Source organism: Varanus komodoensis, unplaced genomic scaffold (genome assembly GCF_004798865.1).
Source record: "Varanus komodoensis strain SLA01 unplaced genomic scaffold, ASM479886v1 scaffold7_1, whole genome shotgun sequence".
In the NCBI taxonomy this organism is placed as follows: domain Eukaryota; kingdom Metazoa; phylum Chordata; class Lepidosauria; order Squamata; family Varanidae; genus Varanus; species Varanus komodoensis.
In genome coordinates, this window is record NW_025336479.1 from 419,402 (window position 1) to 540,735 (window position 121,334).

General features: G+C 48.6%; 1 protein-coding gene across 1 annotated transcript; it reads right to left on the minus strand.

The window, feature by feature from the left end:
- Positions 1-11,894: 11,894 nt before the first annotated feature.
- Positions 11,895-73,031, minus strand: GRIN2C (glutamate ionotropic receptor NMDA type subunit 2C). The gene is made up of 13 exons (XM_044454055.1): positions 72,501-73,031; positions 63,222-63,820; positions 56,745-56,859; positions 51,964-52,175; positions 45,559-45,727; positions 40,498-40,651; positions 31,220-31,345; positions 27,556-27,785; positions 27,079-27,239; positions 24,048-24,235; positions 22,904-23,136; positions 18,525-18,720; positions 11,895-11,992 (listed from the first exon to the last, which is right to left on the minus strand). Exons 1-13 carry the CDS (start codon positions 73,029-73,031, stop codon positions 11,895-11,897), a joined length of 3,012 nt encoding a protein of 1,003 aa, XP_044309990.1.
- Between the last annotated feature and the right edge of the window lie 48,303 nt (positions 73,032-121,334).

Genomic DNA, 121,334 nt, shown 5'->3' on the forward strand with positions numbered 1-121,334 from the left:
TGTCACCATGACGGTAGAAGTGCCCTTTGAGATATTTCTTCTGCCGGGAGGGAAGTGAGGTGAGGCTAGGTGGGAGAGAATGTGCTGCATCTGTAGAGAAGGCATCCTTTTCTGCAGAGCGCATGCAAGGAGGGACAGATTCCTGAGGCTTCCTTAGAAATATATGGGGCTACCAGCGAGGCCTGGAGACTTGGGTGGGTTTCTGGGCCTTCCTTAAGAGTTGCACAGAAAGGAAAATCCTGCCAGATGCACTAGTCCAGTCCGTGCAGCACCGCAATGGGAAACTTGTATCTGGCAAGGCCTTTTCTAGTCAGCTCTTAAAACTACTGGAGCCTTTAGAACAGGAGGACCCAGTGAGTGGGGAGTGGTCATAGGTGTGGTAGGCCAAAATATCTGGAGGGCCAACGTTGCCCACCCCTCTGTAGGGTTTCTCATCTGGCATCACACTGTCTCATTCATGGAACTTTACCGATGGTTCTGAGGTTGGCGTCCGGCTCGTAAACTTCCATGTTTTTCTACCTTTTTATTTAAAACTTATTTTAATTGCTAAATTATTAAATTAATTAGGATTTTAAAATTAGCCGAGAATGCACCGGGGCTTTTAAATGCTTTTTGTTTTAAATTGTTATATTACTATTATTTATGTATGTTTTTGTGTATTCTTTGTGAGCCGCCCCGAGGCTTTGTTGCGATGGGGGCGGCATAGAAATGTTTTAAATACATAAAAAATAAATAAATAAACACTACGTCTTCCATCTTTTTTCATACTGTTAAGGAGAAAAAGACAGAGTTGCTGCACGATGCCTTCTAATGCTTGGTGGTGCTAGGTGGCCTCCATCTAGAAGCACCCTCTGTAAATACGCTGTTTCACAAACGCACTCACAAAGAGTGAGAAAGCTTGGATTTGGTGGTGGTTCTTGATCTGCAGCATAGTGGTTTTAATTCCAAAATCTAGAATGCACTGAAGCTGACTAGATGCAAAGCAAGAAGGGGCTCCCATTCCTTTAACAGCAACTTGACATGTAGAAATGAGAGAAGCTAAATATTTCTGCATATTTCAGGCAAGGGGAGCTCAGTCTTCCCCACATATTTTTGGTTTCTCTCTTAAGAACAATTGCTTGCTTCTGTCCCTCCTACAACTTCATCAAAGCCTTGCTGGAGGAGTCAGTTACAGGAAGAAGTGTGTACTGGTGTGTTGGAGCACTAATCACAGCTAGTCCATTCGGACTAGCGGGAGCCATGTTGGTGGCACATTAAAATAAGAGGCCATTGCAGAAAAACCCAGTGTGGCTTGGTGCCCCTTTCCTCAAGAACCCTCCCCTGCAATTGTGAATAGGTGGCCATGTGCCCTGTTTTACAAAGGGCAGTCCTCTGTCTGAAGGGTTGCCCAGGCTAAATCCAGTTTAAAGGTAAGGAAGGGAAAGCTAGCGGATGCCTTCAGGTTGCCCCTCCGCGGTCAGCATCTGGACAGCAGTGGAGGCACCTGGGCATGGTCTTCCCCATTACAGGGAGTGTTGCATTTCTGCTGACATCAGAGTCATTACTTCTGAAGTGTATCCATTAGCACAGCCTTTTGCAACCTAGTGGCCTTCAGAGGCATTTGGACCACAACTCCCAGAATTCCCATCCAGCACGGCCATTGACTTGGAATTCTGGGTGCTGGAGTCCAAACATGTCTGGAAGGAACAAGGCTGGGGAAGGCTGCATTAGCACATGCACATCTGGTCCAACTGTTTCTTCTCTTTCTTCCTCTCTTTTTGGCGATGTGCAAGTAGACACCCTCACTGTGAGCCAATGATGGAGAAAGCCGTGTGGACAATCTTCCAGGGCACTTTCAGGGCTGGAGAGACCAGAAATCGGCTGGAACTGCTTGCTCCATCCTCCGGACCCCATGCGAGTTCAGCAAATGCTCACCAGCAAGTTTCAGGCAGGGCTAGTTACCATTCAGGACTTCATCCTGCCCTGCAGCTAGCAGCGTTTTGTATTCCAGACCCCGCAGCTCTACAGAACCAGTGACCCTTCCTGGCTGGATGGGGGCTTTTATTTGTGTTCTGCTTGGAAATCGGGAGAACTAATTGATACCTTTTGTAAAAAAAAAAAAAAATTGGCGAGGGCCAGAGTGGGAATTGAAGGTGCCCCCCCCACCCTTTTTGGTAATTATTTTCTTTTTCTCTGACAGAATGATGGATTGGAGCACAAACCAAAAATATAGTGGACATTTAGAAGTATTTTTCCCAGCAGATTAGATGTTATTTTCAATTTTCCAGCATTTGACTGTAGCAGAACACCTGTAAAAGATTATGGGGAAGAAGAGCAATGTTGTGCCACGGATATGAAAAAGCTGTTATTTCTAAACAAAATGACATGGAATTATTTCTTTTACTAAACATGTTACCATTCTCACCTTTAAGTTTCATTTTCTTTGCCGTTCAGATCGGAGGAAGGCTGCTGTTCGGAGTTCTCTGGGAACGTGCAGACAGCAAAATGGGGCGTTTGCTGTTGTGGCCGCTCCCCTTAGGCAGGGGTTGGAACCCTTTTGGGGGAGAAGGGGTATGGGCCACTGCAGAACCCTGTGGGGGTTGTGGGCTGGGCCACGCACGCAACCACGCAGGCACTCCTTCACAGGGACAGACACACGCTTCTCCACAGGGATCATGGGCTGAGGGCAGGGGCTCAGCCAGCCACAGCGATCCTGACCGGAGCAGCAGGAAAACCATGCTCCTGACTTCCAGCTCACAGGTGCTGAGGGCCTGCAGGGCTCATGGAGAGCAGCCAAGAACTGCTTGTGGGCCTTGGTCGCCCACCTGTTCCCTAAGGAACGTGCTGCTGGCTGAAAAGTGCGTCTTCGTAGGAACTGTTTAGAGCAGATCTTTGAAGACGTACAATGGACAGCTTGAGCCCCCCTGGCGCCCCGGCCCAGGTCTTGCAGGTGGCAAAGCTGTGTCTGGAGCTGGTCTCTGCCGTGGAGACTCACTCAATGGAACGCCCCTCCGTACTCCTTTGCTCAGACCCCATTGCTCTGGCATATCGCAAACCAGCAAGAAAGGGAGGAGTTAGCAGCTTTCTCCCTGATATCCAGATTTCTGCAGAGGGTGATGTTTTCCTCCGATCTGTTTCCCTTTTATCGGCAGTGCATTCAATCATGCAAGCTCGTTCCTGTAGACTGAACGGACACTACCCAGACACAGTTTTGCAACATCGAGGGGGCCGGTGCCTTGCCTGGACATTTCTACATCATTCGTGAATTACTGATTTTAATGGATTTTATCTAACATGGTCTGTTGTCTGTGTAATTTTTATATACGTCAGGCATGGTGAGCAGTGGAGTACTGGTCTATAAACAGGCACAAATATCTTATTAATTGTGTTACACGTGACTTTTTAGTAAGCACTTCACCCTGCTCAGCACACAACCTAAACCTGGGGAACACAGAGAGCCAAGCAGACAGATGACCTTGACTTGCATATGCTGTTGAGCTAGAAGCTGTTCAGACACCTTGTCCGATGAGCGCTTGAGCAGAGGCCCTGCAGGGGGAGCTGCATTTTTCAGAAAAATCAAGGAAGCACCCGGCAGACACGGATGCTCTTTATCCCAAGCAGGCGGGCGAGTTCTTGTCGAGTGTGTACCAAGCTTCAGGACAGGACTGATCAGAGGAAGACTTAAAGTTTGAACTGTATTGCCAGCATCCGGATCAAGGGTCTAAGTTTCCCTATTTCATATCAGTCATAAAGGGTTCTGACAATATGGAGGCAGCCGACTTTTTAAAAGGAACAGAAAGAGTAGAGGGATGGAGAGAAGTACCAGTAACCCTGTTCTATCCAGCAGTCCCCTGGCAGGGGTTGTATAGCATCCGGACTCGGAAGGCCACCCATTCCTACCCCTAAAACAGGGAGTAACAGCTTGTGACCTTACGGAGCTGGAACTATGGCGTTACCCCTTTCCTTTCCTTTCCTTTCCTTTCCTTTCCTTTCCTTTCCTTTCCTTTCCTCCTCTGTGTCAGTAAACAGACAGCAGAAATATATTGACAACCTGCTTCTGTTTACGATGAGGCATCTCTGCCTCTAAAAGTGGTTGGTGCCGACTGACACCACCAGGGATCAAATGTGCCTCCGTGTGCATAGGAAATGCCTTGATCGCCTTTAGGGTAAACATGCGAGATCATTACTGTACTGAACATCACGGAGTCAGCCACTGAAACATGCAATGGGCGTTTGATCCACACACCCAGAAGTGCCTTGTTAGAGTAGGTGGTTCCCCTGTTCCAGTTTCTGTCAAAAGATCTCTCTGAAAGCTGCTCCTTTCCCGTCACAAAGAGATCAAATGCTTCCCACTCTCACCCCCCCCTCCAATTCCCCTGAAGCCCCCGTGCTTTTCATCCCTCTGCACAGCTTTTGAATGGCACAGGGGAATATGCCATTTCCCATAGAGAAGACAGGAGCTCGCGGTTGAATCTTCAGCCAGGCCTGTTGATTTGCCCTGTTCAGTGTTTAAAATCATTTCAGAAAGTTGGCAGTGCAGCTACATCCCACTACCGTCTGTCTGTCTGTCTTCTCTGAAGGTGTAGTTCGGGAGTGTTCAGCCTCTGAAACTTGCAACACAGAGTCAAGGTACATCCAGATGCTTTTAGCAACAACCCATGGTGGAGGCACAGATCCCCTTTTCTGACAGCAAGGTTCTGCACGGATCAGGTCCCAAGAACCCTGTTTTTGCAGCTGAAAGGGCTGTGCAGCTTTGGCTGGGGGGCTTGCCCTGTGCAGAAAAATAGGTGCAGCAACTCCTGTTCATCATGTAAGGGAATAATCCTGTGGTCTGTGGGACTTGACCCCACAGACCATAGGACTCCAGTGACCCTGCTCCGCATGGGCAGAGAGCGCCCCCCCCCCCCCCCCCCCCCCGGGGGGGAGAGGCCCCCCCCCCCCCCCTTGGCTGGCAGCAGAAAGCCCTCTCACCCCGTGCTTTGCTGTGGCAGCTTCAGGAACAGGCAGAGCCGGGGCAGTGTTGCGGGACAGCTGGGTCCCACTGATCTGAACTCTCCCCTGCGCCTTGTTGCATGGACATGCCCTTGGCATGGGATTCCCAGGGTAGCAATGCCGCTGTTCCTGGAGCAGGCACGGCCTTTTTTCCCTCTTGGGAGGAGACAGATTAAATATACAAGCCAATGGCGGGGAGAAAGCAACTCCCCACCGCGGGACCATGCAAGCCCCACGTGGCTTGGGGCCGGGCGTTCCCTCTGCCACACGCCTCCCCCCCCCTCCCAGCAGGACCGCTCTGCTCATGTCGTGAATCAATTATAATATGCATGTTCCATCTTTTGGACAAATGAGTTCAGTCTGTCTGCTTTATTCTGAACACAGTGTTTTATTTTTAAATGGGAGGGGGGCATGAAGTAACAGGAGGAAAAAATATAGGTCAGTTAAAGAGATTAGGGGTGTACAGGTAGGAAACGTGGCTGAGGCTAGAGGAGATGGGCAGCCATGAGAGGGCAGCACTCTCTGCCGCCTTCCCCACCGTCTGCAGCCCCCTCCCCATCGCCTGTGCTGTTTTTACACATCTCCCAGCCTGTGGGGTCACATCTTTGCAGGAGCAGCAGATTGCAAGGGGAAGAGGGAGGTGAGCAAGTCCCATTCCACAAGCACTGGAGGTCAGTTCCTTTCGTGGAAGTAAAGACAGGATGTGAGCCAACACCTGCCCTTTGCAATTTTCCAGATGTGCTTCCTGACGAAGACAGCATTGCCAAGTGGCTAGGGAACCAGTGGCTCCATCCCTAGACTTACCTGGGTTCTGTGCTCTGGCCCGGACTATCAGCCTCAGGGAGCAGAACGGTCAGCAGCCCTGCCCAAGAACTCGAAGCTGCCTCATCCATTGAAAGGCAAAGCTCAGCATTGTCAGGTCTTTGTACCATCTTTTGAAGTCTGCGCCAGGTGTCAGAATCATTTGAAAATCCACATGTCACAGCCCCTCAAACTAACTCTTAAAAGGTTACAGATCAACAGAGGCTTTAGAACCTCACTGAATAGAAGAAAAATGGTAGAAACAAAAATGGTTTTGTCCAAATGCCATCCCTTCCTCCCTGAGCTGCCACCCACCTTCACTCTGCTCGATATTTTCTATACATTATCTGTATAATGTCATTCTGAGAGTCCCGTAGGACTATTGAAGCGGTAAATAGGTTCAATATATAAATAGTGATAAATGGCAACTTAATCCTTGGTAGATACCCAAGGATCAGGCTGATTCTCTTCTTGCCCCGCAGACGCATGGCACATTTCTCCAATATATGCCTTTAAAATGTTTCCACTTAACCACTGAAAGTGGAATGCTGAGCTGGATCAGCCCTTGGCTGACGGAGCAAGGTCTCCTCTTCACCCATCGCTCCTGCCTCTGAGCGAGCCCCTTGTCTCCCTGCTGCCCCATCCCCACTCCTGAAGCAATCGATGAAAGGCAGGCAGGTGGGAGCTCGCGCACGCAGCCCCCCCCCCAGTTGGGGCATCTCCTCCAGCAATGGCCTGAGGACTCCAAGTCCACCCTTGCACTGACAATACTGCTTTGCCTGCCCAGTTCTTCTACTTATTAAAGCCCAGGCCTGCTAGTTGCATCAGACAAAGGGGTGGCAGGGAAGGTCACTCCAACTGCACTGAGAGACCAGTTCCGGTTTGTTTATTTAGTTCGTTTTTCTACAGCCCAACAGAAAATATTTTTCTACAGCCCAGTAGCCCAGGGCTCTCTTGTTCAGTTAGTCCATCTTGCTGAATGGTTTCCCTTCCAGCTGTCCCTTATAAGTGCTGCTGTGTTTTCCTCTTCCCTCCTCTTCCCTTCTTTTCTTCCCTGTGAGTAGGAATTGTCTTGTTTGTTACCGATCTCACATAAGCTATTGTAGGAGCCTTTAGCTGAAGAGCAGGACAGAAATGCTTGAAATACATAAATAATTTCCCTAGGCTTCCAAGATCTCTTCTCTCTACATTCTTCCTTCTGTCACTTTTATTATTCACGTCCCCTCTGTCACTTAACTCAAGGGAGCTTTCCCATAGCATCAGTGAAGAAGGATGTTATATATGTACTCTGAATAGGAGAAAAACTGCCTTAACCATCTCTTCTAATTCATCATCCACAGCTCCTTACACATTTTAATCTTTGGGCTGTGAGTTCTTTATGAAAATCTGGCACAATATGCATGTACAATATAAGGTTGACTACTACTGCATATTATGAACAAATCAAGGCAAAAGGCTTCTAAAATACAGTCCTTTATGGAGCTAGGCTGGCTTTGAGATATACAGTGAGTACTGATAAGGTTGTTAACAAGTAGCATCTATCAAAGTAGTGATCCTTTGCTGGAGTTAGCTCCTACCCATGCCAGAAGCTGTTTCCAATCTGAATCCCCCTGCCCCTTTTTTACCCCAAAAAGGGCCTGGCTCCACCCTCAGGGAGGTTTATGCTGCTTGTGGTCTAGAGGGTGAGAATGCTAGTAACTCCAAAGTAACCCCATTACCTAATTGGTCTGTTCATTTGGCTTGATGAGAAACCAGTGGATTGACGAATGCCCAGCCTTCTCCCTCTGACCCTCCTTGTGCTACACTACAGTGTTTCTCCACAAACCAGTGGCAGTCTGGTTCTCACCAGGCGATTCTTACTGGTTAACCTCAATGTTTCAGTAATGCATCCCAACCCAGCCCCTTCTTCATCTAGCTCATCTCCAGAGTCTGAGCTTTCTTGGAACACGGTCTTTTGAGAGAAGCAGGCCTAATCCCTACACTGCATTTGACAGAGGAGGCAAGCAGAGGGCAGAGCATCAGAACAACCGGGAGTGTTTATGCCTTATAAAAGCCATAAAGAGACAAACCTTTACCTGACCCCTGGGTAGTGCATTTCAAGAGGACTTTGCCCCATTTAGGACTGCAGCCTCCCTTGCACAGAAAGCTGTTTGGGCAGGATTAGAATGTAATGCTGATGTATTGCACACACCGCAGCAACATATTCTTGCATATCCAGAAAGAAAATCCATCAGATAGCAGATGATAAGTAAATGCACGTGTAGGCATGTGGGCAGGACCGTGGATCGCACTGCAGCCTGTGGAGGAGACGCTGTCCCAAATTTCTCTCTGAAGAAAGTGTCCCAGGTCACATGAAGGATCTTTGGTCCCCCGAGTCCCCCTCTCTCGCTGCTGCCAGGATCCCCGCGTGTTGTTGGCATTTGGGCTTATGGGGGGAGTCAGTTCTGCTCAGCATCACATTCCACGGTGCCCTTTCCCAGGCAGACCCCCCCCCCCGCAACCAGGCCACACGTGGCAGCAAGCTTTCCTTGCCAGGCCTTGCAATATGCTCCAGCTGTGCCCTCGTTTATCCTATGACGACACTGTGACAGCAAGGCCTGCCCTTGTGACCACTAGGCTTGATTATTGTAATACCCTCTGAGCCAGCTGTCCAGACCGGCAACGCCTCTTGCTTCCCCAAAGCTGCTTGTTCAGAATCCCCGTGGCGTCCTGGGCAGCGCTGATCCTGTTATCTCACCTCCCTCCCTGGAGCGGTCGGTCAGCAGGCTGCCTAGAGAGCGAGAGCGACCGGCTGCTGGCTTGAGTGATGCTTCTCCGTTCTCTGCAGGGCTGCCACCTGAGTGCTGTGATTTTCAGCACCTGCCACCCTCTTTGGCAACAGGGTGCCCTCGCCTGCTGTATCCGTCCACTCTGCGCCCAGGCGTCTATGTGGGGCTTGGGGAGGGCCCCCGCAGCTTGGAACTGTTTTGCTGTGATGCCATGTAAATCACAGAGGATGGCAGAGGTCAGAACACAACAAGCAGGTCTCCAGGTGGCCTCTTCTACAGAAAGCAGCCCTCTGTTTGAAGGGATGTATTGCCCCATTCCAGTGTAAAGCTCAAGAACAGTTGCCTGTTACTCTTGCACCTGGACAGCTGGCTCAACCGCAGCTACACCAGCTGCGGTGTAGGGTGGTTACTGTTCACACCCTATGGAGAAAGAGACTGCACTTCTAGGTAAATCATGGCCGTTGCTTGATTTGCATCTATATGTCAGTGCGGTGTGGTGATGAGAATGCTGGACTGGGGAGCCAAGAGATCCAGTTTCGAGTCTTCGCTTGGCCATGAAGCTCACTGGGTGACTTTGGGCCAGTCGCAGACTCTCAGCCTGGCTACCTCACAGGGCTGTTGTGAGGATAATGTGGAGCTAGGTAAGCTGCCTTGAGTTCCTCACCAAAGGAAAAAAGGTGAGATATAAATGTCAGATGATGTTGATAATAAAAATATATATTAACATATGCAAATGCTTATGTTTTTTGTCCTCTTTCTGGGTGAAGCATTTCCTTCTTTGTCGAAGATTTGTAAGTGTCCACCCTAAACAAGCTCCTAGAATGGAAGGTAGCATTGGGCAATCTTACTTTTTACTCTTTAACTGCTGAGTGGGTTGATATTAACAAGCAGACACATCTGTGAATGTTTGTAGCTCCTCCAGTATTGTATTGTAAAGAACACAGTTATTTAAAAACAAAAACAAAGACCAACAGCCCACATGCCACAAGCAGAAGGCCCCTTCTGAGCCTGAGCAGTTCTTTGGACCTAGTACTCTACACGGTCCAAAGCTCTTCCTTGGAATGCGGCTAACTCCGGAGCTGCTAGGAATGTGGACAGCTTTACGGCCCGGTTGCCAAGCACTCAAAACAAAAACCAAAGCCGCTTTTCATTTTGCATCCCAGACTGGCAAGGAGCTCTAATCACATCAGTAATACGGCGGTCACACGGTAGAGCCCCAGGCGGAAAATTCTGCTGTATTAAATTCTGTGCTTCCAGCTCAATCTCCATTCAGAGGTAGCTACCACCCGCTCCAGCTTGCTTCTCGCTGGGATGGTACACTTGTGCCTGGGCTGTACCATTTCAGGCTTCACGTAGGGGTTCGTATGTCTCAATACTGCTCCCACAACTTTTCTCTCTTTCCTTCTCTTGCGTATAGAAAACTAGATTCCAGAGAGAGGCCTTTTAGTTAGCCTCGCATACTAGTTTTCAATGTGCGGGGAAATGCCGTATACCACATCTTTCAGTCAGGGAAGCCTCCCCCTGGTGTGTGAACTGGTACAGGCCAAGCACTTCCGGGTGAGCTGGGCGAGTGCCCTTCCCATCCTTGCAAAGCGGCTCAGCGTTGCCGTGCTCGGGGGTACGTGCGTCCCGCTGCGGGCAGTGGCGCTCACAGGTAAGGGTGGGCGGGACCGCAGCACCAGCACCGCTGAAGGGTCGTGCGTTCGTGAATGCGCTCCTCTCACGCCTGTGCTCCTCAAGGGCCACCTGAGCAACAGGTGGAAACAGAGCAGCCCTCTGCCTGACTCGAGCCCTGCATGTCACCAGAGACATATTCCCCCCTTCTGTGCATCCCCTATATACTTGATGCTACATTATATTTAATAGGGGCTAAGGGCTGGATGTGGCCCAGCAGTGCTTCATGAGCGCGGGGGCAACATTGCCCCCGGGCCAGAATAGAGCAGCGTGAGGTGGAAAGATTTCCCCGCTATTTAAATTTGATGGGGTAAAGGCCGATGTTCTCAGGGAATACAAGCCCAGCTTCCCAGAATGTGGGAAATCGGGTGAGCCCCTGGCTACGTTGCCGCACTGAATTGATGCTCAAGCTGAAGAAGCAGGCGAGGGGCGGCCTTGGGTCACGTGGCCGTTTGGAACCTCTCTGGCCAAGCGCAGCAGGGAAGGCGACCAGTGATTGCCTGGCCGGGGAGACAAATGAGCGAACTGTACCCAGCCAACTCTCTTTTCATGCCAGCATTTGGCTTCTGTTCTGTATGGTTGCAGCTGGGTCGGTTTTGAGTAATTATCCCAGAGGGCAGTTTAATTAGGTGCCATTTGTTTTTCCATTCAGACGTGTGCATATTGTTGCTTGCAGCAGGAGGGATCCCAGTACAGAAGGGATTAATTACTGGGTTGAAGCAGAGCTGGGTAGGGAACGGATCCTAACTAGTCCCAGGTGGGGCAGGACAATGGTGCATTGACATCTGTGGACAGTGTGCAGTCTTTGTATGAAAAGCATCCTTGGTGCGGATGGGGGTGTCCCATCAATCCTGCAAGCCTTGGCATTCCCCTTACAGCATTTCAGTGTGTCATTCCGTGCATGAATCGGCCAGGCTCATTTCACTGTAGTCCATTGGCTCTGACACTGATTGGGATAACAAAAGGCAGACGCCACACTTTCTGTAGCATCAGAAAGGAACAGGCAGAATAGCTAGGGCATACAGAGAGCAAACCAAAGGCCTGCCTAGCCTAGCATGCTGTTCCCAGTGGCAAACAAGATGTTTCCAGCGAGTCCACAAGCAGCACATGGGTGCATCAGCACTCTTTCTCTCTCTCTCACTCTCAACACCGGCAATGGTCTTGAGAAGAAACCCTGAGCATTGGAGGTTGCGACTTCCCTCCAGTGAACAAATCACAGAGAGAAGGACCAGCAGCCAGCTTGTGTCATCTTGTCAAGTCACCACCTTTCCCCAGAGCATTTCTCAGAGCCACAAATGCCCGTGTCTGCTTGTTTATGTAAGCAGCCATTCCCATCCTGAGGACTCGGGGAACATTGTGATGCTTCCAAGACACCTCCTCTTAGGTCCACCCCCCTTCAATTAGCCAGAGGACGGTGGTGAATGTGAGAAGAATAGCAGTAGCTGTTCCCAGCAATTCCCCCTCCCCTCAGCTGGTCACCTGGTGGTCACATGGCTCCAGAGAAGTCCCCAGACCAAGCAAGCAAGGAGACAGGCTGCTAGGCCAGGCTCACCTCACCAGATACACTGGATCATTGGTTTGAAGAGGCTGCAGGCAGGCTGCAGGTGGAGGGGGCCGGTGCGGGACAGAGCTGCGGGCATCCACAGCTTGCCTTGCCCTTCAGCTGCCCCATTACCAAGCCTAAGTTCCTGCGGTTGGCTTGACTGGCTTGTTCACATGGGATTCACGCAGCACCATCTTGTCCTTCACAGCAGGCTGCAACATGTCTTGGGCCAGCCCTGGAAACCAAAGATGACTTGCTGGTCTGATTTGAAGAACAGGAAGGTGTGAACCTCTTGAGATGCTCTCCTCCTTAAAACGTGTATTTGCTCCTTGATTTGCTTGCAGCGTGAGTGGGCAAAACTGCTTTTTAAACAGATCACCTTTGGCTGCTACGTGTACTGTGGCCACTCCTCATGAGGGCTGACCCTGCCAATGTTAGAGATGCCTTGGACAACTTCTGGCTGGGCTGCTGGCTTGGGGCTGCCCTTTAAAGTCTGCTTGGAGGCTATAGTTGGTTCAGAATCTAGCAGCCCACTTGTCAGGAAAATGACACAGATAGCATAGGAATAATATTTATTTATTTGAGCACTCTGCTGCCCAATAGGTGGAGTGTCTGGGCAAGTTACAATATAATACCTCTATGTGGAGAGAATAGTGCAAGTTCTCATTCAGCATTTCATCACAATTCAAAGTGCTAGTTTTTACCATCTAAAGGCCTAAGTGGTTTGGCTCCCAAAGGTACCTCAGGGAAACGCTTTCTGCCCTACAAGCCTCTCTGCACACTCAAGTGACCAAGTGTGTCCCCACTCATAGTGCTCATTTTGTCTGATGGACTCGAGGGGCAGGGTATTTTTCGGCAGTGGCTCTAAATGACCGCACACCATCCTTTCAAAAGCGCAAGAAACCAACTCAGTTACCATCTTTAGGAAATTAGCCAAAGCCATTTTATTTCATGAGTGCTATCTATTGCTGTAAAGAGTATTTTTTCCACCAAAAAGCATTCCATGCTGAAAGGGGCTCCCGTCCACCGCCGGCCGGCCGGGGCAAAAAGTAGGAGCGCCTTCAGCTTGATTGTGCCTCTGGGCTGTTTTGTCCCAGGTACCTAGCAGGCCTGGTGGACTCCTGTCACACTTCGCTTCAGTCCCAAAAGGTGACAGCTCAAACAGTGAAATCAAATGAAGACATGCATTCCTCACACCAACCCCTAGCTATCTTGTGATGTTAAGTGAAAAATTAGCAGTTAGGTGACAACTCCTCAGGATGCCTTTGTTCCTGCTGTGACTATAATGAGACAAAGCAATGAAACACAAAACAAGACTTATGGAAATGAAGGGACAGAATATCAGAGGTCTTTTTTCTCTCTTTCCTTAAATCAGACTAGAGCTAAATTAAATACTTTTCTTCTGATTTCTGTTGAACAGCTCGATGTTCATGCTGCCAAGGTTTCATTGAATATGTTGAGACCAGGCAGAGACAAAGCTGAGCTGCGGTATTTTCCAAATACTGGGCAAGTAGGGGGAAAAAGCAAATTAATTTTTTATACATTATACTTTTATCTAGAGAGGTGATTAAGATCTTAAGCAACATTACACATTTCATAAGCCAGTGGGTTTGCGTCGTTTATGAACATTGTTGTAGGGGTGCAGTAGAAACTAGACTAGTTCATTCCACGTGGAACAGAGGAACAGAGGAATGAACCAGATCAGAACAATGGCTCGTGTAGCCCAGTATGACAGTGGCTTTCTAGGGTTTAAGGAAGGTTTCTTTCCTAGCCCGACCTGATTCCTGGTGTACTTGACCGTGAAGACAGATCTTCCATGATCAACATAGAGTCGTCCCGATATCCATGTATGCGCGCTCACACCCACTGCCAAATTCTGTGATTTAGCAGTAGAATCTTTGAGTTTGCAAAGCAATTATCTGTAAATCAGGTGGCTCCAACAAGAAGAGTTTCTTCTGCCCACTGAATCAAAGGGACTGATCAGAAGGGAAATAGATGGCCTTGGACAATGATATTTTAATGGATGGCTCTGCGATTTGCAAAGCTTGCTAGAAGCAAAAGCCACAGCACAGCCATAACCTGGTCCCCATGCACATATTGGCTGGAACTGGGGAGGCACAGGGAAGTCTGAAAATCGCACTCAGACTGGCAGTGTCAGCTGAGACTGCAGAGCCATGTGGGATCTGTCTGCGCCAGCCTTTCTCATTCTCAGTTGCCCGATAGGGGATCCGAGGAAGCTTGGTGACTGTAAATGTCAACAGAGCTGCCTGAAGCTTTACACTTGGCTGGAGTAGGGACTGTGAGATGGACATATGAGCCAGTTAAAGGCAAGGGTACACTTTGATGATTAGCACTATGTTGCACTCACAAGTCCCTGCTCACATGCTGGGAAAGAACGCATGGCAGTTTGATGTAATATGGAGCAGAGACAGGCAATTCTTGGCCGGGTCTTTTTAATTGTCTTTTTATTGTCTTTTAATGTTCTTCTACGCTATTTTAAATCAGTTTTAATTCTTGTTAATGTTGTAGTAAGAACAGCATTATCTATCTATTGTATTATTGTTTTTATTCTTCATGGTAAATCTCCCGGAGAGCTTTGGCTACGGGCAGCATAGAAATAATGACAATGGCGATGGGGTGGTGGCCTTCACTTCATGGATTTGGGGAAATGGTCATGGTTACGGTATAGAACTGAAAACCCAGCTGTTGATAGCACTCATCTCTAATCTAACCTAACAAGACCCAAACTAAAATTAATTTCCTCTCTTGAATGAGCTCAGATCCACCAGCCCCAGCAGGTCCCACCATTCATGTGCAGGCTGCAAACTGAATTTTAGACAACCAAGATGCACTGAAAATATTTCCAAACTTCTGGACATGGCTATATAAATAATTTCTGTGTAGTTACATTCTGATCAGAAAGTTTTGCATTTAAAAATATAGCTCAATAGGTCATGAATGTATACATGTCATGTCATTATGTTACCTGTAACTTGTTTTCATACCGTGCCTGTGTATTTGCTAGACCAAACTGCTGCAGTCATGTTTCAACTCTGCTAGTAGGTAAATGTTGGCTTGATTCACTCTTACTGTGACTTCCTCCAGACTTTGCTCTGATGAGCCTATTGCCTTCAAACTCTTCTTTCTATGGATGAGAACTGCCCTAATGAATCTTCTTTGAATTATAGCCATCTGCTAAGATGGGAAATAACTCTTTCCTGACTTTGATAAAGCATCTGTTAATGTGAGTAGAAATACGTTTATATTAAGCAAGGGGTGGTTATGGCAAAATCTTTGCAGAGTGGTGGTAAAACTCTTGTATGCACATTGGATGCTGGGAAATCGCTGCTACTGGCTTAAATAACATGAGATTGGGTTAGCATCCTCTGGTTGCAAGATGGTTTGTCAAGTGGGACCTGTGGGTGTTTATCAGTGCTTCTGCTCAGGGTTCCAAGTCAGCCTGGACCAGACTCTTGCTTAGGGTTCTTGGTACATAGTAGTGGTGGGTTTCTCTGTTGCAGAGAAAAAGCACCACTGTCTTTGCCCCAAGCCGTCTCCAGCTGTGCAAGAACATGCTAGAGGGCTTGAGTTTAGGGCCCTCTGCAAGTGCCAACCCAGAAGATGGGAATGGGAAAGATAAAATATGCCCCTGTTCTTTCCCCTTCTTCCTTCCTAAAATAACCTTCTATGGGAGCCCTGCTTTATTGCTTCTTCCCCTTCAGAGCAAAAGGCTACCCATGGGGGAGATGTTAACGTTTAGTGGCTTAACTGTGGTAAACATCGTTCCACCACACACACAAATGAAATGTAGCCAAGAGGGGAATTCTTGTCTTTGGTATCCAATGTGAAGACGGAAGTTCTGTCTCTGGAGAATTCGGCGAGATACTCTACAAGTTATTCCCTGCCTCAGTACATCTGCAACCTTCTGCAAGTCCTTTAAGCTCATAGGTTCTTTTGGGGCTGTTTGAGTCATTGAAAAATCTTTTAATTTACAGACGTATACTTCTATAGTCCCCTAAAAACAAAGAACTGGTATTCATGGACAGTTCCTTTTTGCTTCCGGACTTAAAATAACCACACCTGACTTTGCTGTTAGCTTATGTGCTAATGGTTGGGGTTGCCTTCACTCAGCTATTACAAACTATCATCACATGTTGAGAAACAAGATGGCTTCCTCTTCTGAAGCCCCTCTTAAATATGAGAACAAGGATGGGCCACTTCTAAGGGCTCCACCACCACCATTTCCTGCCGTGGTGGTAATGCCCCTGATTTTATTAGAAGGGGGAAGGGGGACTGCAAAACAGCAAGGGAAGGCACAAGTGGCCCAGAGATGCACATGCGGCCCACCCAGTGCTCCTTGCTGCAGCTGAAGGCTTGAATGTTTTATATCCCTTTCCTTATACAAGTACCTAAGCTACTTGTAAGAAACAGTAGTAGATTGCAGGGAATAGCCTGGCAGACCAGGGTTAGACCAGAACATGGGCTAGTCTCCATGCCAAAGCAGAATATTGCTTGTCAATCACTGTTTGAGGCATTTGCCTCTTTCCAGCAGGTGTTGTTAGCACTTGAACAACAGGTTGCCAGCCACTGCATTATAAGCATGAGTTTAGGGCCTGCTCTTCCAAGGGTGGCATGCAAGAGCTGTTCTTGGCAAACTTGATCCTAGAGACCTTGTTGAACACAGCCTTTATGAGCACATCCCAAAGGAAAGCAAACAAAAGGAAGGTGGAGCAAATGCGGTTTAGAAGTGTGTCTTTAATAACCTCTGTTTGGCATTTTGAGCTCTTATGAGGAACCAGAAAGTAATGTAAAACACTAAAAATATCGTAGTGTGTGCCTGTCAGTCCTTTATACAGCCCAGGTTTATATCAGTGCGCATGGGAAAGCAAGGTAGTCCTAGTCCTGGTTAGGAAGCTGTGGGGTGTCCCCAGCTGTGTCACAGACAGCATTCTCTGAGGAGAACCGGCCCTGAAATGTGAGTGGCTGGCACGGGAGCTGATGCTTCTTAAGCGATCCGCAGAGGCAGCATGACTGATGGTGAGCCGCCGCCAGGAGAGCTGGCTTGCACGCGCCCCGGGATGGAAGACTTTGGAGTTCAGTCATTCAAGTGCCTTCGACTGTTGCTGCTTTGTTCTTGGGTCCATCCATAGATGATGCAGAAAGGTCACTTACTCTCACGATGATCCACATCAGTACAGAAGAGAAACAAGATCTGTTGATACCAGCTTAATAGGGAGAAGCAGACTGTTCTGTTGGAAGGTCTCCTGCTTGCCCGCTGTGAGGTCATTCCCTGGGGTTGGCCCCAAATGAAGGGTCTCCAACATACATGGACGACAGTCCATACCGATCACTTAGCAACAGCCGCTAGCATCCCCCTTCCCCCCTTCCCCACCATCAGACCTCAGACTCAAGGCTTGTTATACGCCTCCAAGATCGTGCCGCGTATGGGCTGTGCATCCTCTGGGTGGCCAGGAAGTCCCTCCTCTCAGTATTCACCATCTGAAGAAAGGTAGGGTCTGCTCGGCTCCTGTCCCTGCAGTCTCTGTATGTGCTACCAAAGTACATGGTTCTCTGACCATCCTCATGGACCAAGAAGTCCCTGCTGCAAGGGGCCCAGGGAGTGCGAGTGAAGCAGTGCTGAGCAGTGCTGGACTGTCCACACAGTTGAGGAGAGCCCTGGTAAAGGCGTCCCCAGTAAATAGGCAGATTTGTGTAAGAGTTCAGGTAGGCATACTGCTTGTGCACCACTGTGGAAGAAGCCCTGTGCACGCCCGAGGTGTTCTGTAGGCAGGCCTCCCGGTATGAAGGGAGCCTTGTGGATTGCGAAGGCAGCAGCCGTTGGTCCTTCCAAGGTAAGCCATTGGCTTCCATGTGCTTCCTACTGCAGGTGTAGCTTTGCCTCAGGGCATCCGGGGGATAGTGATGGATTCCGTGATGGATTCCAGGCACTGTTGTTGCTTTTGAAGCCAGGCCAGCTTTGGGGAAGAGGTCTGGCACACCCCCACAGACGGGGGATTGCCCATGATGCTTCCAGATGCCTAGAGACTGAGGTCTCTCATGTTGCTCCCAGGAGGACCTTGGGGGGTTAGCCCTATGGCTCTGCTTCTCTCTCCTTAGCTCTATTGTGTCAGGTTCCTTATATGCAAAGGCTCTGCAAGTCCTGTCAGCTTTGGGGAAGGAATCATACACACAAGCATGGGGCAAGAAGTGCCCCTCCAAATCCTTTCTCTTCTCAGGAGTGGAAGCCAGTCTTGCTACTTGGGCTGAGCTGTCAGGCCCACCTTCTCCATACACCAAGTGGACGTTCTGGTGGAATCTTTCTTTTGCAGGTCCTCTGGCCATGGGGAGCTTATAGTTATGCTCAGGTGGAAGAAACTCTCTAGGAGACCTTCCTGGTGAGTGGGGACTAGCACTAAGGTGGTTTCCCAGTGGCACATGGTTTCTTAAATGCGTCTGAGGAGCGGGCCTTGCCAAGTAGTGTGCAGAGCTGTTCACAGTGGAACCTGGAAGGACTTTATCCTCAGAATAGCTGCCTCGGAACTTCAGTGGATGAAGTACCTGTGGCTGCTCAGCTGCCCCTCTCCAGCTGTCACTGGCTGGCACCAAGCTTTGCTGGGGGTCAGGAGGTGATGGTGGGACAGGCCTCCCAAGCTTCTCAGCTGCTGGTGCCGCTACACTGGAGGAATGGGATGGCCTGTTAGGCCCACTGGTGTTTTGCACAACAAGCTGAGGAGTCCTTAAGGAGAAGGTGGTTTGAAGGTTTTCACTCCTGTTAGACCAGTTCTCAATGGTGCGGGTCGCATTCTCCAGCGAGTTCCCCACACTGGCTGTGGACACCATGTTCTTGGCTGCCTGCAGCATCTTCAGCACATTGGCTTGAGCAGAGTTAGCAGTGACATCAGGTTTGTGAATGCGGGCAGGACTCTCCAGATTCTGAACTCCGTTAAAGCAGCTATAAATGCCCTGGGAAAAGAGAAGAGATGCAATGAGGGAATACAGTGACCAAAAAAGCCCCCTAGTAAAAGGAGGGCACGAACGACAAATAGGCACGTCTGGCAAGGGGGACCCTGGCTTCTGCTCAACTTCCAAGGTCGTACCCAAGAGGTATGGCAAATACTGGAAGACCTCATTTATCTGTTTGGGGAATAAGAGATGCGCACAAACAGGAGGGCCAGTTACACTGACTTGGGGCTACACGGTGCTCCTTACCCTGTTATAAATCAGAGGTTTCCACCACAGACTACAAAGGGGAGGAAGGGTTCTGGTTTTGCTAAAATTGCATAGGGAAGCTGCGAACATGGCTTGTTATTCTCTTCTGAAGTGTTTGACCTGGCTGGGAGGGCTTGACTCCACAAACAAGATCTGATGAATCTCATACCGGCACTGAGAAGATGCCCTCCCGATCACCCCTGCTGTGTCTCAGCACAAGCCAAGCAGTCTGGTATGTTGCCCTGCCCTGCTTTCAAGGCACATCTAGCGTGGTTGATCCAAGTCTCTTCCCACTGTTTGTGGCACTGAAATCTCAAAGGATCAGATGTTGTTTCCTATGAAATAGGGTTGTTTGGTTGGTTGGTTGGTTGGTTGTTTATTTTTCAATTTATGTCCTGCCTTTTCCCTACAAAGGGCTCAAGGCAGCTTACATCTCCTCCTTCATCATATCCCCACAACAACCCTGTGAGGTAGGTTGGGCTGAGAGTCTGTGACTGGCCCAAAGTCACCCAGTTGGCTCCGTGGCTGAGCGGGGACTAGAACTCCGATCGTCTTTCTCCCAGTCCCGTGCTCTTAAGCACTGCACCACACTTTCTCAAGGCAGGGCCCTGTATTCTCCCTTGTTAACTTCTCCTTTGTCCTCATTCTGTTCTTAAATTTATTTTTAAATTGTAAGCTTTCAGCAGTTGCCCATTTTATTTAAATTAATAAATATGTCATTATCCTAATTAATGATAGTAATACAACACAATGAATTTGGGTAGTTACATATCACAGAAAATGGAGATCCAGAAAGTATTGGATCTACTACTATGGTTCTCAGTCTAACAAGTTTAGGTCATTTGAATTTAGTTATTTGACATCTAAGAAATAAAACCGAAAAGTTATGATTTCCTAATGGCGAGGCATTAATCCAAAGTAAGCAGGGACAACAACCCCACTCTCTGTTGCTTCTCTTCACGCTTCAGCTCACCATTAAGTAGTATTAAAAGCGTTTTGAGGCAGTGGCAAGAAATAACTAGGCTGTTTATGATGGAATAGACAATATGGTTTGGAAATGTAAATGCAATGGCTCTAAGGACAGGAAAATCAATTCCTTCATCATTTCTCTGGCACATTTATAATTGGGGAAAGATTGGTTTTTGATTGGTTTAATTTCAAATCGGCTGCACACCAATTATGTTTCACTGATGCATTTCTATGCAAGTTGCCTTTAGAAATGGTCACAGGAAGCCTTGCTTTATCCACATATACTCGGTATGTTTATCACAACTGTCGTTGTCATTAACACTTATTGAGTACAAGTGCACCACTTTGCCGTTCCCTGCGCACACTTGTTGAGAGACCGCGGCTTATCCAGCAGCTGTACTTGAGGGTGCTCAGCCACGGCGTAGCCTCTTGGTTGCCCCATGGACGGGCTAAACTCTCGACCTGGAGGAACGTGATGACTTCGAGGTCACTCTCCTCTCCTGCAGGAGAAGGAGCAGGCATTTGGGGGCAAAGCTGTTCCTCATTAAGCAGGATTCCCAGCAGGAGGCTGTGCTCCACATCCCCCCTGGATGCTGGAGCCCCATTTCAGTATTTGTTGACAAGGGGATGGCCTTGAGATGCCACGAGAACCAGCTCTTATCATAGAGAGAGTCGGGGGACTTTAGCAGTTCATGCAACAGGACCCAGGTGACTTGAGCTCCTGAAAGCTGGGCTGCTTGGTTGGGGGAACGGTGCATCAAGGTTACATCCACTCCAGAGTTCAGAGCCCAGTTTCTGAAGTGGGTGACCCTGAGTGCCCCCTTTCATGGAGAGCAAGACTGTGAACGATAGAACGGTGGCCCTTTAACAGCACCTGGAGAACAGATCATCAAGTAGGCACACAGTGCACCTGTTCACAGTCTTACACACTGGGGTGAGATGCCCTGCATTTCAATTTAAATTATACTAATTATTTTTAAATTTGCATTGGCATATTCAATTATATGCAAGCCATCTCTTATCCTCTTGGGTGGAGCATTTCCACTTTTCCCGTGAATCACAAAGGATCCTCTTACTCTGGATTCATCTGTGAATTTTCACAGTGACTGCAGGGCCTGGCCTGGAAGCACCATAGAACTGCCTTGCCAAGCAGGGCTGCCTTCAGCCCACAGAGGTAGACTCCAGAGGCAGCCACCTGAAATAGGAGATTGGATCAGGGACTCCACCCCATCTCAAAATAGCACTCTGCTGTTCCATTTTCTACCTATTCACCCTCTATGAAGGGATTTTGATGATTACGATTATAGGCAAGCAACCTGTCCTCCTGGTGTCTGGTTTGAACAGTGCTTGTAAGCTAGGCTTGGCTTAGCTGACAGGCTGGAGGTGAATTCTATAATTACATTCCACATCCATGTTTTTTTAGCAGCAGAAAGGGGCTGATGGAACTGGCTGACAACATTCCTTCAAATCAACATATCACAAAACTAGGTTTCATAAATAGAAACTTAGATGGGATACCAGTAAAATCTACAGGCATCTTGTCTGGATATTTGGATAAGTGTTTCTGCAGTTAGACAAGAGACTAGAGATTTACACAATTTGTTTAACCTGTTCAGGTAGCCCCTGGGTTAAGAACAAGTTCCATTCCTAAGAATGTCCTTAAGTCAAATTTGTATGTAACTTGGATCGCATGAATAAGCCAAATGTCTGTCTTAGTATATGTGTATATTTTACCTTCTATGCATATAAAATGCTTAAGAAACACCTCCATATTTCCTAAAACATCTTAAACACAATACAGCACTGTAATAATGATGATAATACAGTAATAATAAAATAAATACAGGTATTGAAGACAGAAAGAATATGTATGTATGTATGTGTGTAGATATATTGTACTGTCAAAAGCAATTAAAAGAAACAGTTCTTAAAAAAGTTTAGAACATTCCTGGGGAAACGTTAAGCCTAACATTAACTTGATGATGCAGATGGACCTGGTGTTGGAGAATCAGGGTTTGATTGTGCTTTTGGAGAGCAGGTGTTACCACTGGAGTGGTAGCTGGTAGCTAGGGTCTGGATGCTGCAGAATGAAAAGCTATGAATACTGTATCTCCAGGGAACTAGAGATAGCTGTGATTATCTCTAGGGAACTACACAGCCAGTGAGAGATGCATTTCCATACTTGTTGCATAACTCCCTAGAGATTGCTGTGACTATCTCTAAGGAACTATGTGGCCACTGAGACATGCATCACCAAATATGTTGCATAGTTCCCTAGACAGAGCCATGACTACCTCTCAGGAACTACATGGCCACTGGGAGACACATCACCAAACACATCATGTAGTTCTCTAGAGATTGCTGTGACTATCTTTAGGAATTATATGTCCTCTGATGATGCTTTGCCAAACATTGTGTAGTTCGCTAGAGATTTTCACAGCAGTTCCTTAGAGATATTCATATAGGGTTTATGGCAGTCCACACATTCATAAGTATGGATTGTTCATAACCCAGATATTCTTAACCTTGGACTACCTGTAGTTCCTTGAGTAGATATACTGCTTTACATAGTGCACTTGTTGGGATGCTGCTGCTGGTAGGTTCTCAGTGAGAGCAAGACCATCAAAGCAGACACATTTGTGGACATCCAAAATGATGGTATATAGAAGGCTTCTTCACCATTTCATTACAGCCTGTGACAAACACTAGTGAGCTCACGTTCACTGGCATGTATATACTACACATTTTGATGGCTGTAATGTTAGGCAAAGCCTATGTTCCTCATAGAACCTGACCTTCTAAGAGAGTATTCAGATTGTTTCATCACCTACAGTTGAACTGGGAGAAGAACGCAACTTCTCAAGGTACCAAAATTGTCTATTCCTAATGTAAGACCAACAAATATCAAGGAGGACACAGACACCTCCTGAGAAAATGGAAGGGGTGTATAAGTAGGCACAGCACTTACCCTGCTTATAGCCAGAAGGAAATCAAGCTTGTGTGACTTGGGGACTGAATGCCGCAGCTTCCAGTACACCAGATGTTCCCAGGCGAAGACCAGCAGGCTCAGTCCCATGGCCACGAGCAGCATGTAGAATACTCCCGCCATGTTGTCAATGTCTAGCTTGCTGCTCATCACCTCGTTCTTTTCATTTTGGCAGATGCCAGACAACCACACTGTTTCCAGTTTCTGGGTTTCACCTGGAAAGCCATTCACATGCAAATGAACAGAGAGGTTGAGGCAGTGAAATGCTAGTCAAGGACTGACATTGGATGACCTCCCATTCATTGCCCAGTGGGGTCCTCTCGTTCTGAATCTCTTGCAGCTCTTACTGCCACTTGCCAAGCCTCAGGAGGGGCACTTCAGCCTTCTGGAATGGGAAAAAATGCACCCCGAATCCAGGAAACTAGCCAACGTTTGGAGCCAAGAGGGAGGTGTGAGGTATGGGAGGGCATGGCCATCAGAGGCCCGGCTGGAGCCCCGGTGCCCAGGGGGGCCACACGTGATCTGCGGGCTTGAAATTCAGCACTCCTTTTCTGCAACATACATCCTTAACAAGTGTAGGATAGAACTATACTGCACCGCACCATCTGCATGAGGGAACGAAAGGGCATTCCTTTATGTTTGTTTTAACTAGGATTTTAACGATGCCTCCCTTACTGTGAGAGGGATTTTTTGCATGGTCAGATCTGTAGTCAGACAAATCGTCGTGCCGCATGGCATTTTGTCCAAAGGAGCCGAAGAATTCCTAAGTGATGTAGTTGCAGTCAGCAGATCGTGTTGTTCCCACCAAGTCCTAAGAGCTCCTGGCAATCCCCGATGGCTCTTTGCCTCTGGTTCTCATTAGTCCTCCCCCCTCTTTGTTGTAGCTGCTCACTCAGCAGAAACTGCCCAGGGCTGCTCTGACCTAGGCATCTTGGGGTGTGGAGTCTGGAAAACTACTGCTTGCCATGTGGGGGAGAGAGCGATCAGCCAATTAGCTGAAGAGGGGTCGAACCCCTAAAGGGAAAAAAGCAACCTGACTGGCCAGCCGCAGTGGTGCACTGCACAGCTTGGCTTGTTGGTAGTGCCTGGCCTGAAATGCATCTTGGAGGAGAACTGAGCTACCCACCGTCTCCCAGGAACTGCAGCAGAGCTAGATCAATGGCTCTCTTCCACTTGGAGTCCTTCTGGAGGGCAATGCCGTAGCCAGTGGTGGCAAAGACTTTTCCACTGCCAATGGTCACCAGCTTGCAACCTTCATCCTTGCCTGCCATGTAATTGAGCACTGCAGCGTCATAGATGAAAGCATCCAGCTTTCTGGAATCAAGCAGAAAGACAGAGCAAATTAAGAAACAGTGGCTGTGAAAATATACTGAGTGACAACTCATAAGCCAGTAGACAAACTATATAGTCCAAACCAGTCGACCAATACAGTATCAGTCTGGGGGCTAAAAATGCCACTAAAAAGAAGAAGCAAAGAATGCTGTTGTGTGCCCCCATTATACTCCAAGGTTTTGTAAGAGATTCGCATAAGTTCCAATTTAAAACTGGGAGAGGTATGTGAACAGTAACACAGCCTGCACTATTACCAAGTGTGTGAGGTGGTGAGAGAGAAAATACAGCATTCCCTTGCTATAAAAGCTTTGAAAAAAAAATAACAACTTTGGGTGGTCCAGTATCTCTGCAAGTGCCACCTCTATACAACTTATTGAGAGGGAGGGAGGACAGTATGGAGGATGAAGTGGGCACTCTCATGCTGGTGTGGATATGGTGACACTTGAGCAGCCAGTTGCACAGGACAGTCACGACCGTAAGATGCTCAAAGACATGCCACAGTTTTGCAGCTACAAAATCTTCCGGTTTGAGCGACGAGGAAACGCAGACTGCTTATACCACAGAAGTGCTGCTTTGAGGGAGGACAAGTAGGCTAAGGCCACTGTTCTGTGTTCACACATACTTGTATACCCCATTGTACTCACTGCCAGTTACTTCTGAGTAAATGTACATGGCGTGCCCTGCATGATCTCGTAAACATTCTTGAAGACCGTAGTTTAGATACGGCTTCCTCTTTGCAGCTGCAGAATCACTACTGCTGGTGGCATAGGATTGCCACATCCTCTCCTCTCCCCCTTCATGCCCTGCCTGCATGTGCTCCAAGTCTGCTCCAGAGGGATTGAGGAACTCTGGGAGATATTTAGGGGCTGCAACAGGGAGGCGTAGATAAGGATGCCTGATTCTGCCAGCAGTATCCATTCTGTGGACTCAAGAAGGAAGTGGGATTCAGCCCAGCTGCCACCTTCCCCCAGCTGAGAATCCTGCATTTGGTGAAGGCACAGGGGCATCCCACCCCTCAGTAGTTGAACATATAACTACACAGATCAGGTCTGTGTGATTAGCATGACATTCCTCCATAAAAAGCAGGAGGAGATATCCTTTGACATGGCTGTACATATATGGTTCTTGGAGCCCCACAGAGAACACATCCATGGGGTGTCCTCACAGCTGCTCATCTCATACATGCTGGAGGCTAGGGAAGCTGAAGATGGGAGCTGCTCAAGTGGTTTAGTATCCTTGCTGCAATCCTATGCAGAATTTCTGTCTAAATATGCACAGGAGTGTGCCCTTTGTTTCTGATTCCAACATCTTGTCCCAGCCTCATTTTGCTGTAAGGGTTCCCTTTTAAAAACAAGCACAACAGGTCAAAGGACTAAAACAGAGAAAAGAAGGAGCAGAATGGATGGAAACAGGTTAGAGATTCAAAATCTGATACTCCAAGCAACTGTGGACAAAATGTGGAGACTCCTTCTGCTAAATTAGAATGTCCTGAGGATTCTTAGGCTTGTTCATTACATCTCTAGCAGAAAGGCCAACAATCCCACTATGACGGGCTTCACAAGCATTGAAGAGAAGCCACATATAGAAAAGTGCTTCAGGTAAGCTGAGTGAGCTGAATGTAGGTGCTCGGTTTCCTCTGGACTCATCCTCAGGTGGTGAGTGGCATTTGCATGGAGACCCAGGATCTTCATTAATTGGTTTAGCAAAGAGTAAGGCTGCCATATGACAGAAGATGGACATGGCATCCTCTCTGGAGCGCTGATTAGCAGAGAGCTGTTAGTACCAGATATATATAAAAACTTCAGTCATTTTTTTTTTGTATTTTATGCGAGATTTTATAATTGTAAGCCGCCCCGAGGCTCATGTGATGGGGCGCCATATAAGTTGTTTAAATTAAATAAATAAATAAAGGTCCCTTTGACATGCAGGTGACAGGAGGAAGCTAGCCTGGGCTGCTATTTTATGGCAAGGGGGCTGATCCTGTGAATGGCCCAAGACATTTGAAGACACACTACACATGGACTCAGTATGCATATGGCAGGCACAAGATTGTGATCAGAAGAGCGCAGCGTGGCAGAAAGCAATGCATTGGATCCAGGTGGATCATGTGGGTTGGCAAAAGTGAACTTTGCTGCCTCCGGTGCCCTGAACACTGACCTGGTGATCTGGTTGGCACAGCGCAACTTAAATCGTATCTATTTGGCTGTGCCAGAGCAAACAAGGATGCACACTTGGAGTCATGCTTCACATGTGGCTTTGTAAACAGTCCAAGAAGATCTTGGTGGTGGTGGTGCTGGTGGTGTGTGAACACAGCATTCTCATGTGTTTAGGATTATAAATGGCTCAGAGCTCGAATCCAACACTCCCTAATGGTTTGTTACGTTAAAACTCTAGCTTGCTTAACCCTAAGTAACCTGAGTTTACATATCACAACAGAAGCTGCAACTGGGCTGTTTACCAAGACAGGTGTGAAGCCGAAGCCATAGACATGCAGGAGGCAGCAACTTGCTCCTGTTGTTCCCCAGCAATTAATAGACTGCACCACCCCTGCTGCTATGTGTGTGCCAGGCCACTGAACTTGCTGGCTGGGGTGAGCTGTGGATTAAAATAGGTCAATAAGTAACCAGGCAGTGAAGCCCTTCTTTATCCAACCCAAAACCTAGAAGCTGAAAAGGAGAGGATCCAGCAACCACTGCCAGTGTACATCTCCCAAAGGTGCGGGGGGAGGGGCATTTTATAATCAAAGCTGGTTAAAAACGCAGTTTGGAACAGATTCCTTGAGGAAGTCTGTCATTATGTTCTCTCAAAGAAGGGTGGGAACATACCCCATTTTGAGGCTGACGAGGGCATCCTCCACGGAGCGCTGGTTGTATTTTACCATGTGGGAGTGCATATCATGGTAGTTGCTCCGAATGTTCCGCTCTGTGCTGCCATTGGGGACCGTTCCAAACCGGAATGGGGGATACTGCTCCTGTGGCTTCTGGAACTGGAATGGAAACCATCAGGAAAAGTCTGGTGAAATGTGCTGCACCTTTATTTCAGTTACAGCTATGTGCATGCATGCATATCAGTTAGTGAATGTGCATGTTGTGGAAATCGGCATCTCCACTGGTCCTCCTCCTTGGCAATGTGCAAGTCACCACCATTTCTGCAAGTTGGGACTAATTCCTCTTACCTGTGTTGGCTGTTCCAAGGCACACTGTGTAATTAATGGTGCAGTGCATCCCCCCCCCCCCCGCCCACGTCGGGGCTCCACTCTGATCTCATACACCCCATTGGCACTCAAGCCCTCCAGCCCTCACCTTCTTATCGCTGAGCCCAGAAACAGTGTCAATGTACTGCTCCTGGATCATGAATGCTGCCAGGTTGGCCGTGTAGCTGGCCAGGAAGATGACAGCGAAGAAGGCCCAGATGAGCACCATGATCTTGCTGGTCGTTCCTTTGGGGTTTTCGATGGGCACGGAATTGTTAAACACCAGAGCCCACAGCAGCCAGACCGACTTGCCGATTGTGAAGGAAGGTCCCCCAGACTCTAGGGAGACGAAGGGAAATAATCTTGTCAGCAATCGAAAGCAGTCCTGGTAGTAAGCGCTCAGCGCAAAGTAACACATTTGGTTTGCGTAAGGCATGGCTCTGTGGCTGCCTGGCCAGCTGTAGGAAGAGGCGGCATCCCCACTGCAATGGTGGAAAAGTCTTGGAAGCCCCCTCACCCCTCTCAGCCAGCACAGAGGTCAGGAGGTGGAAGGCCCTCTGTGGGCAGAGGGGAGCCAGAGGGCACCACCAGCTTCTGCCAGACCCAGGCAGAGTATCAGCCCCTTCTTCGTGGGAGCAGAGGAGGCATTATGGGCCAGCATTGGCTGCCAACCTGTTTTTGAGCACGGAGGCCATTCCTCCCTCATTTGATCGGATGTCTTTGACTTTCTGAGTGAAGAAAGCCAATGGGAAGAAAACTAATGCATTCAAAACATGGTACTGGAGGAGAGCTTTGTGAATATCCTGGAGCGACAGGAAGACAAACAAGTGGATCCTGGATCAAGTCAAGCCAGGGCTTTCCCCTGAAGCAAAAATGATGAAACTGAGGCTGTCATACTTCGGACATATCATGAGAAGACAAGACTCCGGGGAGAAGACAACCATGTTAGGAAAGCTGAAGGCAGAAGACAAGAGGGAAGAGCAAATATGAGATGGACTGAATCCACTAAGGAAGTCACGGCCTTGAACGTGGGAGAACTGAACAGGGCATTTTGGAGGGCTTTCGATCATAGGGTCACCATAAGTCAGAGACACATTGATGGCGTATAACAACCATCTTCTGAGCTTGGAAGGTTTTGGGCAGCCACATGGAATAACTTCTAAAATATTGTTTGCAGTGCTTCTGAACACATTAACAATTCACTTTGGAAGAACATGCTCTTCTGGGTCTTCCATTTTTAAACAAAAACCTTCTGCTGTATTTAAAGATTTAGTCACACAGCCGAGTTTGACAGCATTCAGCACTGAAGGCCAGACATCCAGCATTCAGCATGCTTGATAAGAGGTCTGAAACAGAATCTTGACCTCTGATCAGTTGCATCAATTACTACATGGAATCTAGCTTTTAAGTAAGAATTCTCAGAATCTTGAGTATTTGTTATTGATAAGGTACTGGTCCCTATGACTACACGTGCATACACATAAAAACGTCTTAAAAACCCCAAATTTAGTGTGAGTCTTTGAGGAAGTAGAAGTCAGATTTTCTACACATACAATAGAAAAGTGGCACAGCTTGAGTATTTTCAGTACTACTCCTTTCCTTATGCTGTCAAATATTTATTTATTTATTTATGTATGTATGTATGTATGTATGTATTTATTTATTTATTTATAAGAGTTGTTGTTAGTCGCGAAGTTATGTCCAACCCGTTTATAAGAGTTATACGCTGCCTTATTCTTTTAAAAAACTCAAAGCAGCTTATATCATTCTCTTCCTGCTTTCAGTTTTGTCTGCACAAGAACCCTGTGAGGTAGGTTGGGTTGAGAGTCCATGGCAGGCCCAAAGTCACCCAGCTGGATCTATGGCTGAACAGGGACCAGAACCCAGACTGCCTGAGTCCCAGTCCAACCCTCTTATCCACTACACCACACTTTTTACATTAAGAAAGCAAGCCAACAATAGTACAGAACAAACAAAATACCTAACCCTAAAATCTGACGTGCAGAATGTTCACAATTTTTTTAAATGTTGTATTCTAGTGAAATGAGCAGGATCCCAGAAACCCACACCCTGCCAGTATCTGTTTAGAACTGGATGACGAAGGCTAAAACTAGGTTGCAAATTTTTACTCTGGGCCCTTGGCTTTTTTTTTTAGTTGTTACCAGTTTCTGCCTGACTTCCAGCATCCTTGTCTGCATTTGACCCCCCATGACAGCAAATTCTCTAAGGCTGATACTGAGGAATTCAAAGAGCGAACCTGAGGATGGCTTGGCCAGGGTGGCAACGGGCGGCCCACGCTTGCCAGTCAAGGAGCCTTTGCATGACGCACAGTCAGGATGCATAAGTCTTGCTGAGCCTTTATCATGCGCCAGGGTGGCATGCCTGGCCTGGGGCTGACAGCTCCTCAAAGCAGCTGTGAGAAACCTGCTCCTCTGGAAGCTGTTAACAGGAGGAGCTGTTCACAGAGTTTACATGCAAGTCTGCGAATCAGACCAGCTGCTGATAGTTCAGACACAAAAGTTATGGACACAGATCAAGACCGTGTCCTCCGTCCTGGCTGGAGGTGCTTTCACACCGGGTCAAATTGACCAGCTGGGCTGCAGTCTCCACTGGGCAAGCGCTTGAGGACCGGCCAGTGGGTCACCAGAAGGGCTTCCTCTGCAGCCTGATTCAGAGCACTTCCAAGGTGATGGCAGTCACAGGGCATGGCCCGGGTATCCGCTTAACAGCTTCTGCCTGCTTGGTGTATGGACTGACTACTAGGGGCATGGGAGGACAGGCCTCCAGGGGTTTCATACCTGCTTGAGCCAAAATTTCAGGAGGCCCTCCCTGCAGCTAGGGAGCTCTATCTGCAATTCCCTCGGGGACTGTTTTCCTTTGCATCTAATCAAGCTATGGCCATGCAAACAAAGAGAAGGAAGAACCCTGTCTGTGGGTATGCAGTTCCTCTAAACTGTGCATTGTTCTACCTCTGCCACTCCAGATTATAGCTGGGCATTTTGGGTGCTCATCAGTGTGCATTCTGAAATCTAAAGGTGTTTGCAGGGAATGTCATGAATGGCAGAAAATACTTTTATATCTGGTAGATCAGCCTTTTTAACAACTTTTATTCTGGGGTGGGCAACATGTGGCTTGCAGGCTGCTGGTGCCTCCTTTAGTGAGGTCCCTACTGTCCCCCACTGATGCAATGCCAACATCTGGCAGAAAAAGTCAGCAGTTTTGGTGGCACAGGGCAGCAGGGGCTCTGCCACTCACTTGGCCACCCTGCTGCTCAGTCTTGGCAGACACGTGGCTCTTGGGTGGGCTCAGGGGTGGAAATTGTCTGAAAATGTCTGAGAAGCCCCAGCCTGAAAAAAGAGAGGGAAGGTTGGACCATGCAGCTAAGTACTGGAGCACAATGGGACTCTTCTGGGGAAGAGGTGGCTCCTGGTTGGCAGCCTCTGCAATGGGCTGATAAGAACTTTGGTAAGGCATCTCGGGCCGGTCACTTGTTGCAACTGCAGACGCTCTGCTTTCCCCTGAGAGCCACAAACATGGTTGGACAATGGCAGTGGGATCGGACTCAAAGCTGGCAAGCTTGCCTAACTTCACAATGAACCTAAACTGTGGTTCTTAGGATGGAGGGAAAAGTCTAATGCACAAAAGGTCTCTGTATATAAACTGCCAATTTCATGGTAGCACCTGCGATAAGAGATGCTTTTTGCAGAGGACATCTGGCATTTTGTCTGTGCTGTGTAAGGCCCATTAACTAGACCGTTTGGAAACTTACTTACTTTTGCCACTGGTTAAATTCTGGTTGTAGCCAACAGGGCTGAAATATTCAAACATGAAGACTGTGATAGCAACGACAGTAAGACACATCACAAACATCATCACCCACACGGCCGGACTGTAGGGTTCTAGAAGACAAGAGGAAGCCAGTCAATCCAGGGCACAGGGCACAGGAGGGGCTGCCCATGTCTGTCCCTCCCCCTTGGCAAGCTGCACGGTCTCCCACAGGATGACCCAGTGGACAGTGCGATCGGTAGACTTTCAGTCAGTGTCTGCTAAACTCAACTGCATGGGCCACGGTGTGCTCTTCCGTGGCACTTCTTCACTTGCGATGGGATGTGAATGGGACGGACAACAAAATGTTGCTGCACAGAGTGGTCTTGGACAAGCCCTCCTCCATGATACCCTTAGGATCCTGTGGGCAGCATGTTAATTCACCATTGAATCATCAGGAGTTCCCCTCCCTTTTTTGGATTTTCCTCCATACATATGTGTGTGTGCATTTCTGCAAAAAATGGATATTTCCTTCTTGTGTGTAGATGGTTCCAGTTTGGCTGCACAAACATCAGCATTCGCATCTGAACATCCACACTGGAAGACATGATCATCAGCTGCGTAGCCATGCTGATACCTGGTAGCAATTCAGATTAATCGCCACGGGGCTGTTGAGCTCTGCCTTCATTCCTACCTCAAGCAGCATGCTGAACCGACCTGCACCTAAAACAGACAGAAGCCCTCTTCACACGTTATGCTCCTGCTGTTCCGGGCAGTCAGTGAAGATGTTTGGATGGGGAGTGGGCAAGCTCTGCCTCATTGTATGCTGATTTGGCGCTGAGGCTCACGCACATTCATTTAGCATACGGGGGAAGCAGTAGCAGCACCTGCTGCTAAGGAAAGGGATGAAGTTTTACAGTGACACTCTATCATGGAGGATTAAAGAATATAACGAACTAGTCAAAATGTGCATGAAACCGTTACGTTGAATGAGCACTCAGGAGGTCCAGTGTGATGGCCCTGACCACGGAAAGGGGAAGGGACCCAAGGACCTAGAAAATGTACTTATCAAGCTGGAAACAGCTGTTTCTCTCCCATTTACCTTTCTCCCCATAATATTGATTTGTTGCATCCCCATTGTTGCCAGAAGGTTCTCTCTGAAAGGCATGACTAAAGTACAAAATAGCTGTTGTGTGTGCATGTGATGGTTTTGGCATGAAGTTCACATAATGAAACCAAGCATTCTCATCACTGTTTCATTCTTTCCAGTGCAGCCGTGCTTGTAGAATGGATCGGTTGTACCAGATGCCACAAAGTATATGTACACTACATATTGGTACACACAGCAGGCAAACAACAGGCAGTCGAACTGATCCTAAACCCCAAGTGAGGCTGAACCAGAACTCAGCCTTTGTGCAAAAAATCTTGGTCAATCCAAAAGCAGAAAACAGCCTAAAGAGCAGTGCAGGGCAGTCTGGCTTACAGCGTCAGAATAAAGATTGAACTAAAGGGAAATGACATGAAGGTACTCGCACTAGCTGCAACCAGAATGCATCACAAGCACGTACCACTTCTATCTCTGCCCCGCTGAAAAGAGAACTTAGCTACACCCCTACTACTACAGAATTAAAATAAAAGGTAATTTGGTAGGAGAGCCAAAAAGAAAGCGAGAGTCGCAAAGAAGGGGAAATATGCAAGGGGGTAGGAAGCAACCCTCCATACTAGACTGGTAGGAAAAGTCCCCAGTCAAGGAACTGAGGGCAAAACAATTTTGGAAGCATTTAGCAAACGAGTCAGATTACTTGTGGTAAGTAATAAATGAGTTCTGAGGTCACTGATATTGTCAAGAAATGCACCCCCACTGCTACTTGCCTGCCCTTATCATGGAACTAATAATGAAGATAAATAATAAGCCACTTGTCAGTAGTATATATACACCAAAATATAAAAATATAATGTGTTTTGGGAGGCTGAGGCAAGAACTAGCAAATACCCTCAAAGATATTGACAGACTTCAGCCTGGGGGCTTCTAGATGTTTTGAACTACATACCCCATCAGCAGCAGCCAGCATAGTCAATGCTCAGGGTTGAATGGAATTGCCATCCAAGATATCTCAAAACCACCAGGCTAAAGAAGGAGAGTATCTAAAATAACCACCCTGTTCATGCCATGTCTTCAAGTAAGTAAAGTGATTAAAAAATCATCACTTTTAAGGGAACTATGAAACTTGTGTGTCATTTTTACTTTTTAAAAAATAAGTTTATGAATATTCACAATTGATTCCTAGTACTGTTTACAATACCATAATTTCCGGGAGCTTATACCAGTGAATATGAAAGCACAGGTGGCCAGGAGGGAAATAGGTTTGCTCAGTCTCTTTAGGAGGACTGACCCAGCAACAGCATCTCATTCAAACCCTCCATCTGCCCCGTCCTTGCCAGCTGCACAAAATTCCAGGTGTGCTGGTGCAGCACAGTCAGGGCAGAGAGGAGGGGGAAGAAGGGGCTGGGGGAGCTGCTATACCTCTCTGCTAATCTGTGGCTTTAGAAGGGCAGATCAGATGCAGAAAGCCAGCTCTGCCAATTGAGCTGCTCTTCCTTCATTCTCAGCAATCCCAGCTGAGAAGCCACCTCCCATTCCAGGAAGAAGAGCCAGGTGGACGTGATGAAAATGGGGAGAAAGAACCAAGCAAGTCACAAAGAAACACACGTGAGCGAGGAGGGGGAAAAGGAAGAAAAGCAAACAGAGCGAGTTGTCAGATGGCAGCAGCAGGCTGAGCGATAGAGCTCCTGCGTTAAAGGGCAGGGTGAAGGATGGGATTAATTCAGGCCCTCAAAATACAGCAAGCAAGGCCCATTTGTCAGCTTGTCCTTCCCTGTCAGGGAGGACAGAAACTTTATCTGATGGCATCAGATGCATTTCATTAGCATGTTGAGGCAGATGAGAGAGGAGGATGGGAACAGAGAGAGAAAGCAACTCAGAGGGAAGGAATCCAACCACAAGAAGAGTGCCAGGTTTCCACTGGGCTCCTCACACATCCAGGAAGAGAACATTTAAATTGTCAGATGGAAGCAGGTAGCTCTGCACTTCTTATGCTTTTGTTCTCCAGTGTCTCCCCCCACCCCAGCCTGCCTTCTATTTAAATATGCCTTTAAGATGATACAATATTTGTGTCGTTTCTAAGAAGCTTCAGGTCAGGAGTGCTAAACTTCTTTCACCCTGAAAGCTGAGTTTCATTTCAGAGAAGTTTGCAGGGGTTCCATTCCAGGTATGAGGGAAGCCAAATAGGCCAGTGTTGCTTAACCGGAAGCCCTTCCTGACAGCAATTCAGGCCTAGAAGAGACATTTCAAAGGGGGGAAACTGCCCAGAAGCTGGGAGACCACCAACTTACTGCTGGTGGAGAAAAGATAGTGGGGCCTGGGGAAAGGATCCATGGCTTTTTAGGGAATGCCAAAAGGATTGAGTGGGACCCTGGGCCAGAGGTTTCGAACCCTGCATTAGACGAACACATCAAGAAGCCCTTTAAAAAAGTGGGGGAATCCCTTCTGAGGGGCAGTCTCTATGTTCCAGATTCTAAGAGGCTTTGTAACACGAGACAACTGAATTTAAAAGGGGATTTCTGTCCATCTCCAGAGTAGATTAATTCAGGTGAAGAAATTAATTCCGTTCACATACCAATGCAAACTTGCCTAATTCAGACCTTCTGAACCAAGAGATGACCCAAATGTAATTTTTCACTGTTTACACTTTTCTGAAGTTTGCAATACAGTTCTCCAATTAAAACGTGCTTGCAAAATGTAAATATAGGTGGGAAGTGTGTGCAGAAACACATATAATAGTGAACCCAGCCAGCCAGGCATTGCTAGGGGAGGTGGTTTGGTGAAGCATACATATTAGGCAAAATGAAATACAACAGTGCAATGCTAAGAGATACGTGCATGGAAACAAGCATGAAATTTCATTTCATAGCAAAGTGATAAATGATAATGATGTGAGGAAAAGGATGGAACAATTTGAGCTGCAACCCTTTGCATGTTTACACAGAAAAACAAAATCTAGCTGGCTGGGACATGCTGGAATTGTACAACTTTTTTCTGCCTGAGCATGCATAGGATTGCACTTTTAAACTGCATTGTTGTTTTAATCCATTAGAGCACAGAACAGGTTTCCTGCATACTTTATTTCTGTAGATGAAGTAAACATATATACACACACTTATAAAGGGGTAAGAATTTTGTGCAAAATGGACAACTTTCAGTATGCAATATCAATATTCTAGCTCGGGACCTGGTAGCCATAGCATGGCTTGCCAGCATCTCCAGGGCTCAAGGAGGTTCCTTTCAGAGCCATGGGAACAGAAGGGGAGCTGCCTGTCCGCTGCACAAATGCACAGAAGACCATCAGGTGCCAATGTGGTTTTCATCCTGTCTTGAGGTAGCACTAGTGGTTTTGGTCAACAAGGGATGGATGAGTTCATTCATAAGGCCATTCTGCGTGTTTCTGCATTGATTTGAAAGATTCTTGCTTTTAATGCACACAGAGATTGTATTTAAACACACATTTAAATATATTGTATCCTAATGTATTTTTGCAGCAAAATCTAAATTTCTAACCATATTTCAGGGGATTTTTCTGTACAGAAGTGAAGAAATCAGGGGGAAAGTGTGTTCTGATCGACACAGGAGTCCAGGAGGCACAGATCAAGTCTATTTGTATTCCAGTTCACAAATAATCCTACCTATAAGTCAGTAGGATCCTGATGGATCCTGTTGGTATCATCTTTTTATTACATTTAAGTTTCTTTTAAACTATATGGTGTTTATATCTATTCCATAGCTGAACTATTCCATAAGTACACTACAGATTATCTCTCTGCAAGTACCACTTGTTTATTATTCATTGGACTTGTGCTTGATTTGGAATAGACCAAGCAAATAGATTCCTCTTCAGGGATTAGTCCATATACCATGAGTTCCTGAGATGCTCACCCTTTATGTCACCCTTTGTAAGTGTCATCGATTCCATGCCACTCTGAAACAAGCTTCTGTTTAAAATCTGAGACTGAGCAATCATTTGCTGTGGCAAAATGCAAGCACAGCTGCACATTTTGAGAAGTATGGCTGCATGATGTTGGGCCCTCGAAGGCGAGTGCATCTCACTCACCCACTACCGGACAGTCAGGTGCTCGCTTGCACAATGTAACATAGGCATTGCTTTTTAAATGCATGAATGATGGAAGGCAGGACACATCCTTTCTTACATACAAACATCACCCAGCATGCAATCAAATACACATTTGCAAAAGCTAACTTTTCATACTGGGCTCTTGTATCTGTATCACTGCATTGAATTATTTCCCCAAATGATATAATTGCAAGTAATACTCTAAAGGATTTCTTTGTTTCCCTAATTGGGTGTCTGCTGTTCCAGAAACCAGATGCAACATTTCAGTTGTCTGTGGTGATAATTCTAACAGGCACCCAGCACCCTGGCATGCACTCCTGTTTATTTTAGGGCCTTGAGCTTTTGGCACGGCTGACGGTTGGTGCTGGTAAAATGCAAGAAAGGAAGTGACAGCTTTTGTTTCACAACAGGAGGAAGGAGGAACAGGTCTGTGAAAGCCCTGCCTGCCTTGGAGGGACTGCCGTGGAAGCCAGTGAGGAGTCGGTGTCCTCCCCTGGCACCGAGCAGAGTATCTCCAAGGGAGGTCTGCAGAGCATAAGTGAACGCATCCCTTCTTCCGAAGGGAATGACACATGTGTGATTCAAAGTGCAGGAATCCGAGCTTCCTCTTTAGCCTAACCCTCTCAGCTCCCAGATGCTCAAAGCAGCAATTGCTTCTCCCACACTAGCCCTGGAGAGATGACATGTGCGTGGGGAGGGGACCAGCGCAGCAGGCTCTGCCCCCGCCCCAGGCACATTCATTTTGTGTCAGTGATGAGCCAACGTGTGCACAAAGGCGCCCATCCAGGCATCTGCCCAGGAGATCAGGAGCCGAACTGGTGTCCCCCAGAACTGCAAACACGATGATAAATCCAGACACGAAATCCAACAAGGAGAAGAGATTGAAGAGCATGAGCCAGGAAATCGCCACGTCAGGTTGTACTTTGGACTCGCTAGATGGTCCTTGGGAATCCCTTTGGACAGGCAACCATGCCACAGTACAAGCCCTCACCACAGAAGTGGGGCACTGCCTGGGTAGCAGGACACACTCCCCAAGTCTCCAAGTGGCGAGCAGTCGCACGACTCAGGTTTGGCCTCCTTCCTAGAAGAGATCGAGCAAGTCCTACGGCACATTTTAAGGTTCCTGCTTTATTTACAAATCTACCAGCAGAGCGTATGTGGTGATGAGCTGGCATCAGAGCCCCGGGGAAACACACCTTGCGGCCAAGATACGTCTGGACTTCTGCAAGCTCACTGCTTGGTTTCGGCGTCTGGGCCTTCTAAATACCGAGTCATTCACACTTAACGCATGCGTTTTTTCATGGAGTATCAGCATGATGTCATCAAATGAATGGCCTTCTGAATTTCCTGCATGGGCAGTGGCACATCCAGGACTGGATGCTGGGGCACAAGTCTGGGACCCCAATGTTTTGGGGGCCCCAAATGAACCCCCCAAACCTGTGGTGGGTCTTCCTCCCCCTCCTGCTAGCCCTGGATGCAGAGCTGTCCAGCTGGCTGCAAAATGAGTTGCCATGGCAACCAGCTGGCAAGCCTGTGCTGCAGCTTGCCATTTTAAAACAACTCTATTCTTTACCTTGCAGTCTGCACCAATCAGATGCAGCTTTGGGAGGGATAAAGTCAATGAGGGCATAGGAACAACATAAAGACTGCCCCTTTTGCTGCTGCTGTGCTCTCATTGGCCAAATATTCCCAAAGGCCCCAACTAGTTCAGATCACTGCTGCTCAAAATGTACATTTTTAAATTTTTTAATTGTGTCATAATATGATTGATGCTTTTGAGAGCTGACATCAAGTTCAGCCACACAGATATGATGGAGCAGTGATCAGTCAGGATGAATAATCCAAGCAATAAATTTTTATTCTAAATTTCCCTTTGAGGATCATGAAGTGCTCAGTAAAGCCATTGATGAAATGGCCCTGATGCTTGCAGAATGCCTTTGCAAATTAGCACTTTGTGCGTCCGTGCGTGTGCGCGCGTGTGTGTGTGGCATGCTAGCATTTACACTGCAAGTCAGTGGAGAACCAGAAAGACCTGTGCGCTCCAGACCTTCCTTTCCATGTCCAGATCAGGTCATGAGTCCAGATGTAAGGATGGAATTGGCTGCAAAGTGGGGTCGATCCAGGTTATGCCTTCCTAAACAGAAAGGCTCCACTTATGGAAGTTGCCTCCGCCTGATTTTTCTCACAACAGCCCCCCCCCCCACGTCCATCATGCACCACAGCTCATTCCATTCATCGGGGTCCCTGTACCTTCTGCAAAGCATTTTCAGGGGTTGGGGGAGGGGGGCTGTTGTGAGAAAAGGAGGCAAGAAAGTTTACTTCCAGCAGCCCAGTTGCATACACCTAAATCTGGATCCAACCCAATGTAGCTACAGAGTCTCATCTATACAAATTCAGACATATTATTACAAAATAGGGAAATTGTTCGGGTCTACCTTTCAGAAAGGAAACTGTTCAAGATCCACACAATCCTAATATTGAGAGAATATACCTAGTCTATCCTTGAAATGTCAAAGGAAGGTAATTCTACCATTTCTCTGGAGAACTTCATCTGTTGGCTAATGTTCTGGTGAGGCTTCACTGGAAAAGGGCAAATATATTTTTTCCAAAGAAGAGAAAGGGGGAATCAGATAAATTATAGACTCTTTAATGCAATTTATGCAATTTATTAGAACAGATAATGAAATAATGCATATCTGAATTTCTGAAACAACATGAGGGAGATTACTACTGTTAAGAGCAAAGCATACCTCCCTAAGCTATTCACTGATGAAATAAACTCATGTCATAGATAAGGGGAATGGAATGAATGTCATATATCTTGACAGCTCAGGCTCTGTCACACCGTTATCTTTTCTTAGTATTGGGAGGGGAATGGTTTGCAACTGTACTCTGATAACTCTTTGCCAAGAGCCTTTCTAGCTTCATTTTCCCATTAGTCTTTCCATTCACACATTTTCTACCAAGTCCCAACAACGTTCATTATACCTTTACAAATTGCTCACCTTTCTTTTTATAAACATCTCTCCTTTGTTGACAAATCCTCTCTGGTTCACATATAGTCTCCTCTCAAGACAATTTTTCAATTGTGGTACCCATCAATCCAAACTGTTAATTTCTCACTTGTTGCCCAAACTCCCAGTGAAAAGGATTGTCCCGTGTGCATTTCAAGAACATTCTGGGCATCTTCTGTTTTGTTGTGTTTGCAATGAATCAGAATTAGTTCTTTTGTGATTACTGTTGGGCATTCCCATTCATTTACACTGCCCCTCTTCTAATCAATTGACTTCCCCTATCCTTACTGACACCATTATTTAGTCAAATCTGATTGGCTATCTAACATGCTGATATTAGCATATTCTCTCTGTGGCCTCTGGTTGGGTGGAATTACCCACAGAACTAATTCAAGGAGCATTGCCTTCAAGCTCAGAGGCCTCTATTTGCCTTCAGTGACATCACCACAAAGCCAAATCCACTAGCTTATCTAGCATTTGAGGTCAGTGTATTCAGCATGTGATCTCCAACTGTCTTGGATCACCTCTCCACATGATTACTCCAGAAAATAGTCAGCAAAACATGGCTTGCAAGCAACAATAGTTGGCCAAACAACACTAAACATAACCCTAAAATTTGAACAGTTGTACACAGAGGATCGGAGGGGGTGTCTATTTCTACCCTCCCATAATGATTTTCAGTTGGACCATGTAAATTAGAGACTATTACATGCAACATAACTGTTTTAAATATCCCATATCTAACACTTCTCTATTATCAGTGTACATGATTTGGAATTGATAGCAGTACATAATTTGCTCTATTTCTGATGTTTGGGCAGAAGTGCCGTTGCTTATGTACTTCCGTGTACAAGGAGGATCTTCCATCAGGCTTGGGGGAACTTTGATTTTTGCAGAATTACCAACCCCTCCAAAACCAACCATGCTTTGTGCAGGAACCTGTCCTGTATCACCACAAAACTATTTAGGAATGGAATGGAGTATCATGGTGAATGGCCTGAACTGGTACAGTGAACAGAAGCACCTCCTGCTGCAATATTCTGTTGTAGTTCCCACTCGTTCAGCACTGTCGGCAGTTTCTCTTACCTAGAAAAGCAGAAGGTGAGACGGTCCCATTGCTTCTGGCTACCATGACACTGATCCCAGTCTCCACAAAGGGCACGGAGAAGTCTACAATTTGCGAGCGCTCCTCATTGATGGTGAGGGACCCAATGGCCATGTCTGCTCGTTTGTAATACACCTTGAACATTGGGGAATAGAAAGAGTATGAAATGACATCAATGAATCCACATCAATACAACTAAAAATGAACACAACAGAGCCAGCTCCATCCAGCTGAGAAGAATATCTTGCACTAATGGATTTCTTCCATGCCTCCTTCTGCATTTCTCTGAAGATGGAAGATTTTGCAGTTGCAATCCTGCACTCTAGAGTCCCAAATCCTTTTGGACCTGACAAATCTTTTTGGATCATTTAGGAATTGGAGAAACTGCTGTGGGCACCAGCAGAAAATAGCTCCCACAGAGGATGTGGCTAATCATATAATGGCTGACATGGGGTCTGGCTAGTCAAAAGACAAGTTGCTCATCCAGGAAATTGGGTACAAGCAGAGGAAGGAGCTGAACTCCAGAGCCAGTCCATATATTTGACTCCACAGAAGCACTACAAAATATCCACTGAAGGTTGCAATACTATGCATGCTTACATGGAGCTCAGTGGGAATTGCTTCTGAGTAGAGTAGACCTACATACGTTTGATCTGCTTAGCGTGCGCTGACATGAACGTGCACACGCATGCACTCAAAGGAAAGGCAAATGTTCTCACCCTCAAAAGATAATGTAAACGCCCCTGCCTCAACCCAGGTTCAGCCACACCTGGTGTTCGCCTCCTGTCAGAGCCCTGCCCAGTAAGGTGCTGTGTGTGTGTACAGAACAAGAGAAGGGGCAGGGAAAGGAGAGAGAAAGAGCAAGGTGGGTGGCTCTGGGCAGGAAGAAGTGGAAGGAGAAGTGGGTGAGGCAGAGAAAGGGCGAGGACGGGGACTGGGAGTAAAGGGGAAATAGTGGGAGAGCGAAGCTGTAGGCCGGGGTATGGAGAAGAAGCAAGGGTAGAGGTAGGAGGGGAAAAAACAGCAAGGCAAGTGCGGAGAGGGGAGACAAGGAGCAAGAAAGGGTTCGAGGAGAAGAATAGTAAGGCAAGAGGCTGGTCCTGGAGAGAACAAGAGAAGGAAGATTGGCTAGGGCCAAGAAGCAACAGTTGCCTGCCCTGCCTGCCCCCCAAACAGCTGATCAATGGCATGTTCAAGAACTGGAAGAAGAATGTGGCCTCAAACTTGTTTCAATTTTTTTTTAATTAAAAACATTTTTTGAAGGGAGCAGGGATTGGAGAGATCCATGAGCACAACTGGATTATACATTTAATTAATTATTTTGTATGCTGCCCCATTAGCCATAGACTCCCTGGGCAGCTCACAACATAATAAACAACATTTAACATCAATTAAAAACAAAATGGTTCATTAAAATAATCACAGTGTAAAATCAGTCAATAAGAAATAATAAAACAAAATTAAATAAAAATAAGCAATTAATATCTATTAAAATAGCCAAACAAAGTAAAATAGGTACATACCAGAAGTTTGTTTGGCTCTAAAATCAGAAGTGGTAGCAGCATCTACATAACCCATTAAAACCATTAAACCAAACAGCAAAACAAAGCAAAAGGGGTAAGAGAAGTCCTTGTGGGCACAGCATCACCTGTGGGTGCCACACTGGGAACCCCAACACACCTTCTTTACTGAAAGTCTCATTAAGCATAGTGGGCCTTACCTCTGAATAAACATGCAGACAAAAGAGGTCAGTCCCTGCAAACCCACTGCGTAAACTATGGTGCCAGCCCCGGTTACACTTCAACCGGGGACTGTTTATGAAGTAATTCTTGAACCTCCCCTAAGAGGAGTTTCAAAAAGGCAGCACAAGCCCTTTTGTAACCTGAGACAGATGGTTTTGCTCCCTGCTTGGGCCCACACTTGTGGCAAAGCTACTGCACCAGTTAGACACCAAACCCTGCTTCTTCTACAGCGCCCCCCCCCCCCGCACCCCAACCTCAGTCTCCAAATTTTGAAATGCCTCTCTGAAGGCTTAGAAGAACAAGCACTTAGAGGCAAAATGGGTGCCAGAAGCTGGTTGAAAGGAAGGGACCCGGGGCAAATTTCCCATTTGGATTCAGTTCCTGACATGAGAAGAGGCTTCTCTTTTCAGTTTTGACAGAAAGCTATTTAGAGCTCAAACTGTTCTGTTATCTGTGGAGTCTCCATAAAGGATGACATTTTAAAGGATTGCTTTGGGTTTTGAAGCCAGAGGGAAGGGACCAGCTCAGGACAATATGCTGGAAAGTTTTGGGCTGTGGCCCCATTCACTGCTGGCCTGCAGCCCCTAAGAGCAGCTCCCAAGTGGAATAGCATTTGACCTTCTGGCTAAAAGAGGTTCTGCCCCCTACCCTGCGCCCCCTTTGTGGTGCCAGTGGAAACCAGTCAATTCATCCTGGATGTCAGAACCAGCCCCTCCTCTGCAACCTCCCCACCGTTTCCTGCACATGCAGATCTGCCCATGGGATGGGACTCCCCTGTTAGAGGCCCTCCAAATGGCAGAGGACACATGGGGCTGGCGAGAATGTTATGCCACAGTTTGCTAATTTCAGTGCATTTGCTCTTGTGCAACATTATCTAAATACTTAGAAATGCTAAGGGGTGGAAGGATTAAATCAGAAGGCAAGTTCCAATTTCTCCAAGCAGTAATTCAAGCCAGAGCAATCTGCTTGAAAATACTCTCCCGTCCCCAAAATGTTCCAGATCACAGATACTTTCTGACTCTCCAGAAGCCTTATTGCTGCCTCTCTTGTGGAACATTTTAATAGCTGAAATCTGGGCGACAAATAATTCCTGTGCATGGGGGTGGGGGAATCCTGCATTCAGTTATAATGCAGGGATGCATGTTTAATACTCCCTGCCTCTCATTTTTTCTCTTAGGGATGCTTTGCCATATTCACCCGCACGCTCAGCCCTCTTAGCGCTGCTCTGCTGACTCACCATTGCCTGAAACAAATCTTAAGGAGCCCATTCAGATGGATTTATGGCTTCTTTCTGAGCCAATGGAATGCAGCTGGAGCACCTGAAAGCTGAATCTGGTGTAATGTCTTGCTATAAGCATTCTGCTTCTAACCGCTGACACATAATTGTCCCTTCCTAGGTTACAAATCCTAAAAGGAGAGTGCTGGAAGACCGCACGGCACATAAACGTTGCCCAGGCTAACCTCATGAGCTGTTCAGCTCTAGGCATGCAGCCATTCTTAAGAGGCTGGCCACGCTGTCTAGCCTGGAAGGCCAGCTCACAGGCTCACGATAACTTTCACAAAGCAGAGCAAATACTTGGATGGAAGCAAGCCTCTGCGGCAGGTGTTGTGTGGGGGCGGGAAGTGGCCCTAAGGAAGTTTTGGTCTTCAGCTCCCAGCAGTCCTGCTCATTGGCCGTGGTGGCAGGGCTTCTGGGACTTGGCCATCCCAAACATCTGGAGATCTATCTTCTGCCTACCACTGTCACAAGTGTCTTCTCAGCAAGAAGTCCCATTGAGCTTGACAGAGCTTACTTCCAGGTATAGGATTCTGTCTTAAGCAAAATGCATATCTGAAAAAGGGTTGTTGTATGGCTCGATTTTACGGACGAGACCAGAGACTGGTTGGAATTATCGAGAGGGATTTATTTTACCTGCCGGCAGGGACCATGCACTCGTGAGAGTGTGGTAGCAGGCAGAGGAGAGACATTTGATTTTTATACTCTTTTACACTTATGCTTGAATGACAGCGAACAATAGGGGAACAACAGAGAAACAATAGGGGAGAGCACATTTTGCACATTTATCATGCAAAAGCAAGCAAGCGTGGGTACAAGGGCATAACGTCTGCAGTGATACTGGTAATGCTGGAGCGTAGCCTGCTTTGTCGTCAGCTTTGCGTAGCGTGCACATCCGTGTTCGTGTACTTGTTCTCATGCGAACAGGACACCCTGATACTCGTGATGAGTTATGCCCTGGCTACATGCTTGATTATGAGGGGGGGTTACAACAAGGGTTCCAGGTTGGCAGAGAACATGAAGTGCTGGGAAGGAGTTTGTGCATGACCAAGTTCGCCTTCCCAGTGCCGGCAGTCAATAGGCCGTTGAGGGCAGGAATCAAGGAGGCCCTGATGCTTCCCCAGCCATAGTACACACCCCTGCTGGCCAAGCTCTCGCCTGACACAGTGCTGCTGCTTCTGACCTCTGAGCAGGCAGGTCTTCTTTCTTGCTAAGGGAACCAGGGAAGGCACTGTGGAATCTCCCAATGAGAGAGTCATGGAAACCGGCAGCTAACCAGTAATATCTTTTCTCTGTCTTGTCCGTTTCAAAAGTTCATTCAAACATTTAAGAGGCACAGGTTGGGGAAGATCTGGTACAGTCCATTGTACTACTTCAGAATGCTGGGAGAATGCCTTACACTCAGAAAGCTGCATAGGAGGATTAGACTCCCTCTAGCCGACACGCTAGCTTTTACTTGTGTACCAGTTCACATGTGCAACTTGTACTCTGAACTGGTACAGTTGCGGGAGGACTGTGCCTTTTCTGAAGGTTTAATTGAATCTTGGAGGCGGACTGTCATGCCAGTGGCTGGAAGATGCAGCAGTGGCTGATAGCGGCTGGAACCCTATGGACTACAGTCAGGGAACAAATGTTCTTTCATGTATTCATGTAAAAGTTCTCTCATGAAGTGTATACTAAAACAGAGGCTCCTGTCCTGCAAATGAGGGTGTTTTATAGAAAACTCAAGGAAGTACAATGCTTATTTGTTTGTTTTTTAAATCCTAAAATGACCAGGCAATTTGACAGAGAAGCTTCCATCCTGATCTGAAGATGGCAATCATTTCTGCATGCTCATATACAACTAATTAAGTTGACAGGGATGGGAGAATCTCCATTCAGAGACGTCACTTTTCTAGATATGTCAGGACAGTCCCAGATCAGGGGCTCTCATGTATATAGGGTAGCTTCTTTGTTCTCGCTTGTAAAAGAGCTCGATCGCCTTTCGTACGAACATTTGACCCCTACAGCAGATATCCGCTTACCTCACCAATCATGCCATTCCAGAAACCATCTACTATTTTCCCATGTTTCCCATTTGTCACCAGGTAGAGATCGTAGGAGAACTTCACTGTCTTGGCCAGCTTCTTGAGGATATCAATGCAAAAGCCTTTGCAGCAGAGCTTGGTATAGGGGTCCATGGGTTCATCCCCACTGAAAGGAGAATACAAAACATACAGATCGGGTTGATTATTCCTTTGCGCCTTCACTGTGGGCATGCCAACAGGGGCATTCCATGGTAGGCATGTCATGAGCAGAGCCGGCTGGAGGCGGGGGTCAGACTAGCTGGCCCAGGAGACCCCTTCTGACTCATTCTGTTTCTATGATCCCTTAAGTGCTGGCTCATTCTAAATTGAATCTTTGCTCATCTGCTCAGGACAATGCTATAGACACTGGCAGCACTGCCTTATTTGAGAGGGACTGTAAACAAAAGGTCACTTAGATGCGGCAGCCTTGCATACCTTACTGCAGTCTGCCAGCGCAGCTGTCTTCATAAAAGCACATTAGCAGAGCAGCAATGGCAGATTAGCATGGCACTGAATAATGAAGCATGTCCCAATAATAGGATGCAATATACTCTTGTAAATGAGCTGTGCACTTAATCAGTGGCAATAAAGGCTGACGTTCCCACCTTTGTTAGCTCATGAACTTTCCTTTGTATGTGACGGCCCTTTTGCAATATAGTTTTACACACTCACATATGCTCACATGCGCTCCAGCTGTCAACGTGTAACTTTTTCTCTGATTATCCTTTAAGAGCAGGCATCAAATGTGAAGGTTTTCTTAATAGAACCCTGAGCTTCTCCAATCAGAAGCCAATGCCAAATAGCGGCTTCAGCAGGTAGAGACACACCGCACGTTTCAAGACACTGAGCCTCTGAGGACATGCCCAGCCTAGGAATCTTTTCATCAGGACCAGAGCCAAGCTCACCAATCCTTTCACTACAAAACCCACTCCTGATTTCTTTCCCTGTATTGTTTTCGAGCAACCTATTTTGAGGGGGAAACCTTTTAATTGTGGCTACTCTTAACCTGCTGTCAGAAATCCTCCCAAAGATGTGCCAGTAAATGCCAATCTCCCTTCCTGCTCCAAGCATTTGTCAGGTTCTGAAGCACAGAGTGAGAGGAGGAGGAGGAGGAGGAAGAGGAGGGCAGAGTGACTGATAGCAAAAGTAATTGCAGAAGGGGCTTCAATGACCTCAAGCTGCTGAGAGAAATGAAGCATTTGGAGGAATGGAGGGGATGCCTTGCCTCTCTGGAGGAAGTGAGCAGAGAAGAGAAGTTGTGCCCATCACAATAAACACAATATCTTTCATTGCACAGGGACTTGCAATCACCATTGAATTCTTGGGAAAAAAATATCCTATACTTGCAGCTATGAGCTGCTCATACTGTCTGTGAAATTTTGTGTACCAAATGCGGGGCTAGTAATTAGTTTTTCAGTCATCTGGTAGCCTGAAAGGTCATTCCAGCCAGAAACAGAGGGAAGATAAGGGCTTCCTTCTATGACAAGGAAAGTGTTTCATAGAAATTCGTTGAAAAACCATGTTAAAATGAGACCTACTGGAACAGCAAATAAAGCACCATTTCTAAATGACAGTCTCCCTTCCTCTGAACCATTTCACAAATCACGGTCAGGCACATCAAGGTGTTGGCATTTCATCCCTTCATGCCATGCTAATTGCCAGGGCCTCCTCCTTGCCCTCTCTCTTCAGCTGGCTCAGCTCGCTTCCACTGGGATGTGGGTGAGCATAAAGGGGGGTGCTGCTCTGTCCCTGCTGCAGCCCCCACCACGACCCACCCCTTCTAGGATGATCTCAAAGATGCATGCAGATGATCCATTCTCTGCCTGTCACACGTTTTTGGCCAGTTGTCTGTTTAGCTCTGACTAATGACTGGTACATGGGGCCCTACCACACTTCTGTGCCAGAACATGCAAGCAGGGAGGAGTTCCATGCCTCCGCCTGACTTCACAGGACAATGCAGCCAGTCAGAGAGGACAGCTCCTTGTGGGACCCCTGGCGTCGCTTGCAGGGGTCCCAGGTTCAATTCTTGGGTTCTCCAGCTCAAAAAAGGATAGACAACCAACAGGCTGTGGGCTACAGCGGCCCCCTCACCCGGTGTGACCTCGACCATCCCTGCAGTGCCACTGAATCTGATCACAAGAGCAAAGCGAAGCAAAAAACAGCTTTGTTTAAACGGCAGCTTTAGCACAACAGGGTGCTAAAAATAACGAATTTCGGTTCACTGCAAGCTAGATTTGCCCCTTGTAATATATCAAAATGTTTTGCTGCCAGACGGTGCAGCACCCTCTGAGGGTGATTTGCAAGAGGGTTGAAAATAGCCCCAAGACTACCGGGAGGGGTGGCGAGGGAACAGAGCAGTCTTCTCAAACCCAGTAGCCACCAGATGTTTTGGACTGCAACTCCCACACTCCCTGAACTTTGGCTAGGCTGGCTGGATTTGATGGGGGTTGTACTCCAAAATGTCTGGAGGCCAGCAGTTTGGGGAAGGCTGGGTCAGGACATCTCCCATTCAAAATGCTTCCAAGCATTCTGTGGTAACTTAGCTGTTGGTAAATGGTTACCTGCATTTAACCATGTGCTCTGGCAAAGATAAAAATTGCCATTCATGAGACCGCCCCCCCGCTCCCCCCTCCCAGGATGCTGACGAGGACACCCTAACAGGCCACAAAGCTTCCCTGTGATCTACATGAGGACCACTCAGGCCCATCTGATGCTTGCTCCTCCCTCTCGCCTTTGAAATGCATTCTTGGCATCCATGCTCCCGTAACAGCTGAATACTTTCTGACATTTTCCAGCCTGCCCTTATTCAGAAAAGTACAGCTTCTTCGCCCTGCAGGCTGGCTGGTGACACAACCTTGACCAGAAATCGGCAGAGGTCAGCAACAGGCAGTGATTAACAATGGTGCACAGGCATTTCAGGCTGGGCCCCAGCAGGGCTGTGGGGCAAGCTGATTGCCATGACCACCTTTCCAGCTAGTGGCCTCCAAGGAGCAGCCGCCGACTTGCATCTGCAGGCTGGGTCACCACACATTGGCCACCCTGGAAGTATAATTGATGAGCCCGCTTGCACAGCAGTCTGCTGGGGGAGTGCAATGTTTACAGGCCCCGACACAGCAAGGCAGTCTCTGCTCAGAGGGCTTCTCACCATTTCGAGGGCATTTGCATGCCTGGAGGGATCCCACCGAGTGCCTCGGTGCTGAAGCAAAGCACAGGCTTAGCTAGAATCACGCAGCTGCCAGTGTTGGAACCATGTTTTGTCTCCAACCAAGAGATAAAGCTGCCTGACATTGTAGAGCAGCTTCTGGGTGATTTGGACTTTAGCCGCCATCAGCCCCAGCCAGCATGGCTAATGAGAAAACTGATGGGCATTGTGATCTAAAATCTCTGGAGGGCACCAGGTAGGAGAAGGCTGTTCTAGAGGAAGCAGCCTTTTCTAGCAGGATTCTTGCTCATGTAGGGTTGCCAACATTTCCTTCCGCTCGGGCTGCTCTCCCTTTGAGAGAGCAGAAGGACAAGCAGAAAGTCAGCAAGTAAAGATTTTCCCAAATGTGCAGAAGTTGCTACAGAAAAAAGCACCACTCTACCAAATTTCCTCCTGCCTTGGAACTGTTAAAGGCAAAGGGACCCTGCCAGGAAAAAAGGAAAGTAGATATGCTGTGACGATTCCTTGAGGTTGGGTTCGCTGAAAGTAACTGCTGTGTTCCTGCGCGCACGTGCCTCCCCTGTTAAATCTTTCTGAAGTGAAAACCCAAGATCTCCACTGAACGATAATCATTTCCATCCATCAAGGCGACTCCCACTTCGAGTTTCACCCTGGGAAGTGAGCAACTGGCGTTTCAGACTAACAGCAATGATTCCTCCAGCCATGACCTAGCATCCGTCGTCTTTGTAAAATGCTTATGCAAATGCAATTAATTGCATGATATAAATTAAAATATGTCAGCTAACTGCATTTTCCCCAGCTCCCGATGTGCTTCAGGTGGGACTCGTGTCAGGGAGCGCACTTCTCTGGGGCCAGCCTGTGGCACACTTCTCTGTGCTACCGGGCAGGTACGGGGAAGCATGTCTTATCGGACACTCAGTGCCAGGATGGGTGGAGAGAAATGTAACAGAACAAGAGACTCACTGCAGCAGCCTTCTCTTATCTGTCGTCCTCCAGGTGTGTTGGACTATAACCACCATGATCACCAGTCAGCACACACAGTGCTGGGAGTTGTAGTCCCCTGGTGAGGGAAGGCTGCACAGTTTCCTCCCTGCTTCTCAGCCGAACCACAAGCCATTCATCATGCCAGTGAAATAGGTGCAGGGTCCCATGCAGTGGAAATGTGTGCCACCCTCCCCTTCTCCCCGTGCAATGTGCAGCAGGCCCAAGGGGGAAAGGACTTCCCATGGGGCTCTGAAAGGAAAGACGCATCACCTCCCCATTTCTGATGCACGCACGGAGTTAAAAGGCTCGTGCGTGTGGCTAGGGGGCACTTGTGTTGTTTCCCCCTCATGTGAGAAGTCACAGAGGGCCGGGGTGGAATGACAGCTGAGCCAGCAGTCAGTTTGGATGGGCATGTCTGCCAGCACGCTTGTGAGGCTGCATTTGCTCCACAGCTGAGGAGCACAGGGTGAGGCTTCTTTAATTTGATTCCTTTCACCTTCAGCCACAGCTGCATGGATATCAGCACAGCAAGATCGGAAACCTTGAATGGCTTAAGGCAAGGCTGTTGAAGCAGTCTAACTCCAGCCTCAGCACCTGAATGCGATTTCACAAAAGCGTGAAAGCCTCATTCCATTCATGGACAGGGCCAGAAACAAAAGGGGCAGGACCAAAACACCAGCCTAGGCTGGCTTCAAGCTCTTGCTGCCAGTAACCAAGACTTAGGAGAGGTGCTTCATCCTTTGCAGGGGGGCGGGGGGGGGATACTGCAGACCCATGGAAGCCACCAGTCTGCCAGTAGTGGAGAAAGGGCACAAGGCTATCTGGGGAACCCCAGAAGACCAGACCGGGGCCCTAGATGGGTCAGATTTGCCTCAAAAGCCTGAGAATCAACTCCCTTGGCTTAAGGTCTACTTCCAAGTCTGGTCAGGGTCCAAACCTGGCATTAGTTGAGCTAGGAGATGCGTGGCCAAGGCAGTGTAAGTGCGAGTATCCAGCCCAAGTACTACTAAGAATAGCACAGAAGGACTCAGTGGGATTTGTACCCTCCCCTTCAGGAGTGGGCCTGCCCCTAATGGAGACACCACACCTCATGTGGTAGAGAATTGCTGCAGGAAACACTCCTGTGACCACAAGAATTGGGTCTGCTGTATAAAGGATGGAGCCACCCTCAGTCCCAGTTCAGCTGTTATTAAACCTGCAGTAGTGTTAACCTTTGATCACCCTCAAGCGAATTATGCCAACATGTATTCAATGCTAGCCTGCTTAGAACAGGGCCACTTAAATGAATTAGATTCATATTAATTGTGACTAACTTAACTCCCATTCCTACAGAAGACTAGCACTGAATGGTACCCCTGGGCTATACAGTTATCTCTCTTAACTCACAGAGATTAAACTAGACTCTACCCACTTGGTTTTATCATTCTCTAAGATGAAAAGGGTGAGCAAGGTTGGCCTACTAGGTGAGCACTTTGCCAGCTGTATAAAAAACGGTATATGGGCACCAGTGAGCTGCCCAGCCTCATGATAAAACGGTCATAAGAAGTTGGGACCCCCACACTTCCCAAATTAAACTGACCATGCAAGTGAACGAAGTTAGAGCTTTGTGCCAAGCTTCCTCCATGTTAGACACATGCAACATGGCCTGACTTAACAATGCACAGTTCTGTCCAATAACCAGAGCAGGAAGGAAGGGGTTAATGCCATAGCCAACAGGAGGCTAACCTCTCTGAGGGAGTTGTGCCCTTCCTGCCCCTTCTCCTCTCCCCCCTCGCCTGAAAGGCAAAAGGGTCACATGACCGTTTGCCCCCCACCTCTCCCTCTGTGAGAGTAGAAGCGTGACAGTCATGTCCTGAGCAGAGCCGGCTGGAGCAGGAGGCCCCTTCTGACTTGCTATGTTTCTATGTGCCTCTCTCTCCTCCTCTCTGAGTGAACCAGCTAGCAGTGAAGCAAGAGATCCTGCATGGCGATACCAACATCTCTCCCTCATGCAGGTCACAGGTGGCTTGTTTGTAAGTAAATACACCTTTCATTAAACCCCTCCATCTGGATTTGAATAGTTCCCCCTGCAAGCAATGGCCTCTTAACCAAATCCAAAGTTTACAGCTTACTTCTGCTGAACTTGCATATACATGAAGATACAACAGGCTCCCAACACCCCAAAACTTCCTTCCACGGCTCTTCAACGCTCCTCCTCGGCCCTCCGCCACACTCACCTTCCGGTGGTGTTGGTCTGCTTCCGGCAGGGGACAGTGTTGCGGACACACACGCCTGTGCTCGGGTCTGTCTTCTCCACAATCACAAAGGGCCTTTCCTCCAGGGTGGCGACTGTGAGGTGCCGATTGTCGGCCATTGGCTGCAGGAAGGATCCATAGCGTGGCCACACTGGATACTTCATGTGGATGATCCCCCTTTCCCATTTCCCCACCTGTGCCAGAGCAGAAAGGAGCATTATAGCTCAAATCACGTGAAAGGATACCTCTAGCAGTTTTGCATTCAGACTGAGCCCTGTGCCCTCTTATGTTGTATATTACAGCCAAGAGGATGTGTTTAGTCAATGCTGGAGGACTCTAGTAAGATGTAGGCAGTAAAGCCAAATCTCCTTTTAGCTTTACAGCTTAGAGTACCTCCACACAAACATGCACACACAACATTTTTGGATCCCTGGGCACATTTGATACTGTGGGGAACTGCAGTGAGTCCCACCATGAAATGGCTCCCTCAGGGAAGTGGCTAGTTCCGGAATGGCTGCCAGGGGGCCTGGCTGGTCACAAGTGAGCCAAAGAAGTGCATGTGCGAGAGAGGGGGAAATAGCAGGGCCAGTGGCTGGGCGAGAGGGCAGAATAGCAAGGCAGAGGGGTAGAGGAGAAGGAAAGGGCAAGGCCAGGGAGAAACAGCAAGGTAAAGAAGAAGGGAGAGAAAGGGCAACGCTACAGGCCGGAGGAGAGAGGAAAGAGTAAGGCTGGAACCTAGGAGGGGGGAAAACAGCAAGATAATAGATGGGAGGGCAGAAATAGAGAGGCTAGAAAGAGGGAATATTTTTCAATTTTGTTATGTTAAAAATGATTCTGAAGGGGGATAGGAAGGGAAAGCTTTGTGGCTGCTACACTGGGAAAACCAGCATGGTGAAATGAGCCAGAAAGAGCACCACATTGCTGGCTGCTGGCAACTGTTCTGCTATCTGGAGAAAAACACCTACAGTCTCAAGGCAGTTATAACCTAGAATAATTCGCCAAATGATTTGATGGCAGCAGTAGACCTGTTGGCTATCTGGGACATTTCACATTCTGTCTATTTTGTCTGGACACAGAAGACAGATACGTTCTTTCTGTCCCCCTAATTTTACAGAGCTCATTTTTGGATTTGCACTCTTGCTGCAAGTGCGCTCTGGGAGAGATCACTCCTTTTTGAAATAGATTCTGCTGTATTAGCTTTTGTTAATTCTGTTGCATTTTGAAATGGCCCATGTTGGAGAAGATGATGCCTCCTTTGTCCTTACAAATACACGGTTAGAGAGAAAACCTGTGTGTATGTAGCTCTAGGAGAACTGGTCCTAGACAAGAGATAACATGAAGGAATCAGGCCAAAGACGAGTGCTTGAGCGGCATCTTGAAAGTGTCATCCTTACATAAGGTATGAATGAGGGAGGACAATTCCCAGCCTTGGGAAGGGATGGGGACTTTGAGAAAGTTGTTAGATTGTGAGGTAAACTATAAAAGCTTTGTTTTAATTGTGTGCTGCGCAGTTCCAAGGTGTTCTGCCTTACACATGTAATATGTCAACAGCCTCATGTGCCGTATTCTTAATAAACATTGCTGGCTGGTTTTTCTTCGATCTATTTTGGAATGTTTCATGCAAGATCTAACACCTATCAGAAACTGGCTAGATGTGGTATTTGCTCACAGCGATGGGACATAAACAGCACATAACCCCAAGAAAAAGGCATTTGGATGTAAAATGGGAAGGATGTGCGCAGAGCTTTCCTTCTGTCCTGTAACATTTGCCCAGCTCTAGCAATGAGGTGAGATGCACACTGGCCTGCCGCTAACCCCAGGTCTGCTGCTCCCCCATCTGCCATCTCCTCTCCATCCCTGCGAGTTAGGCTTGGCAGCCAACGGCTGAGTAATGCATCTCCAGCACGCACGAGGGCTGCCGTTGGAACTGCTTCCCTAGAGAAGCCAAGCCCTCTTCTCGGTCACACGCATGAGAAGGGATTAAAGGGACCACTCCACGAACAAGGAACCTTCCACTCTTTTATCATGCTTTAAGCGCCCTGCCTGCGCCTGTGGAAACTGATACGGCAGTGTTCATAACTAGTGGCGATCAAGGCCTTTGGTTTGCCACTTTCACAATGCAAAAAGAGAAGGACATTATAGAGAATTAGCACTAGTATTCTGTGGAATACTTGCAACAGAATTAGAAGTGCAGGATCTTTTTAAAAAGCCACTGAAGTTGATATTATTTTACTGAAATTACATGTTTTATTGATTCACTTTTCAGTGGAGAAGTATTGTTATATATTGTGGCAACAAAAAGTGTAATGTATTGATCAAACTGTAGTCAGATAGGGGAAAAAACATTTATTAGAGATGTTTGCAAAATGTTTATATCCGGCCTCATTATTAACAGGCTTGAAAAAAATCACCTCAAATGCAAAGTGAGTGTTATCACTCCCCTCTGCCACATTCTGTCTCAATGAAAAATAAAAATAAATCAATGAAAAATAAAAATGAATCAATGAAAAATAAAAACCAATCAATGGAGATAAAACTCACAACTAAAATGCCTGGGAAAATGAATAGACTTTCACTAAATGCCTGGGAAACTTCAATTAGGCACCAGGTGGGCTTCCCTGGAGAGTTTTTGACCACCTAGGAGTGATGGTGGGGACAACTAAAGTAGGGCCTCCAAAGATGGCCTCAGCCTATTGTATAGAAAAAGGAGTCCTCTCACAATGCAAGTTATCCACAGAGGCTGAGCAATGCCAGATTCAAATCAGAAAAGAGGAAGCACATCCTCACACAATACAAAGACTATGGGATTTCAACCACAAATTGTAGTAATGCTGCCATTTTAACAGCTGCAGACTGCCAGATCACACAGGGAAAGTGTCAATGGAAAACATTTACACAAACAGCAGCACCTACTTAACTGACACCATTACTAGTTAATTGATCTCCTGTATCTCCTCCAGCGAATTTATGGCTGTCTTCAAAAAAGAATGGAAAACCTAACCAGATATTTTTTGTAACACGAAGATTTATTGGAGACAATCATTTTGCATATGTGAGCTTGCGTACACACACACACACACACACACACACGGAGGGAGGGAGGGAGGGAGAGAGTCATCAGAAGTAACAGATTGTTTTCCTCCCTAAATTTTTGCTCCTTGTGAAGAAAGGGTAAAAAAATCTGGAAATGCTAATTCATCCAGCAGTGCCAGAACAATGGGTAGAGTCAGGGATGGGAAGGGGAGGAGAGTGATAGCAAAAAGAGTATTTAGTTGCTGGACTCTAGCACAACTGAAGGAGCCTTCTAATATAGCTGGGTGCATGGCACAACCTGCCTGCCGCCATCTTCTGGAATGTTCTGTCACAACTGCACCACAGCGCCTGTTTAAGACATTTTGCTGCCTCCCCCACCCCTTGAAGTCAAGTCACATACCCAAGAACAATCAAGTTATTTTGGCATCTGTGGCAGAAAACCTGACCTTTCCCTCCCCCTGGGAGAAAAAAATGCAAACATAAATTTACAAGCTAACAAGTTGCTGCCCTTTCATGACAGTCAAGATTAGCTCCCTGAAGTGACTGCCTCATTCCACTAATGGTAAGGCCAGGCCTGAGAAGCATGGGCTTAGCCAAAAGAATGTAGCTTGGGCACAAAATATGATTATTAGCATGTAGAATTAACACGCAATACTTGTGACAGCAACCCACAGCGGGGGAGGGCAGGAGAGCATTATCCATTGTCCTACAGAAGAGGAGCATTTTTGGAAAGCCCCAGCCCTATATCTGGGGTTTGACACTGGATATGAGTAGTGCAAGGGTTAACTCTCTGTTGGGGTCGTCCCAAAACTATTTTTCCCTCCATGTTATTTTCAGTAGGTGAAGGATGCCGTTAATTGCGAAGCCTTCAGTTTTGTGCACAAGAGCTTCTAGAACTTTACCTCCGATGCATAATTTACTTAGGCCAATTTGCCTTCATATCATTCATCCATTTGTATCTTTAATTCAATTCCATGTGAGGGGAAGAAAACAACGGTGTAATCTTGCACAAACAAGGACATCTTGGCGCACTCATCCAACTGAGTTATGTGCCCTGTAGCATGTGATACATTACCAAGGCATTGCAAATTAAATAAATTAGTTGTATAACACTGAATAAATGAATCCAAAATTTCATTTCATGGTGCTTCAATTTGTTTATGAAATGAAATCAAATTGCCATGCAGATTTGAAGAAGTCTTCATATTCAGCTTTGATTCTGTCAGTTAAGCCATCACCTTGACGGCAGAAGTAAGAGAGACAGCCAAGCATGAGCAGAAAAGATAACAGGAAGGACAGTTGGGGGCTTCCACCATGGAATCCTTTGGCTTAAAACTATCTCTTTCCCTCCTCCAGTTTCTCTGTACTGTGTATCTCCTCCTGCCTCAACTATGGGCAATAGGGAATGACACCAATAAACCCTAAAGCTGCATAATCTGGGGCTTGAACTGTGGAAAGCCCTAACTGCAGAATGAGGCGGATGTATTCACAGTTGGTCCTACCATTCGGCAGAGTGAAGCAGGCCCCTCAGGTGGACCTCAGGGTGGTCTGTGTACTTCTCTGTGCCCTCCAAGCTATCCTGCTGCCCTCAGTCGGAGTAAAATGCAGCTTCCCACATATGTGATACGGGGCTGTTGAGCCTCTGGCAGCAGCATGTCTCAGGCCAGCCCTGGATACATTCCAGATCACACACACCAAGAAGATGAGAAGAAAGAAAAAGAAGCCCTCACCATTTCCCAGAGCCTGTGTCGGTTCAGTGAAATCACCACCATGGTGGGCCTCACCAAGTAGCCGCCTTCGTTGAAGGAGAAATCCCTGTGTTCCCAGGTCACATTGAGCAAATGCCTGTTGAGAGTCAATGAAAGTACCTTGAGAGTGCATGAAGGAAAGCAGTAAGCATTCTGCCTTCAGTCCTCGGTGTAACAGACTTGCTCCTTCCTCTTCCAAGAAGGCAGGTGCTTTCCCTCCTCTCTCTGTCATGTTGACCTTACAACAACCTCCCAGGTGTCAGTATTTTCAGAATAAAAATACTAATGTGTATTTTGGACAAGCGTCCACGATACTTTCTGCCACCTAAGACCACATTTTCCCCTAGGGGATCGACAGTGCTAAGCAGAAAATGGAGGGACGCATTTCAAAGGATTTCACAGGTGGTGAAATCCAGGTATGGTACCACCAGGAAGTGTGGCTGCAGCTCTTGCCCTTTCCCCAAGAAGCTCAGAGCAGCATGCATGGAGTTTCCCCACTGTAATCTTCACACTAGCCCTCTGAGCCAGGCTAGATTAAACAAGGCTGAGTTGCCCCAAAGCACGGCTTAACCATCAAGCAGGGAGCTGAATCTGGACTAGTCCAATTCTGATCTAGTCCAGAATTGGACTCATCTCCACATAGCTTAAGACTGGGATGCCCGATCAGAGCAGCATGTTCTCATCTGCACATTTGATAGAAACATCTCAAAATTGGCAGATCCTCCACATTTAATTCTTTTCGTGGTTTGCTGACTATATTAGACTATAAGTGTACCTGAGTGGGACCCGTCTTCTTCAACACAGCCAGGCCTAGCTTTTCAAATGCTCAACTAAGAAGGCCCAAGACGGACAGTCACCCAAATTCACTTGCAAGTGATGCCAAGGCACAGCAATGCATTGAAAACTGTGATGCTAAGCCAATGGCTGCTCTGAACTGGTCAGCCCTTCTTCTTGGGGGTGACACTGACCCAAGGTGGAGGGTGGGAGGGAGGTTGTGGCCAGGACATGGTTTCTTAGCCACAGCAACAGTAAAAAAGGGCAAACATGTCTGTTCTACTTTCTGCTTCTTTCAAACTTTTGGAAGCACAAGCTTACGCTCTCCTGTTTCTGCCTCAGTTTATACATTTTTGGTTTTAAAAAGCCCTCACAAACAGCTATATTTATTTCCATTTGCCTCTCTCTGTATGTATGTATGCATTTTTGTGCAATTTTCCCCTACTGTGCACCTTTTAAATGCTTGCATCGATCAGATAATTGCTTCGCAACATTTGCCGAAGTGCAAGCATTGAAGGAGAATTGCATCTTGGTTCATGGATTCATTTGGGAAGTATAAATCTGGTGAATTCATATTACAATGAATTCCTTCCCCATCCCTAAGCAGGAGGTGGTGGCACTGACAGCAGTGGAAACCAGGCACTGGACATCTGAGTTGCCTCCCTGCAGATCCCCTGCTGTCTCTCCTGCCTTCCTCCAGTTGCAAAGAATGCTCTTTTTGCCACTGGGAAATAAAATGCCTCGGAGTGGCAGCCTCTTCCCATCTCAGGCAGGCAGCTCAGGTGCATCCCATTTCCCAAGGGGAAGGCAGTATGTGGCAGCCACAAAGGAAATGGCCAAATGGCTGTGAAGTACCAGCCTTCCGACTCCTGCTTCGTCTCAGGAGCTCGTACTGTAAAAAATGAGCTCAAATCCCATCCACACAGTTTCAGGTCTCCTTTGGATCTACATGTGTCTCGGCCCTAATAAATACAGATATAGTATAAAAATATTACCAGTATGTATGTGTGTGTAAAGAAAATACATTAGGCGCTTTGCCACGCAAGACATTTATTGTGTGCTTGCAAATTCTCATGCACGGAAGTTTGCAGGGCCTTTCTGCAATGGTGTCACTCTCCAGAGCCTTGCCTGGGTTTTTCAGGGCTTATTTTGGAGTAAGGAAAGCCAGCTCTTAAGATTCAGACAGGAAGAAAAGCCTGGTGTAAAACCACAATTCTGCTATACTGCAGCTCTACTGCAGCACAACATGGTGGCTGGTTTATCGAAGATATAGAATGGCAGATAAAGACAACCTTGGGGTGGGGGGACATGCACAAGGGACACATTTCTTCTCCAGCAAAGACAATGGAAGAAGCTGCCTCAGTAAGCCAGTAGGTCAACCCCACAACGTGCTGTAAGTAACTTAAAAATCTCCCCTGTGCTTCTCATGGCACACAGGGAAAAAGGAGCACATTTTTTTAAGTGGTGACAGCACATGTATGCGTTGGTTTCAGTAGCAACCAAAGATTCCTCCCATGAAAGTTAAAATAAGGGAATATTTCAAAAAAGCACAACCAAAGATTGCCGGGTATATAGGGGTTCAAGAAAAAACGATAATCCCCAAATGAGTGCATGAAAATACAGGCATTCTTCTTTTGTTATTTTTGTAACAATTTGTTATAATCTGAGCCACAATTTTGTTATTTTTTTATTTGGAATGTACTGAAATATTTTAACTATAGTAGCTACTGGGCATGCTTTGGAGGAAACTGAACCCTCAGAAACTAATTTTTAAAAGGTGCAATGCCCTGAGAAAAGATGGAGGGAGTTACCTCATGTATTGTGATTTCCTGGAAGGACTTCCCAGGGACCAACAGTGAGGCCTCTCCATTTGCAGAGAGAGCTTCCCCGGGACCTCATCATCCAGAGAAAAAGGAGACTGCTTGGAAAAAGAATGAGAGCCACCCTCATAAGCTCTGTACCAAAGAGATTCAGAGCTCTCACGTCCTTGGGGCAAAAAACTTGCATGTGTGTGTGTGTGTGTGTGTGCGCGCGCGCGTGCTACATTAGTATAATGCAGACTTTATAGAGGACAAGCTTATTCAGCCCTTCCTTCACCATCAAGTGCAACAGCAGGTCCCTGGATGAGGTGGTAAAGAAGAGGGAGCTTCAACCAAAGGTAGTCCCTCATTTTATTGTCAAGACTTCATTTGGATTATTTCTGGGATTCTAGAACATATCTTTAATGGTCCTTATGTTCTGATTTCTAGAAGGAAAGGAGAGGCAGCGCAACAAAGAGAGCCTCGCCTCACGACCCCCGGCAAGTCAAGTCATGCAGCAGGACTCAAGGCCAGCAGGGTTCACCCAGTGCTGGGGCAGAAAATCCCACCGCACCCCACCGCTCTCTCCTCCCATGACAATGAGAACGGAATCATTAATACATCCAAGTGCTTTTTCGTCATGTCCCAGATCAGCTGGGGCAGCTGCCTCAGGCTCTCCTTTAAAGCACGCATGTCCCCTAAGCACATTCCAACAGGAAGAAAAAAGAAGGGATGTGTGGACAGGGCAAAGGGGGCATTTGATTTCAGAAAAAATCCCAGGCAGAAAGATGCAAGGGTGTGGGCAGCGGGAGGGGAAGGCCCAGTGGGCAAAAGGCCAGCTGGTCCAGGGGACTGAGATGCAAGAGAGGTCCCTCGAACTCTTATTTCGGCAGGAGCCGTTTTCCTCCAGTTCCATGAACTGCACCATCTTTCCAAAGGCTGCTTATGCCACAGTTATGGAATTGTGGCTTTCGAGCACAGCAGAGCCAAAGCGCCTGCTCTCTTCCCACCCTCCTTCTCTAGCCAGAGCAAGCCCCTGCTGCTGAAGAAGACCATGCGCCCGCTCCCCCTCCCCAAGCTGGCCGCAGGGACCCTGCAAGCAGCAGCTTCCCTCCTGAGGGACGACTGCAGAGCCAAAGAGCTCCAGAAACAGGCCGGCAAGCAGTAGACACATGCATCCCTTTGCCCTGAACCTGGCTATCGACGCCCATTCAGCCCCCTTTGGCCAGCATCCCCACTTCTGCACCAACTTCCTGTTGTCTCTTTCCTCCACATCTCTTGCTTCCAAGGCCTCCAGCACCATGGGGTTGATCTTCAGCTTGTTCCACCAACATTGGTCCCATTTATTTGTAGACAATTTGTATTCATAGAGTGCTTTGAGGATTCAGTGGACCAACTCCCCATCAGAATCAAAGCCCTAGATTTGCATAACACCCAAGCTAAAGCTGTTACCCAATTACTGAGTGTCACACACCAGAAGTGCTCATTAAAACCTGGAAATTAAACAGCGTTTTGCTCAGATGGCTTCTCCATACTTTAAAGCCTTGTTGTCCTGCTGGCTCACAATGCCTTCCTATTCTCCCTTCTCTTGTCACCTGCACACCAGTGACCACATGGCCCATTTGAAGCTATGGCAGGGAGTATTAGCACCAGGAAAAGCAAGAGCGGAGAGAGCTGGGATTTGGGAAAGGCGGGAAGGCCTGATTCCAGCTGATTGGGTGAAGCAGAAGAGATGGACTGGCTCTTCTGCCAACTGTGTAATTTTAGGCAAGGTAACTCTTTGTAGGACTTTGCACTTGATAGAAATAACAAACACCCTGCGTCTCCGCCATGTGCAGACCTTGTGGTGTGTGAAATGAACATTCATTACATGTTAATCACAAAAACACTGTCATCTTTTTGGTGCCAAGCACAGACATACTTATTTTCGCGGAGATTTGGCCATTAGTTATGGCTGAGTTGTTGTGGACTGCTTTAGTTGTGCTCATTCCAGAGGCAGTGGGGGTGATGGGAGGTGGGAAGAGATTTTATTCCCCGTAGGTGAACACTTTTCATATGATATCGTTTTTAGATTGCTTTTATGATGTTATTTTATTAGTTTCATTGTGCAGATTATACTTTATATTGATTTTGTGTTTCTTCCTCTGATATATTAATCATGGATTTCTGTATTTGTGCATGCAAGTTGCTCTGAGATGGCTTTTGGCAGTGGAAAGCGATGCGTAAATGTTACTGATGGTGATGGTGGAGATGTATCCTCTGCGCCAGTACCAACCATGGCTCTCTTTTGCAGTGCAATAAACATATGAAACCGGTCCAAATGTTCAGTTGCTCCCAAGGAGGGCTGAGCCCGAGTCTGTGGCTGAACATTCTGGGTGGGGACACATGGTTTTCAGGATGGGAGAGCCTAAGCGTTACCAGAAAGAAATCCCCCAAAGTATTTTTTTTTTTTTTTTTGGAGCTGTTCACCAGCTGTTTTGTTTCTTCTCTTGTCAACTGTTTCAGTGTTATTTCTTCTCCATGATCATATAATTCCAGCCCATCAGAAATCATGGAGTCATGGCTAATCCATGTTTTTAATCTAAATTCTAATTATTTGTTTAATCTAATTTGTTGTATGTGGCTGTTTTGTTTTGTTTTTGTAAGTCATCCAGACACTTTTGTAGAGGACAGCATATAAAAACTTTAAATACATAAAAATAAATAAAATAGATAATCCAGGTCAGCTGTGGGGTGATGTCACCAAGGACAAATTATGCCCTCACACAGCTCTGACTCTTTATCTGGAAGGGAACTGGGAACAGATCCCTACTGCCAGGGCGAAGCGTGCCAATCCTCCAGCTCACCTGGCGAGGGAATGTCAGCCCACCTGCCTCAGCAGCAGAGAGCCATCGCTCCTTCGTTTCGCAACGCTCTCAGCCCAGTTTACGGCACCCTGCAATGGATCGCCAACATGCACGTGTGCAGCAGGGGTGGCTGTGGGGGAAACAAATGGGCTCACAAACACCCGTTCTCCATGCAGTCCCTGTGCACTGTTTGCCAGGAAAACACACGCTGAACTGCCAGTGCATTTGTTAATTGACCATATTGGTCCGCCGCCGCTTCTTTCCCTCCCTTAACTTCTCTCCGTCTGTTATCACTCCTGCTGTCAACATTTAGATTGCAATCTCCTCAGAACGGAGACCTGCCTGCTCGTGCCTAGGCTTTTTCATAAAGCATCGTGAACTTTGATCAGGATATCTTTATCTGAGTAACAGTCAAGCAGGTGGCAGTAAGATGAATGCCAAAATTCTCCACTTACACTTAAGAAATAATGGCTGGCTGTTGAATCTGGTACTGGGGCAGAATTCTTAGTGAAACTGTGTGGCCGTTTCTGTCCCCCCCCCCACTTTTTTTTTTTAACCATTGTGGAAGACAGCTGGAACCCACACAGAGGCCATTTCTGATGCATGCTCAGAAACACAGTATGGTCGTGGGGTTCTTGAGGGGTAAGATGCATGTACCCTGCAAATTATTTCTTCTGCCTTGCCCCATCCATTGTTACCCCCTTTTACATGTCTCCTTTTCCACTGCCTTTGCCCATTCTATATAAGATAGACATGCAAACATTTTGTATCTGGAGAAACCTGACTTCAGATGTCTAAGAATTTCTAGATCCAGTTCCCCTCCCCACAAATATATGGAAACCTAGGGGCATGATCCGTTGGGTTGCACCTTCCTGAGGCAGAAGCCCCTGTAAGTCTCCCAATTATGTTCGACATTAAACCATCCCACCCAAGACTGGAAATTACAGAAGACTTCTGCTAATCCAAGTCTCATTTCTGACATGTGCCCACAGCTGGGGGGTTTCACCTGGGCTGCTTAGTAGGCTGTTGCTCATACTGACCTGTAGAAAGTGTTGTTTGTGGGCAAACGAGAAGGGTTCTTGTTGCTGCAGTCTCTGCCCCCCCTGGGGAGGAAGCCATGGGTCTTGAAATAGCTCTCTGCTCCCAGAGCGATGATCGCCACGCCGTCCCGGACCTTTTGCCTCAGGCTCATTTTCCAGCTCTCTGTGACCACACTGATGAGGCCAATGGGGAAAGAGAGGGGTGGGACATCCATGTTGCCCACGGTCAGACTGGGCACAATCCAGACGTAGCCAGGTCCGATCAAGCCAGCCTGCTCTGCCATTTGGAAGAGGTACTCGGCCTCCTCGCGGGAGCAATACACAAGCATCACTTGTGCATCTACCTGGCGCAGCAGCCGTTGTATTTTGGTGTTGCTCCCATCCTGGCTCATCTCAAAGGTCAGGACATCCTGGATCTCCCAGCCAAAGTAGCTGGCATCTGTGAAGGACCGTATCACATCTAGGAAGATGCTGTATCCTGGATATAGGCTGGTGATGACAGCAAAGGAGCTCCAATCGTATTCCTCCAAGACCTTGAAGATCACCTGGATCTGCTGTTCAATGGAGACACCCAGCTGTAGAAAAGCAGAGCCAGGCTCCTGGGAAAGGGAAGGTGAAAGCATTAGCAACTGTGTGTCCGAATTGTCTTTTTCAAAGTAAAGACCTAAGAAGGCAAAATGTTCCTGTAGTGGAGCCAGGGCTTGAAGGGCTGAGGATCAGGATTTTTTTAGTTGCAGGACGGCAACATCATCTGCCACCCACCTTAGACTTCCCTGTTTCCCATCAGCTTAGTTGCAGTCCTTGCATAGCTGAGTGGAAAAGGATCTCTTGGACACTCTGAATCTAGTGGCCTCACATCGTTTTGGAAGCATGTCGTCTCCTTCTCTTTCTCAAACAGCCTCAATCCCTCCAACCAAAGTCCAACGTGCAAGCATATTCACACAAAATGTGCACTCACTAATATATAGATCTAAATCAGCAGCACTTCTGGCATTTTTGGAATCTCCGTAGCAGACTCTCTTCATAGTATTCCTTTGGCTTCCAGCTTTGTGACCTCTTCACTGCATATGTCTGAGCCCACCAGCAGAGCTATCAGTGCAGTTCAGAGTCACCTGCATTTTTCAACAGGAATTCACCTGCAAGTCTATTGTGAAGCCGAATTATTTGACCCTTGTGATATAGTGCATGAAGGCAAGAGATGTTCCCAGCACTTTTGTACTTATTCACTCTACCTCAGTCACCCATTTCCTGTATCAGCTATTCCAACTCATCCTTTCATTTGTGCTGGACTACAAATCTCAGCACCCTCAGACAACCATGCGAGTTGAACCATGACTCGTTCTGCCAGGTAAGACCACATTTTTCCTCAGGGGATTGGCAGTGCTAAGCAGAAAATGGAGGGATGTATTTTCAAAGAAAAAAATGCACTCAGAGTATCCAGTCTGTTAGACTCTGTTTCTCAGCTTGTATCTGTCTGATAACTATCTCATTTCTTCCATGTCTAATTGTCCCCTTTGGCCCCATCTGGTCTTCTCATGGATTAGTCTTAATTCATGTGCACTTATCTTTGAAACATTTGTAAAGGCAGTGCTGGTTTTTGTTTTGTTTTGTAGAAATTCGTATGGAAATTCAGCAATTTTTTTCAAAGCAAGCCATTGCCATTTCCAAATAGTTTTCTGAAAGAGATGTACAGCAGTACCAGACAAGAGGAAGCCTCAGATAACAAAGATTTAGTGGGATATAAATTGGTAGTGAGGGTGCAAGAGGATCTGCCTTGTAATTGAAGAAGGTAACAGAAGGTATGAGTTGTCATGGGAGAAACAGGACGTGTCTTCCAATTTTCCAAAGAAGACAGGAAAAGGCCTATAATCCCAGATCAATTGCAGAAGTCAAGACTGAATGAAAATGAAGAAAATACAATGCTGCCATCAAATCAAAGTCAGCTAAGACCTTGAAGAAGAATCTTCCTTGGGAAAAAAGAGCATTCCAAGGAAACCAAATCACCAGTTTGGGCTAGCAGGCACTCAGGCTTGGAGAAAGCTCAGTGGCAGAACACATGCCCAGCATGTGCTAGGTCCCCTGTTCAATCCCCAGCATCTCCAAGTAGGGCTGGGAAAAGTCCTTGCCCAAAATGCTGGAGAACTGCTGCCTGTTCATCTAGAGAGCAGTGAGCCAGGGAAACCACTGGTCAGACTTGGTTTGCAGCAAATTTCAATGTTCCTCAGCTCTCAGTGCATTGCAACAGACTTTCTTAGGCATCTACGTGTAGTAAAAAGCTGCACAAGGTGCAAGGAATTCTGAAATATCATCTGTCTTTTACTTAAACTCCCATCTTACATACCATGAGCCTAAGAATGCACATGGATGTATCCCAGAAAACTAAACATGTCCCCATGAACAGAACTCACAGTGTCGTACAACACCGAAGATGCTCAAACAGTTGACACAGCTGTCATTACACTTGGAGATAATGGTGGCAAGGAACAGCATAAGATCTAAAATTGCAGCTTCTATTGACAGGAGAAGTCCAGTCACAAGGGCTTTGTTTACTAACTTTTAGCTGATCTGATCTAAATCATGAGCAGTATCATTCTAAACAAAAAAATTGTAAGGATCCAGCTTTGTGAGAATAATTTGATTCCCACTTCTATGCACTTGAGAGTTAGACAGCTAGAGGCTGCTGAACTCTTTGATGAGATGGCGGGCCAGACGTTCTTATATTGTGCAGCCTCTCCACTCTGTGCCGTGTGTCCCCCTTAGCTCCTCTTGATCACACGCAGAGATCAGGAGAATCCATGACAGCAACGCCAAGGGGAAGGCTGCTGGGATTGTGCTGTACCAGTTCTGATCGAGGCAGGTGGCCTGAGACACCTTTGAAGTTCCACACTGGGTGGCTGAGGGTAAAAGGGTTTGGGCTCAGTCTCACAGCCTAGGCTAATGGAGCATGTACTTGCTCATTTACAAAGCTTATGTGCTACTCCAGATTCTGGATGAGTAATGAGCAACAAAATAAGGAATAAAACACAACACACACACACATATAAAACATGGCTGGTCAGTCAAGGAAATCAAGGCGCATGCCGTCTGATGGCCTCAGTGACTGGGCAAGGTAAGAGGAAAGGCACTCTCTCTATAAAGGGTGTCTCTCTATAAGGCTTCAGCTTATTTGCCTCAGAGAGTTTTCCTCAGGTTTGTTTTGACAAGCTTAAACATTGCACAGGTTCCATGATCCCAAAAATTAAATTGTGGTTTAACCTTATATCAACAAACTTGAACAGCAGTTGAACTAAAAATTTAATAATGGTTTGACACCCTATGAGCTAAGTTTAGTGTCATGTCCAATAAACTGTAATTACAGTTAACTGTGGTTTAATAAAATAAATCAATTTCAGCTGTGGATTATGAAGCTGGTTTATTCAAATAAGTCATAGTTAAGATTAAGCACTGTTTAGGGTTCAGATACAGTGCTAAACTGTAGTGTTAAACTGTACAGTGCTAAACTCACATAAACCCCTCATGTGATATCTTCCTCACAGTTGCACCAGTAGAGGAGAGAGGAGAGGAAATATACGAGCATGAGACCTGTTCACCATAATTTAATGTTACATCCAAATGCAGCCAATGAAAAATCAGGTGATTTTCTTGTATAACAAAAGTGAAAGCCAACAACGTAAAGTGAAGCCAGGCAAAAACGGACTGGAAAAAACTCTGAAGCTGTTTTCACGTGCATTAAAGAATTCCCAGTTATGTCCTTGAAAGCTCAGATCTTTTTCTTGGTTGTGATTCGTACAACATTTGTGAACCGCTGCTGAGATGCATCATGCAGGGAGATGAGGAGGAGGGAATGCAATATGGTCATCACTGCATGTTCGTGCTGTGAACTGCCTAGAGAGGTTTGGCTGTTGGGTGGCCTGGAAATGTAATGAATGAGCTAATAAAGGAATGTTTCTAAAAGGCACATGCACCAATGGCCCCTGCTCTGGTCCTTCCACACTGGTCACCAGATAGGCATACCATGCACATGCGCACGCAAGCATGCACGCACACACATGTATTCACGTCCACCCCAGGCCCCATAAATTCTTGGGACAGCCCTGCAGACATGCCATGAGGCTTGAAACGGGGGCATGGGCAGGATCACTGCAGCTTTGCCTTCCCCAGCCTAGTGCTCCCGGAAATGTTGGAATACACAGCTGCTGGGGTGATGGAGGGCACCAGATTGGGGCAGCTGCCTTAAGGTCCAAGGTTAGATTTTTTAAAGCTTTTCCAAAAGGGTATGCAGCACCACGGGGAGCACCACAGGGGCTGCCCTGGGGCCTCCTCAGTCACACTAGCCTGCTGGTTCCTCCACGCCGTGTCCACTTCTCTGGGGCACATTGTTCCTCTGGAAGGATGGCTCGGCTCACGTGAGAAGTCTCATCACCATGCTGGCCCAAGCCCGCCACTCTGGGTGACTGACACCATTCATCTAACTGATGAACAGCTTGCCATGTCAAGGCAGCTGCCGCAGCAGGGAGCCACTGAAAGGGCTGAGCAGGGGCTGTGTGGGTGCACTGGCTCACTAGAAGGCATGGCCTCATTTGGCCAGCCTGTTAGGAACCAGGACCCTTTTTAGCTGGACAGCAAGACCTTATTATCAGTTACCTGTGAATATTTTCACAGATAGTTTTATTGCACACCTGTCAATATGGGAATGAGCCCTAGTGGGGCTTGGGAAATGGAAAAAGACTGATTCAAGGAGGGAGATCCTCATTACTCCTAATTAATGAAGATCTCCCACCCTCCCATAATATGTGTCACACACATTCACCCAGGCTTGGTCTTGCAGAAATAAAACCAGATTGTGCTGACTGCAAGGAAGGACAGGACTTCTTCTGGACCATTCCAGAGTGCAGGACATGGAATAACAGACTTAAGCTACAAGAAACCAGATTCAGGCTAGCTACCAGGAAGATTTCCTCACGGTCAGAACAGTATAAAAATGGAAAATATTATCTAGGGAGGTAGTAGCCTCTCCCATACTAGAAGCATTCAAGAAGCAACTAACTCATTGCAGTGGGATAGTGTAAACTGGTGTTCTCCACCAGCAGGAGGTTGGACCTGATGGCCCCTTCCTACTCTACTGTTCTATGAGTCTATGATTCTATGAAATATGGCAGAGGAACCATTCACATTTTCCTATAAGCAAGATGACAGCAACCAGCACTGACACCTGTGGTGAGCCAGCAAGCTAAAGATAATTGCCCAGTGCACAATCCACCTGCAAGGAACTGAAGTGCCCCACAGCAGGCTCTGCAGTGTGCTGTCCTATGCTTTGGGCAGATGGTTTCAGACAAAAATACTGCCTGGGCAGGATGAAGCATTGCCAATCTGAGCCGTGCCCCAGTATTTTGGGAGGGAGGCAAAACGGATTGCATCTGACTTGCTTTCCCACCAGGCCACCTTCCCCCAGCATCTGTTGCTCATCAGATGTGCTGGAACTGCAGTCAAACAAATCTGCTGGGCACCAAGTTGGGGAGCCTTGCACTGGGCTCATCTGAACGTTAGAAGTTACCATGGAAGGAAGATGCAATACTTGTCAGGACTTGTTTGGAATAATTGGTCCAGAAATCAATACACAGATAGCACGTATTGACAAAGTCATTGGCCACAGACCTCCCTTTGTGTCCATGAATCAAGACAGCAGTCCATTTCTCCCCATTTCAGCAATGAAAGGCCTTTCATTAGGCATTCTATAATCGAAGGAGGTTTAGCTGCTTTCCCTTCTCTTGCCAAAATAGTTTAAGCAACACCGCAGAAATGAGAAATGGTTGGTTGAAGCGTTGGCTGAAAACATGCAGTCTGTGCACATTGCAAGGATCATTTTGACCCGGGAAACGGGATGCTGGTTGTCAGGACAGAGGGCCCCCTCTTCCAGTTGGTGAGAACTATTAAGACGATCTCCTGTGGCCAGAAGAAATAGCTATCACACTTTTTCATCATAGGAGAAAGGAAGTGTGATGGCATGAAGGCCCCTGCAGGGGTGCGCAACCTCAGACATGGGGGCCAAATCTGGACCTCCAGGGGTCTGCCAATGGCCATGGCCCCTTCCTTCCAGCTCTGCTCCCTCTCCTCTAATCACCAATATTTTGGAGGTTCCCAGCTCTTGTGCAGGTTTATATCCCCTATTCTGCAAAGTTGAAATGCCTTTTCTAAGGCTTAGTCACTGGCAGTGAAAGCCTTCAACTAAATAAACTAATGCAAAGCCACCTTTTAATATTAATATTAAATTATTAATATTTGTGGCCTCAACCTGTATGCCTTTGCCCCCCACCCTGGAATGGAGCCCCCAAGTACTAAATTTTCTCTCTGAGTAAAAGAGTTTTTCCATCCCTGTGCAACAGCCTGGTTCAATGTGTATGGGGAGCTGCAGAGCTTATAGACTGCCACATTTACATGGATAATAGCAGGGCTGTATGTTGCTGATTGCCAAGCATCATTCATTCCATCATCAGATTATTGGCTGACCTGGACCTTTTTTAGAAATGTGTAAGCGTTTTGTTCCACTTGCACTAGTGCACAAATTGACCCCCGATTTTTTAAAAATCTTTGACTCAGTGGAATCTACACAACTAAGAAAACACCAGTCTGCTGCAGAATCCACATGTTGGATTCACGGAAGTATGCATTCATTCGAATCCATTGAGGATTTCTCCAACATCTCTAAATGTTGTAACCTGTTCAGAGCAAAGACTGTACTTAGATCATAGGTTTATCTCCCCCCACCACACACCATCCTAAAGGGGGATGCAACATCCACCTTCACAATCCCCTCACTTAAAAATGAATCCAAATTATCTGAATCACAGGGTGCCACAAGCAACGAGCAGGAACAAGAAAGAGCACCATGCCAGAGATGCCTACAAGCCAAGAGCTGCTCACAAACCATTACAAATCGCTCAATTAACCTTATTACAAGAATGCAGCAAACACCAAGCATGTATATGTTATTGTAATGATCCTGCCTGACACAGAGCCAGAGCTCCTGATAGCACCTGCAGTGGATGAAAGGAATCCCAAAGGAACACCTGTCCTGACCTGAACCTGTGCATTGGGATCATAATTGGAGAGCCTTCTCCAGGTACCCCTGTCATCAGAGGTTAGGGAACACTTGGGTGAAAAAGCCTTTTTCTGTGGTGGGAGCCCAACTTGGGTTTTCTGGGTTTTAGACACTAATCAGAGACTTTTCTGTTTGCAGGGTCATTTTGTGATTAACTGATTCATTCCACTGCTGAAAGACAACTTTTCTTTCCTGTCCTGTCCTGCCCTGTCCTTTCCTTTCCATTCTCCTGATACTTTTTGGTTACATTTGTCTTGGTTGTTCATAAGGCCATGCGGGAAGGGGAATCATTTCCAGAGCTACTTTGAATTTTTTATTTTCAATTTGGAAAATTGTAAGGCAAGCAGGAGATACATTTTTAAAAGCCAGCCAGCCAGCCAGCAAACAACCAAAACTTACTCCTGGGGATCTTCCAGAGTCCAGGAAGCTCGCTTTCTTATAGAACCATCTATTCTATCAGAATGGGAATGAGGGAGGCTTGGGTCCTATGCAGCAAGGCCAGCAGCCCTTTTGGGGCCCGTGCTCAAAGTGGCAGTTTATGGAACTGTCCTGGGCACCACCCTAAAATGGCTGCCAAGGGAGCCATGGCAAAGGACAAGTCACCTGCCCAAAAGACTAAATAAATACACGCTCCAGGTGGGGTCAGAGTGCCAACACTCTGAGCTGCTCCTTTGAAACCGTTCAAAGTACCCTCCTTTCCCCTTCTATTTCTTGGCTGGAGACACCCTACAGAGAAAAGCATCCATCTGCAGCCAGCCAGCCAGCCACCCACCATCTCCATTTCCTAAGAATGCCTCCAAGCCCCATTATGTAGCCCAGAGGCACCCATGGGAAACGAAGCTGGCAGCAGCCCGAGGCCTTCACTTTGCTTTGAAGTGATTGATCCCAGCTGCTGGTAAGAAACACCATTTTCTTCTTTAAATTGGAGGTGTTGGATGCCAAGAAAGATGCCCAGAGGCACACAGGAGTCCTGGGAACATACGAAACTGCTCTGTTCGGAGGCAGACCATGGACCTGTCAAGTCCAGAGTTGTCAACACTGGCTGTCAGCAGCAGCTCTCCATGGTTTTGGGCAGCAGCTCTCCCTCTGTGATGCTCTGTGTGAGAAGCAGGTGCTCTCCACGCAGCCACAGCCCTCCCTTCAGAATGCCCAGCACCTGCCATTTGGGGCTCTGGGATATTGCCCCACTGGCCCCAGGATTTTATATCCTAAGCCGGGGCCCGCCAGAGCCCAGCCCAGCCAGCCCAGGGGCAGTCTGCCAAGAGCCAGTGTCCCTATGGCTCTGATACTACGTGCTGTAACAGTAGCCTGGCACAGGGGAATTCAGCAGGTGACACTCTTGTTATTTTATCTCCAGCCCAGAAAATGACTAACCTGCTAGATTCCTGCATGTCTGGCTGCTGTTCCAGCAGGAGGCTCAAGAGCAGAGATATTTAAAGGTATTGGCTGCTTGAATGAGAGGCCAGCCAAAGGAGGCAAGGAGATGGGCCCATTACAGGAGATGAGTGCTTACTGCAACTTTCTCCAACATGGTGCCATCCAGATTTTCTGGGCTTCAACTCTCACCAGCCACAACCAGCATAGCCACTGGTAGGAACCATTATAGTTATAGACCCAAACATGTGGAGGGCAACAGGTTGGGGAAGGCAGGCCAACTGAGTGCAGTAGCACACTTAAGAGCAGGATCAGGGCCTCTGCTCCCCACTGAGTGGAGCCACAACACCTGCAACACCGCCGAGGCAGGGACTGCTCGTGCAACAGCCTTCCTTGGCCCCGCACAGCTTGCAGGTAGGTGTTCAGCATTTGCATGCGAGGATTTCTGGAGCTCACTTCGTCTTTGGAGGGCTAAATTCCCTGGAGTTTACTTAACCCATTGCTCACCAGCTTCTCTGCCCACCTGTTCAGCTGCCCAACCTGTAACTCTTACAACTTAAACTTGCAGGTTTAAAAGTCCAAAAGGAGTCAAGCCACGCAGTTCAGTATAGTTTAAGAGGAAATAAAATCTTAGCAGTTGCAAATTGCCATAGGTGGTGGGCCTCTACTGAGTTAAGGATGCTTTCAGCAAAGAGGAATTGTAACCTAGAAGGCAGCATAGTCAGATATATAAAACATGTGCTTAAAAATACTGTTCTCTACTCATTTTCCCAGACTAATCGCTCAAAATAACAAAGAGGTTGCACCTTGGGTGTCAGAACCACAGCAGATCCTCCACTGATACTAATGATAGGTACATGAGTCTGGGACGAGATGAAGTCAAGGATCTGTGCTACGGCTTCTGTGCCGATGTTGTCCTCAAAGACGATCCCGTGGATCTTGGTGCTGGCCAGCATGTCGCATATCTGGGTCAGGAGAGTGCTGGGGTTGGTGTCGTTCACTACCACAGTGATGGGGTGGATCTCCAGAGGCATGTCCAGGAAGCTTTGGTGTGTCAGCCGGCTGCGGATGTGCAGAGGGTATGAGGAGCCTCCAAAAACCACCGCCACATTCACCACGGGTTCCCCTGAACTTGGCAGCAAAGAATCCATGAGGACAGCTGAACAGCCCAGCACCATGGACAGCACCAGGGCGTTTGTCGGCGCTCTGCCCATGTCCACCACGAGGTCCCTGCAACCCAGAGCAAAGAGAGATCGTTGGAAAAGGCAGTCGTGGGAGATCAGTCGGGAGGAAGGGCCAGAGATGCTCTTCACCAGCACAATTCCTGCAGCAGACATGGTGGGCCAGAGCGCCAAGCTCAGCACTTTACCAAGCAGATATCCCTGTTGCACTATTTCTGAATGCTGGCTGGTGCACTGATGCTCTTAACCCAGCCCCACCTGTCTTGGGAATCCCCTCTCTCATTTTAGATCATCCACTAACCTCCCTTCCACCCGTTCCCCTCTCATCCCCTGGCTTGCCCTTTCCCCCCTTTCCCTGGTTTCCAGCTTCCATCCTTACCAGGGCCTCGTATTCATCCCAGCACTTCCCAGAACCTCTTGTGCTTTCTGCATCCCAGCATCCCTGCTCTATAGACATGATTTCTCTTGCCCCCCATTCAAGTGCACCCCGCTTCTCCCTACATTTCTGCACACCAGGGGCAGGGAGCCTCTCCCCTGCTGAGGACGGCATCCATCAAGAACTGCTTAGGGCAGAGCCAGTGCGGGGAGGGAAGACAGCCCTAGTCTCTCTTTCTCTTTCAGGTTCTTTCCTGCTCTTGCTCTCTCTCCTTTTCTGGAACCCCCTTGCTCAGCCTCCCACCTACATTTCTAGCCAGGTGTAGCTTTCTCAACCTCCCCCTCCCGGGGGGACTAATTCTGATTTTCAGACTGGCTGAGGTGCCACCTTGCTAGGCAAAGTCACGAGGAGACTGTTCAGCCTTTTTCTTTGATTGCTCAAGCAATTCTAGTTGTCCAATGTGGGGATTGTGCCACTTGTTGCTAGACATGTGTAAGAAGAACTCCAGTGAGCAATGGACAAGCAGTTTTGAGGTCCTGGGGAGACAGTTCTCCATTTTCCATTGGATTTATTTATTTAAAGTTTTTCTAAACCGTTCCTTAATGAACACTGCATGGTAAACGGTATACAAAGATCATTCACTTTACATATATTTACTTATATATTTGTATATATTTACTAAGCATTTAGATTTACTTTGTACTGATGTATTTGCTGTATACCAATCCATCTCTAAGCAGATTCTAGAGCAGTGAACAGCACAAATAAATAATAAATAAAAGAGTGAAAGCAATAAAAATTGGATAGTGTTAGTCTGCCAAAAAAAACCAAGGCTTCCTGGAGCAAGGATGCCTTCAGCAGTCACTGAAAACAGCAGAGTATGGGTGAGGCCTGACTGTCAGAGGCAGGGAAGTCCATGCTGGTAGGGCTGCCACATGAAGGATCCAGATGAGCCATGGGAACAACGAGGAGAATGCCCTCAGATGACCTCAGTGTAAAAGTACTTCTGATTATTCCTTGCATCTCTGCATGAAAAAATACAGAACTGCTTATTCCTTCTGGAAGGCTCCCTCATGTCATCCATCTCCCCCCCCCCCCCCAACTTTCTTTCTCCATCCTGCTATGGTTTTAACAGGCTGATCATCCTGGGATAGCTGTTTCCACCACGTCCACACCAACTTCTGAATTGTTCCCCCCTACCCCCGCAACAGACATACGCACATACCCAGGATGGGGAGCACTTTTGTGCAAGATCACAAACAGACACTATGATGCTGCAGCAGCAACAACAACACAGAAGGGACTCAGCCCTCAGAAAGGAAAAGAACAGAAGAGTCAGAAAGATCTGGGGGCTGCATCAATCAGGCTTAGAGCCACAGGAAACTTACCATCCAGAAGTGCCCTGTCTCTGCCATATATGGATAATTAAAGTTTTCTTCTGTCTCACCGACCACCCTCTAAAACTTCTCCTTCCACTTCTAAACATTCTTGCTCAACCCAATTTCCTTCTACTGCCATCCAGTGGCCAATCCCCACTGCTTGCTCCCTCTTTCTAACCCTTTCCTGCATGTAATTTTGCACCCTTTTCACTTGCTTCCTTAGCACTCGCTATTTCCACCCAGTCACATTTGCTATCTTTTTGCCTTCTCAAGAGATGCAGCTCCGTTATTCATTTCCACTCTCCTTTGGTATCTTGGTCAGAATGACTCCTCTAATATGCAGCATAGACAGCCCCCCTCCCCCATGCAAAAGGCTTGAGGATAAATTGCCTGGCGTTTTGTGTTGCTGACAATCAAATATTTAAGAGGGAAGACTTTCCCATCCCATCATTCAGCTGCACAGTAAATCATCTCAGCAGCATATTCCAAGACATTACTGCTGGCAAGAAGCCAGGCCATCACTCAGTCACACAAGGTGGTGGGAAAAGCAAAGCAGGACTGACCATAGGTAAAACTTCCAAACCTCAATTGGTGTAACGCTTTTGTTAGGCCAGATAAACGATCTCTCTCTCTCTCTCTCTCTCTCTCTCTCTCTCTCTCTCTCTCTCTCTCTCTCTCACACACACACACACACACACACACACACACACACACAATGGGCATGCTTTCAAGATCTCCAAGATCTCTTTATCTAGCAAGATGTTATAAGAAGTTGATGGGGAAATAAGGGACAGGAAAAAATTTGTTTGGGTGAAGTCAGTGTCTCCATCAAGGAGGGCTCTGCAGACATTCAAATTAATCTTTGCAAGTTTCATGATGGCTACCAGTTGGAGTGCAGCTGCTCCCATTGCTGGGAGCCAGAAAAGAAAAAATGTTGACTCCCCCATTTTTGAAAAGATACAACCCAGGCATTCTGCAAGGACTTTTTCATCCTGGGTGAAGAAGAACAGGGTGCTGGGGTTTCTGCCTCTTCTGCTGTGTGGAGAAGAAGATCTGTGTGGCCCAGCCATGGAAACTCTCAAAGGAACCGCAGTCACAGACACTGCATTGTGGATCCCCCTTTGCAGCGGCGAGAGGAGACAGAACTTTGTGAAGCTGATGGATGGCCTGGTCTTCCCAAGCGTAGATGCAACCAGCTGCCTGGGCAGCTCATGCAGGGCGATTCTATGCATGCTCAGACCAAAACAAAGTCCTTCAACACCCAGGCAGTCAAAATATATCGTCAAAGCCTTGCATGCCTTTTCTATTGCTTTATTTAAAATATTTATAGCCTGTCTTTCATCTTGTTTCAAAATATCCAAGGTACCACAAAAATTTTGAAAACCGACATATATAATATTAGAAAAGCAACCTACAGACAGCACAGCAGATTTAAACAAAAGCAAAACAGGGGAGGAAAAACAAAGCCGAAGTTGTAAAAGCCGAGGGAATAGCAGCTCACAGGCATGCTGCCAGGCCAGAGTGGCTGGAATGAGGAAGTTTTCACTCGGCATTTAATGCCAGAGCAGTCTCCCGGCATGCGGAGGAGCCCCTGGCGCCTGCGCTACAGTGGAAACGGCTTTCCCCGTGGAGACTAGGACATGATTGTGCCCTCAAGAGCCCTCACTCACAGATGCTTTCTATCTTTATCATCCTCCAGGACCTCGCCCATGTTTTCCAGCCTTTTACGTGAATTTCTCTTTTTTGGGGGGTGGGGGGAGATCTAAGTCAGCCATTAAAGTTCAAATGCAGAACAAACTATCGCATTCTGCTGCAATTCTGCTGTGCTGAAGATATACCGCAGTGCCAGCTTGTGGTTAGATAATGGAAAGGCAGTGAAAGGCACATAAAAAGGCAGTGAAAGGCACACACTGGGGGCGGGGGGGGGGAACTGTGTGGAGGATGCTCTCTTCTTCCCTCAAAGAGAATGGAAGAAGAGAGCTCAATAAAAGTGGCAAATTAAATGCCTCGTGTCGGGAAGCCCCCTCCCTCTAATAGCGATGGGTCTCTGCTGACCAGCCAAGTGGACAGGCAGCATTGCATGTGGGGGAATGTTCCATTCAGCATCCTGGGATCAAGCACTTCTGGAGGTCAAGGATGATCATCATCACTTTGAACTGAGCTCAGAAATGAACCACAAGCATCGCATTGTTCAGCGTGGGGAATCTATCGTGCTGGGGGCCTCTGGAGTGACCCAGATTCCATTTCTAAAACCTCTACATGTTGTTAGTTCTTGTAAACCCAGGAACATGTGGAGAAACCTGATGGGCTGGACTTGAGTTCTTCTTAATCCAGCAAAGAGGTCCACAAGCAAGGTATGAAGGCAATAGGTCTATGTGGTTATTAGGACAGGGGAAGATGGGCCTTGTGCACAGCACAGGAGGCTGAGCTTCTTCACCTGCTCAGTGCCAAGGCCATAATTCAGAGAACCCAATCTTGACTGACAGGTCTCCTCCTGTCACTCCCAGCCTTTCGAGAAGCAGCTAGTCTCTCCATGGTGGAGACATGACAATGTCAGTCTTCTGGATCACTTCCTTCTCTCACTCATTAGGAGCAAAATAAGTGACCCAGAAGACAGACATTGCCATTTTGAATCCCTGAATCCTCATTTAACTGACATTTAGCTTCCAAACTCTTTAAGTTCACATCAGCTTAACTGCAGCTACGTCAGTCCTTGATCCAGATGCCCAAGGTAAATGCAACTTCAGTAAATTGAATTATGCCAGGGAAGAATATTGGCAATGTTGAATCTGGTTTCAGATTATGTGTTTTTTCCTGCTTCTAGAAGCTAATTTTCCTTCCTGCAGAATTTAAACATCTTTAATCATGGTGGCATTTACATAACCATCCCTCCTTTTCAAAGCATCGTGCAACAGCTATTGTGCCGGTGCTGCAAAGAGGAAAAATGAGGCAGAAGATTTTGTTTCTTGAGCAAATGGCTCCAAGGGATGCCTCAACATTGGTAGGTCATCTTTAAGAAGAGATGTCCTGCTGCTGAAAATTAAATTCTGGAAATATTTCCCTAGAACACCCATGCTAACAAAGAACATTAATAGTGTTATTAAACCTTGGAGGAATACACTGCATTATGCATTTTCATCCAGTGCTGGTCACAGGGAGCCTGTTGGAATGCTATGAACTAGCCTGACTTGAGAATTTAAATAAGATTCGCTCATGCCGAGCAGAGAGCGTTCTCAGCAGAGAACACGGCAGCGGAATCTTACTGCTGTGGAGATTTAGTGTCAGGAAGCAGTCCTCCTCCTGCTAGTACTGGCCACTATGTACGTGAGGGTCCCCAGCCACAGTCCCCACCTTCTGCTCCATGGATGCCAAGAAAGACATCTAGACATTTGGAGACACTTCTAGTGTGGCATCTTTTTTCTGCTCCTGTTCATTACTTGTGGTTGTAATTTGTAATATATTTTAGCTAATCTGTCAATATGGTCATTCTATCTATCTATCTATCTATCTATCTATCTATCTATCTATCTATCTATATCACATTTATTTAATTTTGCTATCACCCCCTTCTTGAAGGACCTTGGAGCAACAAGGCTGTCCACACACACAAGCACTTTATCTTCACAACAACCCTGCTCAACTAGCTTCATGGAGGAGTGAGAACTGAAGCCCTGGGCTTAATCTGATCCAAATCTAGTCCTGGTTTTGCTTCCAGACTGCTTTCCATCTCAGCAGCAGCAGCAGCAGCATCACTAGGTGCACCATCTGGGCACTTCTCATCAGAGGGCTCGAAGCAATCAGAAGCATTGTGCAGCGCTTGCTTCTTAAAAGATTTTCTGCATTAAGTGAAAAGGTGGAAGAAGCCATAAAACAAGCCAGCCGACAAACGGGAGAAGCCCAAGCCATGGCCCCGGATTTTGGAGGCCCTTGGGCAAGAGACCCGCAGAGAGGCCCCACCCTCAGTGGAACCGCCTCTGCCACCTGCTGCCACAGCTCCCCACCCGCTCTCATCCTTGCTGCCACGTGCTCGCTGGGCAGGCAGAGACGAAGTGCGCATGGCGGCTGAGGCGTCTCCAGCTCCTCTTTGCTTGGGCCAGTGCAAGAGGCAAGCGAACAAACCGTGGTGAAGGTGAGCCGCCACCCAGGGGGCTTTTGTTTGCGGTCCCCTGCTGAGATGGGGCCCCTCAGCACGTGCCCAGCCAAGCCTACCTTTGACCCCAGCCCTGGTGGTGGGGAGAAGATGATGTGGGGACCTCCCATGAAGCTCTGCACATGGGTCAGGGCAATAAAAGGCACCAGAGAAGCCTTGCCTGAAGAGTTGCTAGAAGGGAGGAATCCTCTGTGCTCCTGTTGGCACTGGAGGCCAGAGCGCCTTGCCGATTTACTGCAACTTGTCCAGAGATCTACCAGTAGATCCATGACCTCAGTGCTCCAGCTGATCTTCATTATTCTCTCTACCCACCATTCTCTGAAATAACCACCCCCCGCATGAAGAATTGGAAATCGATCCCCTCCCATCTCCTGATTCTCTCCGTCTGAGAAATTGCTCCCACTCCTTCTTTTGAGCCTATAAAGTGCAATCCAGTGTAATTGTATGGCATGCGGTACTTGCTCATTGAAAGACGAGGAAATTACTTTGCAGGGCCGCTGCTGAAATGAAAAGTGTTGGGATGGATACTGGGACTAATGAAGAAAGACTCGGAACAAAACGGGAGAAATTAGATGACGGTGTCCCTCAACTGTGTCACCCTCCACAAAAGAAAAGGGGAAGGAAAGGGTGATGCTGGCTTGGAGTCCGCTGGCAGCAGGACACCGGGGTCATCTTAGGGCCTCTCCCTCACAGCCTTATGTCCTGCCCTGCCCCTCCCCTTCAGGTGGCCAGGTAGGTGTCTTGCCTCCATTCGGAAGCACACAGCTAACATTTCTCTTCTTTGCTACCCCACAGCCAAGTCACGACCGCTTTACAACTGCGCCTGTTTTCCTGACATGTTAGATCCACCATCAGGAGCATCACAAAACTGTTTGCACACCCTGAGCATGTGCAGTTTTGCATGTTCGACTAACTCAAGTCGTAGCCTTGTCCGACACCAGGAACACAGCAGGGCTTGCTTCTGTGTCCAAGATGCCCTCTTTACATGCCTCTGGGTAGCCCTGCAGGGGCTTGCTGGGCTCTGGGACCCTGTGCTCTGGCCCCAAGGTCCACCCAGCTGCATACAGGGAATGGGAAGACCTCGGCTGTGTGCATGAAGGGACTGCAAAGAGCAAAGGCGGGCAGGAAGAAATGCCACAGAGTCCCAAGTTGCACTGAAGTAAAGTGGGACAGAAAAGCATGAAGAAATCTAGAGTGACAGTGCAAACTCAACGATGGCAGGAAATAATTGGTGTGAGGAGGGAGTGAAAGAGACAGTGGGAAAGACAGCAGGAGCGAAAGAGACGGTGGTGTCTCACTGGAGCGCTGGCATGAGATCCTGATCCATCGCCCTGCACGCAGACGGGCGCTGTCTGTGGAATCGGAGGGCTGCGTTCCTCCCACTCTGCGGTAGCCCCTGCACCACCCAAAGCTGCCTTGCCCAACCTTGGTGGGTGCACAGGCCAAAGGACGGTGGCAGGGGGCAGGAGAGACCCGTTCCACAAGCAGAACAAACCTCCCAACCTTAAAAAAGCCCAAACGTTCCATCCTTGGAGAGGGAACCGTTCCACAGCTGCAATCCATGATGTGCTATTTGGACACATTCTATAAGCTTTCTCACTGATGCCAAACAAAGGTGAGGGAGCCGGGGCAGAATAATCGCCCGATGGGAGGAAGGATGGGGTGAAAGGATCTTGACGGGTTGCTGCGTGAACCGGACGGGACATGGGAAGGCAAGCATCCACGACAGCAACTGGGCCACATGAGCCCAGCAGGACAGAGATGCAGGAGAGGGTGCTGGATTATCAATCTCCCCAAAAGAGGAAATGCATCACCCAGCAAGAGAACAGAGAGCATCGATATGCATACAGTGTGCATGTCAATATTTATAGATGTGAGTTCAGCCTTCATTATAAATAGAAATACAGCAATTCTCACCACAGTGCAGGAGCCGGTGACCAGGTCACCCATAAGCCTACCTGCTCAACCTGTTGTGCAGGTGCCAGATGGGAGCAGGCAAAGGTTCTCCTGGTTCTTTTTTTTTTTTTTTTTTAATCTCTGAACCAGAATGGGACCAGGCAGCCCTTCAAAGGGAAAACAGCTTCAAACAGAGGTCAGTCTTCTGTAAAAGAGGACACCTGGCCACCCTAATTGTGGGTACAAGAGTAGGTATCAAAGAATGAGGTTATGACAGTAGATAGTATAGGAAAAATTTACACCTGATTCCCATGAAACTGATTGTTACAGTTCTTCCCTAGAGGGTTAAAATAAAGGGGAGAACCCCAGTCAATCTCTTTTAGGACAGTCAAAACAGTCTGCTAATAGCGAAGGCCACATCAGGCAGCAGGGCGTCTGAGGAGAGGGAAGGAGCACATCCCTTTCACAATGAATCTCCACAGTGATTGGGACCAGAGGCTTCAGTTTTCAAAAGGAAGTTAATATGGCTGATATTTTGCAGATGTCATCTTATATATTGCATGCATGCACCTCAACAAAGGCAGGTATTAAATTGGAAACTATCTAAACAGAATGTCTCACACACACACAGAGATTAAGTTACAAAATGCCCCTGCAGGTTAATTATCTCCCATGTTCTTCTCCAACTTCCAAAAATATATATTTACCCTGTAATCCCCCATTCTCCTGCCTCCAGATTTTGTGAGCAGTTCATCAAGATCCCCTGTTGCTCATCTCTCCATTCCTCTCCCTGCTGCCTTTTGTTCTGGAACAGCTCGGTCTCTGGCTGTCCTTGCACAGTCTTACACTCTTTGGGGCACGGAGCTGCCTCTCCCCTCCCCGTGCCTCTCCTCTTGCGGCTCTGGCAGTCCCCGCACTGTCAACTCCTGCCGCACAGCCTGCCTTCCACTTCAGCTATTAGATATATAAGGCAGCCTGATGGGCACCTTCAGTTCCATCAACTCAAAGATTAAACACCAACTGTAATAATAAAAAATGCACGACAGTTCCAGGGAAAGAGATTCGTTCCACCTGCTCTGGGGAAAGGCAGCAGCAGTTTCAGACATTGGTCTTGGAAGGGCAGGACGCATGCAAGTTTGGGAAGAGACGCACGAACTCCTCACTGACCCTGAGCAAGGCACACGGACATGCCACAGATTTCATGGCAACTTGTGACGACGTAGGCTGGTGTTTTCCACCACAAATGCATAAAGCATGGAAGTAAAATATGTGTGGCCATGCAACTTCCTGGATTGGATTGGCATGGAATGCATCTCCTCCCGCCATGCCGCTTCACACACTTGCTGCATAGAGCACGAGCATGTGAGCAGTGTTCTCCACCCCAATCACTGCAGCGAGGGGTGCCCTCACTATGCACAGGGTCATGGCCTGAGCAGAGGGAACTGAGGTACCTGTAGCAGCCGGCAGCTGAAGGGCCCATCTCCAGCCAGGCTCCAAAGGGCCCTTAAGCCACCTGCTGAGGAAAGCGTCCTTTCTTCCTACGTTCCTTTCCATGCAGGCCAGGATCCCATTTGACATGGCCAAGCGGCATCCAGCCACTCTATCCCAGCTTCCCAGCTCAGATCCAGTAACTTCAACGGGCCACGAATGCTCAGCACAAGCAGTGGCAAAGGCCAGCTGTACGCAGCACACTTTTCTTAAAATGATGTGACTTACTACCTTCTTCATACTGCTGGTCTTCAGTTGGCTGGTAAGGACTCACTTTGGGATCACTGCAGCCTGTCCTTAAGTGGATTGCTCTAGGCATAGCAATGCATGGCACAAAATTGAGGGGAGCCCCAAAGGTATGTTTGCCATGGGTGTGAGCCCTGGGCGCAAGCCTACCATTTCCCACAAGCTGGTGCTTGACTCAGAACTGCCTTGAACTAGCAGCTCTCGGTGTCAAAGCCAGCGCCCCCGATCGTCTGAGGGACTCACTTGGGAGAGCCTGCTTCTAAGTAAAACACAAGCACCACCCAACCTGCAAGCCAGTTCATTGCATACCCATGGCTTTTCGAACAGCTGCAGAGGAGACATGCAATGCCAGATGGTGAGCAGACACATAGGATCCGTTGTGCGGAAGGTGGGCTTCATCAGGCGCAGCTTTACCAGGGGCAGAGCCAGCACCGGCCTCCCCAGGAAGCCGCTCAGTCCCCAGCGCCAGCGAGACCCAGCCACAACTGCTTGAGGTGCCACCTCAGGGCTCCTGGCAGAAGAGGCCCACGATGGGCACACAGCCAAGGGCCTCCTGACCTCTGGAGCCAGTCCAGACCTTTACCTAACCCTGTATAACAAGCCCCACAGCTACCATGCCCTCTTCTTCCAGAGCGTGGAAACAAGGGGACCCCTGCTGGCCTGCTTTGTATCCCATCCTCTTATCAGGAGGAACGACGACGTTTCCCTGCATCCAGGCCTGCATCGCCTAGGCTGGGGAGCTCAACTGGAGTCCCTTTCAGGCTGTCTGCTCTTGGCCTGAAGCTGCTTAGTCCATGAGGGATGCCAGTGACAACCACTGCTCAGTCACTCTTTCTGATCTCTCTGTTTCGAACCATTCATTTGTTGGGCAAGAAGAAGTGGCAGCCAAAAACTGAGGGGCAAGTTGAGAATTCCAGGGAGGTTTCCTCCCGTGCAGGGCTTAAGGGCTCACCTTGCTGCAACTAGCCTTACCTTGCTCCTTCTGCTTCCGCTCCGGTCCTGCTCTCTCTGCTTCCTGGGCTCCCCAGCTGCTGGAGCTTTCTGAGAAGCACCCAAGAGACTTTGCCAGGGCTTCCTCCCTTGGGGCTTTGCAGTGCTGCTGCCGCCTGCTGAGAGGCTGAAGTCTGAGCAAGGCATGTGGGGGGTTGCTGTGGAAAGGACAACACCGACACCATCACTGCCACCTGCTCCTCGCTCAGCCCGCAGCCCCTCAGCAGGCAGCAGCGCTGGGAGCCGGGAGGCTGGAAAGCCCCAGAGAGCAGGTTTTAAACGGAACAATCAAGGGACACTTCAGCCACCCCGTTGCAGTAAACGAAGCCCTCAGGCACTGCACAATAAGGAATTTCTCTGGAATCCTCACTACCTGTTTGAAGGAAGCAGAAAAGTAATGTCTGCTTTCATGGGGAAGCAAAACAGTCATGAAAGTCCAGGAGGGAGTTCAGTGCAGTACAAGTGACAACAATTCCAGTCCTGGGATAGTTGTTTTAGACATGTTTACATGCTTGTGAATGGATACACACCCAGAGAGAGAGGTTCACACACTCACACAGAATTATGCCCCATCTTTCTAAACATAATTTGTTTTTTAGACAAGGCAATTCATTTCAATGATTAAGGACATAGTAAAAGCTCATCATGCCATTTTAAAACACCAAAAAGAGTTTAAATTTAATGGGAATTGGTTTGCAATCAAGATTTCAGTTTTGCTCTTTCTCTGACCTTTATATGCTTGTTGCTTCACATCCTCTTGATCACAACCACCCCAGAAGCTACCAGATCCTGATAAAGGTTGCCAATTCCTCCTCCCTCTGGGTCTGAAACACCGACCTAAGAGCAAAACATCAACAGATGAAGCTCTCCTACAACACCGCAGCTCCACGGCAAGGAAAGCGGCATCTCTGGAATTCCTGCAGCTCATGACGGTACAGGAACTCTGCCCGAGGAGAATGGCTGCCCCATCCCAGTGCCCCAAGCTCCCCACCCCAGAATGCACGGCATCCCTCGGGGGAAAAATAAGATGGACAGTGCCATGGTGCAGTTCAGTGACTAGGTGGCCTTCCACGGACGTGGAGCTCCCTGTGTCTGCTCTGACCTGGTTGCGGAGCACCAGAAAAGTTCTTTCCTAGCTTCCGCCAAGTTGCCTCTGACAGTGATCCCAAGCCTGCATCATGAGCGGCAGCCTTGCATGCAGAGATCACACAAGCAAAGCTCTCCTCAGCTCCATGTCAGGAAAGGCTTCACGTAATGCACTTATACATGCCAAGCGACTGCTAAAGGCCCAGAAGAGAATGACAGGGCTCGGGAAATGTGCCTGCAGCCCAGTTGTAATGCAGACTTCGCAACCCAAGTGTGAAAGTTAAACATTCATAAAGGAAATGCAAAATTTAACAAGCAAATTTTGACCCAGGAGGATAAAAGTGGGAATGGATTGGAGAGGGCAGATGCCAGCGGTTGGCACTTGCGCTCTCACTGTCGCAAGCACCGGTTCCACTTTCTTTCTTGCAAGATGTCAGCTGCCAGCAGGAGTCTTGGAAACACCAGGTGTGATTAAAAATGGGATTTCCAAGTATCGGGGCCACTTTGTGACAAGAAGCACCTCTTGTCTGCTGGGTCACAGCCAGCCAGATGCCAGTTGACTCCAGAGCAACGGGGGGACAGGCTGTGGTCATCCATCATCCCCCTGAGCTCGTGTTCTCGGTCTCTCTCCGCTTGAGACTCAGCACTTCCCGAACGCGGGTGATCGTTTCGAAAGGTGGCTACTCAAAGACTTCATGCAAGCGCAGGAACACAAGCTTTTCTCTTAAGAGTCTCATCTTCAAATAAACGCACTCCAGCATTGCCACTTTTGAAGCTGGCATTTAATAGTCCAGCCTTCCCCAAGTGGCTCCTCCAGATGTTTTGGACTGTGACTCCCAACAGCCTCGGCCAGCATGACTTAATTCTGGGAAAGGAAATCTGTGGCCTTCCAGATGTTGTTGGACTGCAGTCCCCTTCCTCCTTGAGCAAGCACACCACCTGCAGGGCCAATACAACCAAGAAGGCCACAAATTCCCCACATCTGGCTCCAGAGAAATGCTGCCGCCGGCCAACAGGAAGAGCCAAGCCAGAGAGTTGTAGAAAATAAGAAACGCTGCATTTCCTGCACCTGTGGGCCTGCTCAGGTGCTGCACAAAGGGCATCCCCCACTCCCAACCCCAGTCCCTCCCACGCTGCCTGCTGAGCAAGGGGCTCTGAGGGAAGATGGCGCATGAGCTCCCACCAGGGCTTCTGGCTGCAAGGCGGGCTCAGCGCCCCCCTGCGCGTTCTCCCTGCCAGGGCCATGAGTGGCGAGGGCAGGGCTGGTGCGCGCATAGCTACTTCAGAGGCGTTCAGACTGAACGTCCCGGCAAGCACCACCCCAGTCCCTCCAGTGCCACAAGCGATGGGTGAGCTTCCGCATCAGTGTTACAGCTCCAGAGAGGACTCTTCTGCATAACCACAGATGGAAGTTTCCCTTCATTCTGCATCTCATTCTGTATATACACCTGTACAATAGGAGACTGCATTTTGGGAACTGCAGTTCCAACTCCCTCATGACATCATGCATTGCCCCCTTTGGCACCCCTTCCACATTGGCTGTTTTCATGTGGCCTTTCTGCATGATGTTTACGCAGATGGTTCCAGCATGATGGAAGGGAGGGAGGGAGGGAGGGAGGGCCTCCACTGACTAGCTGAGCAGGGAACAGAACCACATATGGGAAAGCAATGGTGAGAAGGCCTGGATAAAACCCACGTGACTGCTCCTGACTGCGTCCTGGAATGTGATTCATTTGTGGAAAGGGTTCAAGAGCCAACCTTTCCCTAAAGAGTTACAGTGATGTTTCTTTCCGGGAGGAAAGGGTTAAACCCCCACCTCAGTGCACCAGTCGTGACGCCGTAGTTCAGATGCAGGCCACCCTTGCTCCAAAGCTCACCATTTCTTCTGAAACGAATGGCGAATTTGTAAGGCTGTGATTCGTGCTTGCTACAAAGCTGACCGTGAAAAATGCACGGGTTTTGCCCAGTGAGCCAACTTCGTGGTGGTTCAGCAGCGCCGCTTCTCCCGACCATGAACACAAAAGGGCAGTCCGGGTGCTCAGAAGCCGCTCCCTGGCCGTGCGGGAGGCTTTGGCTGGGTGCCTTGCGTGTCTTCCTTCAGACCCTCATGGGCTTCACCAGGGCTTGTGTGCAGCTCGCAGAGATGGCACAGATGTCCCAGGGCTGATGCTTAGTGACCCAGTCCTGCTGTTGTAACTCTTTTCTTATTTAAGGACAGTGCTGGAGAACAGGGCACAGACGGGCCACTGAATGGACAGGTGGCGCACGGAACAGCTCAGTCAAAGTGCGGAAGACGCAGCCTGAGCGGAGCCGTGTGAGCTGGTCCCCTGCAGCTGGCAGCGCTGTCCCAAGGCCCTGCTAGCTGGGATGCTAATGACTGGGCCTGCCGCCAGGGGCGGAAAGGGGGTATTCTGCAGGCAAGGCTCCATCTCCACACGGGGCACCTCCCATTATTCATGCTCAATTTATGATTTTCCATTGTGCTTCTTATGAGAAATGGCAGGTGGCAATTAAAAATATGGATGAACCCTCTTTATAATAACTTTTCTTCCTGTTATGGGCAGTGTTCCTAAAATACAAATGGTTGCTACGGATGACAAATGGCTAACAAGAGGACTAGACTGTTGCCCTCAAGGTCGATACATCTCTCATGGTTCATAAAAAGATTGTATAGCAGGAGTGGGGAACCTGCCCTCGCACCAGATGCTGTGGAACCACAGCTCCCATCCTCCCTGACCATGGGCAGTGCTGGCAGAAGCTGCTGAGAGGCACAGTCCAAGGGCCACGTTCCCCACCTTTGTCCTGGAGTCCAGGATCAAGACCACTAAAGGTGCAGTCACTGTAGCATCTTCCCACCATTGATGGCTTTAACAACCCAGAAAACATTTGGAAGAATGATAATGACTGCACCGGAGTTAATTACTTCTTGTGCCGTTCCACTAGAGGTGATCAGAAGAGCGTGCTGGAGAGATGCCTGTAGTATCTCCTTGCGATGCCAATGCGTTCAGTTTCCCAGAATGCTCTGCACACACCAAATGAAGCTCCAGTGTAAATCTGGCAGCAGGCCTCCCTCTTGCAGAGGCATAAGAGCAACCTACCGGGAGAGGCAGTTGGGGTTGGTCGATTCCCTTTCTGAACAACAAACATAAACACGCTCATTTATACATATAAATAAAAAATTGGGGCGTTGAAATTTCATTCAGTGTGGAAGTGCTCAGTGGCTATTGACAGGGGCACTGGAACCCAAAAGAAAGGACCTTGCTCACCCAGCCTCTTTGCTTGAGAGCTGCTTCCGATACTCAGAGTCAGTGTGTGAAATTTCTATGGATATGGTGATAAGCAGATAACCTTCTAAAATCTACAGATGCAGAAGTTGCTATTAAAGGAACAGAATAATCAGGGCAACGTCGGTTAAAAAAAGAAAGAGCTGCCCATCGTAGGGTGGCCGTGTGTCCTCTTTTACAGAGGGTGGCTTTCTACTTGAATGGCTGCCAGCAGACTGTCCTGTATTTTGAAGGTGCCCTCTTCTCGAAGGCCTGTCCAGTCTGAGTCTGGTTTAAAGAGAAAGAGCCACTGGAAGGCAAGGCAGGGAGGGGCCTCAAAGCTGCCCATCAGGAGTCATCTCCCAAAAAGCAGACCTCGTGCGGCACGCAGGGCTGCAGGTCACAGCCTGCCTCCTTAGGGAGAGAAGTGCTGCATTTCTATTTAAATTATCGCTATTGTTTCTATATGCTAACACATGTATTAGCACGCACACATGTTATGCAGACCAGTGTCCTTTCATTTGCCCCCTTTCAGGTGATGCATTGCTTCTCTCGGCATGGCTCACAAAGGGCCACCCAAAATCCACCCTGCCCCGGATTACACAGTCGTGAATGCAGAGTAAATGGCAGGATCAGACTGTCATTTCCATATCCAACTGGGGGCAACGTTTTCATGGTGGGGGGAGATCCCCCCCCCATTGCTGAAACCTTGCTGCTACTTGAAGGAAGGCACTTACTTCAGAGAAAGCAGTTTTAGGAGGGAAGTGTTCATGCAAAATATATCATCATGTATCTTTCATAAATCCAGCAACTGCTGCAGTGTAGGGAATCCACAACTACTCACCAAAATATGCATTGTCCAATCCCAAGGTATTTTTCTGGTATTACCATTGCCTTTGTAGAGAGGACAAGAGACTGACACCCCCACCCCACCCTGTCATCCCATTAATGCTTCACAGCATATATTAACTATTCCTCCAAAGAACCTGTATTCGTGGCCAACAATAGTTAAATGATGCAAACTATTTTATTGATCACAATCATTTTATGCTTTTATTACCTACTTTTCAACAATGGAGATTTATTTTGAACTCAGGGCACAATCCTGTGTGAGTTGAGACAGAGAAAATAACTTCCAGTTGGAGCACGCTGGGGATTGTAGGCTTTTCCAGTCTCAGCTTGCATGGGACTCACAAGCATTTTTTCCGTCGCCATTTAATAATTTCCAAACCTCCCCCTCCCCTTCACTTGCATTTCAAAACCTCCTGCACATGCAGCCCTGTCCTCCAGCAGCCCCTGCACTGAATTCTGTGGGACTTATTCCTAGGAAGGGTGTAGAGGACTGCAGTCTACATTATTCCTTGCTTGTTGGTACCACTCTTTATTATTAAATCTAAAAAAAAAGGAAAATTTTCTATGTAAACTTTTAATAAAACATACCGTTTAATATACAGTACCCCCTTTTATCAAATAACTGCCTCCGTGCCCAATGAGGAAAATACGAATAAAAACGTGGCAATGGTACCTGAAACAGGTTGCCGCATGGAGTCACCCTGCTCAGAACGGAAGCCTGCCGGCCCTTGCAGGACACCCCGTTCCATTTCCCCCTCCAACATCCCACGGCCATTGGAAATTCTCTAGCCTCGGTGGCCTCTTTCTGAGATCCACTCACCTTCCCACCCACACCCTTTAGGGTTCATTTCCCCCCGGCGTTTGTACTTCTACCAACCCTGCAGATAGTCACTCTTGAGCCTGGAGCATGGCACATAGGGTTCTGAGCTTGCTTTCAGCGTGTGGTTGTCTTCCCTAACCTTGTGCCTGCCTGGTGTTTTGGACTGCACTTCCTAGCACTGGTCCTTGCTGGCTGGGGATCATGCTCCCTGATCCATCCATGCACGCCTGTGCAGGGCATCCTCCTGTGCGTGCAGTTTGCACACATGCAAGGTCTGGACACGGGTCTGGCGGAGGCCGTGGCCAGTGGGCCAATCCCAGCATCCCTTTGGCATTCTCTCCTGCTTGTTTGCTGGAAAGGATCCCCCACTCTGGTGCCCTCCAGATGTTTTGCTCTTCTGCTCCCACCCCTGACCCCAAGTCTCTCTACACGATGCATTTGGTCAGGTGGCTGTTAAATGGCCTAGGGCAGCAGAAGCAAAATGAAAATTTAGAAAAATGGCAAGCATAGAAAGGCAAGCAAGAAGAGACATGATAAAGGTGTTCAAAATGATGCATGGTGTGGAGAAAGTGAAGAGAGACATTTTTCTCCCTCTTCCATAACACTTGAACCAGGGGTCATCCCATGGAGCTGATTGGTGGGAAGTTTAGGACATATAAAAGGAAGTGCTTCTTCACACAATGTATAGTTAAACTGTGGCATTTGCTGCCATGGGACGTGGGGATGGCCACCAATCTTGGTGGCTTTAAAAAGGGGTTGGACAGATTCACGGAGGAGGAGAAGGAGGCTCCCAGCGGCTATTAGCCTTGCTGGCCATGCGGTGCCTCCTCTGCCAGAGATGGCCTGCCTGCAGACACCAGCTGCTGCAGAGCTTGGGCAGGAGGTCTTGCACCCATCCTGCCTGAGGGGTCCTGTGGGCAGCTGGTTTGCCACCATGTGTACAGAGTGCTGAACTAGATGGATGTTGGGCCTGACCAACATGGCTTTTCTTATGTTCTTAAAGCAGCTAATATAAAACCAGGTTATTTTTATCTATCTATCCATCCATCCATCCATCCATCCATATCCCACTTTTCTACTAAAAATAGTGCTCAAGGTGCCTCTGCTCCTTCCCGCCCCTCCATTCACCATGTTGCTGCTGCCGCTGCTGCAAAACCTCTTGGGCCAGTAGAATGCCAGCCCCTCGCCAAGTAACGCCAAGCAACTTCACACCCTCTTCACCAGGGGAAGAGAAGCGGGGAACAGCGGAGCTCAGGGCTAGAGCATCTCCTTCTCGTGCAGTTTGTCTCTCCAGCATCTGCCACAGTCAGAAGGATGCTGAGTGACAGACAAGGCCCTTCTCTGCCTGAAGCCCAGTCCGAGCGGGCAACCTGGCTGCCTGGGTGCAAGGCCTCCTCTGACTGAGGCAGTGCCTTGCATTGCTGAGAGGACAACAAAATGGTGGTCCAGCACTGAGGCGATGCTTCAGAAGCGGGAAGCCACCAGGACAATTCGCCCACCAGTTAGAGCCCTGCCCAGCCTCAACATATGTCAAGCTCCTGCTTAATTAATGTGAGGGAGAGCCAGAATTAAGAATCAGGCCTAGAATTATAGCAACACATGGCCTGGTGGCTTGGCATGCCACCCGCTCTTCCGTACGCACAGCTTGTGGGCTAATCTTGTGCCGGGATACAGAAAGAGGCTTGTGCCCAGCAGCTACAGCCGTCCCTGCTTTGCAGCACGTGTACGGCTCTTTGCTCCTCGAAATCACTGGGGTCTCTCCCCAGTGCTGTGCTGTGCTGTGGAGAGATCAAGATCTCAACGTCTGCAGCCTGGATCTGTTATATATGAGCAGTGCCCTCGCCCTGTGGGCACAGTATCTGTATTGTATTCTTAGAGCAACCACCGCGTGAGTGGAGGAAATGTTGATCCTCAGCGCACGCTTGGGCAAGATAAGGCCTGCTGGGCGGTGCCGAGGCATCTTGAGAGATGTGCCACAGCAGAAGCAGGTCCAAGAGAAGATCGGGCTCTTGGAAAGGGGGAAAGAGAGGAGCAGTGCATGTCCTTCTCACTCCCAGATGCTGGGGAAGACGAGTAGAAGGGTGCTCTTGCACTCATGCCCTGCTGGTGGGCTTCCCACAGGCAGCTGGTTGGCCAGAGTGGGGACAGCCTGATGGGCCCTCCACCCGATGGAGCAGGGCTCAGCTCGGTCCTCATGTGCCTGCCGCTCTGTACTGTGGCTGAAGAGTCTGAAGCCGGAGGTGCCCCCTGGGTCCTAGCCACCACCAGATCCTCCTGACCCCCGTTCGGGGGAAATGGAGATGGCACTGCAGCCATACAAACAGGAAGAGGGTGCTCGGCCAGAGCTGGGGGGTGTAGTTATTGTGAGAGCTGTGGGGAGGGGCCAGGGAACCTGACACGCTCATCCACAGACCCCCGGCGGGCTCCCTGCCCACCCAGCTGGGCTGGTGGGAGCAAGAGTCTCTTACCCACTCGCTGTGCATTTCCAAGTATTTTTAGCCCTGTGATAAATAATTCATGGGGAATATGGCATCAACTACCTGAGAACAGGGAGAGGGGAAAAGACGAGAGTCTCTTAAACCCACAATTGGCCAGTTTTAATTTCTCCTCAAGGACATTTCAGTACTGTGTAGGAGGCACCATGCCTCCCACTCCGGGTAAGCTGCCTCTTTTGCACCAAACACCATGTGCCACGAACACGCCAGCGACTCCTGCGACTTGCTCCTGCGTGGCTCCACCATGGGGCAGGGCGGCCTCCGTCTTATGGGAAGGCTCGGTGCTGCCTGACACAGGCCTCCGTTAGTCGCCCCACTGTCTGCAACACACGCGCCGCAAGTTCACCAGCAGGGCTGACCCGAGACATGTTGCTGCCTAAGGAAAAGGACAAGGTGCTGTGCCCGCTCGTTCCAGCTACAGAAGCTGAGCAGGGCAGCAGCTGAACACAGAGCAGGGTGGGTAGGCAGCACACCGGAAGCCGGTCAACCTCCTCCCCGGAACCTGCGAGCGGCAGACCAGCTGCCATTCTGTCCCCTAACACCTCACTGTCGACTTCTCCTGCTGGCTGCCTGCGCTGGCTGCCTCTTTCTGCTCCGTGGCAGGGCCGGCCCAAGGGACCCTTCCCACAGTCCCTTCGCATTTAGCATTGCTGCATGTCAACCACACACGCCTTACTGACTGCGTGCATAGATCAGAGCTGCGAGACTCTCCACTCCTGAATTTGATTCCTCATGCTGCACCGGAGGACGATTCAGAGGACCCCTTGATCTGCAGGAAGCATTCCACATGGTTTTAGGGACTAAAGGTTTTTAAGCAGGTATCCTGCAACAGTTGCCCTGTAGATCAGATGGGAGGGCTGGATAACCTGCAAGGTACCCTCCAAGATGATGGCCCCATTAATGTTTGAATGGGGCTATCCAGACAGACATGTATGTGCATAGACCCACATCACATCCCCTCACATATAACAAGGAGACACTGAGATGGGGGGGGCTCGTATGACCCAGTGGAGGAACCCCCTGCATAGCCCTTCCCATAACAGACCCAGGATGCGGTTGCACATAATGCTAACCCACCCTGGTAATATGTTGTGATGGACGGGTTGGTTGTTGTGTGAACAACACACAGTCCACCTGACATAATCAGGCTCTCCGGGGATGGCTGACCTCCTCCCCACTCTGGGGTCCTCCCATAAGGAATCCCAGGGGACCTTGTGGGACTTCAGTCCAGCTGAATCCTCAAATCCCCACAGTCACAGATCTGCACAAGTCTGTAGTTGCTCAACTGTGCTTGAATAATGCATATAACTATGTGTACAATTTGCTTCTTTACAAAATTTGCTCATCATTTTGGGGGCATTTAAAAATTTTTTAAACTTAAAAAACAGCATTAAAAATGCTACTCAGCCATGGACAGCCCTCTCCCTGCCCCACTTCCGCAAGTATGCCTGGAGCAGTTTGCAGGGATTGTCTGTAGCTGCCAAGACTGGGATCCTGAAAGCGGGCTTGACTGCTGGCTTTCATGATCTCTAAATAAAAGGGATTAGAACAGAAAGGGCTTGCAGGGAAGACAGTGCCAGCTGCCCACAAGGGCCACTGGAACACTTGGCATTGGTGCTCCCACTGTAGCCCAGTATGAAATCAGCCAGCATTTTTTGCCACTCTGGTCTCACTAGCTGGATCCCTGTACCAATAATCGCCCAGGTACAGGGGCAATTATTACTCATTAAGGGTGTAAGACTGTTGGGGTGGCTTGCTGCCCCTGCACAAAGCACCCTGGGAGAATTGGTACAAGTTCACACCACCTGACAACCCATAGTGGGCAGCAGCACACAACGGCTTGCAAATCCAGTCAACAAGTTTTAAAATAAGCAATGTTCACAACAATACCTAGCACTGTGATATTTGTACAGCAATTTTGTTGCAAGCATCAGAGTTTGGACTTCAACATTCATTGTCCTGAAATGGCCCAAGGTACTTTCAAAGGGGTCAAGCTAGATGCTGTCTTGGCAAACCTGTGGCCCCAAACCCATGTTTGCCACTTGCATGCCTTGAAAAGTAGAATAAAATACTTTTACCAGTAGGGAACAGAGCACACTTTCAATTGAAAGGCAGGAGGAAAAAGTCCTTAATTTCTGACACACTTGCCAAGTCTCTTGGCAATGCCCCCAGCAAAGTCTTTTTTACCCCAGCTGGGGTCACCCTGGTTTGGTCTCTGGTTGCAGGTGTGGAAGAGAAACTGGTAAGCAGAGAAAAGGTTACACACACACACCTGGATGCACACACAAACACCCCCCTGATGATTCTCCCATGCAAATGCTGCTGCTCTCATTACCACTACTTGGGGAAAAACAGTTTGGGAACTATCACAATACATAGCCTGTCCCTTAGAACTAATGTGTGGAACACCAAGCTGATAACCCAAATGACCTCTGGACACAAATGGCTAACAGTATGATTCCATGAGCATTTCAAATATGCAGTGTGATTTAGTGGGAGGAAGGCTACCAAGACAAAATAATTTCCTAGTTTCCCTAAGGAACTCTGAAGTTAGAACTCCTCACAATTCCCAAAATCCTTTGTGGGAAGCCATGACCATTAAACTGGTGTTAAACTGATCCAGGTTTGCAAAGCAGACACAGGGAGAGATTTCAAAGCCATTTTGGAACTTGAAGGCACATTACTGGATCTAGTGTGTTGGGGATGGGCCATAGCTCATGGGCATGTGACAGGGCAGATCCTGGCCCCTCCAGGTGCGGCAGGGGAAGATGCTGGATCTCTGATGAGCTGCTGTGAATTGGTGTAGGCTACAGCAAGCTAGAACAGCTTCCACCAACTTGGTGCTCTCCAGAGCTCTTGGACCTGAAAGCCCATCAACACCATCAAACATGGCCAATGTCAGGAATGCTGGGAACCACAGTCTCAAAAATTTGGGGGGTACCTGGTTGAGGAAGGCTGAGCTAGATGGTCTGTACAAGGCAACTTCTGTCATGCTTCTGTCACCCGAAAAGCTCACACTTCTTGGCAGATTTGTTAAAGATTGGCTCAGCTCAGTCTTTGCCCTTGATCTAAGGCCTGGCCCACTCTGGTTCCAATCCAGCAAAGCACTTACGCATGTGCTTAACCTAGGCACAGACTTGAATGGGATTATTCACAGGCACAATGTTAATAATCATGCCTGAGTGCTTTTCTGGGCTGGGGCCAGATTGTTCACCTCTTTGCTTATTGCCCTCCCAGTATCTCACAGCAGCCTCATCACCCGAAAGAAAGGTAACTGCAGAAGGAAGACTGCAAGGATCCATTCACCCAGTTCCACAGGGCACCCACCCAAGCACTAGGAAGTGGTTCCTCTGGAAGCGCCAAGCGAGCTGAGGACAAGGGAAGAGAATGAGCCCGCCACCTCCGTTCCCAAAGCAGCGTGAAACCGAAGCCCTCGCACTGCGGTGGCTTCTGCCAAAATCCAGCCAGGAGGACCCTTTCCGTGCCCTTGCAGGCTGTTTCCCAACAATGGGCAGCCAGAACCTAGAGCAGAACACACCTTCTCACACAAAGGCCTGGGGCACAGAACCCTTCTGTGACGGACGGACGGACAGACGGACCAACGGACGGATGGGGCGGATGCTCGGTATTCCAGCTCAGGAGCCCTGGCCACACACCACACCGCACTCATGTCCACTTGGAACACCTTGAGCTTCCAGCACAAGGTCACAGCCACACAGAATCTCAATGGCAACTCTCATCTCGTTCTCGGTAAACAGCCTCATTTTTAGAAAGCGTCTTCCCCAGTCCTTTGCCTGAGAGGCAGTGTCCAAATGCTGAAGAGGGAGAGATGTCCTCAAGGGGACCTTAAAGGCACATCCACGCTTTTACTGATTTTATACCAGTTTCTGTGTCACAGTTTCCCTTTCCCGAAAGTTAAAGAGTATGTAATCCTGTTAGAGATTCCATCGATATAAAGCTGGAAAAGTTTGGCTTGCCAAAAATTGTCGCATGATGAGCGACCGAAAAGGCTTAACAAAGATAGTTTTACCATCTCAACTCAAGGGTCCCTCCTGCCCAGTATCCTGTCTCCAACAGGGCCAGTACCCACTGCAACACTGGAATTATGCAACGCATACAGTGCGGAGCAGTCCCGCTCCCAACATCCATTCTCAGCTTCTAACAAAAGGCACAATCCACCTAAGACTGGGACGATGCAGAACTGCTTCAGATCAGTTCTATGCTATAGGCATGCAGTACATAAGGCAATTAAGATTAGGGCTGGTTAAACAGGTGGAAACAGGTGGACACTGAGATTCTGCAAGAATCAAGGGCGAACTACCATCTTACCCAGTGACCTTGACTTCCTGTTTAGCAAATGTGGTCCAGACTCATTTCGGACGCAATCTGACGCCCGTTTGAATGGGAAAGAGGCTCACAAGTCCCAGAAAGCTGCTGCCAGCCATGCTGGGCTGTGGGACATTTCTCTGCCTAAACAAGCTACATGCAGGAAAGGGTTGCCCATTTTGTGCTGAATGTACCCGAACAACCCACCCAACTATAAGCCCCTAGACGGGTAACCCTTCCCCCGCTCCCCCAGTTCCTTGGATTTGGGACAGGGTTGGTCCATACAGTGGACAACACTGGGGAAATCTCCTTTTTTGCAGCAGCTGCGACAAAAGAAAACAACACAGTCTGGCTCCCCCAGCCCCCTTGCAGCCTTACCTGCCAAGTCCTGACTCCTGTCTCTACCAAATAGAGAGCCCGGCTGTCTTGCAAGGTTTGTTCCCGGGACTTGACCACCCCGCGCCCCCCGCAGGATCACAGGGTGCAGGAGCATGACAAGGCCATCCATTCGGCTGCACAGAATTGTCCTGCATCTGCTCACCCGTTGCCTTCCTTACCCTCCTGCCTCCAAGTATCTCGGCCATGCTGGCTGGAGATGATGGGGTCTGCAGTCCAACAGATCTAGAGGGTCTGGGGTTGGAGAGGAATGATGTAAATGCTGAACAGAACAACCTGTTTAAGTTTCAGATGCAGATCCTAATACAAGATGGTTTTATTAGAAACACAAAGAGGAAACCAACTGCTCCTGTGAGCACGGAGGATCAGCCTCCGGTCCCTTCGCACCCACACTGCTGGGCCAGGGCTGCCCCTGCTCACTGAGATCACTTTACACAGTTTCAAACTGCAGATCTGGGTAGATACTCTTCCTACGTAAAAATAATCCCAGTGAGTAAAACAAAAATTAACACACAAACACACCTGGGAAAAATGTTCAAGCCCAACTTGTTTCTGGCTATGCTAGTTGGCTTCTGGGTTTTTGTTGGTCTTGGCTTTGTTTTTACTTGAAGGAAGTTTAAAAACAACCACAGGGAAGGGCATTCAATAATGTTATCTCATATTTGCAATCTGAAGTGGTACAGTCCCTCCTACCACTGCAGGATTCTACCCTCTCATTTTGTTGCATGTCATATACCAGTCCTACAATAAGGACTGGATAAAGTGAATGCAGTCTCTGAGGATAATATTCAAGTGAAGACTATCCAAGAAGAGTTATCATTCCTTCAGACTGTGATGTGAAGCAAGCATCTGTCTTTTAGGAGCCTGTCTTTGTCCAGAAAATGATTCCTGCTTAAAAGAAAGAGTGCTCGGTTAAGAGCACATAATTTCACACAAAATTACTAATGGGGAAGTCACTTCTGCGTAGGGCATTTCATGAATCCGGTGTGAAGTCATGAGTGAAGAACGCAATGCATCTGCTTCACGACATCACCAATCGATGTATCAAAATAGATATGCTGAGCATTCATCACATGTGAGGAACTACTTGCTAAAGCAATAGAAGTAACTTCTGCCAAAGAAACACGTCTCATGTGAAACAGAGCCTTTCTGTTGCGGTGAATCTATTCAAGCCGTTGCAAAGGCATTCTAGAGGAAACTTCTCCACGATGGAACGAAAACATCCAGCTGAAAGTGACATCAGCCTTCCCCACGCAGGAGCCTTCCAGTTGCCACGGTCCGATCTAGGCTGTCTGTGGCATGCTGGAAGTTGTAGTCCAGCTCTGCTGGAGGGCATCAGCCAGGGAAGACTGAGCTTGAACAAGGCGCATGAAAAGGACCAATGTCAGCCCTTGCAGGTGAGACCCTTCCGCTCAGCAAGCCCAGGGGCCCAACTAAAGAGGAATGATGCATACCAGCATTTCTGGGGCTGATGCACTCCTTGAAAAATACCGCTGAAATCCAGCCACCCCGTTACCCCGTGCTGATCTCCAAATTGGTGTGATTTCAATTCAGGGAGCAGGAGGGTGAAAACAGGACTGCGGGGCTCCCCACATGAACCAACCGCATTTAATGCAAAGACATTTTATTGGTGCACCACATGGCAGAATTGCTCTCCAAGTGTAAGAGGATGATACAAACCGGAGGAGTAGATTTAGAGATGTAAGCAGGTGCATGGGGTGGGGTGGGGTGGGGGAGCACAGTTTAATCCATCCGATCCTGAGTTCTTACCTCCTTTCCCCTCCATGGTCAGTTTCAAGCCATTGCAGGTGGCTAAACCACACAGCCTCAGTTCTGCCAGCTCTTGTCTTTCCCCAGGAAATACAGAGCTTGGGGACGGGTTGATAGCATTTCTCTGCCTGCTAGTGCAGTTTTCCTCTGTGCTGCAGATTTTTCTCTCCTGATGGTACTGTTAAGAAGTGTATTAAAACAGGGAGGAAATGCAGCCTCTTTAATCCATATTTCCTAAAGCCCTCTAAATAGGCATCACATACTTATTTAGGAAAATTATTTAAAAGGGAGATTATGGGCAGAATAGATTGAACAGTCACTGCTGCTGTTCACAGGGTGGTCAGTCCAAGCTATTTCAAACTTACAGCCCACCTTCAGGCAAGGCAAACATTGAGGTACAGAGAAAAAAATTTGCGGGGCTTTTGAAGTGTATGCAAATATTTGCTTCCATCTCCCCACCCCCAAAGTGCGAGAATCAACTGGAGTCCCAGTTCTGACACCATAAACTTTAGAGAGTTAATTTTGGATATCCAAGGAAAGAAAGGATTTGGTCGAAGGAAAATTAAACTACATATTATTTGCCACCAAAATTGTTGCAGGCCACCCAGGGAGATCTGCTTATTGGGTGGTCCAAAAATGTAAAATATAATAAATCCAAGATCAGATTCTTTCCAAAGAAGTTGATATATTACATTACATTACATTACATTACATTACATTCTTGCCTTTGACATCTTAGGAACTCCTACTCCTCATCTCCTTCTGCTCCAGGTTAATTTTTCCCCCAGCAAAAAACATCTCACCACCTAGCTTGCCATGGCTCCCAGTGTTTCACATGCAGAGTTCTGTCTGTAAAGAATTCAGCACGACTTTATGATTTCATTTCAAATGAAAATAATAGGCACACTGCTGAGCCCCCATAATTGTGTTGGTGCTTGCATTTGCCATCACATGTGCACACGTATGGTGGATTAACAAAGAGTGCGTGAAGCTGGATGGATGAGAAGATGGGAACCCAAGGAGGATAAAGAAAAGTTGCAGTAGAATGAGGATTTTTGGCATAATTCCCCAGGAAGCTACATAGAAATAAACAGAAGGCTCCCATGAATTTCAGTATTGCTTTGTGCAGGAGAATGTCTCAAGTGCCCTCAATCTCTAGCAGCAGCCTTTCCATACGCAACTAATCTAGAGATCATTTCCTGTCCCTCTCAATTCCTTCCTCAATGCCTGTTTCAAGCCATGGTGGGGGCTGGGATGGACCTGCTTATTTTTTTGTCAACCTCTTCTTGCATCCACCTGCCTGGGCCTCCAGGTAGACACCCCCTGGTAAAGCACACAGACACCAGAGGACATTCTTCAGCCTCCTTCACCTGAGAAGTGAAGGCAAACGCTAAGAGCACTGGGCACACTCTGGCTGAAGGAACAAGCTTCCAGGTCCCCCCGACTGGTGCAGGCCTACCAATAATTCATGGATCCCAGTGACATCTGTGAGACTTCTGCATGATTAAGCAGGGACTATGTTGGGATAATCTATTGGTATTGTTGGGACTGTTGGGAAAATCTACTTCCACCACTTATCTAAGAATGCAGCACTCTTTCTCCATCAGCCCTTTCCCTCTCAGTTTTACCCAAGCACTCTCTCTCCTGAATCCCCATATCCTGGGGACTCAGGATGGGACTAAAGAGCTATTCCCACTCCTTCATGCCTCTTCCCCTTCCCCACCCACCGTAATAGTGTGTGTGTGGTGTAGCGGTTACAGTCTTGGACTGGGGCTTGGGAGGTGGGGTTCTCGTCCCCTCCCAGCCACGAGACTCACTGGGGGGCTTTGGGACAATCTCTGATTCTTAGGCTGACCCGCATCACAGGGTTGTTGTTGTGAGACCCATCGGAAGGGACGACCTGGAAGCCCTCTTGGGCTCCTTGCCCCTGAAAAACGCAGGGATATCAAAAGATGTGCTAAGAAGGATTAATAAATACATACTATAATGTATGTCTACATTACTAGCAGCATCGGCGGTATGAATAGTATTACTATGCAGTTCCCCCCGTCTCCGTTTGGGTCCTCGATCGCAGCAACAGTTGGAGCGGGAAAGGCGTTATCGAAACCCGCCGGAGCCGCGCGCGTGTGGAGGCGACGCCGGCCCCGGAGAAGCCGCGTGGAGGGGAAGGCGAACGCGCGCGCATTTGTCCCCGGGACGGAGCTCCCGCCCTGCAGTGCTCCAGACCCGCAAGAAGAGAAAGGGGGCAAAAGGGCGGCGGCGGGGCGGCGGCTTAAAAAGGTCGCCTATGGATTAACCAAAAATAAATGCAAAGTGTCCTTCCTCATGCGATGTTACGCAAGGTGCTGGCGGGGGGAGGGGGGATGCCGACACTCGGCGACTGAGGGTGGGTCGGGCGCCTTTGTCCTCCGGGCCGGCGGGGGAGGGAGGGCGGTCGTGGGGCGAGCGGGCAAGCGGAGGAGGCGCGGCGCCAAACCGGCGAGGGCCGGGGTGGGGGTGCGGGCGAGCTGCCCCAAGAGCAGAAGTTGCCTCGTCGGGGTTCGGGACTTGGGAAAGCGCTCGAGAGCGGGACGCGCGGCCGCTGCCGGGCCGAGGGCGTGACATTGGCCGGGCAGGACCGCTGGAGAGGCGGGCGGCGGCGGTGCTGCTTGCGGCGGCGGCGGCGGCGGCGGCGGGGAAAGTCAACAAGGCGGGCGACTTACTAGAGGGCGAGCGGCGTGGCGCGCTGCATCCGCTGCTCCGCGAGGCAGTCTGGCCGTCCTTCCCGGCTCGCGAGGAGGACGGAGGTCGTGGTGGTCCGCCGCCCCGCGCGCTCCCCAGGCCCCTCCCGGCGGGCTGCTGGAAGCGAAAACCAGGGCGACCCTAAACTCCTTCAGCTCGTCCTCCGCCGGCAGCGGGAGGCAGGCGAGTGAGTGGCGCGAAAGGTGCTCCGCCGCTGCCTGGCTGGCTGTCAGCAGCGCATCCTTCGAAGCGGGGCGGGAGGGGGCGGCCGGAGGGATCCCAGAAGCGGCGGATGGAGGCCGGGGCAACTCGGGCGAGCTCCGGCGGCGGCTACGGACGGGCGGCAGGTCCTCCGCCGAGAGTCGCCCTTGGCGGCGGCGAGCGGGCTGCTGCGCGCTCCGGGTGCCGGCGGCGAGTGCCCCCTCCGTGCCCCAGCCGGGCTTCATCGCCCGCCCCGGCCATCCATCGCCACGGCCAGGGCGGAGAAGGCGGGCGGGCGCGGGACGGCGATCTTCGACAGGAGCGCTGCGCAGGGCGCTGGCGGGAAGACCGGGCAGATCGCGCCCTCCTCCCGTCCATGCGGGCCGCCAGGCTGCCGCCCCCCCCTCCCCGTCACCCCGCCTGAACCCTCCCGCAACTCGGCGCCTAGGCGCGCGGCCAGCCCCGGGAGGGGACAGGTGGCTCCGATTAGAGCCGCCTGCGTGGGCACTGCTCCCAGTTTAGGGGAGGAGGCGGCGGAGACGGCGTTGGGCTGAAAGGGGCGCCTCTTGCTCGGCGCGGATCTCTGCGCTTCCCCGCAGCTCTCCTCGGCCGGGGTCGGGAGGACAGCCCGGCATCACCTACGCTGCCCAGACGTGCGCCGTGGGAGGAGGCAGCTGCCAGGCGCGCCTCGGGGGCAGCGGCGCCTCGGGGGCTGCCCGGCGCTCCGCCGCGTGCGCCAGGGGTGCGAGCGGGACAAGACCGCTCCCGGCGTGGAGGATCCCCTAGCCCAGGCGCTGGGCGGAGGCGGAGGGTCCGAGCGGCGATCCGCAGCGGGACAGCCCCGTCACCCGGCCGCCCCCTACCCGCCTGGCTCACCCTTCGCCCCAGGCTCCGGCGGGCAGCAGCTCTGCCCGGCCCTTCGGCTGCCCAGTCGCCCCGAGCCTTCCCGCGGCCATCCTCAGCGCCCCTCGGCCCACACGCGCCCCAGCTCCCCATCAAGGGCTTGGCGTCCCACCAAGGTCCTCCCTCCCGCAGCCGGTCCCTTTAAGAGCGCTCGGACCCTTGCCCTTAAGGAGGAGCACGTGGGAGGGGCTTGAGGGGAGGGGCTGCCCCCTCCCGGCTACGCAAGAGGAAGGCGGGGGCGACGAGGAGCAGAGCCCTCGGCTCAGAATCCTCCAGCTGTCGCCTGGACCCGGGCAGGGCCAAGGCCATGTGATGGCATTTGACGATCGGAGGGTGCAGGAGGCAACCGAGCCCGGGGAAAGCGGGAGGGCGAGTCCGCGCGGGACGGGGAGCCTTTCGCCGCCGTTCGCTGGCAGGAAAGCAGGGGCATCTTAGGGCAAGCGCGGCCTGAAGGCCCTTTTGCCCCGTGCCAGAAGTCCTGCAGGCCCGTCTGCATGGAGAGTTGGCGGGCGGGCCGCGGCGCTCAGGGCCGGTCCTACCACTGGGCAGAAGGAGGCAGTGGATGCGAGGCAGCCGCAAAACGTCGGAGGAGGGAAGGGTGAGCCCCACGGCCTGCCTTGTGTCTCCCCCGCAGACTCTGCTGCCTCGCGCAGTTTCACCGCCAGTGGCCACGGCAGCGGGGGCAGCTGCTAGCCCCGCGGGCCTTTGCACACGGAAGCGGGAGAGGCCCCACCTCGCTTTCCACTTCAGGCAGCGAGATGGCTTCAGCCAGCCCTGGCCGCTCACCAGGACTGGCTCTGCTGGCGTTTCAACAGAACCCTGCCCAAGTAGCCACATCCGTTGATCTCAGGGCTGAGAGGGTGATTCTGGCCAGGTCCAAGCCTGCCTCATCTGCGTTGTGCCAGCAAGGCACTCCCAGCTCAAGGGCCAAGTGCAATTTCGTAGACATCTGTGCGAGCCGCACTACAGAGGCAAGGGGGCACAAAGGCAACGGGGTGCCAGGCCAAAACATTAGCCTATTTCCGATACAGCTATTCCTGCCAGTCGCCCAGCCTTAGGAAAGGCATTTCAACCCTTTAAAAGGGGGGAGAACGGGACAAATGCTGAGGGAAACAGGGGCTCAGGGACCCCCAGGGGACATCTGGGAGGGAGGGCACATGTTTCCAGACCTCCTGAGCTTCAGAAAGGTAACCTGGAGAGACATTGATGGAAAAGTACTGGACTCAGTCATACATTGTTCAGTGCGATGTGCCACAAACACATGACAGATTGGCTCAAGACAGGAGTCTCAAGGCTGGTTTTGTGACATCTGAAAGAATTAAATGGTGTGGGGAAAGGCAAGCTGATGGTACAGTTTGCTCCTGATTTCCCGGAGCGCAGTTCCCCAACACCTCACCAGCACCTTGGTGCACACATTGCTTACGCACAGTACGTATCTGAGTGAAGGAGTCCCCTAAGCTGGGTCCACCTCTGGCTGATTTCATAACATACGAAGGAATATCTCTTACATGGCCAGAGGACAAACAACAGAGGTGTTTACTTTTAGCTATAGAAGGCAAGAGTGTTGTCTTTGGTGTGGCTGCTTGGCAAGGCAATCTTGCAAACCAAGTATTTAAGCCAGCAAGAACAGTTTAGACCTAAAATCCTCTGGTGCCTAGCATCCTCTGTCAAAGGTACCATCACAGATTCTTAGCCTGGAGCCTATGAACGGTTTCTACCATGGCGAATGGTGTTGTTAGCCACAGCTTTGGAAACCAGCTTTGGAAATTAGTAGTTTAGTGACATGGTAGATACCTCTCAGCTACCCATTTCTTCCCAAATTTTTTTGGATGCTGAACCTGGGTTACAGGATCACAGACCCAGCAATGTTTCTTGAAAGCAGGACATAATTAATTCTCCACCACCAATGAAACCAGTTCTTTCATTTGAATAGGATGCGTAATCATTTTATAAAGTACTCATTAAATTGCCCCCAGTGCTTGTTCCAAATGTCACTGGCTGGGACTCAAAACTTAAGGGAAAAGTTTTGCAGAGTCAGGTAGCTTTCTAATGTGGAATTCCAAGTACTTTGGATGTCCAATTTCAAAAGCTATGCGTAGGGAGCTTATTTCTCATGGACTTTATTTCTCATGATCAGAACCTGATGAGGAGGAACTGCAGCAGCCACTAAGTGCTTCAGTCCTGAAATGCCTCCTGATCATCCAGAGACAAAACCCAAAGTTAGCTTCCATCAGCTGCCTCACACACACCCTGATGAAGAAGAGCTCTTTGCAAGCAACTGCTTGATCTCTGACCAATAAACTGGAGGTTGCTGGTTGTTAGAGAAGGCACCGAGGCAAAGTGTATCCCTCTGGGTCTATAGAGAGACATTTGCCAAAGGAAATTGGTAATGAGGACAAAGCTGGCTAGATTTCAAATCTGGGTAGATTTCAAAGCGATCTGCCCATGAATGCAGGGCAGATAGTTTTGCCCCCCAGCCAAAGCTCTTCTGGTGTTTTACCTTTCAGTGATGCCCCACACCTCCTGGCTGCTCTGGCACCTTGCACCGGGCCTTTGTCTTTCTCTGCCCAGCTGAACTGCATCTCTCAAACCACCCCATCCTACGGCACTACCTTACAATTGCATTGGCCGCACACCCTCCCCCGAGTGAATTCATATGGGTGATCTCAAGAGCAGATGTCTTGTTTCTGTCTCTTCCCAACCCTGGATAGTCCACAGGCAGGTAATCCACCTGACATCTATTAAAAGCAGGATGCCAGCCACTGCCCCTCCCCTGTATGTTTGAGATCAGGAGAGGCACCTGGGTGCCCCTCCCCCCCAGGTGTTGGGACTGCAAGCCCCATCCTCTCCATCCAGCATGGCCAATAATCAGGCAAGTCCCTCATCATATCAGAAAGTATCAACTAACCATGGCTAGCACAGTTCCTGCCCAGAAGCCAAGGATGCAATTAAGTGCTTAAATGCAATCTCAGATAGGAAAATATTTCTGAGATCACTCCAGGGGTAGCACAGTGCCGGTCTTACCATTCATTCTAGTCTGATAACCTTCCCCAAGAGCATTTTCACACTTGACACTTGTGAGCATCCCCAAACCTTTGAATCTTTGCGCACAAAAGTGAATATTGCTTAGATAGGGTAGAAACTGTGTGTGTGTGTGTGTTCATGGGGGCAGAGAGGGGGGCAGGTTTCATTCTGATCAATATTTGCATTCTAGCCAGTGTTGGGTTTACCTATGGATTAGAGACACAAGATATAGGGCCACCAACTCTGCAAAGAAGCAACTCCATCAGCCTCTTTCTTCTATGAATTGTATGTATTTATTATATTATGTCATTCAACGGCAACCAGCCCATCAGGGTCTACTGAAAGATCATCTATTTCTCACTTTTCCACTCTGAGTACTGTTCTTATTTCAACTTGTCAACTTCAACTTGATAACTAAGAATTAATGCTGGGTGTGCATTTTTCATCCTCCCTCCCAATCCCTTTTCCTTTTATGATGGGTCTTTTAGATTTATTTCTTATGTTTCTATCCCACCTTTTTCCTTTCAAGGAGTTCAAAGCAGCTTACATCCATCTCCCCCTCCCCCTCCCCCTCCCCCTCTCCTCCTCCTCCTCCCAGTCTTATCCCCACAACAACAACCCTGTGAGGTAGGTTGGGCTGAGAGTCTGTGACTGGCCCAAAGTCCCCCAGTTGGCTCCATGGCTGAGGGGGACTAGAACCCAGATCTCCTGAGTCTGTATCCCATACCCTTATCCATTACACCACATTGAAGGCAAGGCCCATGTTTTCACGTATATTTGTAAAGTGCTCTGGGAGCCTTTTCCAGAACAAAGCAAATATTCTTCAAATAAACAAACAAAAATGTAGGAATTTCTTCATCTGGTGACAGTGAGGAACAGGGAAAGAAGCCCTGCCAGCCACAGGCAGGAGCAATAGGAGACACATCGGAGAGAGGTCCTGTGGGGAGAAAGGGCTGACCCCCCCTTTCCATCAGCTGTTTTTCCTCATTGCTCCCCAACAGCAGCTGCGCCACCTGCAGACCGCACATGCTGGAAGCTGGAAATCTCTGGGCCAGACCTGGAGATGCTGCTCCAGAGCATAACTGGAAACTGATACTTACCTGAAAGGGTCTGACCCCCAAAGGGCTAAGAAAGCAGCCTATAGAATAGTCTGACTCCTTGGAGTAGCAGAGAACAACTTGTAATTTTCTTGGATGTTTTGACCAATGATTCCCACCATTGATTACGCTGCCTAAGGCTGATGGGAATTGTAGACCAGGATACCCAGCAGGCCACATGCTGCTTGCCCCCTGCCTGAGGGAGAGAATGCAGTAAGCAAATGAATGAATGAATGAATGAATGAATGAATGAATGAGTGAGTGAATGAATGAATGACTGGAGCCCAAGTCATTCCTAGAAACTGTGGCAGAATCCCAGGCTACGGCACGTGGCACCAGGAGCTGAGCCAAGCATGCCCGGGGCTAACCGCTTGCTCCAGGTGACATGTGCTGCAGCTAAGAGGAGTTGCGAAGGGCAGGGAACGCTGCAGGTGCACAGTGCGTGCCTTTCAGCCCTGCCCTGCCTCACCACCGGCCCAACAGAGCCTTGGGGCTGCCCTGAGTGTGAGCCCGCACGCCCTCCACACGGCCGGCCTGGTCCCAGGGCGCTGCCTGGTTCCCCGCACGAGCTTGCCACCAACAAAGGCCACCTCCCCAAGTGCGAGTGCTGGGGGCAGGCACGGGGGGCGGTGCATCCATTGGCGTGCACCTTCCCAGACTGAGTGCCATTTTGGGCTGCAGGACAGTCTATTCTAGCACAGTGAACAGCTATATATAACTCCCAGGCTGTGGAGGGTGCCTATCTTTAGCACTGCAGACCACAACTTCAGCTCTGGCAGGGCGACAGGCACCCTCTCGATGCCAGCAGGGAGGGGGAGTGCTGAGCACAGGATCTGTGCCTGCAGCGGCAGGTCGTGGTGTGGGGACTCGGGCCCGCCTGGCCTTGGGCCCTGCTGAAGGGGAATGGGAGCTCCTTGGGAGTAAGCGCCACCCTGGGATTCAGGAAATGCTCAGGGCACCTCTGAGTGGCTCAGGAACTGGGGCACACAGGGCCTGCCCCCTCTCTGCCAGGGAGTGCACCAAGAGCCAAGCATTCCAGTGGCGAGCAGGAGGTTCTCTGGGCTGCATTGATCCCATTCTGTTCTGGCCTACTGAATCTATATTGTTGTTGTTGTTGTTGTGAAATTCTCAACAACAACATCAAAACAAAAGAAAAACCAAAACATAAACACAAAAACAAAGCATTGCAGTTTTCTTGTATAAGATGTGACTATATCTATGACAATGCATTTGTATGCAATGTTATTTATGACGAGACATATCCTGCTCTTAGGCATAACAAGGCTTCAGTGAAGACAGTCCAAATGTCTGCATGACTGTCCATTCATGGAGTGCTGAAGCTGAAGTTTTGCCTTGCAGCTCTTCCCTTCCTTTGATCTACAACTTGAAGGGTCTTTGCACAGAATCCATGAAGGTTCAGCAATATGTTTAGGGAAAGAAACACAGGGACTAACTTGAGAGGACCAGGACAGAGAAGGCAGTTGCACTCAAATCTGTCCTAAGCAAGTGAGGAAATCTCACAAAGGAATCAAGGGTGAAAGATCATAAGCATCCCCTACCTGTGGAGAGTCCCGGAAGGGCTCACAAGCCAAACCACTAGCTGAAGCCAGGCAAACATGCCATGCTTGTCTTCCCTCCAGTCAAGGCTAGTTCCAGAATCAGAGGCAGGGCCATCCTCCTTCTTGCTGTCCTGCTGGGCCCAATGCTCATCTCCGTGCTGTCCAGCAAGAGAGGCAGGTGAGCAAGCAGAAGTGCCGGCAGCTGCTCCTTGCACTCACCCAAGCGGCTCCCAAGGCTCCCTCCTCAGTCAGCCGAGGTTGGTGTTGATGGCCCATCCTGAGACACTGAGGCCTTGGAGCGGTCCAGCGGTGCCTGCACCAGACTGTGGACCACACGGTGACGACGACGGTGCTAGCTAGGAGAGAAACACCTGAAAAACGTGTAGCTGCAGCCCGATAAATCCAAACAGTAGGAACAAGAGCAGGTTGTTGTTTCTGGACCAGGATCTGGTGGAAGCGGATGACCCAACTTCTTGTTCCCGAGGCATCCCCTCCAGCTCCCTGAAAATGCCACACAAACTGAAGTGCCTGCTAAAAGGGGGGCGGTGGAGGGGAGATTCCCTGATTTGGACTGAGGCTCTTCTGCTTTCAGAGCACATCCTCTCACGGAAGGCCCTTCTTCATGCAGAAGACAGATTCTGGATCCAACCTACAACAAATCATCATCTGCATATCCCAGTACATGGAAATGATCACAAAATGAAACCGGTCTAGTAATGGCCATCAGCTGACTTGCTTTAGATCTGTTCCCCTCTGACAGCACTCTGTAAGCTGGGGCCCACAGCTGACTCTCTTTCAGTGCCATTCCACGTCTTTTCCAAGATCTGCCCCACAGCACTGCCTGTGATTCTTCAGCTCTGCAATCTTTCAGCTTCTGGTTATACATCCTGAGCCCCAGTGGATATAAGCACTGCCGACAGCAGCTTAAGTGTGCACAATGACAATGGCATTAACAAACGCAACCCAGAGTTATTGCCTTCCATTTCATCTAGTCCATAAAATCTCCGGACTTCATTGTTCACAGTTGCACTCTGCTAGGAGCACACAGATACTCTGCCCTGGCTAAAACTGATAAAACAAATAGAACTGGAGCCCCTGGGCTAGGAGACCTTGGAAGGCCCAAACTTAACACAATCTGATGATGAGAAACAAAACCTTGTTCCCTTCTTTATCTGCTGAATGAAAGTAGAACATTGGTGAAAATTTAGCATTGATAAAAATATGGGTTATACATTTATAACCTTTAATAAGTATGGAATTAATGAAGATGCTTACACAGAACATTCATAAGGGAATCATAACTATATTACTCACATTGTACCATATACAAAGTCAGAATAATTTCTTTCAAGCTTTTCTGGATGCAAACTTAACAATTATATCATTAAAATAATAAGTTGCAGTTTAATGTTTTTATGCAGAGAATACTTAGATCAGGCAACCAATCTTGGGACATGGGTTGACCATAGGTCATCCATCATCCATTTTAGTCTAGAAAATAATCTTTCACCTAGATATGCCCCTGATTTTTATCATTACAAATGAAATAAAATTAATGGTATTCTTAAAGAAAATATGGCAGGAGGCTGAAGCCCCACTGGATTATGAAGCCCTGGGCTGCAGCCTGTTCAGCCCAGATGTAAATTCATCACTGAACCAGACACACAAAGAAACGCAAGTTGCAGGATTCTGGCATTCCAATGCACCAACAAGACTGCTGCATTCGTGAAGGGGGTGGCACTCCCAGGGACGATCCATTCTCTGGATGGCGGATTGTAGAGGTGTGGGCATCCTACTCTGAGAGAATTGCTGATGCTGCGAGATCTACAGCCTCACCCGGCAGCTTCAAGGCTCCCAGTGTTGCTGCCAAACAGGCTGGGGGTGATGGGAGTTGCAGTCCAACATCCCTGGAGGGCTGCTCTTCACTCATATAGGACTGCAGCCAAATTGGCATGAGACATGAGGTTCCATGCATCTGCCTTCTCTTAAAAGTCATTGCACTACATTCTAGTTTGTTTTCTCTAGAGCAATATCCATCTTAGTCTTTACTTACTCTTTCCCACAAGACTACCAGGGAAGGCAGCAAGTTCTTCTGTCTGGATATCCCCCTGGGCTTGCCCTGAATTTTTAGCAGGAAAGCATCCCCAAATCTACATTTATATCCAGCTGCTAGATAAAGCTGCACGTAGATTGGTCCTGTTTTGTATCTACAAGGCAAGGGTTACATTTGATGTGAGGATTTGTTTTGGCTTTTTTAAATGAGACCAATTATGTTGGAAGCCCCGCCTGAAAAGCTAAGCATTGCCATTCTACTGTGCTGATCTGTCTGGGCTCAGGCAACCATTCCATGCTCCAGCCCTGGGGCTAATTCAACAAGCTGTCCAAATCCAGACATTCCATTGACTTTTAATTAGGAGTACCATCTATGCAACAGTTGCAGAAACAGACTTCCTTTGGTTGTTAATTAAATCCTAAATTCTACAAATGTTGCTGTATTTGCAAATGCAAATAGTGCAAGGGGGTTATTTTTTCAAGATCTAAAACTGGGGCAGACAACCTGGTGTCCCCCAGAAGTTTTGGACTACCATGTCCATAATCCTATAGTATGGGCCATGCTGACTGGACAGGGTAGAGTTGCAGTCCCAAGCACCTGGAGGGCACCAGGGTGCCTATCCTGGTCTCAAATCTTTGCAGGGGGGCGGGGGCAGTGGCCAGTACCCTGCCTTTAACAGGTATCAGCAGGATCACCAGCCTGTTGACAATCCAAGGCTGGGAAGGGACAGAACAAGACACCTGCTCTTGGGAGCACCCGTATGAATTCACCTGGTGGAGTGTGTGTGGCAACTTAACTGTAAGGCAGGATGGGGTGGTTTGAGAGCTGCAGTTCAGCCAGGCAGAGAAAGGCAAAGACCCAGTCTCAAGGCATCACTGAAAGGTAAACATGGGGAGATCTTTGGCTGAGGAATAAACTTCCTGCCATGCATTCTGGGGGTGTAAATCTAGCTCGCTTTTTCACTGCGTCACTGGGAATCAGTGGAGCAGCCATCCTGGTCAGGTTCGTATCAACTTTGCAATTATGTAGCACTTTGGTACAGGTGACTACATCCCTACCGGGTAAGTTGCCGCTATTATCTCCATATTGCAGGTGGGTGTGTTTGTGTGAGAGAGCTGGAACTGAAAGCCAGCTTACATGATCAAGCAAGCCAGCTTAAATTGGCAGCTCATGCAGGACTCCATTAGCCTAATTACCTATCTGAGTGCAGTTTGTCATGTTGTCCCAGTGGGGAGCATGGCTTGTTTGAGCTGGAAACAACCCTCAAACGACCCAACAACAGGCTATGGGCTCTTTGAGGTTTGTTCCCCCTCAAGCAAGCCATGCTGCCCAGCCTCAGAGATACAAGTAGTCATGCCTGGTCAGGTAATGCAGTTCAAAGTGCCATTGCTTCCAGTCAGCTACTGTGGCTCATTTTGATCTTGTGGAACTGGGTTAACAGCTTTCTTAAAGCCACCAAGTTGGGGAATTCATGGCTGGAGTTTCCCAATTCATGACTGAGTCTGCCAGCAGCTACGCACCAGCTGCTGTCCACTGGCGGCCGTGGGATGTGCTTCGGCCACCAGCCCTGCAAGAGGTGACAAGCTGTCAGTCACTGCACTCTCCCATGGGTTCTCCTGGGTATGGCTTTGGCTTGGTCTTCTGCACCTCAAGACAGAGGGAAATACAAAACCAGGAACCATGCATTGATCATCTCCAGGAAAACCAAGAAGCAATGTGGCTTGGTCAAGGGAATGAGGAAGACCGGAAGCAGAAGAAAGCCACAAGACACAAGAGCTCATGCTTGAAGTGATACCATATTACAGCCCATACTCAAATGGTCCTATTTCCCATCAGCTTCCAGAATCAGAACTTTGATCTTCATTAGGGACTCAATGGAATGCAGAAAAGTATCCGAGTCTCTCAAAGCCAACTGAGCATGCAGAAAGATGGAAGCAACGAATATGTCATTCCTGAGTAAAACCTGGGCTGAAGCTACCTCAGATTTTGGAGTATTGCTAGAACCATTTGGAAAACCTGGGGTGCACTTAAAATGATAGATTTGGCCTTCCTGGTCCTCACCTACCAGAGGCTGGACATAATCTTAGCTAGACCATCTTTAGATGTTTATCCATAATAATATAAGATGCTGGCTTTCCATTGCCTCCCACATGGCAGTACTACAGCCAATCACAACGGCTATCGTCTCACCACGGTTCTCCCTACGGAAGTCCCATCAGTTTTCTTTGCCTTGGTTTCCGATTGGTACTGAGGCAGCAGGTATCCAAGGTGAGGATAGAGGAAACTAACTACAAGTCTCCTGATGAAACTCCTCCACTGAAACCTTTGGCTTTCCCAGGGGCCAAGTTATTTACCCTTACCTGATAATAGGCACAGCTAAGATACATGGTGCCTCTGCTCACCAAAGTCAGCTCATAGGGCAACACCCCCCCCCCCATTGTCGGGGAACCCACTGTCACTCCACCCAGTCTAATCCACAGGTGTGTTAATGAAGCCATGGGAGTGCCCTGTTGATGCGCTGGCTTACTGAGCTGCAGAAACCCGGTGAGTGAGCGCTGCAGCACCTTCACCGTATGAGCATGCTGGGGTGTATCCTGCATGTTGAGCAGCATCCATACAACCCCACAGGGCTGCCATCACAGCTGGGTTCTGTATCCATTTCAGCTTTGATGTGGCGTTTTACAGGAGCTCTCCATCTGCAAAATAGGCCCACTACCATGGCAATGATGGATACAGGAACCACCAGCCTCTTTTGCATCTGGAGAAGGCATGTTGTGACCCAAACACAAATGCATGTATTCTGCTGAGTACCGATTCAGCATAGAAGATTAGCTGGGATGATGATGATGATGATGATGATGATGATGATGATGATGATGTCGTCTTTATTTAGTGCCATCAGTGCACACAGTACTGCACACAGTAACATAAGCAAAAAGCAAAATCCTGCCACAGGGAGCTTACAATTCAAATTTACAGTGAAGGAGACAATGGTGCGAGGAGGAGGAGGGAAAGAGAGGAATAACAGACTGACAACGTAGCAAGTGCAGGAACAAAGTCGGTGCAGTTACTGGGGCTCACATTATAAGAAAAGAGGTTGTTAATTCTCTAGTAAATTCGTGATCAGAGGACCCTTGCAACCAGAACCTAAAGCAGCAGTTCACAGAGGGTTTTTCATCGCAAAAAATGCTCTGTCTGCCCAACTTAGGTTAGTTAAACAGCAAATTAATGTTGTTGGTTATTACGTCATTCTTTGTCCTTTGAAAAACTGACTGCTTAAACTTTAGAGCAAATGAGTGGAAGAGGTTTACTCTTTCCTACTTTTCTAATGAATTTTGCACAGAATCTCCATGGATGTATCTTTTGGCATCCCGTAAGAAACATGGATTTCTCAATCTCAGTCTTTACAGCAGAAAGCAGCGTTCCTCTTCACCACATTGGCACGCAGTAAACATCTCCTGACTGTCATTGACAAATATTATGATCTATGCATGGGTTTCCTTAACATCCGTATGGGGCAGATTTTTCCAGGCAGGAACTTTGTAATGTGTGAAGCAAATGGTTATGGATGCAGTGCTCTCTCTTCCCAAGCCAGTGCAGTTGTAGATGGTCTGCATGTTTAAGTTTCTTCTGACTTGGGTTGTTCAGGCTTGAGTGCTAGAAAGTGAACAAAGGTTAAGAAAAAATCCACACCCATTCATGACAGGAACCAGGAATTCTGCCTTAAAAACCAAAGCAATTGTGTAACAACCAGTCAGTGCATGTCTGCTCGTAAGTAAACTTCACTGAGCAAAATGGAGTTTACTCCCAGGTAGTTGGATACAGGATTGCTGGATAAATCCTGCTACCAGATTATGGAAACATAGGGAAAGTTGCCCCCAGAGCACGGTATTTTCAATTCACAATAGTGCTTTACAAATGGTTACATTACATTCGAGTGAAGCATTTTAAGGAAGCTTGAAAAGATCACAAAAGCCTCTCTAAGGGTCACCTTTCTATGCTGTAATTTTCACTCTTGGAATGATCCCTCAGCTGACTGGTGAGATTAAAGTCATAACGTGGAAATGCATTAAATATAGCATGCCATTTACTACGAATATGCAGGAATCATCTTGCTTCAAAGATCTGGGAAAGAGAGAGAGAGAGAGAGAGAGAGAGAGAGAGAGAGAGAGAGAGAGAGGGAGAGAGAGAATGAGAATGATCCTTGGCCCATCAGTTTTACCCATGGGCAAATTCCTCCAAGACAGAAAAGCATAACACCGGGAACAGCCAGGAGGTTAACAGATCCACCTCCCCAGGGGCTGTCTGGAGCAGCAGGTAGATCCACAATTGCTTAAGGGATTCTCACTCCTGCTGCTAACAGATTTTCTAGGTTTTTAGAATTTGTTTTAAACACCTGTATACCACCCTTTAGGCCCACTCAGGTGTCAACTTACAATTATTTCACAATAAAACAAAAATAAGCGTGCACTTAAAATACACATATACTTCCAAGCTAAAAGTAATAGTGGATTTGAATGCCTGAAAAAACAGTTAAAATTGATTTCCTCCTGGGCATTAAAAGATCATACCATGAACGACTCTTTGGCCTATCTAAAGTTTCTGAGGAAGCAGCTCAGCCTTCCCCAGCTGACTCCCTTCAAATGGGTTGGACTGCAATTCCCATTATGAAAGGATTTTTAGTCCCACACATCTGGAGAGCACCAGGCTGGGGAAGGCTGAAGTGGGCTCCTACTTCACAAGGAACATGCATGTGATGGCACCGCGTCAGTCGCTTATTGTCAGCTTCACAGACCACCGTTCACATAGCACCTTCGGCCGCTGCCCTCTGTATTTGCTGCACAGCAAAGCCAGCGCTGACACAGGACTTCACCAAAAGCAGAACAGTTGCCCAGTCTTGGCCTTACCAGTAGGGAAAAAGCACCGCAAAGCAGGCTTGCTCCCAAACCCCTTTTATCTGAATGGAGCCTAGACCTTCCTTCCGCTCTGAGCCATACATCAACCCCCTCCTCCAACCCTCTCCCCGGTCCCCGCTCCAGCCTTCCTACTCGCGGCGCCTGCCTGCCTCCACTGCATCTGTTTCAGCCAGGCTGCCAGGCCAGGTGCTCATTCACCGATGCGTCAAACACAGCAAATGACTTTGTCATTTCCCCCCTTGAACACACTATGTCTTACTAAACTCGCCGGGTAGCCTCCCCATCCCACTCGGGAGAGCCTGATGGAACCGGGTCGCCACCAGCTTCACGATGGAGCCCATCAGCAGCCGGCAGCACAAGCAGCCACATGGGAGAGGGGCAGGTTGCTCTCGGAGGAAACGCTCTGCAGAGTGACAGGCATCTCCACCACACCACCCTGCCCCCAGTGAGCAAAGGAACTCCGAAGCGCTCCAAGAGCCGGCAGGAGAAGCGGCCAGAGATGTGTTTGAGAGCCAGCAGCCGGGGGTGACCGTGGCAAGCCCAGGAAAAGCAGCCACATGCATGCTCAGGCACATGGACCCTGCTCTGCTCATGCCTGGGCTGGGCAACTGGATAGCACCCTAAATTGCCCATGCAGGCTAGGACTGATGGAAGTTGGAGGCTGTGTAGCACTCACACTTTAGATGGGGCATCTCATCCTTTCTTCCAGATGGCTGGCTGGCTGGATAAAGGAGGGTCCAAGCCCCAGGCCCAGGGACCAATCCAGTCCTCCTGGATTTCCCAGAAAGCCCATCCCCTTCCTCCCCACCACCAAGAGTTTGGTGCTTTCACAGATGTTGTGAAACCTATTCTATTCTAAAAGGCTGAGATGCATCTCCTAAGCTTTACTGACTGACTGTAAGAACCTCCAGCTAATATATGCTGGTGTTTTTCTGGGCAGGGGGCTGGGTTGCCTCTTTTTTCTTCAGCCCCACCAATGGGTGGCCAGCAGCTGTTCTGAAATGGAGCTGTTCTGCACTCTGGCTGAAAGAAGTACTGCACTCCTAAGCTAAAGGAACCGGAGCAAGAGCAGGAAATGTTGCTTTGGCTCAGTATCAAGTTGCAGGGAAAACTAGGAAGATCAGTGCCTTGTCAGTCTCCTCCTTCTCCTCCACGAAGACACACGGGCATGTGCATGCCTGCAGGAGAGAAATCTCTTTCATTTAAGTGGTATTATACTATTTGTCGTATTTACGCACATGCACACATACGGAAGCATGCTTTAGTGCTCCTTTAAAATATTCTTTTCTAAAAAGTGATAAAAATGGCACCCACCGCAAAGGTTATACAAGGTGTGTGATGGTTCACCAGCTTGATAGACTGTCCCCTGTACCGTTTCAGGCTGCGGGTTCTGCCGATGCGCTGTGCTGTGGCTGAATCTTGAGCAGGGATTCAGCCAGTTTCTCCAGGACACGAGCTGATCAGCACCTTGGAAAGCTCCGAGGGGCGTAAGGAATGCCCGCCAGGCTGGATCGACCGTGTGTTGCTCCAGTAAAGATCAGAGTAAAACGGAGGTTTGAATGACAGCATTGTGGGATTCAGGCTTGTTGGCTGTTTAACCTGCCTCGGGTTGCAACCAGGTGGGAGCAGGTATGACATGCTGGCCCAAATCTCCCCTCCCTGGATGGTGATGCAACCAGCTCTGGATGCAGGTGAGGTGGTGCCAGGTCTTTCAGACGAACTGGGCCTGGAGAACCGGGTGCTCATGCAGCCTTTCTGGAGCTAAGTCTTCTCCCGAATCATCCTTTCTAGAGCAGTCTCCCCTGAGGAAAGGGTTGGAATCCCCTGAGGATGAGATTCAGCATCCTGTGCATGTCACTACTCACAGCAGAACCGCACCCCTACAAAAAGGTGTAACAAATGTACGGAAGGCCCTATGGCTGTTCCTCAACCCCACCCCCCAAAAGTCAGATTTTGTGCAGTATGAAAAAAGAGAGAAGCCGTATTCAGAAAACACCAGAGGCTTGCAAATGAGTAACAAGGCTATGTGGGGGCTACATAAAATATGAGTAAATGAGCCAGGGAGATTCCAGAGAAAAGCTCACTTAGGAACACCTGTAGTGCACACAACCACAGTCTGAGTATGGCAGCCAAGGGACGGCTGCCACAGTTGGGTGCTGCTACAGGCCATCAGATTGTCTCTGACGTTCGCCGATGCTATGAATGGGTGCCCTCCAAAATGCCCTGCTCAGCTCTTGCAGGCTCAAGGCTGTGGCCCCCTTGGTGGAACGGACCAATCCAGCTCCAGTTTGGTCTCCCGCTTCTTCTCCTGCCTTCCATTTCCCAAGCATAATGGTCTTCTCCAGGGAGTCTTGCCTTCTCATGATGTGCCCAAAGTATAACAGCCATAGGGGCCCCGCTCCCTTAAGGGGACCGCCCACCCCCTTTCCCCTGACTGTCACTCACAGGGTGGTTTCCCAGCTCTTGGATTCTTTTTCCCATGTGAAAGGGCCGGAATGCCATGCCCATGTCTTAATGATTGGCAGTGAGAGCTTCCAGCTGAAATAAGCTGCTGCTTTGAGCCTGCCTCCTTTTATATTTGGCTCTTCCCACCATTGGAATATGGCTCCCCTCCAGAAATCCCTCCAGACTTGAAGTCAGTCTGAAAGATGTTCAGTTCTCCTGGCTTAATAGGCGAGGGCTGGGTTGTGCATGCATGCTTTCAGCAAAATCAAGTGGGAACATTTTGCCTGGAGGGCAGGCATTTTAGACTGCAGGTTTTGTTGTGTGTGTGGGGGGGTGCATATTTGCATGCTGCCTCCCAAAGAGAATCCACAGTCTAAGAAAATAAAACCAAAAAAGAACAGGTCAGGGAGAAACTTGACTGAACCTCAGGCGGCATTATAAGTACTAGGGCTCCTCCTTAGTGCTAACTTTGAATATACAGGGAGTTCTGGGCGTTCCTGCCTCTGAACAAACAACCAAGAGCAAGAATAGCCCTGCAGGTCCATCCAGTCCATCTTCTGTTCACACAGTGGCCAACCAGCTGCCCACAGGAACCTGCAAGGGCAGGAGTGCAACAGCACGTTCCTGCTGGGCTTCCCCAGCGACTGGTGTATGTAGCCGAACTGCCTCTGATACCGAAAACCATGCAAGGGACCCACTTGCAGTCCAAAGTGGTACAGTCTGGGAAAGCTCCACCTTTCTACATTTGCTCGATGTATAAAGCAGCTCTTTTTCTGACTTTTCCAGCACCGATCTGTCCTTGTCCTTCCTGCTCACTCCATTACCATGCAAATTAAATTTGCAATTGCATCGGATTGGCTTCCTTTTCGCCGTGCTCCTTGTCTCTGCCTGCTCCGCAGCAGTCATTTTATTTCAGTCTGGAATGGTCCTGTAAACTTTTAGGAGGAAATCAGTTTCATGAGATCTTGTAAAGTGCCATACACAGTGCCGCTGCTGCAGCGGCTGATGTAATAACGAGGCCGGCGCACACGGGGCGAGCGCACCCAGATAATCTGAGGAGAGCTTTCACGTGTACGACGATGTGTTCTTTCAAAACTACCTGAGGCAGAGGACCTTGGAACAGGAAAGGTGACAGCATCTCATGCCACTTTTCTTAATCAGCCTTTATTTCTCCGCTGTGTCTGCCTCAGAGTGTAATGAAAACAAAATGTTGCTGCTGTTAATTCATAAAAGGAAAAAAAAACCCAGGTAGCTGAACCATCCAGGGCCAAAAATGCTGATGTGAATGTGACTTGTACAAGTAGAGTGCACTTCAGTTAGCTCAGGAGAAGCGAGCTTGGACTTTTGCCACTAGGCTTTGCCAGCTCTGCCAAACTAACACTAGGACCACCATGAGGAGCTGCTGCCAGAGAAAGGGCCCTCGGCTCAGTGGAGCAACAGATGTTTTGCTTTCAAAAGATCCAGCCCCTGGTGGCTCCAGCTAAGACGATTTGCCAGCAAGATATGGCAATGGCCCTCAAGTCCACCATCAGCGTGGGTACCAGGCAAATGAACCTGACCAACCAGGCGAGGTGAACCAACATGTAGGGTGGCCCACTTTGCAGAGGACAATCCTCTGCTTGAAGATCTGTCAGGGGACAGTCTACTATTTGAAAACAAGCTCTCTTTGGAGGGCTGTCCAGGCCTGGCCTCATTTAAAGATAAAGAACCCCAAGGAGGAAGAGACTACAGGGTCTTTGAATTGCCCACCCACAGTTAACCCCTGGACTGCAGGCTGAACAAACAAGCAGGCAGGCAGGCAACATTCCCTGTTGCAGTGAGATGTAGCCTAGTTCCAGTCAAAAGTCAGGAGTTCTAAACTTGCATCCACACATATCAGCTGCCATTTACAATCATTGTGCCAACCAGGGCTCTCCTTTCTGGCAATGCTTGTGCGATCATTCAAAACCAGGGCCCGGCTCCGCTGCCAGGGAAGTAGGGAGGCCTTTGCCTCTTGGTGTGGGCCTGCCATTTCCAGACCCAGCAGTCCACACCTAAGGTATCTTCTCCATTCCAAATTCTTGTCGTGCACCCAGCTGTCTTGGAAGTGAGCATGGGTCACCAGCAAACTGGTTCTCACCTGGGCACTGGGAAACAGGAGCAGCTTTGGACTTCTGCTCATTTGCCCTGTTGGGTACACACGTGGCATTCCAGGAGGCCAAAGAGCTGCCTGCATACTGGAGAATTTGGGCATTTACTGTGGCCTTAAAGACAGTGCTTCAGAGAGTACGGCGGTGAAAGCTGGACCATAAGGAAGGCCGAGTGCCGAAGAACTGAGGCCTTTGAATTGTGGTGCTGGAGGAGACTCCTGCGAGTCCCTTGGAGTGCAAGGAGAACAAATTGGTCAGTCCTAGAGGAGATCCACCCTGGCTGCTCTTTAGAAGGCCAGATCCTGAAGATGAAACTCAAATACTTTGGCCACCTAATGAGAAGAAAGGGCTCCCTGGAGAAGAGCCTTATGCTGGGAACGATTGATGGCAAAAGGAGAAGGGGACAGCAGAGGATGAGGTGGCTAGATGGAGTCACTGTTGCAGTTGGTGTGAGCTTGAGTGGACTCTGGGGGATGGTGGAGGACAGGAAGGCCTGGAGGAATGTTGTCCATGGGGCCGCAATGGTTCGGACGTAAATTCGCAACTAGCACCAACAACAACAGTATGAGGTGGGTGCAGGGCTGTGAGAGAAGATCTGGCTCTCAGTTTCACTCAGCCCAGAAGCTCACCAGCCACTGCCTCTCAGCCTACCTCACACAAGCACTGTGAGGATAAAATGGAGGAGAAGGGGATCACAGATGCTGCCTTGGGCTCTTAGGAGGAGAGGCAGGATATAAATGCAGCCATCAAATAAACATTATCAGCACAGTGGATACAGGAAAGAGGTGCACTAGCTGCACTCCAAGTCAGCTGGCATTCACAAACCTCATTGCACATGAATATGTTTTCCTGTTATCAATTTATATCCCCGGCTGGCATCAGCAAGCAGCATCTGGGGACAGGGCTGTGGTACTCTAGCAGTGGCCAAAATTTAGCGCCGACCCTGGTGCTGCTGCAGTGAATGGCCGTGCTGGCAAGCTGCCTGCCACTTTAATCATTCAAAATACCTCTGGCACATCACTGCTCCAGGGTGTTGTGAGACCAATAGTGGTTGCTGCTTTAATTTCCCACAATGCCCTGGAGAAAGGCTGCACTGGGGGAATTGTGGGTAACCAAAAATGGCAAGCAGCTCATGGTTTCCTGGTGTCTGAAACACTGCCACCCACTGGCAGGAAGAAGCAAGTAATCCTGTCCGCTAAACTCTAACTGATACGTTCCTAACCTTTGTTTGTTCCTCTTATTTCACTGCGATGGTAACATCATTCCCTCCCCATTTTTTTCTTTAAAAAAAATGCAGCAGAAATGAGCTCCCAGACAGGCTATAAAAGAAGGAAACAAAAGAGAATAAATTCAGTCCCACCAAATATACAGGTGTGGTCACAAAGACAAGGATCCATGACAAAGAAAGGGGGAGGAATGACAGGTGAGAAAATGTTGTGGAGATATTGGAAGGTTCAGAGAAGTGACTTAGCTGTGAAAGGACCTATCTTACATGCTTATCTGACTGACCTTCAGCAATCATTGCATCTGTTGCTGTTGTTAGTGGCAAAGTCCTGCGACCCCATGGACAACATTCCTCCAGGCCCCCCTGTCCTCCACCATCCCCCAGAGTCCACCCAAGCTCACACCGACTGCTTCAGTGACTCCATCTAGACACCTCATCCTCTGCCATCCCCTTCTTCTTTTGCCGTCAATTGTTCCCAGCATTAGGCTCTTCTCCAGGGAGTCCTTCCTTCTCATTAGGTGGCCAAAGTAGTTGAGTTTCATCTTCAGGATCTGGCCTTCTAAAGAGCAGCCAGGGTTGATCTCCTCTAGGACTGACCAGTTTGATCGCCTTGCGGTCCAAGGGACTCGCAGGAGTCTCCTCCAGCACCACAT

Coding starts and splice junctions, on each gene's coding strand:
- GRIN2C (XM_044454055.1), bottom strand. CDS start 73,031: ATGTCTGCTGCAGGAATTGTGCTGGTGAAGAGCATCTCTGGCCCTTCC. Junction 31,346..40,497: donor CTCACCTTCTGCTTTTCTAG/GTAAGAGAAACT, acceptor CTTGTCTTCTAG/AACCCTACAGTCCGGCCGTG. Junction 18,721..22,903: donor TCCTTCTGGCTATAAGCAGG/GTAAGTGCTGTG, acceptor CTCTTTTCCCAG/GGCATTTATAGCTGCTTTAA.